This window comes from Cryptomeria japonica, chromosome 6 (genome assembly GCF_030272615.1).
Source record: "Cryptomeria japonica chromosome 6, Sugi_1.0, whole genome shotgun sequence".
NCBI lineage: Eukaryota > Viridiplantae > Streptophyta > Pinopsida > Cupressales > Cupressaceae > Cryptomeria > Cryptomeria japonica.
In genome coordinates, this window is record NC_081410.1 from 117,667,702 (window position 1) to 117,801,396 (window position 133,695).

The window sequence follows — 133,695 nt, forward strand, 5'->3', positions numbered from 1 at the left end:
GGTAATCAATGAAGACAGTAAGTATAAGCAAGGAATTTTAAATAACAAACCCTTTTTCGTGGGTGGAAGGGGTTTGTACGTTAGGGATTGGGAACTTAACTTCAATCTGGTGCTGGCCCCGATTGAAGAGGTACCTGTCTGGCTCAGATTATATAACCTTCCCAGAGAATACTGGAATGAGGAGTTCTTCCAAACCCTAGGTAACAAACTGGGATTCTACATCAGAGCGGATGAGGCTATTGAGTCCAAAGACTTCAGCATGTATGCACAAATATGTATTGGGTGGAAACCCCAATACCCACTTCCAGAACAAGTTGAGATAATAACAAACGCAGGACAGTGGCTTCAAAAAATCGAGGTGGAGGAATCCAATGAAATATGCAAACATTGCAAAAAAGGACACTCGGAGGAAACCTGTTTAATAGGCCCTAAAGGGAAAATGGTTGAGACATCAATAGAAGATGAGGTTACCTACTATGCAAACAAGGAAAGTATAAGGAAGGAGACAAGATCAAATGAGGACATGAATCAACCTCTGCAAAACCCCTTTATTCAGGGGGAGGTTTCGATGGCCCACAACAACACCACCCAAGAGGTGGAAGAAATTGTAACAGATGTTGCTCTTATTAACAAACATAGGGAGGTTGTAGGTTGGGTAGAAGAGGCCATTGCAAGGGTAGAGAAAGCAGTTGATATTCTAGATGAGGTTAAATCCAGGGCCTTTACTCTCAGGGAAACAGGAGTCAGTCTGGAGATAGTACAGCTCTCTGAGAAGGATAAGGACCTGGGTACTGACAAGGATGAAACTAAGGAAAATAGACAATCTCGTGGATTTGATGATGATGATGAATAGGGATAGATGGATGAGGAAGACATTCTGGAAACAAGGACAATAGAGCAAATGGAGCCTGTGTGCAACAAGGTGCAAATGGGGGAAAAGAGATCGAGAGGTAGAAAATTAAACCAGTTCAGGATTGCATTGGCCAAAGTGCCAAAGGCCAAAGTAAATTGATAGTAGGGAAGGGTGCCACCCTACCTGAAGGACAATGAAAATCATAACCTGGAATGTTAGGGGTTGCAATGCCCTGACAAACACTGATTGATCAAACAAGGGTTAGATCAATTAAGGCCATATGTAATTTTCTTACACGAGACAAAAATGAGCAAAGTGGAAGCTAAGGTACTCATGGGAACCTAGAAGCAGTGGATGGGGCTCTTCGTAGATTCGGAGGGAGCATCATGAGGTCTAGGTATCCTTTGGAACACGAACAATTACAAGGTTGAGGAAGTTTTTACTTCCAGTATGTGGCAGGTATGTAAGGTTCATTCCTACCCCCTAAATGTTGATTTCACCTTCATCAATGTTTATGGACCATCAAAACCCAATCTTCAAAGAAATTTTTGGAAGCCCCTGTCTTCCCTCATTAGAGATCTGGAAGGTGGTGTTATTATTATTGTGGGTGACTTCAATGCTATTTTGGAGCTGAGTGATAAATCGAGGGGCAAGGGAGGACCTTCGGCGACCTAAGTAAATTTTCAAAATTTTGTGGCTGACAATAGACTCAGGGAAGTCAAATCCAAGGATGGACAATTCACATGGTCTAACCAAAGGATCGTAGGGCATCATGTAGCAGAGAAGCTTGATTGTTTTTTCTTGGGTGGGCTTTGGGTGGAAACCAATCTCCTTTTCACCTCAAATATCCAACCAATGGTTGCTTCAGATCATCTACCAATGGAGCTCACCATAGCTTTCGATGGCCCCCCATCAGATGTCCTTTCAAATTTGAAAAAATGTGGTTGAGGGATGAAGCTTGAGGGATTTAATCAAGGAATGGTGGCCTAGAGCCCTGAAGATTTGTGGTACTAAGGCCTTCATTTTCGTTAAGAAGTTGCAGTTTATTAAGTCTAAAATCAAAGCGTAGAACTGAATCAAGTTTGGCAATATTTTTGCAAATAAAAGAGATCTGGAGGAAAGGCTGGCGGCCTTGCAAGAAGACATAATTCAAAAGGGGATGACATCCAAGATGTTCTTGCAGGAGAGAGACCTCAAAGGGCAATATAGTGAAGTTCTAGCCCGAGAGGAGATATAATGGAGACAGAAGTCGAGAGAATGCTGGCTAAAGGAAGGAGATAGAAATACAAATTTTTTCCACAACTCGGTAAAGGCGAGAAGATCCTGGAATAAAATCACAACCATCTACAACTGTGAGAATGTCTTACTAGACAATTTGGAGGACATAAACAAAGAGGTGGTTGATTTCTTTCTAGCACTACTATCCAAGGAAAGTTCTACCAATTTGGAGCACCAACAAAATGGGCTAAATGTTATCCTAGAGTTGATAACAGATGCGCAAAATCATGCACTAATGAAACCCATTCAAGTGGAGGAGGTTTGAAATGCGGTCTTTAGTATGGAAGGTGATAAAGCTCTAGGGTTGGATGGTTTCCCAGATTTTTTCTTCCAAACCTTCTAGGAGATTGTAGGAAATGAGGTTTGGGCAGTAGTGGAGGAATCACAGAGCAAGGCGAGTGTTGCAAAGGAGCTAAACTGCACACTACTTGCCCTTATCCCCAAGGTGGAGCACCCTACGTCTTTCAATGAATTCAGACCAATTTCTTTGTGCAACGCCATTTACAAAGTGATAACTAAAGTGATCTCAAATAGATTGAAACCATTACTAAGTCATCTCATCTCAGAAGAACAGAGTGGCTTTGTCCCAGGTAGATCGATTGTCGAGGGAATAATAATTGCCCATGAGGCCATCCACACAGTTCATCAATCAAAAGTGGATCGACTGCTGATCAAATTAGATATTAGAAAAGCATATGACATGGTGGATCAAGAATTTCTTCTCTAGGTTTTACAGAGCTTTGGCTTCTCCAAAGAATGGATTGGCTGGATACGGGCTTATATAGGGGTGTGTGGATTTCTATATTGTTTAATGGTAGCCCGCAAGGCTTCTTTCAAACTACACGTGGACTTAGACAAGGAGACCCATTATCACCTTTCCTGTTCATTATATTGGCGAAATTTTTGGGAAGACTAATTCGATTACAGCAACAACAAGGAAGCTGGAAATGAATTAAAATTGTGGAAGGAATGGAGCCAGTTACACATCAACAATTTGCGGATGATACCCTACTGTGTGGGCAGTATTCACTTCAAGAGGCCCGAGTGATTAGAAGGACAATAGATGTTTTCTGCAGAGCAAGTGATCAGCAGGTTAATTGGGCCAAATCGGAAGCCTTTTTCTTTAATACAGGGGTCGATAGACAACAAGAAATTTTAGATATCCTAGGAGTCAAAAGGGGTCTCCTGCCTGGAAATTTTTTGGGTACCCCCTTATTTGGTGGGATTAACGACCCTAACCTATGGAACAACCTCATTGATGTTTGTACAAATCGCCTTGAAGGGTGGAAGAGTAAATGGCTTACCTTGTCTGAGCAGATTATGCTTCTCAAAGCGGTCCTCTCAGCCCTTCCCATATTCTCCATGATAGCCTTAAAGATCTCAGAGAAAGTGATTAACTGTATAAATAGGGGGATGAGAAAATTTCTTTGGAATGACAAAGAAGCAAATGACAAAATTCCCTTGGTTGTGTGGGATAAAGTTTGTCAAGCCAAACAGGCAGGGGGAGTAGGACTGAGAAACTGGAAACTCCTAAATGAAGCAATGGGGGCAGAAGTGATTTGGCAGATTTACGCCCAACCGAATTAGAAATGGGTACAAATACTAAAACATAAGTACTTAGATCAAATGAGCAGGGAACATACATTCACTATCAACACCTTACAAAAAGGCTCAGCCATATGGAATTTTATTGCTTCTTGCAGACATGTCATTACTGAGCACATCACTTGGGAAATAGGCATTGGGACAGTGGCCAATTTCTGGACAGACTCATGGGAGGGGAGGCCAACTCTCTCAGATAGATCGGATATTGAGAATATCAAATAGGTCACTAAAGTCCAGTGGGGAGAAAAGGTAGGAGATTTTCTCTTGAAAAGTAGGGTCCAAGGGGTAGACCTGTGTGAATGGAAAGACGTAGAAAATCTACCCTTGCCAGCAAATCAAAAAGACCTATTAAAGAGTATCATGCAGGAGTACACCCCTATGTTGTCCACTAAGGAAGACACTATAAGATGGTGTGGTTCAAAATCGGGGCAGTACTCGGTCAAGATTGGTTATAGTATTCTTGATAAACTGGAAGAAAGAAAGGAATGACCAATAAAACTAATGTGGAGCTCCCCAATTCTCCCAAAAGCAAGAGCCTTTGCATGGTTGGTTATGAAAAACGCATCCTGACAGGGGACAGATTGTGTAGACTGGGCTTCTTGGGCCCTTTCAGATGCATAATGTGCAACAAGGCAGAGGAATCTCTGGATCACCTGCTTCTACAACGTGAGGAAGCACAAAAGGTATGAAGCTTCCTTTTAGGGAAGCTAGGATGGATGGTCCCTCTACCTAATACAATCCTTGACCTTTTCTCCAGCTAGAATATACCGAGTCGTAGGTCTGTTTTTTTCCAATTTATGGTTAGTGGCACCATCCCTTGTTATATGGGAGATTTGGAAGGAGAGAAACATAAGGATATTCCAAGAAAAAGAAGAACCAAAGGAGAGTTTGTTGTTAAGGGTTGAAAGAGCGATAGCCAAATCCGTAACAGTGGCAGCCAGAGACCATAATCTGGCAAAATACCCCTACACTAGTGAGGACAAAGATATTCAAGCTAATTGGCCTCTAGTGAATTGTCAACCCATTAATGTGTCCTTGCAGGTTAATCCCCCTTTAGGAAAAGAGGAGGTCACATGGGAACCACCGAGCAAGGAATGGATAAAAATAAACTTCGATGGAGCATCTAGGGGAAACCTGGGAGCCTCAGGAGTGGGAGTAGTTGCAAGAAATGATAAAGGGGTCATCCTTTTCAAAGGAGCACGACGACTGTAGGATGAAACAAATAATGAAGCAGAGGTACAGGCGACACTTATGGCAACCGAATTGGCTATAAATATGAAAATCCCAAGGCTGCACTTGGAAGGAGATTCCCAAGTGGTCATCAACGCAATTGCTAAGGGCAATACCCCATCATGGAAATTATCCCGTTGGGTGGAGATCATTTGAGAGAAACTCAACCTCTTTGAGGATTTTCGGGTCTCCCACGTCAGGTGAGGTGCCAATGCGGTGACATACCTACTCTCCAACATCGGATGTGACATGACAAGCCAAATGGCCAAGTGGTGGAAGGGAGATGACAAAGTGTGGAAGTGGATTTAATGCAGTCCTAAATGCTTGAAACAATCTACATGCATGCAAGGCAACCCGTAATGAGGAGTACGCCCTCTCAAAGACTGCAATTAATGAGGCAGTTGCCAAGTGCAGAGTACCTGTTAGAGATGATGGCGGAGTGCAGCAAATCTGTTGCGAAATATCATTCTTTTTATATCATTGATTATGCATTTATGACCCGTCATAAACGACGGCGGAGGAATAAATTAATTCGGTTTGGGAGTGGAGTATTTCAAACAATTTGATTAATAAATGTTTTTCATGTCATTTGCATTGTAGAGTTTGGAGATAACAGTTTGTGTAGGTTCAATGGAGGCAAATTTTACTCTGAGAACCGAGAAGAAATTGGTTCCTTTTATGGGGATGGTGTCGGATAAAAGAATGCAAGGACTCTTCAAGTACAAAGAAGAGAAATTGTGGAGTGCGACGCGCCTAATGTTGGGGGAGGATTTGTCGCACATTCACTTCCGTTACAGGATGAATATGAAGGTGTACTCCTTGATTATGGCCTGAGCATGCAAATTTGAACCAGAGACAGAGAAAATAAAGCTCATGTTGTCAAAGTTGATTGACGAGGAATATCTGATAAACCTTGACTCCATTTTAGAGTGGGTTGTCCCTCAGATAGGAATCCACATTCGGGAGGGAGATGTTGAGGAGGAGAAATTGCCTTTTGTTTGAGGGCCAGAAAACCGAATTAAGGAGCAATGTCGTGAGCGAGCTCGCATCAGTTGGGAAGCCATGAAGCTCTACGTCAAGCTAATCAGAACAGGTGAAGTTTTGAAGGCCCTCAAGGTGGTGGCGCGTATGGAGGTTGGGAGAGAGTTGCATGACCGTTTTGAGGAAGGCCGGGTGGTCCAACTGCTAGCCAGTCTAGAAGGTGACCCTGACTTTGGGAGTTTGGATTGCATCCCGAAAATGAAGAGCGAAGTAGCAAAGAGAAAGGCACTGGCATATATCGTGGATGAGGAGGAGCAGAAGAACCAGAGTGGGAGCGATTGAGTGGCCACGGGTCTATAAATTTGTTTTGCTATTACTTCTATTTTTGGTTTTAAAAAAAACTAAAATTTTATGGATGATTGTAATATTTTAGTGCAGAGATGCACAATATTGGTTTCTTATTCCTTGCTTTTAACTTTGAATGTTTTCCATAGTAGGTCAGGACTGTTAGTTTTTTGGGCCGATGTTTATATCTTGTTTGGCCTCAGACGATTGTATATCTTTTTCGAATCAATATACTACAAAAATTACCGATAAAAAAAAATTAAAATAAATTACTAACAAGAGCTTAATACAGTTGGAGTCTTGCCTATTTACTAAAAAATGACAACAAATTATTTTTTGTGAAAATAATAAAATGATTGCTCATTGTTTAGATCTCATAAGGAGCTTAGTGATTAATGTTATGTGGTTTTTGGCTTGTCTAGTATGTCAAGCCAACTGTCTTTTTGGTTGCTGCTATTTTTGTTTTTATGTTGAAACAAACATACATATATTTCAGCAGTGAAAGTGAAAGAAGACAATTGATAGAGTAATCTAACATTAGCCTAAAACTATCAATTGCACTTTGGAGTGCAATAGGTATGTCGAAGAGGTGTGAAAGGTCAATTAGGGAATTTTTTGGTCTATTAGTTGCATACTCTTATGTATTAAATGTGGTCAATTGATAGGCCATTTAGCAAGTAATTTTTATTGTGCAACAAATGTCTTAATGAAGAAATGATATCTTTAAAGCAAGTATGCATCCACTTAAAAAGATCCAATTAGGAGTGAAAAAAAACATATGGATTGAGAAGATAATTAAGCTCATGTTATGTTCGTAATAGGGAGATAGAGAGAGATGGAGTTGGGAAGAGTGAGAGAGAGGGGGTAAGGAGATAGAGATGAAAAATGTATAGAGAGAGAGAGAGAGAGAGAGAGAGAGAGAGAGAGAGAGAGAGAGAGAGAGAGAGAGAGAGAGAGAGAGAGAGAGAGAGAGAGAGAGAGAGAGAGAGAGAGAGGGCGAAATAACAAGATTGAGATAAAGGGAGATTCGAGACAAGAAATATGGAGAGATAGCGATAGAGAGAAATATGTAGAGGTGGAGATCTAGGGAGAGATAAAAAGACAAAAATAGATATAGGGAGAGATATAGGGGTGGAGAGAGGGTGAAATAACAAGATTGAGATAAAGGGAGATTCGAGACAAGAAGTATGGAGAGATAGCGATAACGAGACAATGAGATATAGATATATAGGCCTAAGAATAGTGAGAGGGACAAAGAGGGAGAGACATAAATGAGTAGAGGAGCACATGTCTAGAGATAAAGGGAATAGGAGGAAGATAGAGTGAGACAAAAAGGGAGACAAATAGATATAGAGAGGTAGAGCGAGACAAAAAGGGAGACAAATTGATATAGAGAGGTACAAAGATAGAGGGAGATATAAAGAAGAAGAGATAGCAAGATGTAGAGGAAGATGAGACAAAGAGGGATAGACATAAATGAATAGAGGGACACATGTCTAGAGATAGAGGGAGTAGGAGGAAGATAGAGCAAGACAAAAAGGGAGAGAAACATATATAGAGAGATGGGAAGATAGAGAGGGAGATACGAAGCAAAATAGATGACATGATGTAAAGTAAGAAGGAGAAGGAAAGATAGATCTACATGGTGCTATTGAGTGATAGAGACTAATAAGGATCCATTGCCAAAACACACATGTTATGTTTGTGATAGGGAGAGAGGAAGATATATGCATACAAAGAGGACAAGATGAATATATAAGAAATGGTATATAATATAGTATAATATATAATAATTTATAATATTGAAATGTTGTATATTATAGTAAGTATAAATTATATTATATATTTAAAAAATGAAATAAATATAATTGAATAATAATTTTATATAAAAATTAAATATATAAGATATAACTATATAATATTATTATATCAAGTTTTAATTTTTTATTTATTTTTAAATGTAGCATGTTTATATCATATTATTTTATTTTATAATATTATATTAGTTAATAAAATTATATTTTTAATCTAAATTTAAATATCAAAAAGTATAAGAATATAAAATCTTGCTGTTACAGACAATAATAACATTAATTGAAAGATAAATTCAATATAACAAATTCACGATTGAATATAATAATTGAAGATACACTCGCTAAAGAATTAGAACTGGATGATCTCCATCTTAACTAGGGACTGGAAGGAATACTAACTCTCTATGCAAAGGATGAAGATGGTCGTGGGTGGGAGTAAATACTCCTGGTGATGCCTTTGTTTGGTCAACACGATCTGGAACTAGTTCATATGTTGCTAACTAGTTTTTTAATTATAAAATTGAACATCAATATAGTTAAATTCTTAAATAAATTAAATTTGAAAAATTAAAACTGTAATTCAAATAAAAAATTAGAAATAAAATAAAATAAACTATATTAAAATTGATACAATTTATATTTTAACTTTTACATTAAAAATTACAAGTTAAATTATAGTGAAAAAGCTAATTTTTTTCTATCTTTTGACATTTTAACAAAATAATAATTTAACAGTAAAGAATAAATTAATGATATAAAATTTGAAAATATAAATTATATTTATATTATTATATAATATAAAAATATAATAATAATAATGATTTGATATCAATCACAATAAATCTACTTAAATCTCAAGAATAAGAATGAATATAAAATAAATATCAATATCATAATTTACAATTGCATCTTTTGACGGAATTTTCAAAATAGACCCACTTCATTTTATTCGCTCTTATCCAATTTGAAATCTGCCGCTTTATATGGGCGCCCCTTTATCCCATTAGGATTCGAATTCTCAAACGATGCCCACTTCATTTCACTCGCTCTTTCCTCCAATTCATTCATTCCTTGTAACTTCAAGGCAGATTTCTTACACTGTAAGTTCGTTGTTGTAGGTAAGTATATTCATATATCTGTTCCATTTTCCTGGTTTATGAATAATTTTCTCTTCACCATTTGACAGAGGTTGAATTACGAATTGTGAGGCCTGCTCTCTATCTCAATTAGGCCATCGTTTGTTAAAATCTTAACGATTACCATAAATGCTTTGTAAATAACGTGCTCGTTTATTGTAATATTGCTGCCTATTGCTTGTCAAATTCTATTTTGGTTGGAGTTCGATTTTAAAAATTCCTCTCGAGGGTTTTCAAGAGCTGACTGCTAAAAAATCTGCAAATAAATTGAACTGTTTTCAATGTGGATAAGGCCATTTATATAGAGAATTAAGGTTTTAGTCTCAGTTTGAAGTTGTTTGTTATCATTTCCAAATTTGTTTTTCTAAATTTATGAGTTCAATTTTATTAATAGCTCTGGCCACTGAGTAATTAAACTTGGCTAGATTTTTTATAAATTTGTCATACTGTTTTAAGAATAAAAACTTGTTTATCTTATCTTTCATTGTTTACCCTGTTTTACTTCCATTTTCATTTTCTGACTTGTGTGTGAGCAGCTGAGAATTGTATCCATTTATTTATGTGGCTTTTTTTGGGGGTATATCTCATCTCCTGAGTTCTTAATATAATGATTGAGATTCGACCAACTTTTTTAAAAATCTTTTCTGCTGTCGGTAATTGGAACAAATCTTGTGTCATTTCTTTCAATTGTTTTTGTTTTGATAATTCATTGCTTCAACCCACTCATCTTTTTCTTGAGACTGTAGAGCTTTGTAATTGGATCAAATCTTTTGTCATTTCTTTTGATTGTTTTTGTTTTGATAATTTATTGCTTCAACCCACTCATCTTTTTCTTGAGCTTGTGGGGTTCTTTATTTTTCACGATTTGAGTCATCAAGACATAATTTACTTTTGATTGTGACTTTGTTGTTATTTTCTTAAAATTAGAGTTCAATATAAGAGTTGATGGATGATTTTGTTTGTGCCCCTTTGATATTTTCTTATTCCCTTGCTCAAGGATTCAGGTCATTTTCTTCAGTTTCATTGATCACGATTCAATTTTCCTTCGTATATTCTTCTTCGTTAAATCACATCCGCACTTATCAGTAGTTCCTTTCCTATTAAATCATACAACCTATATGTATTATTGTTTGATCTACAATGAAAATGAATTTTATACCTTTATCATCTAACTTAGATCCTTTTTTCTTTTGATACGTGTGCATAAGCAACACATCCAAACAACCTCAAATGATCAACTTTTGGCTTTAATTTAGATCATGACTATTCAATAGTCACTCCTTTAACTAGTTTTGTAAGACACCTATTTAGAAGATATACAATTGTAAATATTGCTTTATTCTTTACGTTCATCATACTCCTTGTCATATAGACAATGGTCCTATTCTTCCTTTTTACAATTTCGTTTTGTTGTGGAATGTAGGAAGCAGCAATCTCTCTTGTTTGCATTGTTTTTAACAAAAATCTAAAGGCTGGTTTGATTTGAACTCACCTCCATTATATGACCTGATTACTTTGATGGAATTACTATTTTTCAACCAACCTCTTAAATTCTACAAACCTCTCATTTTTTTAATTTATTTTGAAGCCAAACAATATATCCAAGTTTTTCTTGCGTAATCCTCAACAAAGGTTAGAAAATACTTATTGTCCAAAGAACGACTTTCCATGGTACCACATAAAGAAGTATGAATTATCTCAAGAGCATGTATAACTCGTCTTGATTTACCAATTGGAAAACTAACTCTATGTTGTTTGTGAACAGTACACGCTACAAACACTAATTCTGTATTTTCCATTAAAGGCAAATTTCCAGCTGTTCTCATTTTCTTGAGTAATAATAAACCATTAAAACTAAAATACCTATGTCTTTGGTGCCAAATTCAAATTTCTTTAACTTCACCAGTTCTTAATACTTTTATTCCTTGAATGAGATAGAGAGGAAACAAGTTGTAATGTGCAAGGTTAATTTTCTCAAATTTTAATAAATGTTTGATTAAATACCAACACTAGAATGTTCTAATTATTAGGTGGTTTTTCAAGTGTTTGATAAAATGCATATAATAATCAAACTGAAACAAAATGATATACATCTTCCTTTCAAAAGAGTACAGCCATAGATTTGCACATGTAATTTATTAACATCATTGATGGGAATGGTTGCATTACATACATAGGTTAATAGGAAGTAATCTGACCTCCAAATTGATGAATCATACAGTGAACTGCTGTTGATTGTGTTTGCCATATAGACAGACTAATCTTCCCCTCCTCTCAGACTTGTACTCTTTCAATATTTCTTCTACAGTCATGTCCAGTAGTTGTGATATAATCACTGTAGGCTGGGATAATGCCAATTCCACTCTAGATGGTTGGAAACTCTAATTAAATGGCTGCTTGAAGCTTACAAAAGGTGGTAATAGGCTTAGCTGTAGGAACAACTGAGGAAATAAAGCAGTGTTCCACGGGCGTCGGGGACGGGGGGACGCGTCTCCGGGACGGGGGGACCAAGGGTCTAAATTTGGGGATGGCGGGGGGACGGCGGCGGGGGGGTGGTGCTCATATACTTATACATATACATATAGTACTTGAAAAACTAGTTTTGAAAAGATGTATAACAGTATAACAGTATAAGAATTAGATTTCAAATGAAACTATAGGAAATACCAAGATTACTTAGATTAGTGATACGTAACTAATTGCTAAAAGACTAAAAGTAAATAAAATTTGACAAATGAAATTGTCAAATTGGAGATTTCTCATTTCTATCATATGAATATCGAAAAAGGAAAACGAAAATACGAATATCTGATGCCATTGCAAAGTCTAATAATAAAGATGATTACATGATTCATCATTACAATGAGTAGCCAAATACAAATACGTGTAGCAATGGCATTACAAAAGAGACTAGAGTCAAATACAAAATGACAAAACTGAAAACTCAAACTGTAGCTAATGGAGGCCTCTAATCATTTGCGAACTCCTCCTCACTGGAACTGCTGGACTCCTGAGGATCAAGGTCCCTCAAGCTCACACCAACTAGCCCTGCATCTGAAGTGGTAGGATCATCCTCATCAATCTGTGAAGGCTCCTCTGGCTCTACATCCCATCGTGCCGCTGGACTCTCCTTGTACATGAGTGTCTTGCGGTCAATGAGACGTAAAGCACTGTGTACAGCCACAAGCTTCTCTGCTCTCTTAGAGGTAAGTTTGTTCCTCTTAAGAGAGTGGATGAAGCTATATGTAGACCAGTTCCTCTCAGCAACTGAAGAACTGGAAATCTGGGATAGCAGACGGATGGCTAGAGTGGTGGTCAAAGATTTCGGGCCATGAAAATTCCACCATAAAAGTGGGTCCTCCTGTGCCATGTTGTCTATATCCATCTTTGCCGCATTTGAATAACCTCTAAGAGTGGCAAATCTTCCCCACTCAGTGCGCACTGTGCCGGCATCTCTGGAATCAAACATCTTCTCTATGCACCTAAAGAAACCCGCCTTCACCTCATCATCCTGAATCGGTGTCAGTCTACTTGGTCTAGCCTTGTACCACTTAGGATTCAAGGCAAAGGCAGCCATATGCAAAGGAGTGTTCAACTTGTCCCATCTACGCTGAATGATAGGTTGGATTTGCTCATTGTAGAATGCTAAAGAGGGGTCCTTCACTCGCACAGCAGCCCTCATCTGGTCAAGCATAGAGTCAATGCACTCATACACCTCTCCAAGGTTAGGTGCATCCCCATCCCCATATCTGATCACCTGGAATACTGGAGTAATGATAGAGACAATGTATTTCGCATCAGTCCAAAACACATCACTCTTCACTATCTCCTTCACCCTTCTCCCTTGCTCTTTCTTGGCCTCAGCCCACCTATTCCACTCATTAGTCATAACCATGAGTTGCAATGCCTCTTGCAACTCAATCATTCTCTCCAAGAGAATGAAATAGGATGCATATCTAGTCTCAACTGGTTTCAAGAACTCCTTCTTCGCGAAGGTCCTGAAGAGTGCATGTGAAGTGTGGTGGTTGCAGATAAACATCTGCACATCTCTTGCATCGGTGACCACTCCTCTAATCCAGTCTATCTTCCCCATGTCCTTGAGTGCATTGTTCATGGCATGCACACAACATGGGGTCCACCAAATGTGTCTATAGGCTGCCTCAACGAGTCTCCCTGCTGCTCTACACACATGGGCTGCATCTGTCACTACTTGGACCACATTTTGTGGCCCAACCTCCTCAATAGCCTCCCTGAGGACCTGAAACTGGAAATCAGCATCTTTACGATGCCCTGTACAATCAACTGCTCTAAGGAAGTATGGGCCCTCTGCACATGTGACCATGACGTTGATGAGTGGACGATGGCTAATGTTCGCCCACCCATCCATAACTATGCTGCACCTCGATGCCACCCAACATGCCTTCATCTTCTCCATCAAAATATTGATCTTGGAATAGCTTTTATCCAAGATCGAGGTCCTCATTTTCGTCTCCCCTGGTGGCACATAAGATGGTCCTCCCTTGGCCACCATAGCCATCATCTCCCTATAATAAGGAGACCGTGTAACATGAAATGGAATGCCATTGGCAAAGAAGAACTTGCCAATGGATTCATCTATCTCATCTCTCAGCTGCACATTAAACATATCAGTAATGGGGTTGCTTTGTGCTGTCTGCAACTTATGTTTCCCAGCCCTGGTGGTAGTAGAAGTGGAAGTGGATGGAGATCCAAACATCATTCCTCCCGTCTGCGAAGCATGAGAAGTATGAAGTGCTGCCCTAGCAGACAAAGTAGTAGGCATTGAAATATTTGTGTCATCTAGAACCCCCCAAATCTTGTTAAACTCAATTCTGTACTGTATATTTTTGGCTTCCTCCAAAAACTTACAATGTTTCATGCCTTTTCCTCTCCAAAACAGAAAGTGTGCATTCACCCTACTAATGCTACTGAACCATTCTGTGTCACAAAAATATTGCACTTCCACTTCCTTGTTCCCCCACTTGAATGTGATGCAGTGCCTTGTACTGATATTCGTGAAGCAAACTGTTTTAGAGGAGACTTAGGATCAAAATGACCCCTAGCATATGGTGCCAACAACTCTGAAGGGCAACCTGTACTAGCTGGTGCACTTGCCATAGAGCTAGATTGGGCTCCAGGATCAGCCCCATGGTCACCCCCCTCATTTTCAGGTTCATATTCTGAATCATTCTCACTATGAGAATGGATTTCCATGTCATCTTCACTCATGCCTTGGGAGCTCATTGTGAAATTGACACTGCATTTCACAAAATAAAAATAAAATCAGCCTAGTTTAACAATATATTTTAAAATTTTTTTCCTATTCATCTCAAAATGAGATTTGATGTTGAATCTTGAGGGCAAAATGATGAATCATTTTGCCCTCAAGATTCAACATCAAATCTCATTTTGAGTCTTGAGATGAATAGGGAAAAAAAATCCAAAAATGACATAGAACAATGAAAATCAGAAAATATTAAAAAAAAAACAAGAAAAAGTTGAAAAACCCTACCTTGTGCTTGAAAAATCTCTCCAAAATGTAGAAGAATCTTCTTTTTCCTCTTCTTCTTGCTTCTTCTAGCTCCTATCACACTTGCAATCAGCTTTTCTCACCCCTTCAATCAGTCTTCTTCAAGTTTTTCCTCCTCTTTAGCTTGCTGGAAAAAAAAATCAGTTTACCAAAATGAGAGTTAAATCTTAAAAAAACATGCTTTTGTGTTGTTTTGGGGGGTTGGGTGGGGCCCACGTCCAATTAGGGTTACCCCTTAATCCCCCCAAAAGGCACATGTTTTTTAAAATGTTGCTTTTTTTGTTTGTTTAGGTGTGGGGACGGGGGAGACGCTCAGACGTCTCTGAGGAGACGTCTCCACGTCCCGGCGGCGATTGGGTGGCGGTGGCGGGACGGCGGGGGACGTCGCGTCCTCGTCCCCCCGTCCCCGAGATGTCCCTGACGGGGGGACGCACCCAAAAAGGGGGGGGACGTGTCCTCGTGGAATGGGGAAATAAAGTCGAGTGCCTGGATTTTGGAAGGTCTTCCCTTCAATAATTGCATCGGCTAGATGCATAGTGTTCTAATGTTGATAATGAAATGTGTTGACGTGTTTTTTATGACAGCGTCGAACACAGAATAAAGTTGCCTAACGGTCACTTCACTCTCTCTTGATCAAAGTGCGATTGCATGCTAAGGTTGCAAGAAGTTCAAACAATCGACTCCAAGGTTCCTTCAATGCGTAGATGTGACTTAGTTGGCTGATGTGATTGCTGGTAATCCAAGGGGCCTTACGTTTGCATCATTCTTTCACTTCTTTGTTGTGGCTGGAACTCCATCATCGGATATGACAATTCTGCGATGCTGCTGCTTCGAAAGAAATAAAATGAATTGAAAGTAAAAGGGAAAGGGTTGAGAAGGATCTAAATATACTCCTAAGGGCAGTGATAACAATGAATAGTGCTCTGGTGGACAAATTCCAAATAACCAAGCTCTGCTTCGCCAAGATCAACTACAACTCCGCAAGAACTGGTGCGATCTTCTGGGGATGTGTTGATGTGTTTTTTATGCACATGCAAACACAGAATAAAATACCGAAGTATCTTATCCTCTTTTGAGTAAAGTCTTCGAATGCTGAAGATGTCGCAAAAAGGATCAATCGGGATGACTTCAAGGTTCTTTTCTGTAGGATCTCTACGTGTGGATAAGCTCTCTGTGGTATGATGTGATTTGCTGGAATCACAAGGGGACTTACACTTGATGACCTAAATGTTTGATTTGTTGGAATCACAAGATTTACTAACTAACTGGACGACAAACAAATGGCAAAAGATGCAAGGTTCAGGAAGTCTACTCTACTACCTAGAATGCGAGAAGATGGATGAATGACTAGGTGGAGTCCTACTGGGCTGGGTCTCACCATCAGGCTGAACAATTCAACACCAACTCAATGCGATCTTCTAAGGGATGCTTCCAATATGTTTAAATCGTACACCATCTGACAATGATCACCATTCAAGAAAATGCATGAAACAATAGACGTGTAATGACTTATGATTAAGCTCATTTCATTCCAGTTGACCACGCAAGGCGCACTTACCATCAGCAAGAGGCTAGTGGTTTGGATTAGACGGATTCCACACAGGTGCATTCAACAATTTCCTTCATTTGATCTAATCATCTACCATCTAGAATTGAAGATTCAACAAGAAACCATGCATTTTGCAAGAAACGACACACTTCACCATTACTTCAATGAAAATGGAGTTTGTTTACAATCAATGGCAACAATTTCTTGCCTTGTCCTCCTATTCTACTCTAATTGCTACTCTATCAACTGACTATTCACCTTCTAACTACTCTCTATTCACTAACTCCTTTCTATTATCTATTCTAACTACGCTCTATTTACTTTTACAAATGAAGAGCTAGGGCTTATATAGTGCCCATAATACAATTCGATGGCTAAGATCAATTTGAGATCAATGGCCAAGATTCAATAATGAAAACCCTAATTAGGGTTTGTTACAACCATTACATAGCATTTAATGCTTGACCAATGATAAAATTACATTTTTAGGACACGTCTTCTCCGGAAAATTCGACCAATAGATAGCTGGGGTAGGTACATAGAAGTTTGTGCCACCTCCCATGAGTTAGGTACATTGAATCTGGACATGCTGAGGTGGACCAATCCGATTGGAGAAGTGATGACTGGGATGCCACCTCGTCTGACACTTGGTTGATGCCAATTTGATGTTGCTGAGAAGCTAGCTTTAATTAACTCTTTTGAAACTATCTGCTTCTTCAATGAACCCTTGCTCTAACTTCTTTTGTCTTTGATGTGCAGGATGATGATGCACCTCGCCTTGGAATGCTGGATTGGAAGAGGTTAGTCATGATGATGCTAGACTGGAGGAGGTCGCCCTTATCCTTGCTTGATCTTCTTTGATGAGAACCTGCCAACTTGTAGATCCTCTGGGCTTTGGAATCGCCATCTTGATACCTACACAACATTTCAAAATTAGTAATATATCTTGAAGTCTAGAAATTAAACCTAAAAGGAAGATTTAAGATTTTAATTAGGAAACTTCATGATAAATCTTGAGTTATCATTTCCTAATTAACCATGCAATACTTAGATTTTTCCAAAACAAATGTCCAAAAATCAAACCTTAAACAAGGGTGTCAAGATGATTTTGCCATACCTCCTCTTGAGTATTAAACTCTAAGAAATGATGTAAAAATAGATGAATTTCGCTAGGCAAAGTGTAGATCAAAGCCTTCTCTTGAACGAATTGTGCCTCCTCTAGCTTGGAAAAGAATAAACTCCACTTCCTTCTAGCCTTCAACACTTGAAAGAAATTCGCTCCAAGCAAGCCAGATTTCGCTCCTCCAATTAGCTCTCCAATTTCGCACTTAAGGAAATGATTGAATGATTTAAAATGTGAAACAAACTCCTCAATATATAGAGCGCTCACCCCTTGCTTCCTCTAGGCCGACTTGGCTAATAAAAGGAGGTAAAAGATAAATAAAATTCCAAAAAGGGGGTTGACTTGGCAAAATGAACGCAAAATAGTGCCTCGAGCGCTTTATTTTTAATTTTAATTCAATAAAAATTAATTTTAAATGCCTCCAAAGCAAAATTTCGATTTTCACAAGGCAAAAAAAAAATATTAAATGCCAAAATGCTTTTAATTTAATGCCAATTTAATTTTAATTTCCCAAACACCTCAACATTAGCAATTTTGGCGATCTCATGCAATTTGGAGAATATCAATTTTTAGAACAAGGCTCAATGAAGTTTTGCAAATAATTTCGCCCTGGACCCTCTCTGAGGGTCAGGAGCGATTTTTCAATTATAGCCTTGAATACTTCACATCTTGACTTCAAAGTTTCCTGGAAGACAAATTGATATCCAATTAAGGAGTTGCACTTCAAATTTTGACACTTTTCATGAGGAAAATAGGTGGAATTGTCAATTTCGCCCTGGACCCTCTCCAAGGGTCGGGAGCGATTTTTCAATTTTAAGCTGGAATCCACCTTAACTTGTTTGTTGAACTCACAATGTCACTTCTAAGATCCATTTCCTTACACTACCAAGTCAATTCATCAACAATTTTGGAGGAAATAATGCCCTTAAAGGCAATTTCGCCTTGGACCCTAAGCAAGGGTCAGGAGCGATTTTCTATTTTTTGCTCAAAATTAGCATTTCTCAACATTCAAAGTCTTTTCAAGACATTTCAAATAGGCTTCCTCACTGACTTCCAGACTTAGCTCTACCCAACTTGGGAGAAAAAGTGTGATTTTGGTGTTTTTCGCCTTGGACCCTCAGAAAGGGTCAGGAGCGATTTTTTAAAATTTTGGCTAGAAATCCTCATTTCCTTGTCTAAAAACTTCTTCACCAAGCTAAATCATGTTTAGGCCTCCAAAATAAGCAAGAAAATCTCTCTTCCAAATTTTTCGCCCTGGACCCTCAGCAAGGGTCAGGAGCGATTTTTCATTTTGTGACCAAAATCATCGAGTTTCAAAGGCAAAACATTATTCATCATGCTTTTGGAGGTCTCTTCACCTTAGCCTAACCTTGCCTTAGCACAATTTTGAAGAAAACATGCAGTTTCTGTGATTTTCGCCCTGGACCCTCAGCAAGGGTTAGGAGCGACTTTTTGGTTTTAAGCATATTTCTTCATCTTTTGGACTCCAAATTGCTTCTAAGTCACAAAACATCACATCCTCTTCCTATCCACACAAGATTTTGTTTCAATTCCACAAACAAAGGAGAGAATCATGAAAATTCGCTCTGGACCCTTGGCAAGGGTCAGGGGCAATTTTTGTAATTGCCTTCTAAATCTCCATTCCCAACGATCCTTTTTCACTTCAAGGCAATTTAAACATCATTTCGAGCTCATGTCTAGGCTTGTCTTTTATCAAACCTGGATGAAAAGATCATATATTAGGTTTTTCGCCCTGGGCCCTCAGCAAGGGTTAGGAGCGATTTTTGCTACCTAGACCAAAATGCATCACTTTTCATCTTGAAGTGTCTTTGCTAAGGAAGATGTCATCTCGTTTCATGTTATGAATAGAATTTCACGCCCAAGAAAGGTTAAAAAATGTGCTTGTAAAGAATTTCGCTCTGGACCCTCAGCAATGGTCAGGAGCGATTTTAATGATTTCAACAAAATCCTTCATTATTTCAAGCTAAAACTCTTTCAGGAGGCAAAAGGAAGTTGCTCTTGTTTCACTCATGTCCAAAACTTGACTTTTTTCCATGCAAGATGAGAGCTATTCAAAATTTCGCCCTGGGCCCTTAGCAAGGGTCAGGAGCGATTTTGCTTTTATTGCCCAAAATTCATCAATTTGCAAGCGTCCAAACCTTTGAATGATGTTCAACCTTCCTTCCAGGAGACCCTGCACATAAAAATTTAGCCAAAATTAGTGACAAATAGGTTCAAATAAAATTTTTGCTCTGGACCCTCAGCAAGGGTCAGGAGCGAATTTCACAATCTAGGCTAAACTGCTCAATCTTCAAGTTTCAAATCACTTCACAAGGCAAGGTAAGATCGTTTTCAAGGCCAGGAAAAAGGTTTCAAGTTCAATCAAGGTGGCAAACGAAGTTTATAATGAATTTCGCTCTGGACCCTCAACAAGGGTTAGGAGCGAGATTCGCTTTGGACCTTCAGAGAGGGTCAAGAGCGAAATTCGCTTTGGACCCTTAGGAAGGGTCAGGAGCGAAATTTGACTTTTTGAACTCTCCGTCAGGATAATTTTATGGAATATAACATTTAAGTATAAGAAGGAAATGTCACTTATACTTTAAGTTGTATTCCATATATACTTTCAGGATGTTTGAGAGTGGTTTCAGACCTCCAGGAGCTATATTGCAAAATCTAGTTTTTGGAGGATTTTTAGTTTTCAGACTTAGTCAAATTTCAGGATCAGGACATTCCAAACTTAGCCAAATTTCAGGATCAGGACATCACTCCAGCAGGACCTGCTATCCAGGTGATCCCCTTGGCGACACTCAATATGCAAAGGCTAACTAACAAAACCCTAAAAGACCTAGAAAACAAACCCTAAAAAGCAATAAAAAGCAGGGGTCCCCATTTGCAATGGGGCGATGTGTGAAATGGTCACAACAGGATGCTAGAGGATTTTCAAATCAAGAAAGTACATTTGAATACCCAAAAACGACGCAATCCAAACAACTATCCACAATCAAACTCAACACAAATTTAGGGGGCTCAGACTAACTTTACACTGCAACTTACAATTAGCAAGATGCAAAAAGTATGAACCATGGAAATTCATCAGACACCATTACATTCTCCATTGAAATCAAAGCACTTTACTATTTCTAATCTAAGCGAGGAAGGTGAAACCATGCAAGCTTTGAAAAAATAATTTAAGTGGACACCATCAGAGAACAATGTTTCACTATTATTTTCCCAAAAACTTATCGCAACAATTTCATACAAAGCTCCCCCCTTTTACAAATGAGGGGGGGTCACCCCTTTATATAGGCCTCAGGCCATGATTACATGCAAACCCTAATTAGGGTTTTCTCTAAAAGATTCTCCACTCAAGATGCAACAAGGTGGGAATCTCCAATTAATAACCCATCATGCCCATATGCAATTAATTCAAAAGTACCCAAAATAGCATCCATTGCGCATTAAATGCACCACCTCCTTCAAATTCGCCCAACACGTGTTGAATATTCATCCATGCAAAAATCACCCCATTATGTCATAAATGATCCATCATTTCCACATGCGGCGGCTGCATGCAAAAGGAATCTGCCATAAATTCAACATGCAATGACCGGGTTGCCATTTGGTCAAATATTCCGATAATGAATGCGCCACTCTACTGCCATGTGTTCAATAGATCCTCGCCATGCAAGTGGACCCCACCGTTGTATATCCGCTCCTGCACATCTGGAATTGTTGGAGAGGGAAAATTCGATTCAAGAAGAATTTTCCTGAAGTCTCTTCAACTTTCCTTGCTCAGAGAAGGTTTTTCATCAATTCTGCACATTTCCTATTTTTTAGGAGAATTTCCAAATTAGGGTTCCACGGTCCAGGATAGAGAAAATTCTCCTACGAATCTAAATCTGTAAAAAGTTTTGAAATTTGGATGTGATTTGATGTCTGGGAATGGATTTTTAAAAACTTTTCCCGGGGGAAATTTCTTGTGTAGTTCATCCCTGATTCCTTCCTTGCCTTGGAAATTATATTTTCAATTCATCCTTGGATGTGATTTCTTGTTGTGGAGGAATTCTCCTTTGGAAAGAAATTTGTTCCTTACCTTGAAGAAGGAAATTCTTTATACCTTAGCCAATTTTCATGATTTCCAAGAACTATGTCCTGAAGGAAGAAATTTCAAACACTTAGTCAATTTTTTACCTTTTCTGGAATTCTGTCCTGAAGGAAGGAATTTCAAACACTTAGTCAATTTTTCACCTTTCCTGGAATTTCTTCTCCTTGGGTGCAATTCTTCCCCGATGAAGGAATTCATCTCTTTGTGCACTGTCCATGAGAAGATCATTTTAGCGCACTCCTGTGTTCCTAGGCGGCATTTTACACTTGGTGGGGAATTCTTTCAACTCCATGGATTCCTTGCATCCCTCTATCTGGCGCTCCTTCTATCACTTGGGTGCTAAAATGCCTTGGTCAAGGACTCTTGCAATTTGCTTGTTTCTCCATGCACTCTTCATTCTGGCGCCCTCCACAAGGTTGGGGCGGAAATTCCTCCTCAGGAAGGAATTCATTGTTTTGTGAATTGTCCATGTCTTCTTTTCAACATCCCTATTTTTTAGGGATCCTCCTAAAATTTAGGAGCCAGGTTCATTGGATGGGGAATTTCATCCCGATTCCGAATCTATAAAATTTTCCACACTTGGTCGAGATTTGGTGTCTAAAAATAGCAAATTCGAAAATTTGCCCAAGGGGAATTTTGCCTTTTATTCCTCCTTGACTCCTTGGATTCCATGCCTTAGGCAAAATTTCAATTTTTTAGCTTGGGAGAAATTTTCACCTTGGTCGAGATTTGGTGTCTAAAAATAGCAAATTCGAAAATTCGCCCAAGGGGAATTTTGCTTTTTATTCCTCCTTGACTCCTTGGATTCCATGCCTTAGGCAAAATTTCAATTTTTTAGCTTGGGCACAATTTTGACCATGCCAAGGATTCATGGATTTTTCTTTTGTCCTTGGCTTCTTCATTTTGGCGCCTGACTGCATACTTGGGCGGATTTTTGCTAATGCCAGGGATTCATGGATTTTTCCCTCTGTCCTTGCCTTATTCATTTTGGCGCTTGACTGCAGACTTCGGCGGAATTTTGCTAATGCCAAGGATTCATGGATTTTTCCCTCTGTCCTTGCCTTCTTCATTTTGGCGCCTGACTGCAGACTTGGGCACAATTTTGCTAATGCCTAAGATTCATGGATTTTTCCCTCTGTCCTTGCCTTCTTCATTTTGGCGCCTGACTGTAGACTTGGGCGGAATTTTGCTCTGGCCAAGGATTCACAGATTTTCCTTCTCTCCATGGGAATCCCATTTTGGTGCTTGACTCCATATTTGGGCGGATTTTTTGCTTTGGCCATGGATTCACAGATTTCCCTTCTGTCCATGGGAATCCCACTTTGGCGCTTGACTCCACATTTGGGCGGAATTTCCTTTATGCCACGGATTCATGGATTTTTCCATCATTTAATCTCCCAAACTTAGAATATTTTGACCTCTTGTGATTTTGAAGTGTTTTCTCGAGCTTTCCGTTTTAGGCATGGATTCCCAGCACTTGACCCATTTCTGGCTTTCTTTGTTTGCTGTTTGACTTTCTGGAATTAGAAATGTTTGCAAACGTCTAATCCTTGTCGCCTTGTCTGACTGACCCTGCCAGTATTGACTTTCCAAAAATAGAAACCTTCCAAGTGTCAGCGTTAGATCCCTAGACAGGGTGCAGGAATGACTTACTATAAATAGAAACTTACTAAAAATAGAAATTACTAAAAATAGTAAGTTTGATTTTTGGCAAAATGACAACATTCCGGGACTCGGAAAAATCCCTAAAAAATAGGGACTTTCTAAAAATAGAAAGTTGTTCTGTTTGGGCTCAAATTTTATTGGGAGGTCCCTTGAAGAGTCTTGATTCTAGTCGTATGTTCAGTTTTCCCAAAATCCTAACAAGAACCCCTAAAATCTAGGACAAAAGACAGAAACCCCAAAAAAGACAAAACAGGCCCTAGACTTCACCAAACTCGCTCAAATGAAAAGTAGATTTAATCAATATGACCCTCGAACACCTGCAAAGCAGAGAGACTGACGAGACTGCTGCAAAAGACCCAAAAAAAACAAAGCCAAAAGACCGGGAGGGCCTAAAAAGGAGGGGGTCCCCATTTGCAATGGGGCGATTTGTGAAAACGTCATAACAGAACAGCTGACTCACTTCCAATAATTCTCCTTTAGTCTCACATCCCTGCTGGACTTGTTGTGGCCTGCAAACTAGGAGGACTACCCAATATGTAACATAATCTGCCTCAAATTTGTCATAGATTCCAGACCTTTTGGGTACCAATATGTACAACTTGTTGGTAATCAGTCACAAGAATCTCTCCAAACAATCAATTAAGATTTGCTTGTAACTAATATTGGAAATAAATTTCAAATTAACTCTTCGAACATGGTCATAAACTAATTAAAATATTATTTCAATACTTCAACATAAATCTACACAAATTCCAAATATGAAGCACACCTATGAATCTTGTGTGAATTCACTACAAATTGGCTAGGAGGGTTTTCATTCTCGAAACCAATCTTTGTTGTAGGGTTTTGTTCCTAGGGTAGAAGTTGAACAAAGCTCAATCTCCATATCTGGGGTTTTAAAAATGAAAATGCGAAGAATGAATTTTCTCACCTCCTTTTTTTCCTTTTAGACACTTTTCAAAAATAATTAAATATTATTTCTTATAATTTTTTTATTTTTCCTCCAGAAGAGACTTTATAATTTAACTTTATATTTTGGGCTCTATAATAAAAGTCACCTAAGTCGTCCAAAAAATGACTTTTTTAGACAACTAAATATTAATTAATTAATAAATTACTCCCATTTTGCATCCCAAATAGTCTGCAGGAATTAAAATAGGCCAGGGTCTCTGCCAATCACTTATGTTTATGAAGGGGACATTGCAGTCCTCCCTCCCCAAAACTGCTTGCCTCAAAGCAATTGTAGATTTGTTCTCCTTCCCAAAGGGCATGGAAATCCTTTCAATGAACCAAATACCATTTAATGCTTCTATTTCTCAATTTTCTCTCCCACTCAACTAGAATAGCTTTGGTACCAAAATTAATCTACCATCCTCATCCAATGGTGGTAGTTTAGGAGGGGGAAAAATGATGCCCAAATGCTTTTTGGAGGCAAAAAACATGAAAGACATTGTGGATCTTGTTGTGCTCTAGCTCCTTTTGACTCATAAGCAACCTCGCCTACCTTTCTCACTATCCTATAGGGTCCATAATATTGTGGCTTCAGCTTCTATGCTTCACTCTTCTTCAAGGAAGACTACCTATAAGACAGTAATTGCAAAAAAACTAAGTCATCAATCTCAAAAGATCTCTTTATCTTGTGCCTATTTGGATAAATCTTTTTCTGGTTTTGAGCTTGTGGGAGATTTTCCTTAAGTGACTTTAGGATGTCTTAGCTCTCCTGGATCCAATCCTTGGCCTTTGGAAGCCTACTTTCAGCAATGATCAAATCCACAGGAGATGTGACATCATACTGATACAATGCTCTAAATGGAGTCATGTCAATGAACATGGGGTATGTGGTATTATAACAATGGTCATCCAAATATAACCACCTGATCCAAGCTTTTTTTTGTATTGATACATAGTTCCTCAAATATCTCTCTACCCACTTATTGGCAATCTTGGTCTGCTCATCTGTTTGTGGGTGGTAACTAGTGCTTGCAGTCAACTCAGTACTTGTCAATCTGAAAAGCCCTTGCCAAAACATACTGAGAAACTTGCTATCTTGATCACTAACAATGTTCTTGGGTAGGTCATGGATTTTTAACACCTCTCTAAAAAACAATTCAGCAACTTGCGGTGCCTTAAACTCGGAAGATATAGTGTAGAAGTGGGCTTACTTAATCTATCCACCATGACAAAGATGTAATCCGTATGTTGTAACTTGTATCTGTCCTTGAACAACCCTAGAAAACACTATAAAGATAATAAATAATTACATATTGTATAGATTAGGTTAGGTTTTTGTTTACAAAGAGCTTCCCCTTCTAATTTGAAGAACAGTTCTACTACATATTTGTTTCATTTTGTGTTGCACTAGAAGGTAAAATTAAAAATGCTAACAATATAGTGCAAGACTACACCCATAGGGTATGACAAAGTGCCAAGTTCAAACATTTCCTTACATGATATAGGTCAAAGATTGCAGTGGATTTTACTTGTATATATCAATTCATATAGTTTGGATGGACTGTTAGTAAGTCTTCATTTCCACTTTTGGATCTTTAGCCCATTCTTACTCATTGCTACCTACTTGATCAAATTTATTGTGAAAGGCTTCAGCAAATTTTCTTGTAATCTGAGTTAGTATTTAACCGTCAACGGCCTTGTTTGACTTTTGTCTGTTGTGTTCATAGGAATTATTGGACTACATCCAATGATTGGCAATTGAAGTTCTTGGTTGTCTTCTCAAGTGCCATAAGGCTTTTTGTGATTTTAAATTGTTTCTAATTTAATTGAGGGAAACAAAGGAATCTGATTGGAGACTAAGAGGTTAAGTTCTATGTGGTTATAATCACTTAGGATTACTAGGGTTTTGTATCAACAATGTCTATTTGGTTACTAAATATGATCTTTAATAGAGATATTTGATCATATGCTTTTTACTTTAATTTTGTCTCTGCAGATATGTTTGAAACTCCAGATTCCAGCTTATACCCTTTGCACTGTTGCAAAACTCTGCACATGGTATGTCTTATGTCATATGCTGGTAATTCAGTCTTACAGGAGACATGTGATAAATGAAGAAACTCTCTAGAATCAATGTAAGACATCTGTTTTTATTAACTGATGCGGATTCACTATTTAAAAAAGGTAAGGCATGCACAAGGCTACCACAATGTGCGTGGAGATAAAGGCCGGACAGTTTTATTGCCCCATGAACTATTTGATGCAAGCCTCACTCCTTTGGGATGGCAACAGGTACGAGCATTTTATGACAGAACTAAGTTAGCTCAAGCATCAAAGTGTGAGTGCAAGTTCGACATGCTTTCCAGTGTTTTGGGAAGCAAGGTAACAGCCTTCATATTTGAGAAAATATGTGTATTAATCAACAACTATTGAATAGTTTTTCATGCATATGGTAGTTATCTTTGTCACTCCTCTTCTCAAAGACAGCTATAAGATACAAGGATATATTTCTTCTTAGATACATATTGCTGCAGTTCCAAGATGAATGGCAGCCACGTCTGAATAAGCACAACCCACTTTTGTGTCTGTCAAGTATAGTGCAAAATAAGTAGTTGAAGACATGGTCTGTCTTCTTACAGACACTAGAGTCTCATCATTTGCATCTCATTAAAATATTGTCTTTATGATTAGCATGGTTCACTTAATTAACATGCCATAGGGAACTTATCTTTTCTATGCTAAGTCTTGTCAGTAGGTTTCATCATCTTTATATCATCTGTATTACATTAAGTCTTCACAGAAGTCTAAAATATACAGTAGGTTAAAAATATCAGGAGAGATTCTGTTTGTTTGCACATTGGCCTTTTATTGGAGTATCAATTTCCTCCGTGCCCATACATGATGCTTTGAGACAAAAAAATCTAAGCTACTGTATCCAACAGGTTGATATTCTTCGCAAGCAAGTGGCAATTATCGGCATTGCTTCTAGGGTTGAGTTGGTTGTGACATCCCCATTGACAAGGTACCTAGATTATTGACACATCAATTTCTCTATTCATCTTATGACTAATTCCTTTGTCAAAGGCCACTTATTGAACCTAAAAGAACCCGTTTTACATAATTTTGAAATGTAGTTTCATAAGGATACAACTATGTTGGCCAAAAAGATAATATTTTGTCAAATTTCTTATACTATGTAAGGCCACAGTTGGTTTCCCTTTACCTGGATCATTGTCTTTCACATTTTGTACTTTGTGTGAGCTTTCATCCCAGGGCTATGCAAACAGCAGTAGGTGTTTTTGGTGGTGGAGATTACAATGACAGTGATTCATCTCCTCCATTAATGGTGGCTGGTGCTGGCAAGAGTGATCGTGCTGCGATTTCAAGTTCAAAATGCCCACCATTTTTAACCATGGAATTGTGTCGAGAACACATGGTAAGTTTAATATGGTCATGTTAAAAGTTTTCTGTATTGTTGGTAGGAAATGATCTCAGACCTGGATTTTCTGCTGTTTTGAATAATGTCTCTTTTTTCAAAAGTTAATATTTTGTTTGACTTAGAAGTTGCCCCATATCTCAATACATATTCTTGGAAAAAAATGTTTACCATTGCTGTCACAATGTTTCATAGTCAAGGGATAGGATAGAAATCTGAGCCCCCAAAGAGGTGCATATACAGGCCAGATGGATATTCTTCTTCACATCCTTCCACAAGAGCCTTTGCCCTAAAAACTTACTCAAATTTCATGCATAAATCAGAAGCTATCTGCTGTTTAGACATCACCTGTCTCAAAAGTAAAACTTTCTGTCTTGCAGGGCTAGTTAAAACAAATACAGAAGCCCCTGTTGCTTGGCACAAACAGATATCATACTTTTCCAGGCCTTCCGGATCATCTGTATATTACTGTTCACACCTGCCTCTAAAACATTCCCTCAAAAGAAATTTCTGTATTCTCCAAGCTCTGTCAGGGTCATCTGATGCCGTTCGAAGAGTAATGCTAATGACCAATTTATCACAGAAGATGTGTGTAGAGAAAATATTAAAACTGCTTGTGTAACTGCAAACCAGTAGTTTTGTGTATGAAGACATGGATATTACTTAACTGCTCTCTCTTTCTATTGAGGCCATTCAAAGCTATGATCAGATGTAGGACTCTTTGCCTGTTGTAGCTTCAGCTTATCAGACTGATTCTGACCTAACTATCTCAAACATTATGACTTTAGGGTCATTCTCCATTTTCTCCCCTTTGTCTACTAGAGTTGTTCAAAATTGATGATTCCTTTTATCAAGGTGATTTGTAAAAGTTAGCTTCTCTTACGGGAGTGACCCAAGTTCAAATCCATAGACTTGCTAAAGGGGCGTGCTCCAATTGTATGTAAGTCAGTAATCCCTATTGCATCCCTATAAAACTTTGAATGTCAAAGTCTCTTTGGAATGTTTCGTTGTGGCCATTTGTCAACTTGATACAAATTAAAACCCAAGTATTGTGATTTATCTGTGATGTTTTACTTGCTTGTTCTGTCCTAAGCAAGACGTGTCATTTCTAAAGTTTTTTGGTCTAGTCAGATCATGTTTAAAAGCAATAAATGATGAATTTGTTGAATTGTTGGAGAATTGGCAATGAAGGAAAGAGGTGCGCCTAGCAGGTTAATATCAAAGTTTAAGTAGTTGACAATGTCTATAAGCACTTTCAAAATGTTTCAATCCCTTTCAGTAGCAAAAAACCTCCAAAAGCACTCATATTTAAATTTACTGTAAGTGGCAAAGTGTTCCTTGGAGCACTTCTGGCTACTGTCTGCCAATTTCATTGGCAAAGGTGAGAAAGTTTTGTGGCTGCTTTTTGCTCACTTAAGTGGCAGAGGTGAAAAAAAGAACTCTTGGTTGTTTGCCAAGTGGCAAAGGTGATAGAAAAGCACTCTTGGGGTGGTTATATCCTTGGACATTCATATCAAACTTAACACTTCTCTTAATGAATTGATAATATGTGGCGATGACTGCACATTATGTTGGTGTTAAGCCACACCCAGACCGACGATGGACTGGTCCAAGAGGGGCCAGTAGCTCAGTGGTAGAGCACTCCAGCAGCGTATGGAAGGTCCTAGGTTCGAGTCCTAGGTGGTCCATGTCTCAACATGATATCAGATCCAGCATAGGAAAAAGATCAGATCAGATTTATATAGGCAAGTCTATCCTCTATACATCCTTAAATTCTACAACTCCCTTCTATACATCAAAATGGTGAACGGTGTTAGATTTGAGGATCGACTTGAAGGAGCTTCCAACTTTGTATCTTGGAAGTTTAGGATCATGCTTGCCTTAAGAGAAAATGAATTAGATGAATTCATAAAGAAAGCTATACCAGAATCAAAAGAAGAATATAAAAAGTTTCAATGGATGAGAAAGAACAATAAAGCCATGAAGATGTTAGTTGACTTAGTGAAAGATCATATCGTGCCAATTATCTCCAAGATGGAGACTGCCTATGACATGTTCAAATCATTAGAGAACATGTATGAGATAAACAACACCAAGCTGAACTCTAATTCAAGCAATGCTTAAAACAGATGGAAATTGCATAAACATATAGGATACATTTAGATTTTGTGTTGTGAATTGAAGTATCTCAACCTTTGCAAGTGCCCAATTTAATATTTATTCAGCGTTTTTCATTATTATTTTACATATTGTATATTGTAATTTAATTAATATTTGTGCTCCACCTCAAATGGGGCGTTGGAATTTGTGTAAGGCATTTGATGCCATGTGTTAGCACTTTGTTGCATGAGTTGTAAGTCATCATAAGATGGCTATATTTAGAAGATTTGGAGTGCCCCTCTTGTGTACGATTCTATGACAAGTTAGACAATATCTTATGACGAATAAGAACCAAAAATAAGGGGAGTTATTTTGGAATCTTGACTAGCCATGTGTCAATACTTTGTTGCATGAGTTGTACGTCGTCATAAGTGTTGAAGTTAGGTAGCAACGGTCGAATGACCCTAACCATTCAAATGTCTAACTGGCCTTACGGCCTTAGGCATTTGCATGATTAATCTTTCTCTTCTATCCTTGCATTCTGATCATAGATCAATATATTGTATGATCGATTTAATCATCTATATAACTATCGAATCATACATGCTATCGATCCTATGTATAATTAGTAATAGCTTTATATTACTAATTATACTTAGCACCGATTGCATGTATATATATCAATCCGTATGTGCTATGATTAATATTGTTATCATTACATGTTATCGGTTAACTAATTATACCGATTGCAAATTGTGGTTAAATGTCACTTATTATTGATTGCTATTGATTGACATGGCTCCACATAGGAGTCACGACTCTATGTGGAACTATGTTGGTTCCACATAGAGCTGTGACTCTATGCGGTCCGCAAAAAGCATAGATATATTGGCACTATTGCATTTGGTGGTAGATAGATACAACAGTCGATACGATAAGGTGCAGTTGATATACGAAGGTGAAGATAAATATAATTGCTGTCAATATCATTGATTGATATTATTACAAGTGCAATTAATATTCTGCAGATATATATAGTGTGATTTTTTATTCTTATGCGTCATAAAATACCACCATAACTTGTCATAGAATCCTACACAAAAGGGGCACTTACAATCAGCAAGAGGCTAGTGGTATAGACTAAATGGATTCCACACAAATGCACTCAACAAATTCCTCCATTCAATCTAATCAAAATGAAAGCAAATGAGAAATAGAAACCATGGAACTTGTTGAAATAACACATTTCACCATAACTTCAATGAAAGAGTATCTCATTTACAAGTCTTGACAACAATTCCTCCTTCTCCTAATCTAACTTCTATTCTATCTTCTAATCTATCTATCCATGGACTACACAATATTCTATTATTCTATTCTATTAACCTTTACAAATGAATAGCTTGATATAAGAACCTTGCTGGTTCTAACTCTCTTGAATTGCTATTGCTGATGTGTTTTTGAATTTTCAAGGTTTTTGAACAATTTTAAAGCAAAAAATAACACGTGCCAAGCAAGAATTGCACATAGAACCAAATAGAAATGAAATTGAGAGCAATTGCAACTATATTATGAATAAGATAACTACTACCATAAATTCTACTGCTGATTGCATACCCGTAGGTCCTTAGCTTATTTTAGATGAAGAATTTTGGTGTTTGCCAACCAAAACTGGGAAACTGACCAAAATTGGTATCAGAGCCAGGTCCAGGCTAGGAGCCCCAAGCACACGAGAGTTGTGGCTTAAGGGGGGGTGTTGGTGTTAAGCCACACCTAGACCGACGATGGACTGGTCCAAGGGGGGCCAGTAGCTCAGTGGTAGAGCACTCCAACAGCGCATGGAAGGTCCTAGGTTCGAGTCATAGCTGGTCCATGTCTCAACAAATTATCTTGTTCATCTTGTAACTTGTGTATCATTTGTTGTTAGTTGCTTATTGACATTTCTTCTTCATAATTGTCTCATTTTTCTTCTAGGCTTTTCTTGCACAATCACTTTTTATCAACCAACTCTTGTTTTCTTAGCTTTATTTAGCAAACCCAACCTTACCCTTCTTGTCATGAGTTTGAATCTGGTCTTTGTATGATCACATCATCAAGAGCTCTGTGTTCCTTTCCATGCACGCAACTGTGCACTTGCATCTTGACCTAAGATGTTGCCATATTAAAAGTTTGACTAAATATAGTTCCAATATAATCAACTCATGCAAAATTTTTCAATTTTGGTGGTGCCAATAAAAGAAAACTAGTGTTCCATGGGGATGTGTCTCTCCCCCAGGCCTACGTCCCCTCGTCCCCAAAACCCATCCCCGAAACTTAGGCCCTTTGTCCCCTTGTCCCCAAAGCCTGTCCTTGCATCCCCCCATCTCCACGTCCCCAACAACCATGGAAAATTGAAGAAAACCCAATCTACTTAAAGGTAATTCGTTAGAGAAAAAAAAAGTTAACTATTTGTATATGGTTTGTTTTCAAATTTCAATTGTAGAAGCCCTTTCTTTAGCTATGTAGTTGTATATTTTTAACTGGTCAAATTTGTGATTTTTCAATAAGAGGTCGTGCACATGTACTTTTGTTCCTTAGTTAAGAGATGGAGGTTCTAACAACTTTTACAGATAAATGTTTAAATGCTTGTAGTTTTAAATGGGGATTTAGGGTTAGGTTCACATTCTTCTTTTAGTAAGTTGAGTGAGGAGTTGGGCCCACTCCCATTTTAATATATGTTAAACACCAAAAATGATTACATTCAAAAGCCACACCCTAATAATAGGGGTGGATAATAAGACATCTCATCCATGAAAACTAAGATGGAAATTTTTCAAGGTTGTATTACAAGACCTACATAAAAATTGAGTATATGGATACCATTGTATGTTTGACTAAAACATGCCAGCCTTTCTTAAAATGAGAACAAAGAGACATCTTGCAAGTGACTTGAGTGTCATTTGCAGAGGATGTCTTCTTTTCTTTTGTTAGCGTGGATCATCTTTCTGAAGAGTCTAAAGGATTGTTCTCGCTAGGATAAATCAGCCTTGAAGCATCAATGTGAGAGATCACAATCAACCTGGCTAAAGGAGAAGCCTCCTTAGCCACAAAGGATCTAAGAGAAGATAGAACTGGAGGCTGGAATACATGCATTGCATCAATAACCAATGCAAAATATTTGTCATTGGACTTTAGGGATGCCTCTAGTGATTTAGTATCCCCAACAACTTTCAAATTTTCGTCAAGAGAAAAAGGAGGGTATGCCTCAAAAGGTTTGGAGAAGGCAGAGGTCTTTTGAAGCTCTTGACATATGTGATGGTGATGGTGTGGTGTCCCCAATGCTTGGGGAAGGTTTATGGTCGAATAGACTCAATGATCGAGAAAATAAAATTCATCATAAATGCAAAAGAGCAAGACCCTAAAGAAACCTTCTTCAAAGAGATGTACTCAATTTATGTTGAGCAACGGAACAAAATGACCACCCCCTCCATCTTCTTGCTTCCTTATTGACTCCCAAACATTATAGTGAAGAGATCCTTGGTATGCCAACAAGGGTGCCACCATATTGTGATACAAAAGTCGGTGAGGGGTTTAGGGAAGCTCTTACTAAACTCTACCCTGATATTGAAATGGAAGATACAATTACAAGTGAATTTGCTGATTCTGCAGCCTCCATTGGTCACAGCCTTGCTGCTCATCATGACAAGTAATAGAAGGATGCTCACTCTCTGTGGTACCTCAACGGAGACAAATTGCCACATCTCCAAGTTCTTGCAATCAAAGTTTTATCACGAGTAAGTTTATGAGTTTTTACCCCCTCCCTAAATTTGGTTGTTATTTAAAAATTAATATTTTCAAAGTTGAATTTGATTTACAAAATTGTTAATTTAAAGACTCTAATGAGAGATCCCTTTGCTTCAATAGGTTGCTAGTTCTTCTTCAGCTGAATGGAACTGGAGTACATATCCATCTCCTCAATGAAGCCCAATCGATTGGCATTAAGCAAAGAAGAGGATCTAGCCTATGTGTATTCCAACTTGCACCTTCTTACTCACAAAAATGATGAGTACAAGGAAGGGGCAACAAAGTTGTGGGATGTAGAATTGGAGCATACTGACTTGGATTTTTCTATTGTTGTACAATCTTTAGTTATTGAGGAATCGAGTAGTCAACACACTTTTATTGCAAGTGGCAGTGGGGTTCTGTTGACGTGTATTTTGTACACAATCAAACACAGAATAAAATACCCAAGGGTACCTTATCCTCTCTTGAATAAAGCCTCTGATTGCTGAAGATGTCGCGAAAAAGGATCAATCAGGATGACTCCAAGGTTCTTTCGATGTAGGATCTCTACGTGTGGATAAGCACCAGTGGTCATTGTGAATGCTGTTTCTTCAAGGGGCCTTACGTTTCCGAACTACAGGAACAAAATTTTCCTAAAAACTAACAAGTTCTCAAAAAGATCAAAAGATAGGGTTTGCAAGAGATGAATTCTAATCTAATCCTAAGAATGACTCAATGTAGGCTAGACTTGGTAAGATTCTACCAATTTCAGTATTGCCAAGCAATTACAACTCTACTGGAATTGATGCGATCTTCTAAGGTGATTAGTGATTTTCAAATCATCAAGAATTATAGACACTACCATGAAGGTACATATCAATAGTTCAATAATGATTGAAGGTTTAAGCAATCCAAATATCTCCAGTTGACCACACAAGGCGTCCTTACAATCAGTAAGAAGCTAGTGGTTTGGAACGTGAATCTCACTAAAGATCAAGCCCAACACTTAGTCCTTCAAACTAAAATGCTACTTCGATCGAGAATGATTCAAGAAAGTAAACAACCATGAAGATAGCCACAAGAATTGCAATAAAACACCATAACTTCAATATTTTATTGATCTCAAAGCCAAAATAGACAACAATTGCTTGAAATTCTTTCTTCAATGCTCAATCTTGCTACAAAATAACTTTCTTCTCTCTAATATCTAATTGCTAATATCTGACTATATCTAATGACAAAATGAAAATGAGTGAGGGTATATATAGCATCCTCAATTACAATGAACGGGCCAGATCAAAAGAAGATCAACGACTGAGATTCTGACATCTAAACCCTAATTAGGGTTTGTTACAAAAAGTTCCCTTTTTAGTTGAACAATATTAAATGCATAGCCAAATATTTAATTGGCACAAAAATCTAGGAAACATAGACCAATGATAATTAAGGTGCCACATCATCTACAACAACCTCTCTTCTAGAACCTTATTTCCTTTCCAATGCTCTTTCTTAGCATATGCAATGAATCTGGACACAATTCCTTCAATCTCAGCAATAGGAATCTCGGGAAGATTCCTCATTCGTTCCTCCAAGTGGATAACCTGATCAAAGGCCTTGAGAAGAGCCGTATCCCATCCAGGTTCGAGTTCTTTGATCTTCTCAATCAGGAGCATAGTAGCGAACATTAGATCCCGTTGCTCATCTGTGATGACATTCTCATCTTTGCAAAAGATGACCTTGATTCTTTCTTCCAACTCTTGAAGGTCCACATCTGTCTCAACTTCGATCCTCCTGCCGAGAATGGTACATAACACCTCAAACACCTTATCCTGAATTGGATGGATGACGCCCTCCACTTGATTGCATTTGGTGCTGATGTCCTAAAAAAGAACCTCTTTCATCTGGAGTAGAGTTGACCACTGAAGTAAATTATGAGCTCCTCCATCCATTATCTTTTCTTGTGCTAGGATCTTCCTTGGGGTTTGCCTGATCACTTGCAGAACAGGAATGATAACATCTCTAGTGTGAGCGAAAGCGGCTACTGTTATCATTAGGTTGTGGATGATCTCAAGGACTTGGATATCTCGGTGGATTGTCTGCATCATTCTTGTTGCAAATTCAACGACAACTGTGTGGGATTTGTCAATCCAAGAGCTCATAAGCTAAACCAAGCTCTTGACTCTCTCTGCCTCGCCAACTGATTCAAGGGGAAGTGCTTGCACATGAGACACTGCTGGATCCTGACGTCCCAAGGGCTGATTGAGATGGCTAAAGGAGCCTCTCCAAGCACCAACCTCTCTCTCAAGCTTTCTATTCTTTTCCATTTTCTTCTTTAAGCTTGTCTTTAAGTACTTCAAATGAATCGGTTGCCTCATCCAGTGCCTGCTCAGCAGTGAGTGGACCAAGCTCAAATGTTTCTACATCATACTCTTCTGCAAGAATTTCACCTTCATACTTGTCCACTGCTGGTGTAGCTATCTGCAATTTCCTGGACCCTGTCTCATCTCTAATCATCTTGGACATCTTGGTGGCCTTCTTCTTCTCCGTTACTTCCTGAGAATTTCCTACAAGGCTCTCTAAGTCAATTACATTATCTTCATCCTCAATCACAATCACCCTTGTCAGTCTCTCCTTCAACCAATCGGGAATGGCGGATCTTGTCTCTCTAACTTGTATCTCTTTAGGCAATGGTTCGTCTTCTCGGAGAGGAGATGTCACTTCATCATCATTCTTGTCTTCATGTAGTTCATTGACTTGGGGAGATCAACTTGACGAATGCTGAGGTGCCTTCCCCTTTTCAGGTTTATCATTCTATACCATTGACTCCATGGATTCATCCACCTTAGGCATCGTCATCTCTTGTCCTTCAACTTGACTTGTCCTTTTCTCATGTCGAGATGATGTACCTGATGAGCGATCTCGATTAGCCTCTTGCTTCTTCTTGGAGGGTTCCCTTTTCTCGGGTCTTTCTTTCCTCTTTGCGCCTCTAGGATGAGAATTGTCTTCACTTGCGCTTGCTCCTCCTTCCTCTGGTCTTTCCTCCAAAGTATAAGTCATTGGTACGTTCTATTCTCTTAACTTTTGATGTTGTACATCCACCCATCTGGGAGTACATGACAAAATTGGAGCCATCAAAACCCTCAAGTCTGTAATCTCAGGCTCGTTCCTATCTATCTTCACTGCCTTGTCTTCTCTGTCATAGGATGACTGGAGATGCCTGCCACTGTCTTGAGCTTAATCGGCCACTCTGTAAACTTTGCATTTCCTGATGAAATCTAAAGGTAATCTGGAATGCATCTTTCTTTTCACTTCTAAATCACTTGAGAAATTCATCCAAAAGTCTTCTACCTGAAATTCGTGCTTGTACTTCCTACCATATGTCTCTTCTATATACCCATAAGGATCAAAATTCTCCCTTAAGGCAAAGAACGTGAATGAATATGAGGCCAACTCCCTCTCTGCATCATCCAAGGCTAGAGCATTAGGACATACCTCAACTGAATTCCCCAATATGATGGGCATGAGAACTCCATTTCTATGCCTGTGTCTGAATGCCTTTGCATAGTCTGCCAACTGCCTAGTCACCTCAAGTAGCACTATCTTGTCTGTCGGATACCTCGGCAACATGTAGGGAGGTGAGGGACACCCATGAACTTTGATATAAGTAAACTTTTGAAACTGGATGAACCAAGCACCATACCTCTTTACAAGCTCTTGTGCATCCAGAGATAGTCGGTTGTGAATCCCGCCTTGCAATATCCTAGTGATGTTCATCGTGAAGGTATCATTGACTAACTTGTAGTCACTTCTTGGTGGATGATGCAAATGAACATAAGAGTCAAAAACTCTCACCTCTCCGGGTCCTCTTCCGATCACTCCTCTATGAGGTAGTCCTGCATATTCGAAACTCCTGACCAAGGCATATATGATGTATGAGCTCATGTGAAATGACTTGGTAGGCTTTAGTCTTCTTAACTGCACATCCAAGCAATGGCTAATAATTCTAGCCCAATGAATCGTTCCTTTTCCTTGAACTATCACTTGGATGAAGTAGAACATCCACTTCTCAAAATAGAAGGCCTGAGGAGCCCCTGTAACTCAATCCTATGTGGTGTATTGGGAATCTTGCTCAGGCGAGGACGACTTTTGAGTAACCAATTCTTATTGATGATGCTCAAGCAAGAGTTTGGATCATCTTCATACATCGACCTGGCTCCTTCTAGGCTTTTGTAAATCATATCTTTATGCTCTGGAAGATCGAGAGCTTCACTTATAGCCTCCTCTGAAAGGTAAGCCAAAGTGTTCCCTTCCTTGGATACGATTGATCTTGATTGTGGGTCATAATGGCGGGCTCACTTGATCATCAGCTCATGGCACTGGACTGCTGGAGGGAAACCGGCCGCCTTGATGATGCCACTTTCAATTATTCTCTTTGCGACAGGTGATGGCTTGCCAATGTAAGGGACCTCTCGAAACTTCTTGACACTGAAGTTCCCCAAGTTGGTATCTCCAATGTTGCTCCACTTGGACACGATCTTGGTCTCCAATTCTTCATTCCTCTGATCTTCCTTCATGAGGGCTGGACGACTAGTGGATGCTCCTGCCTTTGGAGTCGCCATCTTGACACCTACACAACATTTCATAATGAGTAATATATTTTGCAACGTAGAAATATAGAGTAGAAAGGAAGATTTAAGATTTTAATTAGGAAACTTCATGATAAATCTTGAGTTATCATTTCGTAATTAACTACGCAATTTTCAAAAACTAAAGTTCAAAATTCAAAACTTCAACATTGGAACTAGGATGATCTCGCCATACCTCCACTTTGAGAATTAATTCTAAAAAATGATGCAAAAATAAGGAGAATTCGCTAGGCAAAATGTAGATCGAAGTCCTTCCTTTAGCAAAATGTGCCTCCTTTAGTCTTTATAAGCATCAACTCCACCACCTTAAGCCTTCAACAGTTAGGATAATTCGCTCCAAATAGACTAGCTTTCGCACCTTCTTCTTGGTCTCCAAATCGCACTTGAAATAATGAATGAACGATGGATTAAATCTGATCAAAACACCTCTATTATATAGGACGCTTACCACTTCACCTCCCCATAGGCCGACTTGATAAAAATAGGCCAAAAAATAAATAAATTTGCAAAAACAAGAGGCCGACTTAATAAAATAAATAAAAATAATACCTCAAGCGCCCTATTTTCAATTTTAATTTCACAAAAATTAATTTTAAATGCCTTAATAATAAAAAAAATCGATTTTTTGAGGCTAAAAATTAATTTATTAAATGCCCATGCGCCCTTTATTAAATGCCAATTTAATTAATTTTTTTCAAATATTTCGAAGTTGGTGATTTTGGCATTTCATGTGATTTGGAGGATGTTAACGTTGGGATATGGCAAAAAATAATGAATGCCAATGACTTCGCTCTGGTCCCTTGGAGAGGGACAGGAGCACTTTTTCAATCTAGGCCTTGCATTCCTTATTTTTACGTTCAAAACTTCATCTAGGCATTTTAAAATGGCAATTCTGATTGGAGTCTTAAGTTTAATTCACTTGATTTTTAGAAAGGACGTGCCTTATGACATTTTCGCCCTGGACCCTGGGTGAGGGACAGGAGCACTTTTTCACTTTTGTCCTCAATCCTTCATCTTTCATTTGTCGATTCTCGTTGTAGAGTGAGCAATGATCTCTTTCACTTGTTCCATGCATGCTTAACTCGTTTTAGCAAGGCAAAATAAGCTCTCCCAAGATTTTCGCCCTGGTCCTCCAATGAAGGACAAGAGCGCTTTTTCATTTTTAGGCTAGGATTCTCAATTTTTGAAGTCAAACCTTTATTCATCATGCTTTAGAAGATCCTTCCCATCTCGCACAACCTTGCCTTAGCATAATCTCGGAGGGAAATTGTTGATTTCATAAAAATCGCCCTGGTCCTTCAGTGAGGGACAGGAGCACTTTTGAGTCCATTGCACAAATTCTTGATCACATCAACTTCAAATTACCCTCAAGGCGTAGAACATCATTCCCCACTCCTTCTTGAGCCCTGCAAACAAAAATAGCATTTCAAAATGTAAGGCAAATGGGCATATTTGGAAATTTCGCCCTGGTCCCTTGGTGAGGGACAAGAGCACTTTTGCCAATTGTCATCAAAATTTGCAACTCTTGCATCTCAATTCCACCTTGAAGCATTTTAAACGTCCTTTCAAACTTGCGCCTTGGCCTAGATTTGTCCAAAATTGGAGAGGAGAGCTAGATAACATGTTTTTCGCCCTGGTCCCTTGGAGAGGGACAGGAGCACTTTTTGCAAATTCAAGTTTGTCTGTCCTTTGCTAAACTTCCAAATTATCTTCAATGGGCTAATCATGTCTTCTTCCATTCATTTCAATCACAATCTTGCCTTGGCTTTGCAAGAAATTTGCACTTTTTGGAAAATCGCTCTGGACCCTTGGAGAGGGACAGGAGCACTTTTTAGAAAGTCGCTCTGGTCCCTTGGAGAGGGACAGGAGCACTTTTTTGCCTTCATGGTATATTTCCTTGTCTTTTAAACCTTCAATCGCATCTAAGGCATAAAACATCATTCGTCCTTCCCATCCAAGTCAAGTTTTGCCATAAAATCTCAAACAAAGAGGAGAAACTTGAAAAAACGCCATGGTCCTTCAGTGAGGGACCGGAGCACTTTTTTACATCTGGGTTGATTTACTCCTTTGTAGACCGCTTAAATTATATTCAATGGACAAAACATGCTTCCCTTGACCTCTTCAAATCGTAAAATCACTTTAATCTTGCAAAGATAGTGCAAATTTGAAATTCAAGCTCCGGTCCTTTAGTGAGGGACAAGAGCACTTTTTGTCACCATGATCAAATTGCTTCATCTTTCACCTCGAAATTCCTTTGCTAGGGAAGATTTCATCTTACTTCACGCTATGAATAAAAGTTAATGCCCAAAAAAAGTCTAAAATTGTGCATATAGAGAAAATCGCTCTGGTCCTTCAGTGAAGGACAGGAGCACTTTTGACCTTCTAGGCAAAAACTCCATCATTTCTTTGTTTTTAATAAAGTCAGGATGCTTTGTCATGTTCATTTTGTCCTCCGTCATGTCTTTGATGTTTCAATTTGACCAAACAAGGCCAGGAATGACTCAAATAAGTCTTTTCGCCCTTGTCCCTGGGAGAGGGACAGGAGCACTTTTCTCTTAATCCTTCAAAATCCATCATTTTCGTGCCTTCAAAATCTTCAAAAGTACCAAGTCACATTCGATTCTCACCCTGGGAGACCCTGCACAAAACAAAATAGAAAAGTCAGTGACAAATATGCATAAAATAACATTTTCGCCCTGGTCCCTTGAAGAGGGACAGGAGCGCTTTTGTCCTTTCTGGCTAATATATTCAAAATTTAGGTCTCCAATCATTTCACAAGGCAGAGTTAGGTCATCATCAAGGTCAGGAATTAGTTAGCAAGCCATCGCAAAATAAGAAATTGCACTTAGAATGAAATTCGCCCTGGTCCCTTAGAGAGGGACAGGAGCGCTTTTGCTGCTTCAGGCATCATCTTGCCTCCGAAATTTGATCAAAATTCACCTAGGCAAGAATACACAATTTCATCTTCAAAATGCTAACACTTAGACAAAATTTGAATTTTCCCTCAAAAACCCTGACTAGACCTAACCTGAGACCTATCTTATTGACTTTCCTGACAGACTCACCTTACTTCAATAATCAATCCTTGGAAGGATGCTTAATAACTTTCAAAATTTGACTGGACTCAGCTTGAAAATATACGGAAGAAACCCCTAAGGTTTAGCCCTAGCCCAGACAGACAACTCACTCACTCAAAACCCTAAAAGCAGAGAGAAGAATAGGCAAAACAAAAGCGAAAAGAGGGGGTCCCCATTTTAATGGGGCGATGTGTGAAATGGTCACAACAGGTTCCATCATCTAATGTTAATGTTATTGAAAACCTTGATATTGATGATGACTAATATGGTGTTGATTAGTGAACTCATAACTGATTAGTGATTCCAGTTTTATCTTTTTGATATTGAAAACTGAATTTATATTAGTACGTTATGTTTCAAAATTTGAAATTTGTAATGGTTTTGTTTAGCATATGTATTGGTATATGACATTCTGATCTTAATTCTGTTTTTTAGCTATATATATGTATATATAATTTTATTTGTGTATGAATGTATCCAACCTCCCCCAAAAAATTCTGCCGTACCTGCATTTCGTACCTGTGTACCCGTACCCATACCCAATTTGGCAACCTAGGGCAAAACTTGAGTATTCATAGAGTAGCCTAGAATCATATTAAGGAGGGGTGTATTGGCAAACAATGATAACAACAATAGGCCCATGATTCATTCTATGGTTATATCCTTTTGACCTAGTTTCATAGAAAGGGAAGGACCACTTGTGCTGGAAGACTAAAATCTAGTGGCTGGTGATATTGCAATTTGTTGCATTTAATATAGCTCTATTGCACCAAATATTTAGGCAGAAATATCCCCTGCAAATCTCTATAGATGAGAAATCGACCAAGAAATGAAGGCCTATGAGAGATTAGCATAATAGGGATTTACAACATACATTGGAAAGCCACCTCTTCCTACTTTTGATGGATCAAAGAAGTGTCTAGCTTGTTCTTGGATCCAAAAGCTAGAAACATACTTGTCACGTAAACTCATGTTTGAATAAGCCATTAACTTTACCACCCTTCATTTGGAAGACATAGCTAATGAGAGGTGGTACCATGGGCTGCTCACCTAGGATCATAGATTCATCAACACCTATGATGAGTTCAACATAAGATTGATAAACCAAAAAGAATTTGAGGACTGTTTTAGGGAGTTGTCCTAGCTTAAATATTACAATTTTGTGGATAATTGTGGCGAAATTTCAAAAATTGTCGATGATGGTTATTGATGTCTCTGAAAGGATTCTTACTGTGCTTTTGATGGTGGGTCTATCTGAACTTGTCAAGGATTTGATGAAGGCTTCCAAACCATCTTCTTTACAAGAGACAATTAAGAGGGCTTCAACATTAAATACTTTAGTTCCTAAGTCTAGATTCCTGCCAAAAACTCCTCCAAGAAACCTTTTAAGAAAGGGATCACACAAGTGTCTAGCTTGTTCTTGGATCCAAAAGCTAGAAACGTACTTGTCACCTAAACCCATGTTTGAATAAGACATTAAGTTTTCCACCCTTCATTTGGAAGACATAGTTCATGGGTGGTGGTAACATGGGCTGCTCACCTAGGATCATAGCCTCATCAACATCTATGACGAGTTCAACAGAAGATTGATAAACCAAAAAGAAATTGAGGGCCGTTTTAGAGAGTTGGACCAGCTCAAATAGTAGAACTTTGTGGATAATTGTGGTGAAATTTCAAAAAATTGTCAATGATGGTTCTTGATGTCTAAAAGGAGTCTTACTGTGCTTTTGATGGAGGTCTATTTGAACATCTCAAGGATTTGGTGAAGGCTTTCAAACCACCTTCTTCACAAGAGGCAATTAAGAGGGCCCTGAAATTAAATAATTTAGTTCCTAAGTGTAGATTCCTGCCAAAACCTCCTCCAAAGAAACCTTTTAAGAAAGGGATCACACAATCAAAGAATTTGTCATCTAGAAAGGACAAAAAAACAAAGAATGAATTGAGACGAAAGAAGCCATGCTTCAGCTATAGAGAGCCATTGGAACAAGGAAATACATGTCTTGGTTATGGGCAAGTGCATTACATTGGAGTGGTTTCAGATGAAGAACGTGAAATTGAGGAGCTTGAATCTATAGAGGAGCCATATCCTAAAAGACTAAAAGAAGTAATTTTGGAGGCACTTTAGCCACTCTCTTCAATATTCTAGTACAACCCTTTTAGACTTTTAGTGTTGCATGGGCAAAGGGTCATGGTACTATTTGATAGTGGGACAATGCACAACTTTTTTTGTGAAGGATTGGTGGTCAAGAGAGGTCCATGGACAAAAGACTTTAGTGGATGGATGCACCATTCCTTACATGAAGAAGATTCCACAATTGAGAATAACCTTAGGACTGATCACTTCTATGTTGTTGGCATGGGAGATACTAATATGGTATTGAGAAATCAATTTTACATTCAGTTGAGGTGTTCACACAAATCTATTAGACCATGTAGCTGAAGTTCCATTTATATGGAAAAAAAGTAGTGCTCTATGCGACGGAAAATCAAACTCCCAAGGTTATTTACACAAAAAAAATGAAGAGAACTTTTTACTCAGGTCAGGATACACAAAAAATATCATGAAAATATGAATCCCAAAAGGTGCTGTTTATTTCTCGTTCTCAACTTGCTGTACTAGTCACAGAATCGATTCCACTGACATTGTGGCAAACATGTGATTGCCAGGGAGTTTGATAAAATTTTGCAGTAATTGTGAAATCAGTGTGATGAATTCTGTGGTTGCTGCAGTGAATGCATATTCACTGTCTGAGAAATAAAGAATTTGCACAAAGAGCAAAAACAATTAACTCTTTTGCATAAATCCATTTTTTGCCAAACCCCTGCTATTTCCTGATTACATTTTTCCTGATCTATGGATCAGTGTCAGGCCTTTATACACCCTAAGAAAGGGAAGGGAAACAAATTTTTATTCAGTTAATAAAGAAAGTCTACTGCTTTGTATATTTCATATCAAGCACTATAGACATTCAGACAGCAAAGGGTCAAGGCAAACTCAAGTTCTCAATTTTCAGCAAGTCCTGGTGACTCATATGACTTTAGTGTGTGGAGTATTTTAGTTAGTGTTTTATTGTGGTTTGGCAAAGTTAATAATTGATGATGTTATGATTGTGAATCCTAATCTTGAAGAGAGATCCAGGCTAGTCATTGTAAACTGCAAGAGGATATAAATACAAGTTCATAACCTCATTTTGGTGTTCATACACTGACTCAATTTCTTAGCTGCGTACTCTTTTTATAATGTGCTGGTTACATTGCTACAAGGGACAGTTGGGCCTCTCCATTATAAAATAGGATTCAAAAGGAAAAGTTGTGATTTTCATATAGCTACTGTTGTTTAATAACAAAAAATTCTTTTCAGGGGCCACATTCTTGTGAGCAGAGAAAAAGCATCAGTGAGTGCCAGACCCTTTTCCCTGCCATTGATTTTTCACTGGTAAGATATTAAGGTGAACATTTATAAAGGATTCTCAAATTTGATCTGTTTTATTCAAACCTCAAAAATGATTTCTTGTTTATGTATGATTTCTCTTTATTTTGCATTGACCATGGGTTGTGCTTGTTGTTGGCTCGATGATGTAGCATTCTTATTTGTTGCATGTTATTGTTAGTCATAACCATGAGATTTGAAATTGGGCTCTTCCTATATATAGGTAGAAACAGATGAGGATGTTTTGTGGAAGCCAAATACTAGAGAAAAAGAATATGATATTGCAGCTTGTGGAGTAGCATTTCTTAACTGGTCTGTATTGTTGAAATTTCCTGTCAAGATTTTCCCATGAATGTAATTGTATGACTTGGCATTATAGAAATTTAGGAGTAGCACACATGATAATATGCAGAGTATTTAGTTTTCCTTTGGCCTTGAGAGTCCTGACAACATTATGATTTGAGTATTGTATAATTGAGCCAAATTAGTTCAGATGGTATTCAAATTAGTTTTGAAAAGTTATTCACGTAGATGTATGTTAGAGTTTAAACAGATCTTTGAAGATAACCTTGCTTCCTTACAGGATATTGCACTACTACTCATAACATTTTACCATCTTTTGTATATTTATGACAAAATAAAATGTAGCCAAAATAGAAGTTTTCTGTCAAAACTGCCTTTAGAGTTTAGATGCACTGTCAGGTTACAGTTGTACCACTTAACACCTGACAATATCTTTCAACTTGCAAATTCCAAGGCATAAGTCTCAACTTTCACTCATTGAGATGCTAATAAACATAATTGTGTTTAATTATTTATAAGAACTTTGTTCAGGTATTGATCAATATACTAATGCAACAATGCATGACTTAATAGAATTGGTATCTAATTAATGTGTCACTCGAGGAAGCATCATCCATGGTTGGGATTCAGGGCCTGAACCTAGGGATAACATTTGTTTGGAAACCAAATATTGAGCTGCAACATTTTACAACTGTCTATACCAGCAAGCATCACACTTTTAGATTCATCTTGAAGCTCGAAGAGTATGAGATTTCTTTTCACTCTCTAGGTGTCTTTCATCCATTTTCTACATCATGTTGTACCCAATCTGAAACTTGATATGTTATAAGAAGCTTCTTTGCCATTACCAAGTGAGTTTGTTTGTCAAATGTCTAAGTCATAAAGTCATTGTTTTTACTATATTACAAATTGTGTTGTAGTCCAAGTCCAAAATTTGTATTTTGATAAAAACAAAATGTTATGTCAAAACTCAAAAAAATAAAAAATCAGCTACCTAATATTTGTAATTTGTTTGTCAATTTTAAACTTTGATTATTACTTTAAAAAATGATAATTTATTATCGAGTATTAATTAATAAATTTAGTTAAATGTATTATTATTAAATATTAATTTTTAATTTTTAGTTAATATAATTATTGTTGGTTTGTTTTAATTTAAAATTATCAACTATTAATTAATTTAAAAGTTACTAATTTATCACCTCATTAAGGGGTTTGTTTGGGTTGATCCGAGTAATCAAGGTTCCCGTGAAGTTGATTGGATGCCACCAGAACCAAGTTGGATCAAGGTTAACTTTGATGGTGCATCTAGAGGTAATCTGGGACCTTTGAGTGTAGGATGTGTGGCTAAGAATAGTCAAGGACATCGAGTGGCGACGGGGAGGCAACGTCTACCATCCGGGACTAACAATGAAGCTGAAGTGAAGGTAGGTTTGCTTGCCATTCAGCTGGTGATAAGCATTGGAGTTGAGAAGCTACATTTGGAAGGTGATTCCCAACTGATCATCAATGCCATTATTCGTGGAGGCTCTCAATGCTGGAAGGTGAATCGAGATATAGAAGACATCAAGTCGAAGATTTTCTCCTTCGAAGATTTTAAGATTTCTCATGTCTATCGAAGTGGCAACATGGAAGTGGACAAGTGCGTGAATGAAGCTTTGGTTTTACAAATTGGAGAAATAAGGATTGTCGCGCATTAATGCCCTTTTTGATTCAAATCGATGCAACTGTTGCATATGTCCATTGGGGAAGACGATAGGTGTGAGTTAATGGAGATGGTTGGCTTAGTTTTGGCGGTAGTATGGGGTAGCAGGGAGGATATCTTCCCATATCCTTTGTTTTCACAACACGACTCCTTGGGCAGGGTGACGGGAATGTCGGTTCATCTTGGAGGTTGCCGATTGGGAACACACTGGCATTTATGATGCCATGACACTCTATGCATTCTAACACCCTGGCTTGTATTATGTCATTAATACGAGGTTGGCTGCCTTGGCTTCCTCGTTAAGAATCCAATTGGTCTCGTTATCAAACAAAGTTTCATTTTGCTTTCTCAGAAAGGTGGTGTTTTGGTTGAGAAGGTGTGGGAGGGCTCAATGCGGCCATGTAACCAAAATTTTCGTTGCGAGCGTTGAGGCCAATGGTGGCCTTTTGGGGTGCCATCTCGGATGAACGTCTATCGAATGTTTTCCGATTTGAAGACTAGGACTTCCTTACTCGAGTGAAGATTGTGTTGGGAGAAGAATACATGCAAGCAGAGTATAAGTATTGTACGAATGTGGAGATTGCTTCTATGTTCATTGCGTGGTGTTTCGAACTTGTGGGGGTGGATAAAGTTCAATGGGTAGTCACAAACAGTGTGCGGGAGGATTGGAGGCGAGGGTTAGAGAGTTTTATCAGAATGGCTAGGGATGGCGAAGGGTTTGTGTGCCCGAATGGAGTATGGCTCCACTCTAATGAATATCGCCCACCATTGCGTCCATTCCTATTGTGGAGTGCCGATTGCGGCAAGGAAGTTCAGAGGGTCTCGACTCAGATTGGTATGCATGGTGTGCAAGAATTCATCCGCTCGTGGGAGAGGAGGGAGATATGCGGCGAATTGCAGAAATGGGACCCATTAAATGCAAAATTGACCAAGGAAGACTTTGGTTTGGGTTACTCCACGAGTAAGGAAGCGAGGGCATCCTGGAGGATCAAAAAAGCAACTGCGAAACCGGTCACAGTGGATTGGCTTTCCATCGGAAGTCTAGGATGATCAAGCTGACAATGCAGACCACTAGGAGGGCTCCAAAGGCGGGGGAGGAAAAGGCAAGGAGTTGATCATTGCTAGTGGGTCTTAGTTTGGTTTTTTGTAGATTTTTGTTTATCTATGTTAATTAGTCTCGGGGGGTTATATGGAAACTTTTTGTATGCATAGGAGGTTTTTTGTATATGGGGATCTTCTGTGGATATATGGACTATTCGGATTGCAGTAACTCTTTTGATATATGTAATCTTTTGAACTTCAATACAAATCATCAATTACCGATTAAAAAAAAGTTATTAAATTATTGCCAAATAAACTAAAATAAATAAATTTTCATGTTTAATTAAAAAATATTAATTTTAATTATTTAAAAATTAGTATTATTTAAAAAAAATCAAATTAAAATGAATTATTTTTAAATTATTAATTATTATTTCTCAAAAATTAAATTTGAAAAAAAACAACTTTTCTTTTGGTACCAAATATTATTAGTGCTTTTGCCTTTTCTTTTAAAAAGGCATCGACCTACTTTCATTAAGTGTGCCAATATTTCCTTTGGACACCCTTATGCATCGATTGTTTATTGCAAAGTTGCATGGACACGGATACCGTATCGGGTACGGATACGGCTATTTTTTAAGACCCCCAATATGGATACGGCTGGATACGTTTGGAAACGTCATTCATAAAAAACACATACACGTATTTAACACAATTTTCTAAGTTATTCGAGGAGATTTTCATTACTTCAAAAGCAATATAGACTCATAATTGCTATAAGTTGATTTGACATTTTACAATATGCAAATATAGTAGAGTTGCATTGGAAGATAACCCAAAAAATGGGTCACTGAAATAGATTCATTTCTCTTTCTCATTTGGTGTAGGTTTTGTTAATATCATTTTTTTTTCAAAAAATGCATGAATGAAGTTTAAAAAAATTAAATTTAGGAAGATTTATGTCAATTTTTTTAAAAAAATCACATCACATTAGTATCTAGCATGGTTGGAAATCAAGGTTTTTTGGGTATGCGTGGGTACAATATTCGACGTGTATCTGGGCTGTATCGGATACCTATCCATTTCAGAAATGGGCACGGATACGGGGATACGCGTTCCCAGGGAGGGACAAAGGAATTTCCGACAACTCTGGTTTATTGTCTTGAAAACAACGAGCCTATCAAAGTGTCTATTGTTTTTTATTTATAAAATATTAATTATTGATTAATTTTTAATTACGAATCAATAATTATTATTCTTATATAAATAAAAATTGATATGCAAAACTTAATAAAACAAAAGTAAAAAGTCTATAGAAAAGTCAATACTTATTTTCAAATAAATTAATTTTTGTTGTTAATGAGTAAATATATAGTGTGTCATTTGTTATTTTTAAAGGTCTCCAAGATTGATTCCAAGCATTGTGACAAAGATTTTTTAGTTGTTGTAATCAGGACTGAAGATTTTTAAAGTTTGCTATTCTCTATTTTTTATTATTTAGTGTGTATTCTTTTTTTTTTTGGTAGGTAAATAGCAGCTAAGGGGTTGCATCTGGTTGTATTAATATAAATGGAGTTTACATCATGGCTGAAAGTCATTAGAGCCCATAAAGAGGCATCGACTAAAACCAACTAACAAAATACCGCTCCTTGACCCACAAAACAAAAAAACCCCTTGCATGTCTCTCACTAGCATCATCTATGCATCATCCAACATTAGGGACCCCATAAACAAGGTTTGGTCTTGATTTACAAACACTACTAAGATTTTGCTTTGTTTTTAGCATGAGAGCGAAGAAGCATATTGAATGGGGTCTCATTTTCTTCCTTTTCAATTACACCATTGTCCAGTTTTCCTCAACACCCTTCAATGCTTTTGTAGGATCCACAACCTTGGGGGACATATCAAAAGAACACTTAGAGTACACTCCAACCTCCAAACTTGGGAAAGTAGCATCTATTGCCTTGAGGCTGTCCATTCAAATTGATGGGTACCCCACTTTGGCCCTTGGAGTGGCAACTTTCAGAGGAGTTAGCTGATCAACCCGCTCTTTTAAGGTTCCAGGGGGTCAACCTTGCACTTTGAAGGATCCTCTAAAGAACCAGCCTTCTTGTCCTTGCTAGTAGAAATAGTGTTCCTCTCTTGACATGAGCCTTTCTTCTCTACGAAATAGTGGCGGGAAGAGACATCCCTCCACCAAGTAGCCAGATTGTCCTTCTTTGTCTATAACATTGGGCAGCCATATGTCTAGTATTATAACATCTGCAACAACAAAAGGGAATGCCTTTATAGTTTACCATTTGGTTCCAACTTCAATACCATAGTCATAGGTACTATTTTCAGTCATATCAATATTATTGGTTTAAAGATTAGAGAAAAAATAAAAGCAGGAAATAACTTGGCAAGAAAGTTGGTTATTAGTGGATTGATCCAAGCAACTTACTGTCTAGTTACTTTTCAATTGTTGTAGCTGGTAATATCATGTGCTCAACACTATGAGTCTAGTACTAAGCACATCATGTCTTCAAAGAATTGGGTGATATGCAGTTTTGATGCAGATTGTCTTGAGTTGATGTTTGATGTGCAATCCGTTGATGTGTTTTTTAGGACACCTCGAACACAGAATAAAATACCAAAGTATTCTATTTCGTCTTGAACAAAGAAATCTTATATGCTAAATGATGTGATCAAATAAGGAAACCCCAAGGTTTACAATGCGAACAATCAATTTAATGCTTGGGATAGACTCAGCGTGTTTGATGTGATCTTGTCGGTAATCACAAAGGGACTTACACTTATGAACACAACTAGAATGTGGAATCTTACTTAACTTAGAAATAAAAGATAAAAGGTACGAAGGGTTAAGAAATATAATCTAATCCCTATAATGTAAGAAATGATTGTTGACTTGGTGCAATCAAACCAAACTTCTTTGCCATGAGGAAACAACTACACAAAGATGGTGCCATCTCCTAAGGATGAGCGAATGATTTTCAAATCACCTATGCACACCAATGTTATCAACAATAAGCATAGAGTAATTGAAGTTAAGATTTTAATCAAGTCTAGCCTAACCGAAGACTGCAATTTGCAATCAACAAACTCCAAGTGGTATGAACATTAGGCTTCACCATTCATCAACAATAAAATCTTCCATTCTTCTAACACATCTATACTATGAGAAGTAGAGATCATGCAACAAGTTGAAATAGCACACAAGATCCACCATATCTTCAATGAAAGTAGTATGTTTATTACAACAAGCCTTGAGAACAATCTCCTTTCCTCCTACTCTATTGCTACTAATTGTCTTCTATTCTCTAATTATTAACTATTAACCTTTACAAATGAGAGATTTGAGCCTTACATAGGGGCCTCATTACAATTCAAGTGCTCAGATTGATCTAAAATCAATGGCCAAGATTAATATAAGTAAACCCTAATTAGGGTTAGTTACAACCAATTGAATGACTAGACTTTGTTAAAAACTAGCCAATGGAAAATGAATACCTTCCTTGGCACAAAATGTGAGGAAAGAAAACAAATGGCAAAATTCCATGCCACATAATCCTTCAACAAACTTTCTTCTAGAATGATGTGTCCCTTATCCCTTTGTCTAATTACAAATTCAATGAACCTGGACACAACAAGATCAAGCTCCGCCATTGGTACACTTGGAATGATATCCAACTTATATTCAAAGATGTCCAAGTCATCAGCACACGTGGAAAATGTTCTTTCCCATACCATTTCTTGTTGTCAAAAGCTATCCACAAAGAACATGAACGAAGAAGCACCGTTCAAGTGATCTTTCACAATGGGACTTGTAACTTTGAAAAAGTTATTCTGCACTTTGTCTTTCAAACCTTCTACATTCATATCATCTTCTCTAATCATCTCTTGTCCAAGCATCTCTACAATTGCAACAAATATCTTATTTTGAATTCCTTTGATCACTTCTTCCAGTTGAACACAATCATCACCTATCTTCTTAAAGATTTCCTTATTTGCCATTAATGTACAATACCAATGGTTAAAATCATATATGTCCTTTTCTTCTATCACACTTCCATCTATCAAAGTTTGCTTGGGAGTTTCTTTCAACACGTTTGTTGACGTGTCTAAAGTCGTGCTCCGACTCTCTCCGATCAACACAAAATAGAATGTTGAGTATCCTATCCTCTCTTGAATAAGGAAATCCCTAATGCTGTTTTTGATGATCAAAGGGGACAACCTCAAGGTTCCAAATGTTAGGTCTTGACTGCAGGATAACTTAACGGTGACGAGTTTTGCTAGTAACACAAGGGGGCTTACGTTTACAACAAGTTGGCATGTGACTGACGATGTTGCAATTCTCAAGCTGGGAGATAAAGCAAAAGAGAAGGGTTTAGGGATCCTAAGTACAATGGTAGTGATGGCCGGTGCTGTGGGTAGACAAATTTCTATAAACCAATTCTTGGTTTGCCAAAGACACCCTCACAACTCAACAAGAACATTGCAAGCTCCAAGGGGATGAAGGATTTTCAGATTGGAGGTGCTCATTTAGGCACCCAATTCTAGCGCAGCCTAAGATGAATACCTCCAGTTGAACTAAGCACACTAGTAAGGTTCAAAGTAACCATACACGATGACCTACAATCAACAGGCCCTCGATGGCATGAACCTGAAATGCATCAAATACCCTCACACTTCGCCATTAACATCATTGAATTCTACTTAACTAGCTAAAAGGAAATCATGAAAGCAGGATAAAACAAAAATAACAAACACCATACTTCAATGTTCATATATTGATTCCAACTGCCATTACAACAATTTCTTACAGCAGTCTTGTTCTACTCTACTTCTAACTTGCTCGTTATCTAACTCTAAAAATCTGACTAATTTTAACAAATTCTAACTACCTAGAAACTCTAGAATCTAACCCTTTAAAAAAGAGAGGCCTTCTAAATAATTTTACAATTTGAATCAAGGGCCAAGATTGAAACCATCTGATGACCGCAGTCTGCCTTCTAGAAGCTTGGCAACATTAACCCATGCCTAGTAACTTTCAGTTGTCCTCCCAACCACCTTCTCAACCACTTCCTTAGCTACATACAATTGTTCCACATCAATTTGGTCAATCAAGTGGTTGAGGAATAAATGACTAGTGTCCCCTTGATTTAAATGCATTAAACGGGGCCCACAGGTAGTACTTTTACAATAAAGAAAAATTCAGTTTTTATAAATAAACTGATATTTTGGAATCCTTTGTTGTGTGATTTCTGAGTGTGTATACTTCTGCAACATTCTGAGTGTAGTCACTGGCCTTTAATCTCGAAACAACATTGCTTTGATAATTCTACGTTGTGGTTGTATCCTTCATTTGGTTGAATTGATGATCACCATGCTTGTGCTTCGGCTTCACTTTCCAGCTTGATCGCAATCACATCTTCAATATGCGCTTGAGGTTTCCTCCTGATTCCTTGCAACGACATCAATCTACAAAAGCAAATTCAAATAGAATCAATCACCTTGAAAAATTAACGTAATTTTGACAAATATTAAATGTTTTCAAGGCAACGCTGGGCTTTGAAAATGAAAAATGTTTGCTTTTAAAACAATTTGAATCCACTTTACTTCATTTAACCTTTATTGCTCCACAAACCCTTGATAAAATCCTTCACTTTACGCACAAATTGCACTTCTGAATGAAGCCCACACTTCGGCAATAATCTCAGTTGGTATCTCACAGCCTCAAAATTGCTCAAACACTGAAGAGTTTTCGTTCTGTAATGGTTGAAGATGCTTGATAATCTGCAAAAACCCTTGGTCTCTCACAAATCCCAAAGCACTTGATAAAAGACAAAGTCGAATAGTCATAACATAATGAGTTCGATTTGCCTTGAAGCCCTTTTAATACTTCTCTTCTCTGAATGGCTCTAGCCCAAAAGCAATTAAATAATATTTAAATGTTATTCTAATACTTCATGAACTTAGGAAAATAATATTAATCTTGGACGTACTTTTCCAATGAGTATTAATTACTCATGACCCTCAAAATGGCCCCACTTTATTATAAAGTCAATTTATAACTTTATAATATAACTTAAAAATTAGCATCATTAAAGGCCATTAAAATATTAATATCTCATTAAATGCTCATTATTTTGACGAGCCGTCTGAACCAGGGAGTCAACCACTGCATCCACTACGCATCTCACTGCCTTACTAAAAATAATAAGGGTCCCTCTCAATCATCCATTGAATTACTATAAATAGTAAGTGTGAGAAATCGAGTCAAATGAAGGCCAGTCTTGAACCAAACTGAATTTTGGAGAAGAGAACACTCTACCAACTGCCCACCGGGACCCTCTAACCCTTTGCTTTAGCCTATGAGGGCCAAAATAATAGGCTAAACCATCAAGATAGGAACGAGCTAAAAAGGGGACATTACAAACATCTTGCATAAACCACACATCCTTATGAAACTCCAGAAGTATATCTTCAAAGATTAGGGTCTCCTTAAGTGATTGATCTTCAAAACTTTCTTCTAGTGGTTGCTTAAATGTTGAAATTGATGGAAACAACACCTCAAATTGTCTTTCGCTCTCAAACTCCATTTGTTCACCTTTTAAGATGCTTGAAAGTTCTTCCTTTATTTATACTTCTTGTAGCAAGGATGAATATTCACCAAGGATGTCATTATCTTGAATAACATAGCACTCAATTCCTTGTTCTTTGAGTAGTGAGGCATCAAGTAGTTGTGTATCACGATGATTCTCTAAGTCACATATGCTTTCTGCTACATTCTCGCTCTCAATCTCTTGGTGATCCTCACAAGCATCCATGGTTTGTAAAATTTCATACCTTGATTTTCCCAAGCATTGATCTTCATTTGCTAGCATCTTGCTGGCTAGAACGTCTTCCATTGTTATCTCAGATTCCTTGGACGCAATGTTATTCTCAACTATGATGTCTTGACTACTTGTCTCATTCGTACTATCTTGCAAATTATCCAATAATGCTTTGGGAGGTTGAAGTTGATGATGAATCATTCCTCTTGCAAGAACTTGCTTATCTTGGAACAATGTTGACAATGACTCCCCTTGTACTTCCCCCATGAGATCTTTCAGTGCCCCCTTGAATAGCATGATGATGATGATGTCTTTGAGCGCCTCCTCAAATTGTTCTTTGAAGGCAGATCGGAAGTTTTGGAGGGCAGAGGTAATGTTGTACCTCACTTCATCTTAAAGAGAGAGGCTTGACTTGATCAGCTCCTGAACAACTACACATCTTACAAATTTGAAGCTAATAGCAAAGACTCAACAATTACCAACGGCTAATCTAAGACAACTAACCTAGAAAGCGAAAAAGTGGGGGTCCCCATTTGTAATGGGGCGATGTGTGAAAATGTCACAACTTGCTCCATCTTGGGGTGTGTTGATGTGTTTTTTGTACACATGTGAACATAGAATAAAATACCTAAAGGTACCTTATCCTCTCTTGAACAAAGTTCCCGACTGCTGAAGATCTCGCCGAAGGATCAATCGAGGCAACTCCAAGGTTCTTGTATGTAGGTTCTCTATGTGTGGATAAGCTCTTCGTGGTATGATGTGATTTTGCTGGAATCACAAGGGGACTTACATTTGACTGCCTGAGCGTTTGATTTGCTTTGGATATTGCTGGAACGTGAGATTTTTACTGGTCCTAGATTTTGAAAAAAAGGAAAAAGGAGAAGGATTGAAACGGGATCTATTTCTAATACTAAGAATGTAAGAGCAATGAATGACCTTTAATGAAATTCTAACTAAGTCTTGCTTTGACATCCCAGGACCATCTCCACAAGGTTAGTGCGATCTTCTGAGGAAAGCTTTATGATGTTCAGACCACCGCTACAAGCATGGACACCATCAGGCTGATGCATATCAATGAAGAAGCGACAATTGAAGTTAAGCTTAAGCTGAATGATTCCAGTTGACTACACAAGGCAAGTCTGCAATCAACAAACTGCTAGTAGTATGGATATACAAATTTCACCATCGATCATACACATTTCTTCCACTCATCTAATAACATGAAATCAAATTTGAGAAGTATAGAGACCATGCAAATTGTTGAATCGACCCATAGAATTCACCACTTCTTCAATGAAGTTTACAAGTCCTTTACAACAACATCTTGGCAACAATCTTTGCCTTCTCTTTCTATTCTACTCTAATTGCTATTCTATCAGCTGACTATTCACTATTTATAACTATTCCTCGATTATTAACTATTAACTATTCTCTATTAACCAACTATTAACCTTTTCCAAATGAGGAGCCAGGGCTTTATATAGAGAACCCTTTACAAACAAACGACTCTGATTGTCTTAGAATCAGTGGCTGGGATTACAAGATAGAAACCCTAATTAGGGTTTGTTACAATAAACTTCCTTAGCCAATTAGAAAATTGCATTCCAAGGGTGAGGACCAACAGGAAGAAGGGGTAGGTGCCTCGAAGTTTGTGTTGTCCCTGATGAGTCAGGTACATTGAATCTGGACATGCTGAGGTGGACCAATCTGACTGGAGGAGTGATGACTGGGATGCCTCCTTGTCTGACACTTGTAACTTGGTTGATGTTGAATTTGATGATGCTGAGAAGCTAACTTTAATTAACTCTTCTGAAACTATCTGCTTCTTCAACGGACCTAGGTACCGACCTTGGTTGATTCTCCTCTGTCTTTGATGTGTTTGATGAATGGAGTACCTCTCCTTGACTCCCATGTGTCTGATGAAGTTTCCTGATTGTCAAGTCATCCTTCTCTGGAAGTACACCTCCGCTTGGGAGCGCTGGCAAAGCCTTTCTTGGTCATCTTGTGATTCCTTAGTGTGGCGAAGTGAAGGGATTTGGAGATAGCTGGCAATTCCTTGAACACCTTGAGTCTTCCAATGCCTCAAAGCACCTTGAGTCTTCCCTTTTGCTTGTGGAACGTCCTTGACGATGATGGATTGGACGTGGTCGTCCTTGATGATGCTGGACTGGTTTTCTCCATCTACCAAATAAGCCAAAAGGTGATTAAGTACATATGACATATTCATTTCAACAAAGCATTTTCACCTTAAATCGTCAACAAGAAGACTTTAAAATAAAGTTCGTTCAAAATCCTTCCCAGGGACAGGCCTTATAAGAATTTTGCCTTGGACCCTTTGGAAGGGTCAGGAATGAATTTTGCTATTTTGCCCAATTTAGACCTCTTTTCAACATTATCTCACAACTAGCTCTTCGCTTGGCCCAAACAAGGTGAAAAATAGGAGTTTCAAAAGATTTCACCTTGGACCCTCTGGAAGGTTCAGGAGTGAATTTTGTATTCCAGGATAATTCTATCACTTGTTTACTCCAAAATTCCTCCCAAGGCAAACATATGATAGCTTTCCTTCCTCTAGAGCCTAGGGATCCATGCTTTGACCTTTATCATGAGCAAGTTAGGTGAAATTGAGGATTTAGGAGCAAATTTCTTGATCATGGCCAAAACACTCACTTCTTTCACTCACAACCCCCTCTAAGGCATGCTTGAGGCAATCTTTTAAGCCTAGTCACCCTCACCAATGATTTGACCTAACACAATTTTGAAGGAAAAAGGAGATTTTGTGAATTTCGCCCTGGACCCTTTGAAAGGGTTAGGAGTGAAATTCTTGTTTTTAGCATATTCCTTCATTCTTTCAACTCCAATTCACCTCCAAGACCAAGGAACAAGGTTTTAAGCCCAAACAAGGTAAAAAATAAGGTTAATAAAGAATTTCGCTATGGACCCTTTGGAAGGGTCAGGAGCGAAATTTCATTCTTGGACAAAAACCCTCACATTTCAATGCTTTCAATCACTTCCTTAGGCAAGAACATGTCCAAACTTTCACAATATGTCTTAGAAACTAAGATCTTGGTCTAAACAAGGAAGAAATGGGTGCCATCTAGGAATTTCGCTCTAGACCCTTTGGAAGGATTAGGAGCGAGATTTCCAATTTAGGTTGATTTCACATTCCATTGTCTCAATTCTCCTTCAAACTTGATTTATTCCAGACTTTATCACTCACCAATTTGACCTAACTTAGACCTTCAAAGATGATATTCACTCACCAAGCTTTATTGACCTCCTGAAACTCAAACAAGACACAATTAGCAACAAGAGCAAAACTTTGTCCTAAGGAAGACTTTCAAAGATGACCCTAACCTGGAGCACCTGCTGACTCCCCCTGGCTCAAACAGAGCCTGCCATCCTAGTGATCCCTCTGGCAACACTCAGAATGCAAAGGCTAACAGACAAAACCCTAAAAAACCAAGAAAAACAAACCCAGAAAGCAAAAAAAATAGGGGTCCCCACTTGCAATGGGGCGATGTGTGAATACGTCACAATAGGGTGGTATACTTAATGGCGGGTATGTCGGGTCTTCACCTCTCATGAACTAAAAAGGCTGATCGGCTTTCTCGTTTTGCAACCCCTTTCTCTAAATTTCAAATATATTATTAAATGAATCCTTTATCATATATATTAAATGGAATTATGTAGATTACTTGCAAAGATAATTAAGTGCTGCCAACATTAATATAGCATGGACATTGACTATGCCTATAATTCTTTCATATTCATAGATTTATCTTTGATCTGATTGCTACTATAATATAATTATTTTCTGCTCTTAATTCATTTCTTACTTATCTTCTTGATCATTCCATGTTGATCCTTCCTGGATGCCTTCAAATGATGTTTCCTTCACTTTATACCCTCATGGTAAAAGGGTTATACCCTTTGGTTATGACAAGATACACTTGTTTTGGCAATTGCTGTCCTTTCACTTTCCAATTGCTACCCTTTCATGATTGCAGCTATTAAGGAAAGATAAAAGATATTTAATATTAGTCAAGGGGAATAGCTGACCAGCAATTATTTGTATATTTTACTATTCATATTCCTTGGGTCTGCCTCTCCTAGGATTCGCCATCTTGTAATTATTTATTTGACTTAGTTGGTCGTTTCTGAATTTGCTACTTAGGAATTATTTAACATTTACCCTAGTCAGCCTCCTATATTATTGTTGCCTCAGTTTGATGTTAATAGAAGCTGCGATTTGATCTCAGACAAGGATATGACAATCCTCTATTCTCCATCCTTCTTGGCTGCTAGTATTGCAGGTACTAAACATGGACTCAAAATTTCTTTGATATGCCCCTTAACAATTTGTAAACTTGTCTATTCAGCTTGCCATTTTTTGTAAGAGTCATTCTATGAGTTGCCTTGTTAGGAAAAGTAACTCTTGGTTTCAAGTCCATTTTATGACTTATGCTTCTCATTGGCGGCGAACCTTCAAGTACCTTGTTTGAAACGATATCTTGAAATTCATCCAACAGATTAGAAATATCTACATATACATATTTTCAAGGTAAAGCCCATATGTTTGTGCTTCATTCCATCCAAAAGATTTCTACCATTTACTAAACAAATTGTAGCATTGCTACATACCTTTTCTTCTTCTTCTTCTCTTACAAATTTTAAGTTATGTCTCACTCCCTCTTTTGTCAAAGAGTGGGTGTTAGCATGGTGATCATGGATTTCACACCTATCGTACTATCACAACCTTCCCAATAGCAAGTGACATACATCCATTGGCATAATGTCACTTAACACTTCGTCATGATGATCTTTAATCTTTAACTTTATCAAACACTATTCATTAAGCTAAGGCTTATGGTCTTTTTATAACTAAGCAATCCTATATTGACGTGGATGCTGTATTCTTATCAAATTCAACTTTGTAACCATTCTTCAGAAAATAGATTATTTGTACTTCTATCAATGATTACACTAAAACATTTACCTCATGACTTATACTTTGTTCAGAACAATCTCTTTCTTTGGGCTGGTTCTCTTTGTCATTCTTTCTTCAACATGGCTACAAGAGTTTCTCCTCTTTCAACTTCTTTTGAAAGTTTGGATCTAGTCTCTTCATCTACATCAGCAACTCTAGCATTACCCCATGATCTTTTTTGTTTATTCCTTCTTGATTTTCTTCGTAGTCATATGCTCTATGCCCTCCTTTATCACATCTAAAGAAGTCCCTCTAAATCCTACTCTTGCAAATATCCGTTTTGCTTTGGTACATTGTAATTATCTCCTCCTTGGTGCCATTTTATGTTTATTATTTTACTAGTATCATGTTTTAAGAGTTAAGTAGAACATACATCAAAAATTCTAAATTGAGGAGTTAAATGTCCTTTCAAGGAGACCTTAACATTTTCTCATGAGATGTCCAACTCAAATTGGCTTAAGACCTTGAATGGTTGAGTAGAAGATCATTAGGTTTTTACCACCTAAATTGGAGTGTTTCACAATTCAAACTAGTGTTCCATGGAGTCTCAGAATAAGTGAGAGGTAGAAACAAATAGATGGATTTTTAGGTAGACAAAATTTGTCGATGGGAAGGGATGGCCTATTTAACATAATATATAATGTTTGAAAAATTAATTATTAAAAATTGTAAAATACATTGTAATTTTTTATTTATGTAAAATTAATTGACACTCAATAGAAGAAAATACCAAATTATTTCAAAATGGTTTATTGTAGTAGTATTACTCAAAATTTGTATTGATTTGACAAATCAAAGGTGTAAAGAGAATTCAACTATTCCAAGTTTAATTAGAATAAAGTCTAGGAAAAAATATTGGTTTTCCATCTATCAAAGCCCAAAATAACTATGGATTATATCATTATTCTATAGGTGAACAAGTAAAACATAAAGAACACACCACCTAGATTATTCATCTGATAAGATCTACTATGTTTTAAATTAATTCCTTGATTGTTTTTTGTTAAATTAATTAATTTCTTGATTTTATTGCCTATATGTTTATAAATAAGTAATTCATTCTTTTCGACTTTCATTATCATGAAAAAGATCAATATTGCAAGATTAATTATGTGCCAACTAAGAGGAGTGCTTGTTTGTACAGGTTATTGACACGAATGGAAAAGGAAATAGTTGTCGTTTCACATAAGGGCTTTTTAAAACACACAATGGCCCTCTTTGGAAAGGATTGTCATCCATTGGTTAGAAATGAGATCCGCAAAGAGTATGTTACTCCATGAATAACATGAATGTGGAGACAATAAAATTGCTTCAATACTTTTGCATCTTCAATTGCAGTTATTGGACTGATCTAGTTATATAAGAAAATCTCATTGTGCATTTCTTTTTGGAATGGAAACAAATGGAAACAAATTAATTACTTAATGCATATACCATAGGCATGTGGGGATTCTTTTGTTCAAAGACGAACTAGCTTAGTTCTCTCTTCTTGTTTCTTATTAAAAAAGTAAAGAAATATTATATTGTTTCATGGTCAAACACCATTGTTGTATATTGCAGGTGGAGATCTTGAGTTTCTACATCAGTCAAAGGAGCTTTTTCTTAGTATGTTGGAGGTGGTCGAGGATGGTTTGTCTATGATAGATCAATCTGATTGCAAGAAAATGGGCAATGAAGCCGTCAATGACTATCAAAGCCAATGTTCATGAGACATCCTAACAAAGAGGTAAGACTTGTGACATATTGCCTCAATGAAATTATGAGAATCTCAACTCCTAAAGCACCCTAGAATAATGAGATTATGAGGGAGGTACTATGGATGATGGTTGAGAGCTTTCATGGGTTAGATGACATCAAAAGTCCTTCCTTTGGTAAGAGAGTTAAGATTGGAAGTTGTGGAAAAGGTCAGATCTTGTTTTCTCTTGATTGATTTAGACTGTAATGATCCTACTCTTCAAATGTTTCATTGTTTCATATTTTCAATCATTGAGGGGCATGAAGAAATTATATCTTCTTGTAGGCAAACCATTATGGCCTTAATCATTGATTAAAGTGATGCTATCTTCTAGCCGATTTTATCTATGCTATTGGTTGTTTTGAAGGATAAACAAGTTACTTCTTCAACTATATATGAGTTGGTCAACAATGTGATCAAACAATGTGAGGAAAAGCTGAAACATTATTGGGTCAATGAGGAGCATGTAGATGAAAAGGAATTCATAGAAGAGCAGCTGGATGGAGGGATTGCCTCAAATCATGAGGAGTGTTTGATTGAGCCCTAGGATGACCCACTTGACATGCATGTAGTTACTGTTGATAAGACTGTGCATGAGGGAAAAAACTGAACAACTTTGGTTTCAAATTCACATTTATCCGGTGATGTTTCTAAGATTATTGAATTCCTTGATGATTCTAGTGGGTTAGGTGTAAGCAATTAGTTTAGAAATGTATTTTCAAATGTTTAGCATGTTAAAGGTGGGGTTATTGAAGCTTCCAAGCCAGATCATATTGACAATCTCTTATCACATTCGAATGATGATTGTGTTGTGATGTTTTCACACATTGCCCCACTGCAAATGGGGACCACCCACTTTTTTCTTTGTAGCATAGGTGTTTTAGCTTGGAAATAGTCATAGCTTTTAACCTTTGCTTTTGAGAAGGGTTTAGTCTTGTCGGTCTGGGTTAAGTGTGTTATTGTTGAGCATCCCTTAGTATGTCTCAGGAAATGTGATGTCTTGTCCTTAGTGTGATCAAGTTGGGAACTCAATTTTCGAGTCTGGGATTCATGAATATGCGTCAATTGAGGTCAAATCTTGTCAAAAGTTGTCAATATTGTCAAATTCTATAAAATCTTGTCAATGTTGTTTGTTGTCAATTTGGTCGTGTTGATGTGTTTTTTATGCATCTCAAATACAAAATAAAATACCAAGGTATTCTATCCTCTCTTTAACAAAGAAACCTCATATGCTATACAACGTGATCAAATGAGATGACTCCAAGGTTTACAATGCGAACTATGCAACTTAAATATCGTGGATATACTCAGTGTTTATGATGTGATTTTGCTAGAATCATGAGGGGACTTACATTTTGCTTGAACTCTGCTAGAACGTGGAAACTATACTAACTCACTTGGGAAAACAAAGATAAAAGAGATAAAAGGGTCAGAAATCTATTCGCCCAGACTCGCCCAGACTCGGCGAGTTCGAGTATGAGTCATGCTCGGCGAGTCCTAGGGGCTCGGACTCGAACTCGTCTGAGTCTGGTGAGTAAAATCGCCAGACTCGCCGAGTTGGCGAGTTTGGCTCAAACTCGCCAAACTCGGTGAGTCCTGAGCCCCAAACTCGGCTACTGCCTAGCTTGAGTAAAATGACAAAAAAAAACATTTTAAAAAGTTTTTTTAAAATGAATGGTCTTGTCTTTGTTCGCTACAACCTCCGCCTGAGACTGAGAAAAATTAGGGTTACAACATGTCAGCCAATAGAAAAATAACACCCGACGCCTTTATTAAATAATAAGTTTTTTTGGCCTCGCGGGGCGTTGCCCCTCGACCATACGCTAGGACTTGAACCTAGGACCTTCCATACATTGCTGGAGTGCTCTACCATTGAGCTACTGGCCCCTCTTGGACCAGTCCATCGTCGGTCTGGGTGTGGCTTATTTCCAACACCAACACCCCCCCTTAAGCCACGCCTCTCGTGTGCTTGGGGCTCCTAGCCTAGACCTGAATAGCATACCTTTCACACCATGTCTCTAACATAGTTATACTTGATCTCCACATGCTTTGACCTTTCATGAAATACAAGGTTGGAGTTTGCATCACTCTTGGTGTATTCCAAGCTCACCAAGTATTCATCTATCCAGGAATATCATGACCTAGAAGTCAGCATAAAGGCCTTCCAACCTACATAAATGGGACTCCATCTCACGAATCATAGTCCTTTGATTGATCACTAGAGAAACCATCTTGACATGGTCCACTCCCTCTGAACCAATATAGCCAAGATCCTCAGATATCAATAGAAGCACATCTTCTTAGCTGCTCCCTCTGTCACATAAGCATCCCCTGCTCACACGGTCCTAATCATGGAAGATATCTTGCTTTAGGAGACTCTCATCATCTGGTATGATCCTCATACGGTTGGAAGTGCTAGATCTAGAACCACCATGGATATACTGTCATAAGATTAGGCAAGAATATGATCATCCTAAGATTTAGAACAAAATCCCCTTTCAGTATGCTCCCTCTCATTGAGAGAGCCCTCTTGGCTTGGTAACCCTAGATGCTATCATTACTAGCTCAAGTGCCTGTATGGATTTCACAAGTGAACTGTTGCACCTCTGCAGACAAATATTTGTTTTATAAAAAATGGAAATGCAAAATCTGAGAATCTCTACTAAAGTCCTCTGCATATTCCTTTTGAATTTCAATCTCTTCATCACAAATAGAACTTCAAAACTCTATAGCTTGTAAAGCAATAGACTGTGATTCTAAAGATGTCCTAAACGTAAGGGACAAATTTCTCATAGTAAATTGAAGAAATTTAAAACACAAGATATCCAAATGCAGCTTGTCGTAAGGGAACATCTACTGACAAAGTTTTTTCACAAATAACACGCATAATGTAATTGCATGAATTAAAAAAAAACTACATACTAAATTCATGAACATTATTCGACCAAAAAAACAATTTTCTTTTATCTCTTTCAAATCAGAATATGAATCCATCTGAATCCTTTTGTGGAATAGTGTCACCAACATCCGCAATGGAAGCTTGAGGCATAATCTTGGTTGGAAATTTCATTGCATAGTGACCATATTTGTCACATCTAAAGCATTGGATTTCTGAAATGTCCTTCCGTCTTTTGTGCATAGGAGTACCATTTGATTCCTTATCTTTCTTTCTTTGAGGAGTGCGCGGCAAGAACATGAATATCTTCAATGGAGGAGCTTTGGCCAATACCTCTTGTAGCCAATCTTGACTCTTCTTGAATGCAATATGTCTTCAATTGATCAAACTTAGGGAGTTTTGATCTTGCGCTTATCCCTTGAATAAATTACTCCCATGTTGAAGGGAGACCATTAAGAGTCAGCATGGTTAATTCTTTGCCATTGATAGTGTGTCCAATGGTAGAGAGTTGATATCTCAATTCAGTAATCCTCATGAAGTAAGACATGATGGATTCTCCTTTTGTCATCTTGATGTGGTTAAGTTGTTGTTTTAGTGTGAGAGATCGACTTGTTTTGTTGATCTCATACATCTCCTCTAATGTCTTGAACATGTCACATGCCTTCGTCAACTTGGAGATGATTGGCACAATGTGATCTTTCACAGAATCAACCAACATTTTCATTGCTTTGTTGTTCTTTCTCTTCCATTGAAGCTTCTCATCCTCTTCTTTTGGTTCCGGTATGGCATCCTTCACGAATTCGTCTAATTCATTTTCCCCCAAGGCAAGCATAACTCTAAACTTTCAAGATACGAAGTTTAATGCTCCTTCAAGTCTGTCCTCAACTCTAATTCCATTCACCATCTTGACGTTGATAGAAATAGATGAACTTGAAGACAATAACAGAGGATAATCTAGATTATATCAATCTGATCTTGATCTTTGTTCAATCCTGCTCTGATACCATGTTAAGTTTTGGATCAGATTTATATAAGCAAGTATTTTATCTTCTTATTTAATTTTGGATAACAGTTTTGTTGTTAATCCAAATTTATCTATCCACTGTTGTTATCTCCACTGACTGCAGAAGGTAGATGACCGACTGTTGTTTGTCAACTTTCTCACAGATTTCACTAACTAATGAATATCGACTTTCACGACTATCAACAGATGTATATCGACTGTGTGTATGTTTTCAACTTCATCACCATCTGCAAAGACTATAATATTATCGCTGTCTTTATTACCTTTACCAAGGACAACGTATTGACAAATATATCATTTCTAAAGTCTCCAATAGAGTTGTGACTTTTCCACAAGGAGCCATGAAGATAATACACTGTTTAGTTAATGCAAATCGATTTATATAATCAAACGAACTTGGCATAATCAATTATGAATAATCGATAACAATAATTCACTAACAATTAACTAACCCGATAATAGAATCGGTGATAGGCATAATTGATAATCAACATATGATCGGTATTTAACAAATCATGTTATGAATTAATCTAACTGTAATCAGACAACAGTCGATAAGGTTGGAATATGATAAGTTAAATAAGATTAATTTATAGATCAAATGTGAAAGGCCGATAGGCTACTTTCACATTTGATCTAGGGTTCTGACCGAAGCTATCCCTACAACATAAAGAACTCCAAGGCTGCAGTTACTATGTTTTATCTTTTAAGGCTTTAAAGCTTCCTCTTTAAGCAATCAACTTTTTCATGAGGAGTTCTTTAGTGTACGACACCATCCCTAGTGAGATTTAGAGAGGAAGGGGTACGGCTGGGCAATGTCTCAACAACTTCTTAAATTATTAAAAATTCAATTCATGTCCTCCACAAAACACACATAACAGTAACTTTTAATTGATGATTCATTGGCACACAACACTTATTAATTTCTGTTGTTTCACTACTTGTACACACCACAATAACAAATTTATTATTTCTCTGCAAATCTCAATAAATTTGTATTTGAAAATCCAAAGCCGGCCACTGAAGACAAATTCCTTATTCATCCATTTAAGCACAAATGTGAATCCTGAGTTAATCTACCATAGATTTGACTATGAAGAAATATTCATCTCCTCTACCATTTTTGTCCTAGGGTTTGTAGATGAATTTGTAGTCTAAACTTGAAATGAGATAAATAAAATGTCCAAGATGTGCAAATGAGCATTTCATTCCTCTTTGATATCTTCCCTAGGAACTTCGAGAAGTTTTTAATTTTAAATTCACCTTTAATATTATATAATCATTTTGGCCCATAAAGTGACTTAATTTTAATTATGTCTTTTAACTTAGTCAATTTATAAAATTAATTAAATAAAGTCAGCGGCAATAACTTAAAGATAACTTTATTTAATAACTTAAAAATATTCCCTTAATTAATTATTTGAATGAGCCTACAGGAATAAAATAAGCTAATGACACCTCCCTGAACGAATCTTTTGTTGAGATCTTCTTTCTCTCCTTAGTTCTTCCCTCATTCTTGAATCAAAAGAGTCCAAAAAAGACAAATCATTATGGATATTGCGACTCTCCATACTTTTCCCATAGTGCTCACAAGTTATTTCTTACTTGATAGCAATGGGATTCCTTTTCCGTTTGCAAGAATTTGGCTTGGAAGATATCGAATGGAGAATTGATTGAAATCCAATTATGACTCATGTTACCTAAAATTCACTTCTAGCTCAATTAGGTTGAGCCGGGACAGCGCTTGCGCTAAAAGACTAAACATGCACATCGGATCATGTTCAAGTTCTCATACAAGAGAGTTGCTACCAAATGAATACCATGCAAGTGTTTACAAGAAGCAATAGTTTACAACAGTACATGAAATTTGCTTTCTTTATTCAGAAATTCAATTACAAGTGTATAATTTCTCACACAAGCCGTAGGATTAACTTATTCTATGCTATATAAAAATATACTATACATTTGATGAACAAGAAAGGAAAAAGCATAAGAAGTGGATAGGGATTCGTCATTGCTTGGAATGATGAACCCCGAAGGTTGCTTGTTGAATCTGGTCGAATTCTCTTGTGTGTTGCTCCGCTGTCCCTGGATACCTACAAGTGAATAGAAGAGAGATGTTAGAGCTTGGGATCGCTATACACATCTTATACATCAACAAATGTATAATCCATCTTGATAGAGCATTGAACAATTTATATAGAAATCAGAGAACAGAAAAGGATACAAATAGAGAAATCTAAGAACATAGAGTATAGCAGCCCAAAATAGTAAAAGTTGTTTATGTTTTTCAAAGGCAAGATGCATGCACCAAAGGGCAGTCATAAAGAGCTTTGATAAAGATCAACAGAATGCCAAGAATTCATGAGAACATTCATAGCCAAATACAGAGCAGCAAATAACAATAAAGAACAATCCTTTCACATTTAATAGTCATATAGCAGCTATAAGAGGAATCGACAAAGCCCATGTTATGAGCAATAATGGTAAAGTCGTCAGCAATATCTCTTATAGGCAGTATCATGGCAATGCATGAGAGTGAGGAGGACAGTCCCTACAATGATAGTTATAAAGCAAAATTCATAAAAAGGCAGCCTTTGAACCCAAAATACAGTTACATGAACATTGGAATCGAAAACCACAGTAATCAGTAGTCGGCAACCATGAATATCTCAGTGCATTCATGCATGAAGAGAGAGCATTCTATAAGGACAACTATCACCCATCCTCTCAATGATCAAAGACAACTTATGAAGCTTATTGCAGGTCCAGTTGCAGGGATATGCTACTGTCAAAAGCACAAATTCATCACCAAAGAGGAGCATTCAAGAATAACAGAAACTAAATACAGTGCATGAGTGAGTCCATTGTGCAACAGTAGTGAAAAGGCATATAGTCACAGGTTCAAGAAAGCACAATCATGTGACTAGATCATAGTTTCAATAGAGCCACCACTAGGGCAGCGATTACCCTAGATCACAGTCACAAACAGTTTCAAGATTATTTTGACAATGATTGCCAAAGCCAAAGCATTATTTTACAATGACAGTCATGGCACGAATTAAAGAAGCAAAGAGCAGCAGTTACCCATGTTTTTATCAAGAAATTTTGAGGCTGAATACACAAATTGTAGGGTTTGATAGATGCCATGAAGAGAAGATGAAACACCTTTTGTCAAAACTCAGAATGAACAATTTACAAGAGTAGCAATATTTCACGTTTTTTAGTCAATAGAATGCTATGGAAATCGACTTATTTTTATGAAGAAAGTGTGCACTTGAGGCGGCTAGTGATGGAGTCTTGGTTTCCTGAAAGCCCATTTGTGAAATACCCTTGGTAAAACCTTCAAAATTTTCCAAAAAGAGCAACATGGCAGCCAAAGAGAGCACATAATCAGAGAAAATGAAACGCACAGAAAAGATGCATAAAAACGGTTAAAGCCGTGGAAGACGAGGCTTGAAATTGCCTTCAAATCAAGAAAAATGGGAGTCGAAATCTGAGTTTAGAGAATAAATGCAGCTTACCATGCCTTTTACACATCAAGTCTATATGGAGGCTTCACAGAATCAACAAAATTTTCAGCTCAAACCCTACAAGAAAGTCCCATGGTGGTGCTACAACAATAAAGCAAATGAAAAATATCGAATGAAGAAGAAATGATCATTCTAGGGTTTCTTTTCTCTAAAATATGTATATCGAATTGCCTAAGACATTATTTGCCTTTATTTTTTATTTTTTCTTCGTCCTTGCTAATATCCCGTGAAAGTTCCAAGGGGTGGTCAAAATATTGTTTGCATCTCCTTTTTCCTATCTTATGTAATTCTTTATTAAATGATTTTTAATTTATCACTTGATAAATATTTTCCTAATAATTAATGCTTATTTAAGTGATAAATTGAAAATCACTTAATAAGTATTATTTATTAGGAAAATATAACATAAGATTTTAAATAAATTAAAAATAAGTAAAATTATTTATTAAAGCGATTTAATTTATTTATCACTTTAATAAATAACTTTCCTATTTTTTTTAATTAAAATCATGACTTAATATGTACAAATGAGATAGGAAAAGAATTTATTAAAGTGATATTTTATAAGTCACTTTATTAGAGATTTTTTCTTATTTGCATTTATTAGGAGGTCAGGGATATTTGTTGCATTTATGGAGGGTTGTAGGCCTGTTTAGAGATATTTAGGGGCCATTTATTGTGCAATTAAGAGCTTTTTATGGCAAGGGATAGGGTGGCTTGACTTTTTTATCAAACTCTTTCCTTTTTAGACTTGTTAGAAGCCCTAAAAAGTGGGCTTTTTAGGTCTTCTCGACCAAGAGGAGGCGGGATATTATTTTCATTGGCTGCTTTTGTAAAGCATATATATCTCCAAGTCTTCATTATTGGAGCAATTCTTACTTGTTCACTTTTGGCAGCATGTAATTTTTAAAGTTCTTTCTGCAGAAAGTGAAAGCTTTGTAACTAAGTTTTTTCAGATTTTGATAGATTATAACACCTTTTTCTAGTAATAAGCAGTTCATACCTTCCCATATTCTTTTGTTATCGTGGGTTCTTAGTGTTAGTATAGGTTCTTGTGGTATTCTTTGTCCTTGGAGTTGTATTTCATGTTGGTATCTTTATGCAGGAATATAATTATTTGCAGGTTATAAGCTGTGTTCATTAATTATCAGTCTTAGGTAGTGAAAAAAGATTTTTCCTCTTAGGATTGTGATTATCCAGCCTTATGAATTTTTGATGCAAAGATTATGAGCTATTGGGTTGTGTAGGAGAGCCTTTTATTATTGGTTTTACTATGTGTTATTTGTTTGTGTAATTTCAAAATTATCATTTTGGTGCATCACCTTAGACTATAGGTTCATTTTTATATATTCTTTCTTACTCTTTCTTCTACAAGAAGTGTTAGTTTAGGTGAAGTACTTAGAAAGAACCAGCTTACTCTGGAGGTCCACTTCGTTTTTAGGTCACCCACAACCTTGAAGTGTTCCAATGTATCAATAGGCTGCTGAAGTTCATAGCTTTGGTTAGGCTGCAAGCTTTATTGATAACAGTTTTTGGAACGTACTGTGGGACTATTGAACTATTTTAGTTAATAGAAGGCTGCCTATGTTGTTGTTTAGTGTGTGTAGCAGTATTTTCAGTCTTCTAGAGATATTTTTCTTAGCATACATGATGACTTTGAGCTTTGGTTTAGTAAAACTAGTGTTTTTTTGCTTATGAGAAGAATACAAACTAGAAGTAGTTCTTCATCCTTTGAGTATTTGCAATTATCCCCACCTAGGAGAAGAGGGATAATCGCATAAAAGCTCAAGAAAAATAAATTCCAGGAGAGTCAAGTCTACTCCCTCTGCTGTTAGAACTCATACTGCCCCAAGAATCCCAGTTACAATGATTCCTGGAGCTAGAAATCAGCCATTTGTGGCATTCAATCAAGGCAGCCCATTGGATTTAACGCAACACGATGCCATTCTTGTAGCTGCTTTGAAAATTTTACCATATTTTAATGGTCAAGATTAGACTACTCCAGCTAAGTATATAAAGGAGGTTGCAAACCTGTGTGTTGTCCATCATGTGACAAAAGAGAATGTTGCAATCAAATTGTTAGCAACTTCTCTCAAAGGGAAGGCTATGCAGTGGTTAAGAAGCCTAGCAATTAATTCCATAAACTCGTGGGATCGTTTAGGAGAGTTGTGCAATTTCTTCGAGGACAAATTAGACCATTTCTCACTAATGGAGCAATTGTCTACAATAAAGAGGGCCCCTCACAAGGTTATGTTAGACTTCAGCCATAGTTTTTAGAAGACTTGGGATAGAATCCCACAAATAGTAAGCCCTGTTGCTGATCATGCTTTCTTATACGTTTTTAGAGCTTTGAATAGTAACATTTCTGTTATGGTGCAATCTATGGGAGGAACTTCTTTATCTCAAGCTTATGCTATAGCTGTTAAAACTGAGAACAACCTTATACAGGTTGGTAAAATTGCCCCAAGACCCGCTCTACCAATTTTCCTTGCTATTCAGCCACCAATACCAATGCAAGTGCCCTCTCTAGCTATTATTCCAGCTGCACCAGTATTGCTAGCACCAAACATTTAGCCTGCTAGACAAGAGAATACCCTTCCAGCATAGTCTAGTGATTTGCAAGAAATTAAAGGATTGCTGCAAACGTTTGGCAGAGAGATAGTGAACTTGAAAAGGCAACAAAATCAGAGTTTCAGGCCTTATCAGTCCCCCATTTCAGTCTAATTACCAGCAAAACCAGTCAAATAGGTCGCCTTATCAGCCAAATAATCAAGGACCAAGGCAAACTTTTAATCCTAAGCCTTATCAATCTTACAATCCCAATGCTGCCAACTCTTCAAAGGAGCTCGTACCCATTCAAAACAATATGGCTCAGGACTTCGACTAGTGTTTTCCTTGTAATCAACCCCACAACCAAAGTACTTGTACAAATGGGGTGATTAACTAGGCCGTGATAGTCCAAAATAGTTCAAGTGTGCAGTTTGATGTGGCTCCTGAAGCTTCTATGTAGTAGCAAGAAGGTCAACAACTTGAGACAACTCTTCTTAATTGGCAAGGAGGGGAATTTTGTGGTATCAACCAAACTGATTCATTAGCTTTAGTCTATACAAGGTCTAAGAAGAGGGTTGTTGATATACAACAACAAACTGATAAAGATGTCCATATTCTGCCAAGACAACAACCTTTACCAAGTACTGGGCAGCCTACAAAGCAACCTCAAGTGCAATAGACTCAAGGAGCATATGTTGTTCCCGTAGGCCGGCCTATGGTAACCCCACACTCATTCAATATTCTTGAGCATATGAAAAAGTTAAATGTCTCTATGTCTATGTGGGATTCCTTGAGTATTTTGGGGCAGAAGGATCTTCTTCAATCAACCTTGTCAAATTCAAGTTTGTCTCAGGAGCCTAATATAGAAAAGGTCAAAGTTGTATTGACTAATACTATCGTAAATGACAAGGAACATCGAGCTTCTAAGGTCAAACCCCCAACTTTTTATGTGTCTTTGATTATAGGCGACCAACTAGTCCCATAACCGCATGATTGACTTGGGTGCTAGCAGTTCGGTCATGCTTCAATAGATTGTAGATAAGTTAGGAAATGAATATGAGCCATTAGAGAAAAGAGTTGTTCAATTGGATGGGATTGTCGTTAATACGGTAGGAGTTATTAAGAATTTGAGTTTAACCCTTCAAGAGATTTTACTACAAAAATAGGAGGTTGCTTGTCCTCAGATTGGTCTCATATGCTGTTTAGGATTAGGTATGGCAGAAAAGTCACTGTAAAATCAGAATCCATAGCCAAAGAGCATATCGAGCCTTACAATCCATCCCTTGTTAATGTCAATTTGGTTGCAAGTGAACAAGAGGAACAACCTTCTGTTCAACAAGGTAATACACCAACCGAAGGTATACCGGATGTCATCCTTGATGAGTGGACAACTTAGACTCATGTGGCTGGTCCATGTGAGCAACAAGAAGAGCTTAGTTTGGGGGTGTACTTAATGCATGAATCTAATTCATTTCTGCCTAACCTTGAAAAGAGTGCAAAACAACAGTGCAGACAACAAGATAGTGAGGTGTTGGAGTTGTATTTTGATGGCTCAAATAGTAGAGCTGGTGTTGGCAGCGGATGCATGCTTATTTCCCCAAAAGGTGAAAAGTACTATTCAGCTTTTAGGTTCTGTTTCAGCTATACTAACAATGTTGTTGAATATGAGGCTCTTATCCATGGCTTGGAATGGGCAAGACAGAGAGGTATTAGTTGTCTGAAGGTATACAGGGACAGTGAGTTAGTTGCTAATCAGGTGAGAAGCATTTGTGTTACAAAAACTGATTTGCCTTAAGTCTTACAAGCGTAGGGTATGGGACCTCTTGGAGGGATTTGATGCTTTTAATCTGATATCCATACCCAAAATCAGAATAAACATGCTGATAGGTTGGCTGCTAGAGGAGCGGAGTTTGATATTCCCAAGGAAATTGGTAGTGATAATAGTCATCAGCATGTTAAGGTTATTGTTAGGCCTGCTGTACCAGATAATAACATACATTGGCAGGCGTTTGAAAGTGATCGGCAGATTGTGAACTTCTTGAGAGAAGAAGCTGAATTCTCTCATGCTAACCAAGAGAAGCTACGACAACCAATACAGTGACCAAATCATTCACCTCAAGAATAACAAGATGCCAAAGGGTTTAATCACCTTAGAGTTTATTTTTAATACTCATGATGAAGCTAGAAAACCCAAAGCCAACATACAAGTTCAGCAAGATCATTATGAAGAGATCGAGGTCTTCAAGGGTAAGATGCTTAAATTGGGCAAGGTATGTACAACAAAAGAAAAACAAGCATTTATTCAGCTTTTTCAGGAGTCTAGTGATGTTTATGCATGGGAATATAGCGACTTAAAAGGACTTGATCCTCAACTTGCCGAACATACTATTGAACTTTAGCCTAATGCTAAACCTGTTAGGCAGAAACAGAGGCCATCGAATCCAAAGTTGGAGCCTCTTATGAAAAAGGAGTTGAACAAATTGATTGAAAGTAGCATAATTTTTCATATTGAGCATACTTCATGGGTTTCTAACCTTGTGCTAGTTAGGAAGAAAAATGGAGGGAGGAGGGATTAGGCTGTGTAGATTTTCGTGACCTAAATAGAGCTTCTTTGAAAGACCGTCATCCTTTGCCCTCCATGGAACAAATACTTCAAGTAGTCTCAGGATCAAAGAGGTTTTCCTTACTAGATGGTTATTCTGATTACAACCAGATATTAATTAAAGAGGAGGATCAGTTTAAAACAACTTTCACTATAAAATGGGGGGCTATGCCTTACAAGAAGATGCCCTTCAGTTTGTCTAATGTTGGGGCAACCTTTCAAAAAGCCATGGATATGGACTTTTAGGATTTAATGTACAAGATTGTCTTAGTCTACCTTGATGACATCACTGTTTTTTCTAAGTAGGCTAAGGATCACCTAAGCCACTTTAGGCATATTCTTGAGAGATGCAGAGAGTTTGGGATATCACTTAATCCCAAAAAGTGTGTATTTGTGTGATGTCCCCGATATAATTAAATAATAAATCTAATTACCTTGTTGTAAGGCCCCAAATTTAATAACAAATCTTTCGGGCCCCTTTTATTTAATTAGATTAGGCAAGTTTTGGTTGGTCGTGTCGGCCCGTTTGTAACCCTTCGGGAAGTTTCCCGGAGCCCATATATATGGCCGTGTTAGTCATTATTGTAGGTATGCGAATTTGGTATTTTTCCTTTATTTGTGCGAATTCCAGTTTGGAGTTCAGCTTGTCTGTCATTTCGGAGGTGAGAGATCCTCCCTACTTGGCATCCGCAGTTTCGGTGGGAGTCCTCCTCACCCTAGTCTGCTTCTGTTCCGAATCTATGTAATCTGCAGTGCGATCATTATCAATATAATTTCTCGTGCATGTGTGGATATTCATCATCAACTCTTAAGTCTCTTGTGCCTGTGATAATAATAAATTCCACTACGCTTTACAAATTGACTAAGTATCTAAAGGTCTTGAAGGCGGAGCATACACACCGTACGGACCACTTCCGTACGCCATTCCTCCACCGTACGCCTTACCTCCCACAGTACGCCCATCGTACGCCTTACCTTTCACCATACGTCGTTCCTCCACCGTACACCCACCGTACGCCTTACCTCCCATCGTACGCCATTCCTCCACCGTACACCCACCGTACGCCTTACCTCTCATCGTACGCCCACCGTACGCCTTAACTCCCACCGTACGCCATACCTCCCACCGTACGCCATTCCTTCACCCTACGCCTTCTGTACGCCCCATCGTACGCCTTACCTTCCACCGTAACCGTACGCCCCACCGTACGTCATTCCTCCATTGTACACCCTCACCTTCACCATACTGTCACACCCACACGCTCTCAATTTTGCCATACATTGGCAAGGGAACATTACAATTTGTTGTCCATGAGGGTAGATTGCTTGACTATGTTGTCTCTAAACACAATATTACTATTGACCCTGAGAAAATAAGTGCCATTTTGGCTCTTCCTTTACTAGCACATAAGAAAGGTTTGCAGAGTTTTATCGAAAGGATCAATTTTGTCAGGAGATTTATCCCTGATATTGCTGATTTGTTAAATCCACTAACTGCTATGTTGAGGAAGAATGTGCCTTTCAGCTGGACTAAGGAGGGGAAAAGGAGCTTTAAGCTTATCAAAGAGGAATTGGCAGTTGCACCTACACTTCTAAATCCTGACTTTTCTAAAGATTTCACTTTGTATGCTTATGGTAATATTGATTCTGTTTTTGCTATGTCAGTACAATAGAATAATGAAGTTTCGGAATAGCCTTTAGCTTTTTCCAATCAAGCATTGAAGGATTATGAGCTAAGGTATACTTTTGTAGAGAAACATGTACTGGTTATCAGGAGTTTAAAAAATTTAAGCACGTGTGTAATAATAAGATTAACCTAATGGTTGTTCATCAAAGCGTGAAAGAATTTTGGTTAAGTGAAGATCTCAGTGATAAGAACCTTGAAGTGTTCCCATGTATCAATAGGATGCTAAAGTTCATAGCTTTAGTTAGGGTGAAAGCTTCATTGATAACAACTCGAAAAGATTCTTTCGTCCTGTTGTGCCTTACCTGATTTAGACCTATTAACATAATGTTTTCCTAAGTTATTTATTATTGCTCAATCATGTAATATATTGTATTCGATCTTTCTCTAAGTTTCTTGTTAGAAACTTTCTATTTTGTATTTCCTTGTACATTATTTATTGAGTGTTCTTGCTCATTGTAAATAAAATCAGTTTTTTACCAATTACCTTCTCGTAATATACTATCAGAGCGGGAACAATAATAAATTTGTTTTTCTAAAGTTTCGAATGAAATTTTTGAAGTTCTTTTTGAAACACAATTTTTTGGCACAAATTTTGGATTGAGGGTTTTGTTTGGAGCGGAATTTTTCGCAGAGTCATGGATCTGTGTTTGCGTCCTTATTTTGTGCATTTTGTGCAATCGACAACCTTTTTTTTTCTTGCACCCTTGTACGAGAAAAGGTTTTCTTCAGATTTCATAGGGTTTTTTTGCGCCTTCTCTTCTCGCGTGACACGTTTTTTGTGCCCCTCTACCTCTTGTGTGCGTGTTTGCGCGACGTGACTTAACCCGCACAACTTCTATCATGACTTGTATTTTGCAATTTATTTCGCGCCCAACCTCAGTCTTTTTGCAACTTGCGTGATTTCTGTTTATCGTGCTCTACATTTTGTGATTTTTCGTGCTCAAATTCACACGCGATCTGTGTCCTTTCCGTGCTTGACCTGCACATTTCGCCATTGTCTTCTGCTCGTGTTTTTTTTTCCAATGGGATTATTTCTTGGCGGTGACGGGTCTATATTTTCAACGGCGATAGGTCTTTTTTCTCTGTTGGAAGCATTTCGTCTACAGCTTGCGATCTTTGTTCAGAGCGTACTTGTTTTTGGGTATTTTTCTGTGGCGGCTAGGATTTTTGATCCCTATTTTCTGCATTTTAAACTAAAAAATATATTTTTCTACCAACTCTGACTAGGGTTTCTTCAAAATCCTCTGATTTTGTGGTCGGATCTAGATTTAAGCTACATATTCTTTGTGGGTTTTTCGGGAAGTTGTGTCATCGTCGAAATTTTTTGGGTCTTTCAGAAATTTTACTTCGAGATTTGTGCCAGCTGGACTTTATCTTTTTTGAAGTTTGTACCCAACTCTGCCTCTATTTTAGTTTTACGCCTTTTCAGATTTCTCATTTTCTGTGCATTGAGAAGCGTGCAACATGGCTTCATTGACCAACTTAATGTTGGAACTGGAAGGCAGTTAGTGATTTAATGACAAGAATTATAACACCTGGAAGCAACACATGCTGACAATCTTTGAATACCGTCGCCTTGATGATCTAGTTTTGTGAAAAGAATCTCGTCTTTCCACAGTCGGATCAAATCAGGACAATTTTGACGACTGTAATCGAGAAGCCATTATGTTTCTTAAGCTCTCCGTCATAGATAACCAATTACCTCAGATTCTTTCCAACAAATCAGCATAAAAAATCTGGAAGCATCTGAAGGAATTGCATGAGACATCCGACAAAAGCTGAGGGTTCTTCCTGAAGAACTAGTTGTTCTCCATCATGATGGATAAATGAATGTCCTTACAAGACCATCTTACGAAGATTAAGGACATTCAAAATCAGCTCGAAGCTATTGGTCGGAAATTGGAGGAGGAGGATATGGTAGTCATCACCTTGAAAAGTCTACCTAAATCTTATGAGCACTTTATAGAGACTCTAACATTAAGTCTACAAATGTTAATCTGAAATTTCCAGATTTGTACACCAAACTTTTGCAGCAGGATCGTTGAAAGCAACAGTTTGGTAGTAGTGCCCCTTCATCCTCCTTAGAACAAGATTTTGTTGCCAAATGGATAAAGGCAAATCTCAGTCATCTCAACAGAAGGGCTCTAGCCAATCTCAGGAAGGTTCGAAGAAGAAAAAGGTTCGGTGCAATTATTGTCACAAATATGGCCATATGATCAAGGATTGTCGCAATCGGATAGCTTTTGAACAATGGAAGCAAGGGGGGTCTTAGCCTAAAGCCAATGTCACTGAGCACACAGAGCAGAAAGAGTCTTCCTTTTATGCCTTCACGGCCAAAAGACCTACAGATCATGTGAAATCTTTTGCCTGGTATATAGATTCTGGTGCTTCTCGACATTTCACTCACAAGCGTGATTGGTTTACAAAATTCTCTCTATACTGATTCAGTCATATTTGGAGGAGGTGTAGAGTATACTGTTGTCAACAAGGGCAATGTTCAGATATAGTCCGGTGGGAGGAATCTCATATTCCTCAATGTATACTATGTTCTGTTGGTTGAAAATTTTGTACACTTGGGGAAATATACAAAATTGTGGTTTCAACCACAGCACATGAGTAAAACTCTCCTAATTAAGGGAAGGCTCCCCCTATCTAACTACAACTTTGAGAATAAAATAGGATGGGACAACAATCTTTCTTCTTCTTTCAAGAAAGACAATATCCTTTTCTCTTCACAGAAAATGATAGCAATTGAATATAAATAGCAATAACCACTTTCAAATGAAATGAGAGAAAGGAAATGAAGTTTCTTGAAAGCGCAAAGATTTCCGTCACTTCCTTCGGGATAGGACGACAATATCAAGCTCAAAGACTTGATTATGTGAAGTCCTATCTACCATTTTCTACACTAATTCTATAAAGAATAAGTTATGACAGCTCAAAGACTGAAAAACACTATTATTTTCTTCTTTAAAACAATGAGAAGTAGTGTAAGCTCAAAGACTCTCAGCTATTTCCCACAAAATCTACTCCTAAATTCTCTTAAGAACAAGTTGAAGCACAAAGACTTGCAGCTTCTCTCAACAAAATATTTATTTTAATCTATATTAAACTCAACTACTTGCAGCACAAAGACTGCAAATCAGATGTGATTAAGCTTTTTAGGAACACTTGCAAGAAAGATAATATAGAACACTAACTCAAGAATGTAGCACAAAGACTCAAAGCTTGAGCAATTTCCTTCTATTCCTTTCAATTCTTGAATTTACACATGAAAGCTCAAAGACTTCTTTGTTGTAAATTTGGCGGAGTTTTTGCTTGCTTTCCAAAAGATAAAGATTACAATAGACCCCTCAAGTATTTATAGAAGAGGAGCCTTGAGAAAAAAGTGGGAGGATCCCAACTAACTTGAGAGATTCTCTCAACCACCAAGACCTATTCAATAACTAACTAAGACTTATTCCAACTACAGTCCTAATTGGACACAACTTGTAGTTGCCTTACATGCAATTACAAAAGTGCAAGTAATGTGTAACTTGCATTTTACAAAAAATACTTTTACATGTAACTTGTCAAAACAAATTTACAACTAAAGATTACAAAAGTGGTAAAATACAACTAAGTGTTGAAAAACACTTAAGTTGCATTACATGAAGACACGAATCTTTTAAACTTTTGAATGCTCATTTGTAGTTCCTCGGGATTCGGTTCATGGGTGTTCTTGGCAACAAACATGGTCTTCACAATAGTGTCATGACACTGGAAGGAGCGTGTTGACGTGTCTGAAATCGCATTGCTGCAAACTCCATACGGCCAACGCAGAATAGAATAACCAACTGATTATCCTACTCTCTCTTGAGATAAGGAAGTCTCTAATGCTGTTTTCTAAGTTTGATCAAAGGAGACAACCTCAAGGTTTCTTTTGTCAGGTCTTGACTGCGGGATTACTCAGTGGTCGATGTGTTTTGCTAAAAACACAAGGGGATTTACGATTTGCAACAAGCTAGTCTGCTGTGATTATCAAATTACGCAATAAAGAGCAAAAGGAAAGGGTTAGGAGATCTAAAACTAATCAACACGGGTATGCGGGTAGACGGATTCAACATAACCAATTCCTGCTTGGCCAGAATAGCTCACAACCTTGCAGGAACGGTGCAATCTTCAAAGGGACTTGGAAGATTTTCAGATTGGAGACGCACGGCTAAGCACCCAATTTTGGCGCAGCTCAGACGGACACCTGCAATTGAACTAAGCACAATTAAAGGCTCAGGTTAACCACACAAAAGGATACACAATCAGTATATCCTCAGTGGTATGAGCCTGAATCTATCAAATACCTGGACACCCAAAATAGAAAGATCTATCTAAAATGCTGAGAGAAACCATGCAAACAGGATGAAAACAAGACAATAAACACAAATTCAATGTCTATATATTGATTTCAGCTGCCTATTACAACAATTTCTGCAACATCTCTATGCTACTGCTAAGATCTAACCTATTCTAACTCTTAAATCTAACTATCTAACAAGCTCTGATTATCTCACTATCTAGCTATCTAACTATCTAACCATCTAACCCTTTACAAAAGAAAGGCCTTTGCCTTTTATAGATATTACAATTTTGAATCGAAGGCTAGGATGGACTGCATCCAAGGGTCCTGATTTGCCTTCCAGAAGCTGGCAGCTTTAACCCATGCCGAATTAATTCTCAGTTATCCAACCAGCAACTATCTCAACTACCTGCCACTATTTGGCTTTAATTTAGGTCTATCCAATCTTCTTGGTGGTTGGGAATAGTTATCTACAAAAATATCTTGTGCGGGACCCATAGGCAGTTTACAATAAAGCAATTTCAATTTTAAAACTGAATTTCTGGACTTAAATCTAGCTGTGTGCTTTCTTGCGAATGCATAGACTTTGTGTTCTTTTGCTTTTTGCCTTCAATTTCACCAGTGGACTTCATCTTTGTTCAGCGACACGGTTCCCAATGCTCGGTTGTTCTCACGCTCTTGCATCTTTTCTTTTCCAGTCTTCAGCACCTGGCCTTAATTGCGATCCTTCTTCGATTTGCGTTTCAGGTTTTTCTCCTGGTTCTCCAATGACGTCCTGCGATCAATCAACCAATTTCATTTCATTAAATCAATTTGAAAAATTAAATAATTTAATTTTACAAACATTAAATTTAATTACGACGTTTGGCTTGAGAAGCTCTTTGTGAGATGTATCTTGAAAATGCTTCTCCTTTCTCTTCGAATGTGAAATCTGATCCTTGGTCGATTTACTTTTGCGTGATTTTACCTTTGGAGTCATGGGCGTTTTGAATGGGTTTATGGCGTTTTGAAAACTTCTTATAGCGCGATTCTGGAGGTTTGAAGAGCTCCTGCAAATTTTAAAATCCTAACACTCATGCATTTTCTGGCGAACTTCAGAGAATGGGGGGGGTTTTGCAGACTTTAAACTTCATGTCTCCATCTTCTAAATTACGAACTCTGCGTTTTTCACGCTTTGTTGTCTATTACACTTTCTGTGTTGCGTTCTTCGGAGGAATGGGGATCTCGGAGCATTCGGGGTTTTCGCCAGAATTGCCTTTGCTTCTTCGCGGCTTTCTCCAGCTCGCGACTTTGGTGGAATGGAGGATTTATCAATTTCACATTCCTTACATTTGGGCCTGTGCATCGCGATTCTGGGCACTATGGCAAATTTCGGACCTTGGGGAGTTTTGCAAATTCTGTGTCTATCTTCCAACTCGCGACCTTGGGGATGTTTTGCAACTTAAAAAACTTCGGACCCTTTGCCCCTCTTTGCAAACTCTAAGAATTTCGGACCTTTCAAGTGTTTTTTGGCAAACTGGGAGTATTTTCGGAGCTAAATGCGTTTTGGCAAATTTGAAGTTCTTGAACCTTTTTGCAATTTCGCCAAAATTTCAAATTTCGGAGCTAGGGTCCGAAATTGAGGTTTTAAGTGAATTGCGAACTTAAAAACTTTGGACCTAAAGCCACTCCTTGCAAGTTTTTAAAAAAAAACTTCGGACCTCTTAACGCCCTTTGCAAATTTGTCATATCTTGAAATTTCGGAGCTAGGGTCCGAAAGTGGGGACTTAAGTGAATTTCGGACCTCAAGGCACTTTTTGCAACATTTTAAACTTTTCAACTTTTTGCCCCAGGGTCCGAAATTGGGGGTTTTAAGTGAAATTCGGACCTAAAGGCACTTTTTGCAACATTTTAAACTTTTCAACTTTTTGCCCCAGGGTCCGAAATTGGGGGTTTTAAGTGAAATTCGGACCTAAAGGCACTTTTTGCAACATTTTAAACTTTTCAACTTTTAGCCCCAGGGTCCGAAATTGGAGGACTTAAATGATTTTCGGACCTTTGGGGGCTTTTTGCAACTTTTTCACTTTTTCACATTTTAGCCCCAGGGTCCGAATTTGGGCATTTTAGCGATTTTAAACGTTTCCCTCAAGAAGTGCGAGCTTGGGCACTTGGGCGAATTTGTCAAGTTCTTGCCGAAGGATCATTTTATGGAATATAACATTTAAGTTATATTCCATATATACTTTAAGTCATATTCCATATATACTTTCAGGATGTTTGAGAGTGGTTTCGGACCTCCAGGAGTTATATTGCAAATTCTAGTTTTTGGAGGATTCCTCAGTTTTCAGAGTTAGTCAAATTTCAGGATCAGGACATTCCAGACTTAGCCAAATTTCAGGGCAGGACATTCCAGACTTCATCACTCACCAACTTGACCCTTCATATCCCCTTCCTCTTCCGCAAAGACAAAAAGGCACAAACCGGGGGGTTCCTGTCCAAGACGGGGATGGGTGTGTGATTCGCACAACAGAGCGCAAAGTTGTTTTTATCTAGGATAGATTGGATTTCATGCAAAAAAGCTTGGTGTTTCATCAATATCTGAATTGAAGCGGCCGAGAATTGTTCGCTCCTCCATTCATTATGAATCCTCATATGTAAATCAGCAAGAACTTCTTCTTCTGGAATCAGCTCTCCATCCTGACTTACTATGTTGCAAGAGGCCTTTTCACAATGTGAGACAATATCTCGGAAAACTTCACCCCGGAATCTCTTTGCATCACCGATCTCTTCAATGAGGGATTTAAGAACAAGGGCCTTGTTTTCTAGGAGTTCTTCAAATTCCAAGTACATGATCTTGGAAGAGATGATGGCATGCTCCTGCAAAACACTATGCTGTTGTTGGGGCATGGTACGCCAGATTGTCAAACTTTCTTCAACACTTTCCAGATTCTTTTTGAAAGTATTAGAAGTCTAATCCAGTTTCTCCTCAATGGTCTCTAACTTAGACATCATCTGAAAAATGTCTTTCATTACCTGTGCACATAGATCATGAAGCTGATCAACCCAGGAATCCAGTGCTTGTACCTTCTGAGCAACCCTTTCCACTCCACGAATTGATTCTTGAGAAATAGAAGAACCTATGGATTTACTCCCTTCAGCAGCAGGTTTTGTGATTTTATGAACGACTGTCATAAGTTGTCGGTTATCCTCTTCTAGCTTGTCTTTCTTTGCTAGAAATTCATCACACCTTTGCACCAACGAAGCAACAAAAAACTGAGCATCATGTTTAATGACCTCATGCGTCTATTTGCCCAACTCTATCCTTGTAACCTTATAATCGACAGCTGACATTTCCTCAAGTGGCTTATCTGCAATAGGTTCCACAATTTCAGCTACCTTCATCTTGTTGTTGTCAACAGTTACTCTGGAGATAGTCTTGGCCTTCTTAGCAACTTTGGATCTAGACTGTTTCAGTTGCTGATAGTCAAAGGCATCAAGTGAGATTTCTTGCTTCTTCCTTTTTCGGAGTAAAAGAACTAAGCCATGGAGGCAAAGTCATCAACTCTTCTTCAGTAGCAACTGTAGGCAAAGGAGAAGAAGTTTCTGTTTGAATCACCGTGGTCATTCTAGGAGGAATATTTGTTTGGACAGTGACCACGTTTTGCTCAGTTACCATCGGGCATGAAGATTGCCTCATAAACTCTTCAAAATCAGAAGTGGAAGTATCAATTTCTGATAACTGGATGCAAGTAGGAATATCCTTAGGAATTTCCAACATAGTCTCTTGTTGATGATTAGGAGATGGCTCATATGCTGAAATGGGAATAGCATTCTGAAGAGATTCATCCACAAGCAAATTAGGAGGAGAAAGAGGCGTCTCAATGGAAACTGGAGGAATGATCTCATGAGGTGAGTCTGAAACTGGAGACTTAGGAGTATCATTAGATTGCTGCCCTTCTTCTGGATTATCCAGATTGATCACTTGAACATGAAATCGTGATTTTTCCTTCACACGAACTGCCATCTCCTCAAGAGGAAGCACTATTGCCCGACTTACTCGCAACTTGATCCTTGTGCTCGAAGATGATGCACCTTCTTTGTTGTCAACCTGAATCTTAGACTTACGTCTAAGAGGCCTTGTAGAATCATCTTCTTTTCCAACCTTGATTTTTATAAGTCTAACAACATTATTTTTCAACCATGCGTTAGTGTTAGCCAAGATAAGTTGAAATCTCTCAAGGATGGATATGCACTCTTTGTGTGACTATTGGATCAAAGGAAGTGGAGCTTCCTCAAGCCTCTAAGAAATGTATTCAAGATCAAGTATGTGCCCATCATCAATCATCCCTTGTGGGATATCCACCAAGTTCAAATCAACAATTTGCTCAACAGTGGGCCTGCAGTAATCCATCTTCAGAACTTCGGCTTCTGTCCGGAGATCTACCTAGATGTCCTCAATGCGATGCACATGCACAAAGGATTTTTTGATCTTCTCCTTCATACCCCTGTAATCAAAATCAACTCTAGGCTTAAACCTTTTGAGCTTGATTTCCTGCAGTTCAGTCTCCATGGCTTTAGCTTTCACAGATGTGACAAGGGAATACCGGCCAATTTTCAATGGATTTGTGGTAGAGATCCCCATTCCAACCTTGTGTCTAGCAGACTGAGAAGTGTGGACAGCCATGATCTGTCTTCCCAACTCCATAAGAATGATCTTGTCAGTCTGGTATCTAGGAAGCATATATGGCTGACCACCATAGCATCCAATTCTCATATAGGTGAAGGTGGGAAACTGTAGAAACAAACATCCATATTCACACACCCTTTCCCATGCCTCATCTGATACTCTTTTGTTCTTCAGAGTTCTGTCAAACTGACACATGAAATATCCGAAGAATGCATCTTGAACTCTTATGAAATGCAATCTGCTGGGTCTCAACGGCAACTGGTCATAATATTCCCAAATTGGTATAAGTGAGCGATCACCCTTGGTAGAAAGACCTGGAAAGTGTCTAAGTGATGCTGCCAAGTATACCAAATATGAATTCATGAAGAAAGTCATGGTGGTAGGGACTGCTGCAAGTTGTTCACACAAGGCATCTCTGATGACTTCTCCCCATGAAATGTGATGAGATTGCCTTATGAACATGATGAACTAATACATCCATGGCTCAAAGACATTAGAATACTCGAGGCCCATCATCCTGCTAAGGAGGGTTATGGTGTCTCCTATTTCCCATTTGAAATCGCAGCGGTACAACTTCGCCCACCTTGAGAAGGAGGCTCATGGCTCTTGGATCCACCTGTTGATATGTCGCTTGCAATCTTTTTCCCTCTTCACGTAATACTCTGCTGCACTTTCTTTGGAGATTTCCATGTAAACAGGTGCAGGAGGTATTCTGAAGACCTTCTCGATCATACCTGCATCAAGACGGATTATAGCTTCGCCATCATCATTTTTGATGACTCTTGTCTCTTTGTCAAAATGATGGGCACAGGCGAGAACAAACTCAGGTTCTAGGGCAGCCACCAGGAAAGAAGATGCATGATGGATATGGCTGTCCAACAGCCGTTGCAAGTTATTATCTTGTGGATCTTCTACCCTCTTGACAAATTCCGACATATCCACGTGCCCTATTTCCGTATCTCTAATACAATCCAAAGGGGAAGAAACTTGGGAAGGTGTTACCTTGTTCTGATATTTGTCATATTTGTACTTCATCTTTTTTGAAACTGGAGATGCCGGCAAATTTGACATTGATTGTGAACCTGGAATACTGTGATGAAGACTTAAAAGAGTTAAGGCAACATCATAGTCAGCTGCAAATATCATTCTTCCTTCTTCAAATGGGAAAAACTTCGATTCTTGAACTTCACAATTTTGTGAGAGGAAGAGGGGAAATATATAGAAATGGGAAAATCTTGACTTTGACCAATTTCGGATCTTGGGGAAATTTTTGCAAATATACAAGTTGGAAAGAACATACATGCAATCAGGGTTTTAAAACCCGAATGCAAGTACACTTGTAAATTTGCAAATGGAGAAATGGATGGAAAATGAGAATTTGACTTGCGGAAAATGACGGAAATGAAAAGTACGGATATGGGAAACATGAATGGATAGAAATGGGAAAATTCGGGAATGTCATTTTCATGAAAATGGGAAGAACTTTTCAACATGTAATCCGGTTTTTAAAACCCGAATTTGAAAGTGGGGGGGGTATTTCACACTTTTCAACTTGGAATTTTAACAAAAAATGGTTAAATTCCTTAACCGTAAGGGAAGAATAAGAATTTCCAGCGAACTTGTAATCGGGATTAAAAATCCCAAATACAAGTAAAGAGGGAATATGGGAAGAACGATGCAATTCAAAAATTGCATACCAAGGGGAAGATCTCTTTCACAAAAACCGATTTTTGGGGGAAGAACAACATATTTACAAAAATGCAACTAAGAAGGAAAACTAAGAAAACAAGAAAATAATAAAATGAAACAAGAAAGAAAGGAAAACATACCTTGCTTCAAACTGAAAATGCTTCTCCAAAAGATGCAACCAATCTTTGGAAAGAAGAAGACAAACCAATAAATAGAAGCAATCCACAATGCTAAACCCTTGTCACGTTTTTGCAAAAATGCCACAAATTGAAAAACATGGCAGCAATCCCAAATTTGGAGGGCCAAAATGCCAATGAGAGAGCACACCCAAGAGAGTTAAAGCAAAACGCCTAAGGAGGAGATGGAGAAATGGCGTCAAATTCTTTAAAAATGCAGCCAAAGGAGGGTCACATAGAAAAAACGTGGCGACAAATGCATCTTGAATGACCCATTAATATGACTGAAAACTTGTCACAAACTCCACGCCTAGGTAAGAGAGGTAAAAACGAACTAGGAGATTGCAGCTTCGTGGAGTCTTGATCCCCCAAAATTTGGCTTCAAAGAAACATGTGGTTGTTGGTTTAGACCAAAAAATCTGTAAATGCAAACCCCAAATGGCGTGATAAGTGTTTACAAATGCATAAGAATAGGGTGAAATCCAAAACGCCTCTCTTTCGTAGAAGATGTCCACAAAAATCGCTTGAAAACTTCAACAAATTTGCTTCTAAATTAAAATCGGGTTTTTGGGAGACAAAGACAAGTTCGAATTTGCACAAGTATGTGAAAATCGGGTTTTTTAGAAGATATAACAAGTTCTAATTTTCACTTTTTCCTCAACAAAGCCAAATTCGGGTTTTTGGGAATGAATTGCAAGTTTAAAACTGTCAAAAATGCACTTTATGAGCAAAATCGGGTTTTTTTTAGACCAAAGTGCAAGTTTTAAATTGTCACTTTTTCACTTAGAAGGCAAAATCGAGATTTTTGGAGAGAGATGCAAGTTTTATGCACTTGTAAAGGGGAAATAAAACCCCTACAACAAGTTATAACTTACTTGCACATATGTAATAGGGGATTAAAATCCCTATTACATGTAAAAAACCATTAAAGTAGGGGTTTTTGGAGAGAACTACAAGTTTACTTGTAACTTAACCAAAAAATCCCCATTTTAACTAAAAAAAACTACAAAACAATAAAAATAATAAAAACATCAAAGGGGAAATTTAAAACAAATTACAAGTACTCATCTTTTATTAAAAAATGCACATGTAATAAGCTAAAAATTTCCCCACTGCTTTCTCCCTTTCTATGATACACATGGCATAAAACGTCAATTAACCATACCATACACTCCTGAACAAAACGACTTTGTAGAATGTCGCAATTGCACCATTATAGAAATGGCTAGGTACAAAAAAATGTTCCTAAGAAATATTGGGTAGAAGCAATGTTTACTGTAGTCTATCTCCTTAATCGATTTCCCACTCATGCTGTTAAGGGGAAGACTCCCAAGGAAGCCTAGACTGGTCGCAAGCCTAGGATTAGTCATTTGAAAGTTTTTGGCTCTTTAGCATATGTATGGATTCCAGATGCCAAGCGCTCCAAGTTGGATTCCAAGAGTCAGAAGCTTATGTTTACAGGGTATAGTGACAACCACAAGACTTACCAGCTGATTGATGTAGATACTGATCATCTCATTTTCAGTCGTGATGTTGTCTTTGATGAAGAACAAGTATCTTTTCATCTTTCCTCGTTTGAGCAGCATTCTGAGGACTAGCCTTTGAAGGCTTCTGATTTGGGTGTTCGTCTTCCATTTGGTTTACCTGATGGGAGGAATGATGCAAATTCTAAATTTATTGATGCACGACTTGAATTTCCTCTAGATGATGCTAATATTCCACCTATTCCAAATCCAGTTCCATCGCCAGTTCAGGTTATTCCTAATGCATCTGATGTTGGCACTTCTACTGTTCGGCCTAAATGGTGGGATAAGACCATCAGTGATCTTTGTCTTAACGAGCTCATTGAAGGTAGACCTTCCAGAAATAAGGGCAAGCAGCAAAATACAATTAAATTTGCTCTCATGGCCAACATTCATAGTATTTATGAACCTCAGACATATGCAAAGGCAAATGGGATTCTAGAGTGGGAACATGCAATGGACGCAGGATACTAGAGCCTTCTGAAAACAACACCTGGATTCTCTTTGATCTTCCTCCAGGGAAGAAGCCCATTAGTTGCAAATGGGTGTATAAGGTCAAGTATCATGCAGATGGTACTTTAGATAAATACAAGGTTAGATTGGTTGCTTGAAGATTCACACAGCGGGAGAGCATTGATTATGAGGATACTTTCGCTCCTACTGCCAAGATGAGTACAATTCGTCTTCTTCTCACTATTGCAGCTTAGTTTGGATGGAAATTCCATCAGATGGATGTTAAGAGTGCCTTCCATAATGGTGAGTTGCAGGAAGAAGTCTACATGATGTATACCCTTGGTTTCAAGGTTGCTGGCAAAGAACATCAAGTATGTAGACTCATGAAAGCACTCTATGGACTCAAACGGGCTCCTTGAGTGTGGTACATTAAGATTGATCAGTACTTGGTTGCTCATGGTTTTCAACGTAGCCCTTTTGATAGTAATCTGTATATCAAACACTCTGGTGATGATGTTCTTTTTCTTGTTGTCTATGTGGATGACTTGATCATTACTAGTAGTTCAGCATATTTGATTACATAAATCAAACAAAACCTGTGCAAGGCTTTTGATATGATAGATTTGGGGCTTCTCCATTATTGTTTAGGTGTTGAGGTTTGCCAAACTGATGGTAGCATTTTTATTTCTCAATCTAAGTATGCCAGGAACTTGCTTGACAGGTTTCAAATGCAGGATTGTAAACCAGCTTCCACGCTTATGGAGATTGGACTGAAGTTGTCATCCAAGTCTTATTCTCCTCTTGTAGATGGAACACAATTCAGGCAGCTAGTGGTTAGTCTCATCTATCTCACTTCCACTAGACTTGATCTCAGTTTTGTAGTGAGCTACGTTTCATGCCTCATGACAGCCCCAAAGGCGGATCACTAGGTAGCAGCGAAGCGTGTGCTGCATTATGTGAAGGGCACTTCTGATTATGGACTTCTTTACACTCGAAGTCACAATCCTAGACTAAGTGGTTTCACTGATTGAGATTGGGTAGGTTCGGTTGATGATAGGAAATCAACATCTAGATATGTGTTCAGTTTGGGATCTGGTGCAGTCACATGGACTAGTAAAAAGTAGTAGGCGGTGGCTCTTTCCTCAACAGAAGAAGAGTATCGAGGAGCAATTAAGGTAGCATTTGAGGTAGTTTGGCTTCGTTAGATGCTTGCAGATATACAAATATCTCAAGTAGGTCTGATTCCATCTTTCTATGATAATCAAGGAGTGCTCAAACTTGCCAAGAATCCTGTCTTCCATGAAAGAACCAATCATGTGGAAACTCGTTGTCACTTCATCAGAAAGTTTGTTGAAGACGGTTTAGTTCAGTTGCAATATGTTCCAACTGTGGATCAGACCGTAGACATTCTCACCAAGTCTCTCAGCCTAGATAAATTTGCTAAATTCAGGGGGCAGCTTGGTGTTGTTGATAGATTGAGCATTAAGGGAGGGTATTAACATAATATTTTTCAAAGTTATTTATTAATGCTCAATGATGTAATATATTTTATTTGATCTTTCTCTAAGTTTCTTGTTAGAAACTTTCTATTTTGTATTTCCTTGTACATTATTTATTGAGTGTTCTTGCTCATTGTAAATATAATCAATTTTTTACCAATTACCTTCTCGGTAGAAGACCATGTATTGCTTGTGCTATCATAGCCATGGATCTCTGAATTTTCTTAGTTGTTTTCCTCTCACTTTGGACAATGACATCATGCGAGGAGATCATATCATCATTAAATGTTCTATTCTCTCAATCCCCCATGATCTCTTTTGTCTAAATCAAGTGCCTAAAACTTTCTTCTTTCTTGCTATTAATATCCACTCTTTTTCACTCACTAGCGTGTGATGCAAAAAATGTATATCTGCAGTAAATTGCTAGTTTTATACCCTACAGACTGAAAAAATCTAGGTCAGGATACCACCATAATGTCACCAATTGGAAGCCTTAAAAAACAATGCTAATTTTTTTATTTCTACGTATAGTGAATAAAAATAACATGCAATAAATAAAACCTCTGCTAGTAAAAATCAGTAAATTAATTTTCAGATTTTAATCAGTCGACTACCACTATCAATTGACAATTAATTTCAGACAATGACATATTCCACTTCTGCCCTAAAGGGGCAGCATTCAGTCTAAATCAGATATATAAAATTTAAATAATACTTCACCTTAAGTGGTCAATTAGGAAGAACAGAAATGTGCAGTTTAGACTCAAATGATAGTCAAATTCAGACTAAACAGCCCTAATCAGCAGCATCAATTGACTGAAAGGAAATCAACATTAACAGTCTTGTTTGAACCCATTATCACTACCAAACTCAAACTCAGCCATTATCACTACCATATCAACACCAAAGTCAAACTCAGCCATTATCACTACCACATCAACACCAAACTCAAACTCAGCCATGATCACTACCACATCAACATCAAACACAGAAATGTTAAGAATTGTTTTAGTTGCCAGCAGTCACTGTTGAATTTGTTTCTGCTCAAACATGTCATCAATTAATCAATCCAATGGTACTATTTTATTATTCTGCACACCTTGCTGCTAAAGTTGAAACACAGACAAAGTGAAGTACTTGAAGCTGATGAAGATGTTGTTGAAGGCAAGCGTTAACCAAGTGAAGTTTATGAAGCTGCCGAAGTTGCATAGGTAGATGCTGACAAAATCACCCATAGGCATGAGCTGACAAAGTGTATAGCCGGCTGATGAAGCAAAACCACGCTACTGCAGAAAATGCTAGATGTTATAGAAGTTGTTTCATATTGTTGCAGAAGATGCAACTATAATCTGTTTTACTATCAAAGTCAGGTGTAACATTATTTCTCCTCGAAATTCCTTTGAGCATGCCCAGTACCTACACTCAAAGCCAAAAATCTCTCAGCCACCCTTATTATATTTTTGGTTGATACAAGATTGCTCATGGACCAAGATGCTCCTGCTTCACAAAATATCATCCATTCTTTGTTGATGAGTAGTGTTCTCACTATTTTGTCCTTGTTAATGAACTGTTTGTGCCTCTTAGCAACTCTTCAGTCAAACGTTGGCATTGCGTATGGTATTGGCTTGTAGATAATGTTCCAGTCTATTATGATCATCCCTTTGATTAATAGTTGTGCAATTCTTCCAAGTGTGGTGTACAAATAGAGATTTCCCATTCCAACTATGTTCCCAAGCTTCTGTTTCTTCCCCTCCCAAGCTGCCTCGTGGTGCCTTACTGCAGTTTGCAGCAATGATGCTCTTGATTTGTTGTTCTTTGCTATGGATGAAAGGTTAGAATTCTAGTTGGTAAGAAAGGTTTCACCGTTGGTACTGTGGAAATATTTGTAGTAAATAAATGTCACCTGAGGTGAGTAGTCATATTGCTGGACTCCCCACGCTAGTCTTGTAGACAGAGCCTGGTTAAACTTCTGAAGATTTTTAATTAAGGTCTGCCTTTTTTGTGATTACTGATTGTATGCTAAGCGACAAACAGCTTCTTGAATGCCTCTTCTATTTCTTTCCATACAAATCTTCTTTGAATTGTCTCTAGTTGTTCAACTTCTTGAGTGTGAAAGGATATACAGAAATTGCAAACTTTTAAAACTTGGTAACAATTGCAAGAGGGGAAAACCTTGACAAACTAATTTACAAATAGTAGTGCAAGACAAAAAGTATACCTGGATGTGTTTCATTGACTATAATTCGTAATCTATCTTTATTGTTGTAAATGTTGTGAAATACTGGATATAGAAGAAACTTTTGCAATTCAAGGTTATGTTGAAGAGACTATATGTTAAATGTGTATTCTTCTAATAGGTTTTTATATACACAAAAATATCCCCAAGGTACATTATATTCTGTTATCATGGTTGCCTGAAGTGGTATTGTTGATAGATAACACCAGGGAAGTTGAAACCTTGTTCTAGGAGATCTTATGTTTTGAATGCTAGTACGAGTGGGAAAAACAAGCTCATAAAGCACATAAATAAGAATCTGGCCACTGTGATCTTCACCTCTGAAGAGAGGGCGAGGCGAAATCTAGCAGGGTTAGCTATTTCAGCACATAAAATGCTCCAGAGAATTCCTAGACACATTTTCTCAAATTGTTCGAGGACTTAAGTAATGACTAATATTATTAACAAAAAATAAATCTTATTTTAGTATTAAATACAGCGGAAAGAATTGACTTTGTTGGTTCAGTTATTTAGTGTTAGTTTGCTATTTTGGAAACTGCAGATGTTTGTATCTCCTTTCTGTAACATGTTCGAGCACCCAAATCTTTTTCCAGTAACAAGGAAATAGCATCTTTTGATGTTATTTCTTATATTCTCATTATTGGTAGCTTTAGTCCATGTGCAACAAACTTGATATCTTCCATAGGCAGAAGTTTATGCTTAGCTATTCTATCAGCCACACGGCTACAACTAATGCTAATAGTAACATTATTATTTATAAATCTTGCTCCTTGAGATTAATTTTAAATTAGTTATTATAACACTTGTCAGTGAATTCTTTCTGGGCAATATGTTGTTTTATCGATTCTTTTAATTTATAATTTCTGAATCTACTTCCAATTCATGCAGATTTAAAAATTGTGAACTTCGATCATTTGTTGTCTCCCACAGAAGGTGACAAGAACGTTTCCATTTCTTGTCTCAAGATTTTATTAAGTCATTAATTTAGGCACTTTGTGGTTCCTGCTGTTAAGTTGTCATGTTGTATGGCATTACAGTGTTCAAACTTCTAACATTCAACTCATATGTGATTTACAGTGCAATTGGTACTAGTGTGCTAGTAACAAATTTTTCAAGGTACATTCCTCCTGTTCCTGATGTCCCTAATCACGATGATGGTGAAAAGAATATGGAGAATGAACAGACCTATCTTCAAAATAATCAGAATCCTCCAAAAAAAAATGTAAGCACTCAAAACTCCATCAAAAAGAAATTCCTGCTGCAGAAAACAAAGTTCGTTCACATCTATCAAGAAGCGTTTTTTACACTAGATGCTTTATAGTTTGCAATAACAGATCGGTACCAACATATGCCACTTGTTGAACAGAAAAACAAAACCAAGAGAAGGAATACTTTGGCTGGAAGAAGACTTACTAGTGATGAGAGCCAAAGACCTCTTGAGATATTTCAATTGTGTAATGCAGATGCGCAGCCATAGTCGACATAAAGGAGGAGGCAAGCAAAAATTAAAAATCTGTTTTTTACAAAGATAAAATCATAGCCATATTTGTGATGAGTGACCTTTAACTCGTGGACGCATGATTTTTAATTTTTTATGATTGAATAAGCACCTTGTAAGTTCTTCGTCATTATTATTATTAGCAATAATAATAATACTATTGCTCCATTATATATATGTGGAAAGACATCTATGTTTGATGTTAACCTTCAATTTCAGAGGCAGTTTTAAAATTTAGTATTTTCTTTTCATAGGTAAAACTTCTAGTACGATAAGTTTTGATGAAGAACTCAATTTAATAATCATCATTCTAAAGGTGCTTGTTTTAATGAAAAAGTTCATATTGTAGACATCTAGATGTTGAGTTCATATCTTCTATAATACAAAAAATATCTTTATAATCATTTCTTAAGATTGCATATTATTGCATCTTTGATTTAAATGTTTTTCTCTTTTGACCTAGAATCTATATAAGATGGTATGAGACACAATGATATATCAAAGGAAAATAGGTTTTCTTAGGCTTATTCCAAGGTAATCAAATTAAATAGATACATGTTAATAAACAAATAAAAGCTGGAAGAGTGATAGATTAAAATTAAATGTAATTAGAAAATTAAATATGAAGATTAGTGGCATTTGTTCTAGTAATTTTGATGGAGATTGTGGAATTTGGTTATCTCAAAATTAGAACTGTATCTTTTTCACATACACTTCATCTTAGAATCTATGTAAGATATATGTCTCTATATATGTTGAGTTTGTAGATATTCCTCTAACATGCAAATTGAGTCCTACTAATTGTGCCTATGCTCTCTAATTTGTTGTATTCATTGATGGTTTGCCTTGCTCTAAAGATTAGCATCATTTATGAACACCTTTTTATATTGTTCTCAAAATCACTAGAGAACACATTCTCCTAGGCCAATCCCTTAAAGCAACCAACTATACAATCACACAAATGATAGGTAGACAACAAGCAATGCCCCAGAATGAGCATGTAGATTTTAATTCATTTTAGTTGTCAAATTTAAGTGTTCTAATAATTGCTCCTTAAATGCTTGAGAATGAGAGATGATGTTTAAAAATGAGAGCATGTGAAATGAATATAATTGAATATTGTTAAATGCAATGATAACAATAAATCACACAAATGCGTTTGGTCAACTTACAATGGCAACTGAATAGAGAAGACTCAAACAATTTTGAATTTTATTTTTTTAGAATTTGGGTTAGATCTATGTACAAGGGATCAATCTACACCCATGAGAATGACCTCATATGATAGAACAATAAAATTTTGTGCATAATTAAATGTTTGGATCATGAATGGTGCAATAAAATTTGGATTGCATGGGGATGTTTAGAGATATAGATAAGATTTAGATAAGCGTATGGAATGTGTATAATCATAAAGGTGAAAGCTAGGGGAATGGGCCCAATTTCTCACAAGATTGTGCCATTTGTTGATATGTAAATGTATTAAGTCATTCTATCAAAATGGAAAAAAAAAACAATTTGAATTGGCATAGGTATGTAAATTTCACCATTAAATTTCACGTCAACTATGAGGTGCATGTCACTCTTAAAATGATAATGTAGATAGTAGTTAAAAACATGCATGTTAAGAATTCAAACATAAAAAAGAATACTTCTTAGAAAGTAGTGGACCTTGTAGAATGACATCATATAAGTCCATCTTTCAACATGTACGCTCCATGGAAATTGTAAAATAGAGGGAAAATGTGCAATGAGTAGCTTCTATCTCACAAGTGAGAACTATGGGAAAATGGGAGATATATATAAAAAAAATGGAAAAGTGAGAGTTAAGTAAGATCAAAAAAAATTGTTTTCTCAAAAAATGATAGGACTTAGATAATGTCATGTTATGTGACAATATTTTATTTGGTCATGGTGATGAATCTTTATGTAGCATATTACTTTTGAAAATCTCAATCATAAGAATATTAGTGACAATATGTGCCCCCTGGAAAGGATGCAAGGAATCAAAGGTGAAAAAAGTAGTACATGAAATGTAAATTTAATCTAAAGATAAACATGTAAGCTTGTAAATCATATAAAATAATAATTTAATAAATATCTCATAAATAAGCATGTAAAAACATCTAGAATGATAAGGTGTGAAAATCATATGGGTTGGAGATAAAACTCAAAATTTGAGTGTCCCCCCAACATATGCCATGGAAATGGTGGTATGACCCTCAATGGCCAAAAATACCAATGTAGGTGTTGAAGAGCATGAATGTGCATAAAGATAGAGATAATGCATTAAGTTCTTGGTAAAGTGGTTCTTAGAATGTGAGTTGAGAATAACAATGAGGAAAGGTATGATGCCTCCCATTGTAAAGAGATAGGTAATAATGTCATTGAAAGAGAGTGGGAGGGTAAGATGTGCCCACTCAACTAGGGGTGGATCTTAAAGAAAAGTAAGACAATGTAAGCACAAATGGGATGTGGTAAGCTATTATGCCTCGATGTAAGAAGGATGACACTATGAACACTGCATAGCTAAGTAGGTGCATATTGTATGGTGCAAGTCATGACACTCCCAATGTTATGAACACTACATAGCTAAGTAGGTGCATATGGTATGGTGCAAGTCACGACACTCCCAATGTTAAGATAGTGGACTAGAAACATGAGATACAAAAGGGGGAAGGCATGATGCCCCAAATGTAAAGAAATGTTCCTTGAAAAATAAGACTATCAATTCCAAAAAACCTAGTGTGAAGGCCATAGCAAAAGATCAAGCTATGTGAATGAAGGTGGTTCTTTGAAAGGCTCAAATCATTAAACTGTATGATAGTCTTCACTAAACACATGACAATATATGACAGTGTTAGGTGATAGAAGACATTTGTCATGACAAAGTTGAGACAAAGTATGTTAGTCAAACATGGTAAATTAAGGATAGGAGAATGCCTTATTTTTCATAATAGGAAAATGTAATAGTGAGTAGAGTATCGTAGAGTCTACAGAGTCATACCAAACATTAAAAACAAAGAGTGATAGATATAATAGTACATATTTAGTCACAATTATGTTGAGACAAAAATAATGCACATTCAAAATATGACAGGGAATTAAAGAGCTGACATCTAATCTTGCAAAAGGTGTGAAACATAGATGAAAGTGGATATTATGAGGTTGATATTTGTCATTTCTCAAAAATTAATCTTAACCTACAACCACTAAGGAATCCCAATCCTTTCGAACTATCAAATCACGTGTGCTAAAAGCATGCTTATAAGGTTGTAGGATTTAGATGGGTTAAATGAGTAGTTGTGGTTTCTTTCAAGGCACACAGAGACAACTTGCAAGCATCTAGGGATCATTTTGGAGAGTTATGGCAAATGAGTAGATGAAGCAACTAGCAAGGTGGAGAATGGAAGAAAAGGTCAATCTGCTTCATTGTCCATACTACCTATGACTCTTTTTAACATTCAAAAGAAGGATAAAACTTCACCAATGCAAAAAGAGGTGGACTAAGTCATATATATTAGACACATCTTGAGCTTTGATTTTCATGATGTTGATTTGTAGAAGTTGACCCTAGGCTAAAGCCAATGCCCAAGCTTCATTTCTAAGGTAGTTCTTACTTTTTTTTTTTTGCTATGTTGTAACTTTGTAAGCTTTTTATAGCAAAAAGATGGCATTGAATGTTAGAAAATGGGTTCTTTTATCCCTTTTTATACTATTTATTGTAACTAAAATGTGGTTCTTTTCGGTAGAACAACAACATTGTAACACATTTTTAAAAAGTGAAGCATTATAAGATCTATTCTTGTTGTAGATACCTCTTTCATCACTATAGCATAAGCATTTTGCTTCCAAAGGACCGTTTTTTGTGTACAAAATGAATGGTTGATGTAACTTATGTTGTGTCTCATTTCTTAGTACCTTCAAGCAGAAAGTACATGTACTATGTAGGTTGTAGGTTGTGTTGGTCCAAAAGGGTGTAGTTGTGAAAATATGTCATTCCCTTCTAAATTCATGAATGTACCAAATCTACCTATGAAATAATGATCCATGAATACATCAAAATCTTGAGTTGTGACTGAAATCAGCTTAATTGTTGAGTAAAATATGTGAGAAACAACAATATAGGTTTTAGTAACAATCATTTGATACATCACCATAGTAGTCATAGATTTATCAAAGCACACAATTTGAGAGGTTTTTCCATGTTTTAACAGGTAGTTGAGTTGGTAACTCAACAAGGGTGCATACTTAGATGATAATAGTACAATGTAACATAATAAATAAAGTGGCGACATATGGATCATAAAATCATCGTAAATAGAAGGCAAAGAATCATAAGGATGCATGGAGTAAAATAGGAAGATAAGGAAACAAACAAGTAACATGGAAGAGCAAGACCAAAGATAAACAAAAGCATAGGAATAAAGATGCAAGCAAGCATAGGAGATAGAATAAAAATTGGAGAAGTGGAAACCCCCACCAAGTGGGGCAATAAGCATGAGACCAAATATAGAAGGTGAAATAAACATGTCAAGCATAACAAAAAAGACATGATCTAAAAGTAAAAAATGTGCAAGAAATAAGAAAATGGAAGGCAAAAATAAATTCAAACTATAATTATATGGGTATATATATTATAATGGTGCTCATGTATCATTAAACAAAATTGGGAGAGTCAATTGCGGCCTCCAATTGATCAAGATTTGCATCATCCTCCAATAGATCATTGTAAGCCCAATAGATGCCTTCGTAAATTTATTCATGTTCTTGTGATTCTTTGTCTTCTTTTCTTGCCTTCTCTATTACATATTTTTATCTTTATAATCACTTGTGCCAAGTACAAATACAATGTCAACAAATGTAACACTTGGTAGTTCTTTTATTATCCATATTTATCATTTCTTGGGTTGTTGAGCCATGGAGGAATGATGTACCACAACTTCTTGTATTAATTTCCAAGTAGTATTTGAAATTGAAACTTTGGTATTTGTGAGACCTTGTTTTTGTTTCTTTCTTGTGTTATTTCCTTGTATCATCATTTGGTTTTGTTTTGGCACATGATATTCAATTTATAGGTTCTTAGGTTTTTGTGGAATATCTTCAACACTCCATCTTTTTTCTCTCTATTTATTGTTTCTAGAATTCAATTTGATATGTGACATGAAGATCCTTTTCACTACATTGAAAGCTTCATTAGTGTTGATAAATATATGGGTTTTATTTCCAAAGGTTGGGAAAATTCAATCTCTATCCGAATAACCAATCTATGACTTTAATGGATGTGATAGAAGGATTGGACTAATACAATATGAAAATCTGAAACTTTTATGAAAATATGAAAATAAAGTTGATTTAATATGGAATTACCATGATAAGATCCATCTTCTTGACGATGCTACAAATCAACCTACATATCATGGTTAACAACATCACGTTATGTGAACTTATATTAAAAATAAATAAAGCATGTCATCACTATAAGATAGCATCGATGAAGCACAAGTCAACAACATAAGAGCATCACATAAGAGAAGATTTACATGGAGAAACCCATGCAAGAAAAAAATCCACCAAGAAGGGAAACCAAGCATGCATTATCTTAAAAAAAAAAAGATTACAATACATTCACTTCCATTCTCATCTTTTCCTCCAACATGGTAGCACTTGTGTACATGTGAACAATCTCTTTATGTATCCAAGTTTCCTTGTTCCTACAGAGTAACTCTACATTCAAATGTTCCTTTTAATTTTTACATCCAAGGAGCTAACTTTATAGACATGTCAAGAGTTCTAAAGCACCAAACAAGGCCTCCAAATAAGACTCTTCATTCCAAACATCCCAACCTTTTGGATTGCCTCCTTAGAATGTGAAAGGACACTAGTTTTGGCTCCAATACTTTTCCTCCAACTTGTGTGGCCAAAATTAGAACATAAACATTATATTGAATGCAATAAATTATTAAAAACCAAGAGACATTTGTTGCCTATTTCCAAAATTCCACTTCGAAACCCGAGTCGCCCATTTGTCCTCTTTGCTTGTCATTAACCAACCCAATCTAGGTGTACACATTTAGAGAAAACCATATTAAATATCATGTCCACAAGTCACCTTTACCAATTGTAGTGGAACCCATTACCTCTTATGGATGTATTACAAACAATAGTGAGAATAAATATTATAAATTTTATTTTCCAAATACGTCCTAAGTGTCTATGGACACTTTCCAAAGATGTTGGAACCATGCAATATGGCATAGGATTTACAAGTTAGATGGCACCTTAATCCTAACACTTTAGAGTAGGCATATATATGTCTGGAAAGGGGCTTAAATTCATAAAGGATTGATATGCATATTCGTTAACCTTGGTATCTCTACCAACGTGAATGAACTTTACAAATTGATGTGTCATAGAAGGAACTACTTATAAGTGCTCTAACCTTGGCCAACCGAGTGAAATAGAGAACTTGTTAGAAGTAATGATTGTAGACGTATAAAAATGACCATATTCCTAAATGAATATTTTATGTTCATTTCTCTATTTAATTAAATCCAATTTAATTAAGTCACCCACATTCCTCTATTTAAATTAAGTAAATTACTCAATTTATTTAAATTAAATTCACTAGGCCTCTTTTGACATTTAATAGGATAAATCATTTTATTCAATTAAATCCCTTCTATCCACTTTTAATTAGATTCAAATTTAATTAAATAGTTTACCCTAAATTGAATAAATCTAATTTATTTGATTTCCCCAAATTACAACCAAAATTGAATTAAATTCATTTTATTCAATTAAAGCCTATTATCTCTTCAGCCACTTGCAAAATCCTACATCTCCCACTTGCATCCTAACCCTCTTCCTAATTTCTTCTAGAATCCATCTAATCGTAATCAATTTACCCAAACCCATTCATTATCCCCTTTCCCTAAGCAAGGGGAGGTCACTTGAAAACCCTCAAAGTCTTTGAAAACCCTTAAAGGCTTCAACCACTTAACTTTGAAAGTCTTGCTAACCATTAATGGTTAACTCAACCCTCTAGCATGATTAAAGAATTTCTTCTAACTCAACCTCCATGTAACCCAAGGGTCTCATCAAACATTTATTGCTTTGACCATGGTTATCCGTAATATTTTTGCACAAGAGTTTATCCTTTGGGTAAAACCTTTATCCAATGGGTAATCCTAACTTAACCATAACCCTTACCTCTAAGATAACCATGAGGTCTTCTCAAGCATTTAATGCTTCCTACCTCTCTTCTCAACCTAGTCTTATGTTGACATTTGTCACCATTTCATTGGTGCCAATTGCAAACATGGATTCCCAACTTTCAAACTTAGCCCTTGATTAACTCCTTCAATCCTGACCATCCATTGCCCTATTTTTGCTATAAATAGAGCTCTCATTCTTCCATTTTCAGAGATCCAAGTCTTTAGCATCACACTTATACTAAAATCCATCCAAGCTTTAATATGTCATTTGTGCTCATCATTTAGCCTCTCTTTTCAATAGGAATTAATCTAAATATGCATGTTTAGACTATTTTCCTTATCATTTAGCTTAATCATAGACTAATATAGCATGCTAGGATAGTCTTGTTACTAATCTTGTCATCTTATAACTAGTTAATTGCATTTATAGGATCATGTATAACTTAGGATGCATTTCATCTTAAAATCAACAAAAGCATCCCTCGTTCTTGCATCTGTCATCCCTAAACCATTTTGCTCAGTGATCTGAGAGCAAAGACATTGGTTTGAGGGACCTTGTGAGATAGAGAACCATGGAACCAACCTTGGGGAAGTTGAGCCATACTTCATGACTCCATAGCTTGCACCAAGAAGTCTTGTGGGTGTGTGAGCAAAGCTCCTTAGACTCCGTTTTCCACATATTGAGTTCTATCAACCCGCTTTTCCCTCTATCAACCTGCTTTTCCCGCATACATTTCTGGCATCCACCGTGGGGCCCGACCCCATATATTAAATCGGTTTTTAAATTTAACCTCTTTTGCAGGTACGTGGGAAACATGAATCAGTGCGTGGGAAACATTCTATAGTGCTTCCGGTTAACAGTATAGCGCATCAAGCTTACTGTTTAGCGCGTGAAGCCTTTAAATTAGCGCATCATCCCACTAATATTTTCCTGTAGGTCTTGGCGCGGGAGAAAAATAGCACAACGCATCCGTAAACCAGTTTAGCACTTTTGGAAAATAACTTAGCGCATTGGGTCTGTTTGATAGTGCATCTTGCCCATTCTATAGTGCGTACAGTTTGTCCTGTAGCGCATCACTGACAACAAAAAAAAAAAATGTAAATGAACTTAAAAGTTAGACTTGTAGAAGTCCACCAGATCCAGAATCTTTCTAACAATTTTGAGTTGATGTTTTGCAGGATTTCTAACATCTTATTGCAGGGATGAGCTTAGTTATTTTTAGAGTTATACATAGTTTAGATTTTTACTAACTTAGTTAAGTTAGTTAAAATTTAAAAAATTTTAACTCTTGTTAAATAAAATCGAACTCACCTTATTTGGGCTGTAAAACGAACCACAACAACAATTTTTCTTGCTTTTCTAGGAGAGAAAATTCTCAATTTGGATTATAAAAAGATCAAAACAATATTTCTTTTTGCAAAGATAGCTTTAAAAAGAACTTCACCATCCTTTGGTGCATAAAAGGATTCACTTCATTTTTGCAAAGTAAAAGAATCACACTTGTCCTATTTTGTTCAAAGATAAAGAGGGAAGTTCTTCCCCTTTTCCAATTTTCTTTTGTTGACCACATCGAAGTTTTTCTTTGTTGACCGGGTTCTTTTGCTAGATTAGATAATCATTGCTTTGAGGAAATAAAAGGAACACCATGCTTGTTGGAGCAACATCTCCAAGTAGAAGTTAGCAAATCATTGACTTGAAAGGTAAAAAGAACTTTGTTTGCCTTGTCTCGAAAGTGGAAGGTATATGCTCTCCCCTGAACTGGGTGACCAAAAAGCCAAACCACTCTTACGCTTTCAATATTTCAAGCAATAAATCCTTTAGCAGGACTGCCCTCCCAAGGAGTTGAAATCAACTCTTAAAACCATTTATGGCTGGTGTGAAGGGAACGACCTAAGTGGGAAACGACTTTGACAGCAAGTGTTCCAACCCACTATAATCAAAAGTGGAAAGTGACGAAAGTCCTTTTCAATGGTTGCGCGCAGCGATTAGCCTTCCCCCAGTATCCTTGAGATACGTAAAGCCTTTGTTCTAAAGGTTGGGAAGCCTTCTGAGCGAGTTTATCATTGACGGTCGAATAAGAAGCCTGATTACGAACCATAAAAATAGAAACCTTGAGCCGAGTCAGTAACCAGACATTTGTAATATCATAGTGCAAGGGTGGGGAAGAATCCGCCCCCAAGATCGCTCACCATATATCTCCCAAGATCACTACTCAATTGTGAAGCAATTCACTTTGAGTTAATTTCTGGCAAAAGGCAAAAAAACGTGCGCCCCCTAGGGGGTGACACGACTGTTTGAGCTGACGGAGTATCAAGACTAGTGGGCTATGATATTACTTATGACCTTTGAATAAAGAAGTCTTCTTGAAGTGTATTATTTGTATCCAAACCTGTTAAAACATCAGGGATTTGAACACATCCTCGCAGAACATACACTTTTTGTTAGATTAAGCAAAATGGTTGTCTCTTTGGTGCTATGTTTGCATTTATTACTTCACAAAATCATCCATCAAAACTAAAAAAAAACTCATAACAAAAATCCAAACATTGCAAAAAACCAACCAAAGGAAAATATCAGGACAGTCTAGCGCGTAAGAGCAACCTCTTAGCGCGCGTGGTACATTTTTTAGCATATCAGAACATCAAGTTAGCGTGTCTAGTTTAAACAGTAGCGTTCTACCAAAATTTCAAAACAACATTAAACAATTAGCGCGTCTGAAAAACAACCTAGCGCGTTGAAACATCAGCTTAGTGCGTAGGAGTCAAAAAATAATGCATAAGGTTTAACAGTTAGCGTGTAGCAGGCCCATATTAGCGCATAAATTTTTGAGCAAAACAGAAAACCAGATAAATAGTCTAAAACAGTTAGCGCGTAGCTGAGGGCAGCTTAGCGCGTAAAGAAATTTCTGTAGCGCATTCGGTCTCTGTTTTAGCGCGTGATCAAACCCAGGAAAACAGTGGGTAAAACAGTGGAAAATTTTGAAAATTTAGAAAACATTTTTGAGAGCATCCTTTCATCAGCTTCATCTTCATCAAACTAGAGTATAAAAAACAAAGCGTTTAAAACTATTCCTTAAGCAAATTTTGTGTCAAAACAAAAGTTGTCCAGAATCCAAAACTGATCGCACGATAAAACATATCTATCCTATTAAAATTGGGAAACATCATCGCAAGTGATGAATAGGTCCTTTATTATCTCACAGATTATATATCAAAAACACTTGTTCAAAATCTCAGGTTGTCAAATCAAGTTTCCATATCGGGAGACTTTATCCATATCATTTGACACGCTTTGTCGTGAAGGGGCATCTAAACCTTCACTTTGATAAAGTAAAACTTGAGTTTTCAAAACAAGATCAACTAAATCCAAAACAAATCAAAGGAAACCATTGAATCTCTTATGCATGACTAATCCCCATATTCTGAGAAGAAAGAATATTTATTGTAACATCACGTTGAAGAAACAACAACCAAGTTTTTCCAAATTTGTCAAAAGAAACAAATTTTTATACATCAATCGTCAACTCTTCAAATCTCATCGAACATTCCTTCATCACGTCAAACTTTATATGCAGAACAAATCCAACGAATTTGACAAAGAGCCTTTGAAGACTAGGGCATATTGTCAAAAATCCGCATTCAGTCAAATCATAAACCATGGAGGAAAGATCAATTCGTCATTCTTTCCCGACAAAAGCATCACTTACAACACACCCCGATTTGAACCACCAACCCGGAACAACATATCGAAGAGGATTTTGTCCCCTTTGTCACAGAAAGCTTATACTAAAATGCCCGTTACTCGCTCTCAACAAAACAAACAAAGCGAGGCACAAGCAGAATCCAGTATGAATCGAAGGTTATCAAATCCTTTTGAAGGTCCACATCTAGAGGATACTGAAATTTCTGAAGAACTTCTTCAGGAATGCCAAGAAAGTGCTTCATTCCAAAAACTTGTGGAAAGACTCATGGAAAATGACAAGGAAAAATACTTGCTCATGCTCACAAGCAAAGGGGTTAAACTCCCTGAAGACTTTGACACAGATATGTTTAGAACGAGATCTCAACATTGCGAATATCAAGAACGACAACAAGAAGGGGAAGCACGCGACCCTGAACAAGATATTCCTGAACAAAACATACCGGAACAACATACACCAGGACAAAACATCCCTGAGCAACACATCCCCGAGCAAAACATACCATTCCATACACTATTTCAACCCAGGATTAATGCAAGGGAAGAACTCTTCCCTCGGCGAAACAATGCGCCTTTGGTTGCCATTACTCAACAAAAGCAAATGTTACAAAGACCAAGGCATGCAACAAGGGATGACAGTACGATACTCATTAAATGAAATTTGTCCTTATCCCTTTGATAGAAGATTGCACATGATCCCTTTTCCTCCAAACTCAGACGTGCCTAAATTTGACAAGTACGATGGGAAAAGCGATCCCCATGATTACGTCAGAGAATTTTGTACCATGAGTCTTGAATTTGCTCATGATGACACTTATTTGATGAGGTTATTCCCAAGAAGTTTGGGAGGACAAACAATGGAATGGTTATCCAGAATCACACCTCCTGTCAGATCATTTGATGAATTGGTCAACAAATTCATAACACAACATTCCTATAACATTCAACATGCTATAACCATGCTAGACGTCTGCAACACCAAACAGAAAAACAATGAAACATTCATGGTATTCCTTCAATGTTGGCGACGTATCGTTTCACAATATCCTCGAGATATTCTTGAAAAGGAGAAAATGGAAATTTTTATCGACAACTTGAATGGTGAGATGAGTTACAGGCTCAAACTCCAATGCATACCGTCTTTTGCTAAATTGATTGAAAACGACATTCAAGTAGAAGAAGCATGAGTCAAAAAGGGAACGCTCAAATTCTTCAAAGAAGGAAAAAGTTCATCAAACTACAATAACCAAAACAACAACAACTTAGACAAATCTAGATTCTGGACTCGAAACAAAAATGAAGGCGATAATGAATCATCTGATCCAAAATCTAAACAGCCAGTGCTCGCATTATCAGGAAATCCTCAAGCTACAAAAAATCCTAAAGGTGCTAACCCAGACGCTAACACATACGCACCGAATACCAATCACGGTCAACCCAACACAAACAACACCAACGATACTCAAAACGAAACCACCAATCAAGGACCTAATAACAATTCACAAGACGACACAAACAATTTCCAAAAACATGTCTTCACACCACTGGGACAATCACTGGAGTCAGCATTCAGAGAACTCCTGGCAAACAAGATTATCTCTTTAGCCGCAATCAGCAACTATGAACCCCAAATCAAACCACCTTGGTGGAATGACTCACACTTTTGTGATTTTCATTGCAATAAAGGTCATCGAACGAACGATTGCATGAGATTGAAAAACATTGTTCAGGACATGATTGATCGAGGTGATTTAACGGTGGATGGTCTCAAAACAAATGGTGACCACAAAGCCTTTTAAAATCCTCTTCCAAACTACAACAAAGATGGAGCTTCAACCTCGCACGATACACGTGGGGCTTGTATCAATCACATCTACAATAACACCATCAATCACATATCAGTTGAAGACAATCATGTAAATGTCATCACAATCCGAGACCAGCATAATCAAGAATCTGTTAATGTAACCACTAGAGCTCAGAAATATGTCTTGAAGGGCCACACAACAACGACAACCACTACACCAAAAATCCAATATGATTTAGTCAGCCAACTACGCAAAACTCATGCACAAATATTTATACTAGAATTGTTGAAACTGTCACCAAAACACAAAGATATATTAGAAAAAGAGATGTTGGAAACCAATGTACCTCAAGATCTGGATGCTGACAAATTCCAAGCCATGGTCGCTCATATGAAAGGGCCTCATAATATTACCTTCTCAGAGCATGATAATACTTCCTTAAGTCATCCACACAACACTCCCCTCCATATTGAAGTCATCATTTATAAACACCGAGTAAAAAGAGTATTGATAGATGGAGGAGGTGGACTTAATATATGTACCTTAAAACTTATCTGTGCATTATGCTTCTCTGAGGAGTCTATTGATCCACGTAAAAAGATTACCATAAAGGCATATGATGATGAGGAAAGATCATATAAAGGAACCGTGATGTTACCCATTCAAGTTGGACCGGTACAAAGGGATACTATGTGTCAGGTCTTAGACATAGACCTCACATACAATATTTTATTAGGTCGACCTTGGATACATGAAATGCAAGCAGTGCCTTCTACATATCACCAGTGTGTCAAATTTCCCTATAATGGACAAGAGGTCTCTATATCAGCTGATCACAATCCATTTCAACATTGTAATGCAATGGGGGTAGCCCAGGATAGTTTGGTTCCCCATAATAGGGAAAAACATAATTCCTCAACATCAGATCTACAGAAGGCAAAGTTTGAATCATTGCTTGGAGATTTCAAGCAGAAAATGCAAATCAGAGAACAAGGCATGGGAGAATACTCTTTGGAACCCATGTGTTTGGCCAACTTACCAACATCACCCAGATCTCATGGATTACCTACAACATCAACACATCAGGTAACTCAACCCATCACCAAATTTGATGGTACCTTCATCCAACTCGGCACTCTAGCACATGAATCAGAGGAAAAGGACATCCTTAGCTGGTTATTCAAAGATGAGGAAGAAGATAACAAAGTAGTTGCTCTGGACATCGTTCTACCAACACACCTATATGGAAAGGGCTACTTTTCATGCAACAAATAGGATATGATGGTAAAGGACCTATTGGAAAACACAAAGAAGGAGTCACTGAACCAATAGACCTTCCTTCGTAGCTCAGTAAAGACAAAATAGGATTGGGCTGTAAACTCACTTTCCTACTAAGAAAGATACCCCGCATAACTCCAAAACCTCAATGGAAAGCAAAGAAGAAGTACAAAGAAGAATCCTGGCAGGAAGCACTATTTGAGTCAACAGCAACAATCCGCAAGGACCGTGAATGTAAAGAACAAAAGCAACATCAGGAGAAACTTCTCAATCACAAGAAGGCCATATCTATAGCAGTAGCTCATATTCAAACGCCAATATCTAAAAAACCAGAACCACCTCCTGATATCATTATTCCTCTCCAAGGAGGAACAATATATGAACAAATACAAAAGGTAGAAGCAGGATCCGACACAGAATCAGCAAAGACTATCAAACCGGTATCAATCATCAAAGATCTATTTTCACCATACAACATACCTGTTTACAGCACTGAAAAGATTTGGGATAATACCTCTGAGACTGATTCCAATGAATATGAATGGGGTAGCTGCTCAAATGCTACTGGAGATACCGCTGACAATACTAGCTCCATATCCCTTTCTTAAGAAGAGCATAACGCAGAAGATGGACTACCTGAATTTGGACCACAGAATATCTATGATGCCAAGGAAAGCGAACAGAAACATTATGAACAAGTCGATACGGAGGATGATACCATCGAAGACCTCGACGGAATCCTGAACTTCTTTAGCACCCGAACCAATCACGATGAAACCTCTGTCTTGGCACTTATAGTAGCAGAACTTGATCCACCAAATGATTCCTTACCACTTATCTTTCCTAACCTCATTGACTAGGATGAACCCGAAATGCATGATATACCAATTTTTCCAAACGATGAATCTATTATCCACTACCTATGTACCGTTAACCTGGAAATAGGCTCTACCAGTAAACACGATAACGATGTCTGCAAACTAGGGAGTGCCAAGTCTCTTAGTCACAAAAATGAACCAAATAAAAGATCTGATGCTGAAAACCAGTCAATGGCAGCTCTAGATCACAAAAAAAGTAAAAATAAAGGACACATCTAAGGGTGAAAACATTTTTTAGGCACATAAGGATGGGAGACTTGACACTCTTCCTGAACATTTTCATGAACAATCACCCATATTGATTGAGCCCACTCAATCAATCAACATTGGTACTACAGAAGCAGCCAAAAACATACACCTGGCAGAATCTCTGATAGAGGAGGAAAGATCAACATTTATCATCTTTTTTAAAGAAAAGCAAATTAACTTTGCTTGGTCATATGCAGATATGCCCAGAATTGATCCACACTTAATCATGCATCACTTGTCCATCTCTCCAGGAGTTAAGCCAGTCAAGCAAAAACTACGAAAGATGAATCCATAGGTGGCACTCATGGTCAAGGCCGAACTGAAGAAACTATTAGATGTCAGATTCATTCGACCCATCGACTATGCAGAATGGATTTCCAACATAGTACCAGTATCAAAACTAGACGGTAGTATCAGAATCTGCACCGATTTCAGAGATGTCAACAAAGCCTGTCCAAAGGACGACTTTCCTCTGCCCAGTATTGACATAATTGTAGACCTCACAATGGGCCATGCAATGCTCTCACTAATGGACGGTTTTTTAGGCTATTATCAAATAAAAATAGCCCTCGAGGATCAAGATAAAACAATGTTTACTTGTCCTTGGGGAACGCACTGTTGGAATGTTATGTCTTTTGGCTTAAAAAATGCAAGAGCTACTTATCAACGAGCAATGACGACAATCTTTCATGACATGATGCATACCTTCATGGAAGACTATGTGGATGATTTGCTAGCTAAATCCTTCACTAGAGTAGAACACCTCAGCATCTTAACAAAGATTTTTGATCGATTGGAAAATTTCCAAGTCAGGCTCAACCCTAAGAAGTGTGTCTTCGGGATTACATCAAGTTACTAGGCTACATAGTCTCAGCTAAAGGTATTGAAGTGGATCCAACAAAGGTACAAGCCATTATGGAGATGCCACCACCAAAGAATATCAGTCAGCTCAGATCTCTACAAGGATGACTCCAATCAATCAGGCGATTCATCGCTCAACTAGCTGATAAAAGTCTACCATTCAATCATTTGCTACATAAGAATGTACCTTTCAGATGGGAAGCCAAGTGTGCAAAATATTTTTATCAAATCAAACAATATCTGATGAACCCACCAGTTTTAGTACCACCAATAGCAGGAAAGCCACTCATTTTATACATTTCGACAACATATATATCACTGGGGGCACTATTGGCACAAGAAGATCAAAAAGGAAAGGAACGAGCCATATACTACATCAGCAGGACATTGAATGGCTATGAACTCAACTATACATTCATTGAGAAGGCTTATCTAACGGTATTCTTCGCTTCTCAAAAGTTCCGACATTATATGCTAGCACACACAATTAAGCTAGTGGCAAAAATTGATCCTCTCAAATACCTACTCAGCAAGGTAGCTCTTACAGGCCGATTGGCTAAATGGGTCATGATTCTCATTGAATTTGACATCCACTACACAGAACGAAGAGCTATCAAAGGACAAGCAATTGCAGATCAACTAGCTGAAGCACCGCTACCAGGAAAACAAACTATGGAGATTGAATTTCCAAATAGAGACGTTCTTGCTATTTCTACCAAGCAATGGACCCTATACTTTGACGGATCCTACACCCAACATGGTTCAGGTGCTAGCATTCTCTTCATCACTCCTGAAGGACACACTATACCAAGATCATATCGGCTTATGTTCCCATGCACAAATAATGTGGTTGAATATGAGGCATTGGTTATAGGCACCAAAATGGCCGTAGAATGGAAAATCGCGAAGTTAAAGGTCTACGGAGACTCACAACTAGTCGTCAATCAAATCAACAACAACTATCAGACAAAAGATGACAAGCTACTACCCTACAAATGCATGGTGGATGACTTCAAACAGTATTTTATACACATCACCTTTGTGCAAATACCAAGGTTGAACAACAAAGCAGTCGATGCAATGGCTACTATCGCTTCATTACTACAGATTCTAGAGCAACAGAGTCATTACGAGTTTTTGGTAGAGCAATTGTTCTCCCCAGCCTATGACCACTCTGAATCCCATGTTGTCTATACATTGATTGGTTCGGATTCCCTTTTGTATGGACCGATATATGATTATCTAAAGAACAACATCCTACCCATTGACTTATCCCGAAACCAAAAGCGTAACTTTATCCGACAAGTCGCCCGTTATACCCTTACTGCTGATACTTTGTACCGTTGAGGTCTAGATGGTACTATTCTTCGTTGCCTTGATCATAATGAATCTGATTCCGCTTTACACGAGCTTCACGAAGGTATTTGTGGCACACATTCAAGTGGGACTACTCTTGTTAAAAAGCTTCTAAGGATGGGATACTACTGGCCTACAATGGAAAAAGATTCTTACCACTTTGCCAAAAAGTGTCCTAAATGTCAGATCCATGTCAATTTGATACATGCACCAGCACAGGAACTGCAGCCATTTACGACATCTTGGCCCTTTTGTCAGTGGGGACTAGACTTGGTCGGCAAAATTCATCCTTCATCTTCAAATGAACACAAGTTCATTATAACCGCAACAGAATACTTTACCAAGTGGATAGAAGCAGTCCCCTTGATCACAGTGATTGGAAAACAAATTGCCTCTTTTATCCTAAACTATCTGATTTGCAGATATGGTATTCCAAGCTCCATCATCACTGATAATGGATGACCATTCAAAAACCAAGATGTCCGAGAACTATGTGAACAATTCAAAATACAACATCGGTTCTCTACACCATACTACCCCTAGGGGAATGGTCAGGCAAAAGCATCCAACAAGACAATACTGAAAATCCTAAAGAAAACAGTAAATGATACAGGCAAAGATTGGCATGTACAACTCAATCCAGCACTTTGGGCATACAGAACTAGCATTTGTACACCTATAGGAGCAACACCTTTCTCATTGGTGTATGGATCAGAAGCTATTTTACCACTGGAGGTAGAAATTCCATCTCTCCGAGTCTCTCTAAAAGGCTTAATCCCAGATGAAGAGTATCGAGTCAACCGACTACAAGAACTGGAACTTCTAGATGAAAGACGTCAACATGCTTACACTCATCTCAAAGCATATCAGCAACACATGTGTAGAAGCTACAATCACAAGGTCATTCCTCAAAATTTCAAAGTTGGTGATCTAGTCCTCAAAGAAAATCCAAGAAATCAGCAAGATCGAGAAAAGAAAGGGAAATTTGAACCTAACTGGTTAGGTCCCTATGTCATCATATCAGTCTATGGATCAGGTGCTTATCAGCTAACAACTTTAGAAGGAGATGTGCTTGACAAACTAACTAACAACATTCATCTGAAGAAATACTACACTTGAGTAGTCTAATGCACGGAAAAAGTCAAAAACAAAAAAATCGAAAAATCAAGAAAAAAGCAAATAAAAAGATACAATAAAAGCAACTGGTGAAAACCTGGTAACAGGCACTATTGTGAAAGGACAACTCCTTTATCTATATCCACATCCTTATCTCTGCAGTACAACATTCAGGACATACTTAACGTAGTCACTATCCTGGTTTATCCATATATCCTTTCACCACATCTCACCATGGCTTGGTAATCGGTGTACATATCTACATCGTTACACTTAGCTAGGGGCAATATTTGTCAACACTTGCAGCACGTTCGAGCCGTCAAAACTATTTGCAAAACTCAGAGCATCACATCCAACAAGGCAAAAACTTAAACAAACCCAAATTAAAACATTGATTGATAACAGATTCACACGAGAAATACGATGGATGATTTTCTGAAGTATCAAATGTTGCATTTTGCATAAAGTCTTGACTATTTTTGCATATAAGCTTTTTGAATTATTGGATTCTTTAAATTTTCTCAACAATGCTTCCAAGCTAGAGATCATCGAGAAACTCCAATATTTTTCTTAGTCTTCTGTCTGTGAGGCGATCACTTGTACTATGTAAATACTTGTCTCAAGACGTGATTCGCAACATATCACTGAAGACATAATTCCACTTTACGCATACACATGGTTTAATCTTGTCTGTTTATACACAAACCGCACTCTGGTCGTCCTGGTTCAATTATACCTTGACGCTTGTGCTATCTTGCAAAATCAAACATCATCTAAATTTTTCTCAGGTTATCATGGTTTAATTATACCATTATGCTTGTATAAATTTTCAACATATCCGAAGATCAATCCATGCTCAATGATGATACCTATATCAAAAGCAAATAACATATGGTTATATCGGGACGACAAATACAGAATGAGGATGCTCCAAAAACAAGTAGTTGCATATCATTTTACAAGTAGTTACAAGTAGCTGCATATCATTTTACAATTAGTTACATATCAAATCATACATCTCATTTTCAAGATACATCTCACATCTCATAAACATCATACATTTACATCATTACATTTCACTTCACATACATCTATCTAAGCGTTGCATCATCATAAAATAAACACAAGCATATAGAAAGCATCATCCATAACACATCGCATAATCAAAGACAATGGTGTCATATATATATATCAAAAATGATCAAAATGTACAAATATCTATCATGTCTGTGCCCCGTACAATAAAAACAATGATCCAAAATACAATAAAGACATTGTCTCTCAAGTATGACTATCTCCTGAGGGGGATGGTCTTGCTGCTGATGTCCCAGCCCATGGATCTCTAGGAGGATCCTATCTCGAAGGCCCCGTCACGCCTCTGCTCTCTAACCGCGACCCAGTCTCTCGAGATTGGCTCGATCTCGATTGTGTAAAGCTCTGCACTCTGCGCTCCCTGGGCACCGCATCCTCATAGTGGCGTCGATAGTACTCCGCCTCCTTGACTCTTAAGGACAACTCTCTCATGATATCTCTCAAAGGGCCACCTGCTGCCGCTCTCTACAAGTTCCCTGCCAGCTCCTTCGCTTGACCCCGCCGCTCTATCTTAGTATCGCGTTCTAGGGTCAGCTGGGTAATCTGACTAGTTGTGCCTGCAGCTGTTGTACTATCAACTGTAGGGTCCTAATCTGGGCGTCCTCCACATGCATTGAGATCCAGACCGTAGGGGCACCTGTGAAGGGGTACCCCCTGTCCCCCTACCTGTCCTCGGTGCTGGTGAAGGTAACTCATCAGTCCTCCTCCTTTGCGTTGGCCGTCTCCACTCATTAGTCCCTCCCACCACTGCTATCACCTCTCCCACTCTCCCCTCCTCCCCTTCTCCAATCGCCAAACCTCCTCTCCCTCTATCCATCACAACTTGTCGAACTTCTCTCTCCACCCGCACTCCCCTATCACCCCTATCCCTACCTCTGTCTCCTCTCCTCCCTTGATATCCTCTCCCCCGTCGTCCTCCTCCACCTCCTCCATCATCTCCCTCATCCCCATCTCCCCCTACCTCATCCTCGTCATCATCGAAAGAAGGCCGCATCTCCTCAAGATCTGATATCCTAGCCACGACACGAGCTGCGAACAAACCAACAAACTCATGTGTCATCCCAGGAGCGTAGTCCCATATCTGGCCCACTAAGTTGGCAAACTCCTCTACAGCCACTCCACTATCAATAGTCGGACCCCAATCTGGTATATCATGCCTCCGACGCACATACAAACAGGTCCCCTGTGGTATCCCCTGCTGCCGACCATACTCCCGCAAAACTCTGGCAACCTAAAATCTCTCGATCACAAAGGGCGTCTGCCCTATCAAAAATGAAGTCATAAAAACATATGGCATCTCTAGCCCATCCTCGACCCATACCTCACAATCTATATACGGTCGCCAGACGACCGTATCGATGTCATCCAATACCCTCCTCCAGTGCTCAAGTTTTCCCAGCTTCTGCTGGACAACTAACCCCTTGTATCCATATGCATATGCCCGCCCAACAGGCCTGTCTCTATCCACCAGTGGCCTAGCTACTAGAATGTGCTCCCAACACCATACCTATAGAAGTGTCATGTCAGCTAACAAATTGTTGTAACCCAGGTATACCACCTCATGTAAGTCCTTGTACAAATGGGCTAGCATGGTCGATCCCCATGTGAACCTGTGGCCCTGTGTCACCATCTCCTCTAACACCAATCCCCATCCTACAGAAAATCCCTTCGACCTATGGCCGGGACATAAGAATCCACCTATAAAACTTGCCAGTACTGATGGAAGAGGCGCATAGTCCAAATCCAAGAACTCCTGCCAAGGGATCTCATATCCACAAACTGTCTCATCATGAAATATGTGACGCAGTGCCTCTGTCCCGCCCTCCTCTATCTGCTCATAAGGCAATAATGCACCTGCTACGGGAATCCGCAATATCCTATAACAGTCCTCAGGAGTCACTGTCATCTCACTTGTGACAAAGTGGAAGGTGTTCATATCACTATGCCATCTCTCTGTGAGCGTTGTAAGTAAACCCTGGTTCACAATAAACCGAGGCATATCTAATAAAGACGTTAGGCCACATCTCTCAATAATATCTAAATCAGCCTGTGCCAACCGTGGTATCAATGCCCATGGTCTGGGGAACCACTCGTGTGACTGAACCACTCCCAATCGCTCCTATCAAAAAGCAAAACAAGTCCAATATCAGTTTCCTCATCAAAACAAAGATATCAAAATCAAAATCACATCAAAAAATTGAAACATTTTGCAAATCTAATCAAGTTCCACATCATATCATTCCATATCAACTTGTAACACAACTCAAGTTTTCAAAAACCATATCAAACTTGTAACACAACTCAAGTCTCCACATCACATAAACTTGTAAAACAATTCAAGTTTTCCACCCATATCAACTTGTAAAACAACTCAAGTTTCCAACCCATATCAACTTGTAACACAACTCAAGTTCCACAATCATATCAGCTTGTAACACAATTCAAGCTCCACATGTATTTACTTGAAACAATGCAAATCAAATCAAGTTTAGATCACAAACACATTAATATCTACATAAATAACTTGAAAATTCACAAATCAAACCAAGTTATATCAGTACTCATATTGGACAAATTATCAAAAACATGATAGCCGACACAACAAATGGAAAAAATCCACCTCTCCAGGTAAAATTGACCTTATCCTATGTAATTTTCTACATTCACAAATCATTCTATTTTGTAAAACCTACTGCATGCGCTAATTAAATTTGGCTACATGCTAAACCATATCTACGCGCTACCCTGGTTTCTCCACGCGCTATCCTATCTACCCTATGCACTAGACTGAATCTACACGCTACCCTTTTTTCTCCATGCGCCAACTAATCTACCCTAAGCGCTAAACCCAATCCATGCGCTAACCTATCCCGCGTCTGCGCTACTTATTTAACCTTATGCACTAGGTCTAACCTACGTGCTACTTACCCCTGCCCATGCGACCCCCTGTGCACCCTATGCGCTAGGTTTACCTGATGTGCTACCCTTTTAACCCTAAGCGCTACCCTGTGTCCCTCATGCGCTACTCTAAGGCCATGTGCTAACGTAGAAACTCCATGCGCTACCCTAAACGTTTTCGAATTCTACCCCAAATTACAACCCTATGCGCTACGAAATTTTTCCTATGCTCTAACCTAAGACCCCTATGCGCCAAAACGTGAAAACCACATTTCAAAATTCAAAAACTTACCAAAAACAACCAAATTAAAAATCAAAAAGGGATCAAAAAGGTTGACTTACTGGTGGTCCATATGCGGCAGGCCTCCGATACCTCCGAACGCGCTCGAATTGATGCGTAGAATATGGAATAGGTATTTTGTCTTCTCTCCAAAAGTCTCTTTCTCCAAGGTGAACAAGCACAAATGAGACAAAACAATGCACTTTTCCCCTTTTATAGGGTAAAATGAAATTAGGGTTAGGGAAATGAGCATGTAATTTGCTCGTGGTCTCCCTCATACCCTCACACACGTCAATTATCGGGAGATGATTCAATTTAAACATTCCACCTAGCCAAAATTTTGCACAACAAACACAATTATCAAATCAAATCAAATTTTCCAAAATTTTGATTCATCTTCGAGGGGGCATTATCAACATCGTTTATCAAATCTGGGGCGTCACACATCAAATCTGGGGCACGACATGAAAATCCATAAAAACAACATTGATCATAAAATCGCAACGATGCATCATTTTCTTTGAAATAACATGTGCACACACATCACTTCAAAGAGGGGCAAAATGTAGACGTATAAAAATGACCATATTCCTAAATGAATAATTTATGTTCATTCCTCTATTTAATTAAATCCAATTTAATTAAGTCACCCACATTCCTCTATTTAAATTAAGTAAATTACTCAATTTATTTAAATTAAATTCACTAGGCCTCTTTTGACATTTAATAGGATAAATCATTTTATTCAATTAAATCCCTTCTATCCACTTTTAATTAGATTCAAATTTAATTAAATAGTTTACCCTAAATTGAATAAATCTAATTTATTTGATTTCCCCAAATTACAACCAAAATTGAATTAAATTCATTTTATTCAATTAAAGCCTACTATCCCTTCATCCACTTGCAAAATCCTACATCTCCCACTTGCATCCTAACCCTCTTCCTAGTTTCTTCTAGAATCCATCTAATCCTAATCAATTAACCCAAACCCATTCATTATCCCCTTTCCCTAAGCAAGGGGAGGTCACTTCTCAAACCCTCAAAGTCTTTGGAAACCCTTAAAGGCTTCAACCACTTAACTTTGAAAGTCTTCCTAACCATTGATGGTTAACTTAGCCCTCTAGCATGATTAAAGAATTTCTTCTAACTCAACCTCCATGTAACCCAAGGGTCTCATCAAACATTTATTGCTTTGACCATGGTTATCCTTAATCTTTTTGCACAAGAGTTTATCCTTTGGGTAAAACCTTTATCCAATGGGTAATCCTAACTTAACCATAACGCTTACCCCTAAGATAACCATGAGGTCTTCTCAAGAATTTAATGCTTCCTACCTCTCTTCTCAACCTAGTCTTATGTTGACATTTGTCACCATTTCATTGGTGCCAATTGTAAACATGGATTCCCAACTTTCAAACTTAGCCCTTGATTAACTCCTTCAATCCTGACCATCCATTGCCCTATTTTTGCTATAAATAGAGCTCTCATTCTTCCATTTTCAGAGATCCAAGTCTTTAGCATCACACTTATACTAAAATCCATCCAAGCTTTAATATGTCATTTGTGGTCATCATTTAGCCTCTCTTTTCAATAGGAATTAATCTAAATATGCATGTTTAGACAATTTTCCTTATCATTTAGCTTAATCATAGACTAATATAGCATGCTAGGATAGTCTTGTTACTAATCTTGTCAACTTATAACTAGTTTATTGCATTAATAGGATCATGTATAACTTAGGATGCATTTCATCTTAAAATCAACAAAAGCATCCCTCGTTCTTGCATTTGTCATCCCTAAACCATTTTGCTCAGTGATCTGAGAGAAAAGACATTGGTTTGAGGGACCTTGTGAGATAGAGAACCATGGAACCAACCTTGGGAAGTTGAGCCATACTTCATGACTCCATAGCTTGCACCAAGAAGTCCTGTGGGTGTGTGAGCAAGGCTCCTTAGACTCCGTTTTCCACATATTGAGTTCTATCGACCCGTTTTTCCCACATACAATGATAATATGGCATGACAAAGGTAGTTATTTGGGTTTGATTGTGATTGGCAATATGTTGTAGCCTAAAGTGTAAACCATAAAATATAAGTCATTTTCAATAATATGCTTAACAATGTGTACAATTGTGACTTCATATGATTTTCTACCAATAAGTTTTTCATGCATACATTGTATTGATTTTAAGGGTTTGAATGAGTTTGTCTTCAATAAGTATATCATGTATTTTCTTAATAGCATATAATGGGCCATAATAGTTTTTTTGTTTGATCTCATCATTGAAAAATGTAATGAGTGGATAAGAAAAAGGAGAGCATGAATATGTAGTAATAGCTTCAATAGTGCCCACAAAAACATGATTATGATAGATCCTTATTTTTTATTTATGTAATCATCCCTTGTGTCTTGATATAATTTGTGGAATATGGAAAGGGATTTGTATATTTAATTTAATATTGGTTCGAGATTAGAGGAAAACTTTTCTTGTAGGGTAATCTCGCAATAGTGGGTTACAATGTAGTGTCCAATGATAATCATCAGCTACTCCAAAAAAATTTGTGAATGTCTTCAAACAAAGGGGACCCTTTGCTCGAACACCCTTTGGTCCTTGAATCAAGCCACCCCCTTCAAGTAATGGCCCTATCCACGTAGGTTTTTCTCAAAGGGTCGACGAACAATATTTTTTATTAATAAAATAATGGGTTCTTGTGAAGAACCCCTTCAAACGAACCCATTATTTTATTAATAAAAAAAGTTTATAATTGTCAAATGATAGTTTCATTTGTCATTTGAACAAGTTCAAGAGAGGGATGTTTTCCTGCGAACCAGCTGAATTCCTATGAAGAAAAGGAAGCTACCTCAACATCAACCCGCCACACCACATCATCCAAGTTCCATTTTTATTGCTTGTTCTTCTAATAAATAGTTTAGTTTTTGCAAAATTTCTTTCTTTTTGCATTTTGTTTGTTTTCATTTATCTTGAGAAGCTTTCCAATTATAGATTGTATTTATTTGATCGATTTAAATAATTATTTACTTCCTTGTATTGTATGTTTTATTTCTTTCCCTATATGTAACACTAAAAATATTTTTTAACACCAATTTTAATTAGGGATTGATGTTATCATCACTAGGGTTGAGATCATTCGGCCATGCATGAATACACAAGTACTTTTCATACTTTTGTGTAAAAAATGAGTATTCACAATTCATAGAAAAAACTTATTTTGAAGTACAAATCAAACTTGAGAACATATACTCAATTGGATATGGAGTTCCTACATATCTCTTCAATTTGCACAAATTTGAAGCAAAGGCTGAAGTAAAGATCAATATGGGAGATTTAAGCTATTAAACCGAAACATATTCTAAGCCTTCCAAGTATAATTCCAACTAGGAAAGGATTCTAAATGATATGCATAAAAGAATTAGTAGCCATAGAATGATCCAAATAAGTAGTCTAAGAATGGAAAGTGGTATAGAGTTCATGATTCTAGTCTCATTCCATAGAAGAATGTTGCACTCAAAAGACTTTGTTTGTACAGCTTGAAGTAATGGGTACTAATTCTATGTAACTAGAAAAAACTATCATGAAAACTAAACGTATTTCTATAATTTATAATCATCTCTACTCTCCTTGTAGACAAAGAAAAAGAAGAAATATTGTTCCATTGTTGATGTGGATCAATAATTAAAACCAATGCATTTCATTACATTGATGATGAAAGTTAAATGAGCCTAATTTCTATTGATTTTTTTTAATATTAAAATTTTAACCAACTCCTACTTAAAACCATACTAGATATTGTAGGATTCAACACATGATCTAAGAAATGCATCCCTTAGAAATGTCGATTAACATACAACATTGAGCCTTTTCAAGATACAATCCTTATGATATTTCTTTATTTGAGGTATTCCATGTTTCACTTTGGAAACTATGTATTTACCATCAACATATATCCTATGAAGAAAATCCAAAAAATAATATATTAGATATTGGCATGATAAGAAATATTTATAATAGAGTTGGTTCCAAATCTATTACTTGAACTAGTGGCAAACAATTTAAGAAGCTAGTAAGTTCTAGTAAGAAGTTTGTTCTCTTGATGGTAAGACTTTAATATAATAGAATTCTTGAAATATCAAAGCATATTTTATTTCCTCTTACAACAACAAAATATATATCACAAATAAAATACAAGTTGGAAGAGTACAAAGGTATCATTTAGCCACTAAAGGAAGTGCCTACACATTCTACAATAAGACATGATATTGATTTAAATATTGGGGTACCTCTACCTAATTCATCTTTGTCAATTAGATCATTTCTATAGAATAAATATATAAAGAAAATATCAAGCTTAGCTCATTTCCTTGTGGTGACCTAAATGTTCAAGTACATAGAAGAAGGATGAAACATAGAAGTTGTTCATTGATTAGATATCTCTCAACAAACTCTTACTAAAGAGCCACTAACTTCTTCTAGGATTAAAGGCATGTTGGACTATCTCCACAATGAAAATTTCTCCACCAAAATTAATTTTAAATCTAAGTATCATCAAATTCTTATTAATACTACATTCATCTAGACTTGATAACCTTCAAGAAAAGAGTGTTTCAAATATAGGTTTGTTGTCATTGATGTCAAACTTATTGGTCTGGATATGGTCTGGTACAATGTGGTTCTAAAGATTGGTGAAAGGTGAATTGTAACTATGTTCTCATTAGTTGTCATGCAAGTGCGTTAAGACTTGTTGAAGGATTCTCTAGAATACATAATATGATGTCTGGTGAAGATTCGGGAACTATGGTGATAAGTCTTGTGGTCAAGTTATGTCATCTTATTGGATCAGGTGTATAACTTGCATACTTTGATACAGTCTAATATAGTGCAGCACTGTTGGTTGGATTTGAAGGTGTACAGATATATGAAACCCACTTAAAGACTTTCTAAATAGCATGACATACTATTTTGTGAAGCTTCTGGGGCACTATTGGTGATCTTTATGGTCTAGAATTGTCTTTTAGAGAGGTGTGATTGTTTTGGTGAACAATCCATTCTGTCTATGATGGATGTGTATCATATGATAATGCGGTTGAAGTATGTTCTTTGTGAGTACATATTCTTTAGAATTTAGATGTTCAAGTGTTGTATAGTTGAAGGTGTGTTGGTTTGTGTTCTAGATAATGCAATGAAAATAAGATGATATATAAGGCTTTCTGATTCGGTTTGTGGCAAAGTTGTGACAAATGATTATATAATTGTAGTATCATGTTGGTGGATATAATATCTTATCACATTTCAGCTTCCAGGTGCTCAAGTGGCAGTTGAAGTTACTGTTATTTGGAATCTGTTTGGTGTTGAGATAGTGCAATAATATGGAGAAATGCATTACATTCCTTAATTCTCAATTGGATGGATGATTGTGGATTGCAGTTCTGGTGTCCCAAATGTTTCTTTTTACATCTTTGATCATCTTCAAGCATTGTTTGTGGTCCAAATTAGAGATTGATTTAGTTGTGTTGGTAGGAGAGCTAGTTTGGGAGTATCTAGAAGTTGTGTTGAGATGGTGTCATACTTCACATGTTTCATTTTCCTTCCACATTTTCTTTGCAGACTATTTTGTGTTGATGGTTATGTATGAACATGTTACGTCATATTATGCTGACCAAGTGGGTGTTATTGAGGTTTGCGGTTGAAATATAAAGTACATAATTATTGTATTGATGCTTGAATGAAGTGTGTAGTGTGTGTGAATCCACTGTGATAAAGTTCAAAGGTTTCAATATGTAGTAGATCAGAGACGAAGACAGTTTCTGATGTCTATTGAATTGTGAACTGTTGTCAGTGTTCCAGTAGGTGTTTTTTCTATAGTTCAATCTTATTGATATTATTGTATTAGAAGTATTGTATCTTTCCCTAAAGAAGTGATCTTCAATGCGCAAGTGATTATTGTATCTTTTCCTAAAGAAGTTATCTTTAATGCGCAAGTGATTATTGTATCTTTCCCTAAGGTTGTGTGGCTTAGGTTGCAAGTCATCTTTCAGAGTAGTGAGCTCCCTAGCCTTTGGCCTAAAATCTGTAATTAATTTTATATATATTGTGAGTTTGATTCTCACCGTGGTTTTTCCCAGTTTGGGTCTTCCATATAAAAATCTTGGTGTTCATGTGTGTGGTTTTGGTTATTTTCTTTCACACGTATTGTTGATGAAATGAATGATACAATAAAAAGCTAAATCTAATCAAGTTTTTAATATATGTTGATTCATCCCCCCTCTCATCAATCTGGTAGTGTTCAACAAAGATAAGGTTTATTTGAGTAGTTATTCATGAATTTGGGATTAAATAATTATTTGACTATATTTTAAATGTCACTTCATAATGAATTATATTAGTGGCCCATTCACCACTTCATTTGTTGTGGTCTACCTTTACGATATATAAATCTTGAGTAAAACATGGAATAAGAATGTGCACCTGCTTTGGGATTAAATAATTATTTGACTATATTTTAAATGTCACTTCATAATGAATTATATTAGTGGCCCATTCACCACTTCATTTGTTGTAGTCTACCTTTACGATATATAAATCTTGAGTAAAACATGGAATAAGAATGTGCACCATATCTAGAGCATGTGCTTGACACTCTACATAAATATAAGTTGCATGCGTTAAACATGGAGAAATTTTCATTTTCCATATGAGGCATATAATACATAGGATACATAATAGATGCATGGGGAGTGGATGTGGACTTGACCAACATTCAAGTCATTCAATATTAGCCACAACTAAAGATTCTATTGTGAAATTAGTAAATTTTTACAATATTATGTGTCATCAAATCTTTATCAACCATTTGAGATCAAGAATAATGCATCAAAATACGTACTTGGATTAGTCATCACTTAACCTGATCATACCTTTTTCCTACCATGGTGAAATGTTAACCACACTAATAAAGAATTAGAGCTAGAAATAAGCTACAAATGTTCCTTATTGAAGTGTGCCACCTTATTCCTAGAGCTACAAATATGCTTATTGTTGAAGTGGCTTAAACTAATGCTACAAAAAATACAACCATGTTTTATTTTTCTATCAAAGTCAACTATCTGATCATTTTATATCCTTAGAATCATTCGAGTATTCCCCAAAAAACTACATGAAAATTCGAATATTTTTTACTTGCCTTTATCTTATTTTTTATTATCTATAAGATTATTCATGAACCTAGATGTTGCTACACCATTTTTGTAACTTTGTCAATGTAGCTAAACAAAAATATTCAAATACAATGTAACCCCAACTTGATATGGCCAAATTGAGAAAAGTTTAGAAAATTTCTTGATTGATTAAAGTATAATTGAGAGTTTGTTAGATTATTAGAACTACTTTCATTTTTATGAGCATTATGTGTTTCATAAATAGAATATAAATAATTTGTTATTCTAGTTGCATTAGAGAAAAAATGATTGTGAAATTTACTCATAAATTTTTTCTGTTTGGTAACATGAAAATATTTTTCATTAGAAATAAAGATATTATGATTTTTTTTATTGATCATCACTATTAAATAGATATTTTTAAAACAAAAGTCTTTTTTTGTAAAATTAATAACTTTAAGGTTCATCTAAAAAAATAAAATTATTGACCTATTTAATAATGGATTCATGAAAATTTCTTTAGGGACTTGTTGATTATCCAAGTATATAGATACAAATAAATATTATAGTGACACATAAAACTACTCTAGATATAAGCACAAAATAATATTTCTTCATGCCTTCTACCATAATTCTTCCTTATGGAATTCTACATCATCATTAATCCTTATCCCTTTAATATTAGTAATTAAAACCATTTGCATGGATTGAAATCTTGATTTTTCTCCTCTTATCGTCTATCATCAATCTTCCCATTGTTCCACATGTGTGAGCATACTATAACTCATCCCACTCTTTGATCGCACATGTATGTGAATGCCAACTTTGAGGCATGCTTATCCTCCATCTCACCACTTGACCATTGACTAAAATCTGGTGGTACATCAAGAAAAACAATTTGAGCTAAAGAATTTAAAGAGTTAATTTTTAGAGTTCTTAATTATGAAATTATAGGAACAAACTAGACATCTCTAATGTGTCACAAATCTATGATCTCGAGTTGAAGTTTGTGACTTTTAGGCTCTTAGGTTTTCTAAGAGATCTCATCAAACTAATCTAACCGATCTTGTTTTGGGAGACCAAGTGACATGGTAGAATTAGGCATGTAATATAACCTATATCCATGAAATTAGACATGTTGTTGGCACTACTATTTTAATGTCATGGGGCTCCTTTTAAAATTTTCTATTTCCACAGTAAAGCTCACAAAATGAAGCCACTTTTATATATGTTTTGATTTGGCACTAGGACATGAAAAACCCTTTTGAGTCAAGTATGAGATTTAGAGGATTTCTTAGAGGATATTTTTGTGGACAAATATATTAATAAATAAGGCATCTCTAAGTGCCACATTTTTTTAATTCCATCTTGTTGTCTAGTTTGTTACTTTTAGGCTCTAAGGTCTTTTAAGATGTATCTCATTCGATCATTGTACCTTGAAAGGTTTTGGGGCACCTTAGTAGAAAACTGAGCCTCATGGCCCCTTATCTTGAATTAATATAAGATAGAAAATTGTGTTGAATTACTAGTTAATATTGAGATCACATATTCAATCTAATACATATGAATTTCCTTCAAATCTCTTGAATTAGTATAAGCTTTGATATCTATGGTAAGTGTTTCATATTTATAATTACACCAAAATAGCGAGTCCTTGAATCTCCATTTGATTGTGTAGTTATATGCATCAAACTAATCTATTTTTAAGTAGGTTGGTCATTTCTTCAAACCTTTCCATGTTTGTTGGTCTCACATGCAATAAATTCATTCATTAGAACAAATTTACAATAAATGAAGCATGTCCTCAATAAAAATGTTAGAATAACATTAAGAAAGTGGATTAAGATTTCTTTAAGTGCACTATCTTCCAAGTGTTGGATAAATAGTTTAATTAAATGGCACATTGTGCAAATCGTGGTTAATATCATATCCAATTATTAAATTTATAAGGTGACTTAGGATCTTCTCAACTATGAATAAATTATTCCCTTAACATTAGGATTTTTCTATCCAATCTCTTTAAGAATTTAATTAGGATATTTAGGCAAATTAAATAATTCTATTTATCTATGTCTAAATCAAATATAATGGGACACACACACACACACATTTTGTTGAAAGTTTGTATTAGTCAAATCTAAATGTTGCTTTAAATCTATTATACAACAAGTAGCCGTAATTGAAAATATTGGTTTGCATTATAATTGAAAATATTGGTTTGTGTTATAATTTTACTCATGTATGAAGTTCCCTTATTACTCTAAATGCATGACACACTAAATTTTTAGATCCATTGTTATATACATGTGTTTCTATATCTAATGTTGAATGAATTTAATTTATTTATTGCACATGCACTTTACATGTTATCACTTAGTTGTTATTTAAATAAAATGACAGGATTCTAGATTAAAGAAAGAACTACATCGCTCATTCAAGTACCTACAACAGATGTACCAATGCCATATAAGGGGTTTTTTACACATCCTGATATCAAGATTAATAGATTGAGAGCTACTCTAGTTGATAGTAGCACCACATGGGTTTATAAGGAGGCTTGCATATCCATCTTATCCATCCTAGAGTGTATTAGAGAGAAACTCCATGATACACATGCTTATTCACGTGATGTACTAGATGTTATTCTTGCTCAAATGTGGCAAGATGTCTTTGGTGCCTTAGTTCAACTTAGTTGGCCAAAGAAACCATCAAATCACAATGTTTTCTGTTGTGAGGGTAAACCTAAGGTGAGGGCATATCAAGTTACTAGATGTGTGGACTATCTTTGTCCCCTTTTGTCTACCCTTTTTTCTTACTACACATGGTCTTTATCCAAATAACGACCAAATTCCCTCATATTTTACACAAAAGTGTGTGTTGAATTCATATGGGCCTCAACATCAACTACTATGATCTACCATCATATTTTGGTCAAGGGCATGGTAGGGTTGCTAATAAAGAGCCTTATTATTGAGAAGATCAAGTGGCTCCAACTTATAGGCTCTTGGTTGATGAGAAATCACTTGCTATCTCCACAGCCCTGGGCCTCATAGTAGACCAAGTTGTCATTGCTTCCCAAAGGGAAGCAATTGTTAATATTGTTGATGTTGCAATTGTGGCCACTAGGATATCTTTTGATTGTGTAGGTTGATATTTGATGAGACATCCATGATTGAGATCACATACAGGTGGATGATTCTTATGCTATTGTGGGTGTCTCTTCACTTGCAGACATACATGATCTTACAAGAGACAATATACTACAGACTACAACAGATTGTTTGTTTGAGGATCTATCATAAGAATATTATTTCATTAAATAGAGTTTCAAATACTTTTCCACATCGCTAAAGATTGTGTAGGTAGAGCTTGTCATCCACATTCAAGACCCCAACATTCTCATCACCCTAGGAGCACTAGTGCACATCATGATCCACCTACAAATAATTTGGTTGACGTAGATGTGGATACAAAGGTTATTTATCCTTCAATTAGTGCTAAGCATAATACATCTGAGGGCCTAGATTCATTAACTTAGAGATGCTGCAAATGGTGGGATCTTCAGTTTCAATGGATATGTTGTTACATTCAAATGACAACTCAATTGCATAGTCTCCTGCACTCATCATTACTATGATATGTCATGGAGATAGATGTGACTGATTTGGTGGACATGATCATTGTGACAAATCCTATGCTACATGATGTACACAAGTATGTATGTATATGCATGTGTGTGATTTTAAAAATATAAATTATTTAAATGTTACTAAATGATATCTAGTTGCATATATATATATATATATATATATATATATATATATATTTGTGTCTGTGTCTATGTATGTATGTATATATACATATACATACATGTATGCACACACACACATACACACACACACACATACATACATACATACATACATATATACATACATACATCACACGCATAGCTCATGTTACTCCTATCATGGGGATATAACGTGTACAAATGTATGATTTAGTTGATGCTACTAATGTTAGTGGACATGTGAGTTTTAAAATTTTATATCACACACATATTTATTTAGTTTGTACATATGTGTGTGTGTATTCTTTAATATAACATTTAATGTACACTTTTATGTGTGTGTTGTACTATCTACGAGGCTCAATGCATCCATCAGAGTGCAATTCTCATTTAGAGGGTTGCTTGACTAGGAGTCGACATGATGACCTTGCCACCTAGAGACATCAGTGGAAATTTTGAGATATTTGTAGGCATTTGCACGTATTTAATGATATGTACATTTGTGGACATTTGTGTTTGATGATATGTATTTTTGGACAAATAGGGGGAGATAGAGAGAGGGAGGGGGAGAAAATGAGAGAGATAGGTAGAGGAGAGAGGGTTCAATATATAGTGAGGGAGACAGAGAGACATAGATAGAGGGAAATATAGAGTGATAGGAAGGGATAGGGAAAGAGATGGAGATATAGGGAGACAAATAGATAGATAAGGAGATAGAGGTATGGAAAAATACAGATATAAAGAGTTAGAGGAGAGACACATCAATAGATAGAGAGAGGGAGGGTAGTGATGTGGATAGAGGGAAATATAGATATATGGAGAGGAATAATTAGATAGATAGAAAGAGATATGTATAGAGAGCGATGTAGAGAGAAAGAGCCATATGGAGATAGAGAGAAATAAAGAGATAGATAAATTGTACAAGAGAGATGGAGTGAATAAGAGAGAGGCATAGATAATGATACATAGATAGAGAGGGTGAAGTGTATATATATATATATATATATATATATATATATATATATATGTTGGAATGTGAAGTCCAAATTGGACTCTTAGCTAGCAGTGATTGAGTCATCATGGCTATCTTAGCTAGCAGTGGTTGTGTCATCATGGAGTACCGACTAGTGTACTTACTATATTTGTTATACATGTAGTTGTGTGAGTCATACTTACTATATTTAGTAAGTTGTATTCAAGTATGACTTTGCAACTCGGTTGTTTTAGGCTGCTCAAGGCCATGTTTTGATGTACAGTTTTGAGATTATTGTAGCTTTGTAATTCTTGAGAATCAATACAAAAGACAAAATTTGCCCATGGTTTTTAACTGGTATAGTTTTACCAAGTTTTTCCACGCAAATCTATGTGTTATGTGCTATTGTTCTTCTTTGCAAATTTTCTACACTTGTTATTTTTCTCACAATCAGTATCAGAGCATAGGTTATTTGTGTAGAAGTTTTTTGTTTTTTAGAAGCAATGGCTGGAAATAGTGTTACCAGATTTGAGGTACATAAGTTTGATGCTTCGATTTTTTCTCTATGGAGGCTTAAGATTCAAGCTTTGTTGGTGAAGGATGGATGTGATAGGGCTCTTAAAGGAGTATCATCAAAACATGCAAATATGAGCACAAGAGATTGGAATACCATGGATAGTGTGGTTAGAGAAACAATCTAGTTATCTCTAGCGGATTTAGTTCTGTTCAATGTTGTAGATGACAAATCTGCTCATGACTTGTGGAATAAGCTTGCAAAGCTGTATGGGACGAAGTCATTAGCAAACCAAATTCTTCTAAGGAGAGAGTTGTATAATTTGAGGATGCATGACAATTCATCTATCACAGATCATCTGAACAATTTCAACACACTGACAAGCAAATTGGCTTCAGTGGGTGTGAAAATTGATGAAGAAGATAAGGCAACAATATTAGTTTCCTCCTTGCAAGATAGTTGGGATCAGTTGGTTATGGCTCTTAGTAATTCTGCACTGAGTGGGAAGCTGGTGTTTGCAAATGTGGTGGCTACTTTAATCTCTGAAGATTCAAGGTGGAAGACATCTCAAGGATCTTCTTCTAATGAAGCCCTTGTTGCAAGAGGCAAAACTCAAGAAAGAGCAAATACTAAGTGTGGACAAACCGAGTCCAAATCAAAGGGGCGAAAAAGGGTGAAATGCTGGAACTGTGGCAAGAATGGACATGTCAAGAAGGATTGCAGGCTGCCAAAAGAAACCAAGGATAATCCTAACACACTAGCATCTGAGGCAAACACTGCCGAAGTTCAGACACCATTGGAAGATGGAGAGGTATTAATTGCTAATTTGAGTTCTTTACTTCATGTTTGGATTCTTGATTCTGTTGCTTCCTTTCATATGACTCCACATAGAGACTAGTTTTTAGCTTATCGGTCTTGTGATGGTGGTATGGTCTACATGGGAAATGACAACCCATGTGAAGTTGTTGGTGAAGGAGAGGTAAGAATCCAGATGTTTGATGGAGTATTTAGAACTATTCAACATGTTAGGCATGTACCTGGTTTAAAGAAAAAATTACTTTCACTTGGAGTATTTGATGAACAAGGTTATCGATTCAGTAGTGAAAATAATTGTCTCAAGGTAACAAAGAGAGTTTTGGTTGTGCTAAAGGGAGAGAAGGTTGGCAATCTCTATAAGTTGGTTGGACAAACTAACATTGGAGAGGCTACTGTGGTATTTGATGCAGAGATGGAATCATTATCAACCTGGGATCAAAGGCTAGGCCATATGAGTGAACGAGGTCTCAAGGTATTGCTAGATAGAAATCTTCTCCCAGGTGCAAAATCTAAAGATTTAAGTTTTTTTGAACATTGTTTGTTTGGAAAACAGAATAGACCGAGTTTTTCTAGAAATAATACCAGAAGCAAAGATGTATTAGATCTAATTCATTCAGATACTTGGGAAGCTCCTGTAACATCTATTGGAGGTTCGTCATATTTTGTTTCATTTATAGATGATTATTCCCGTAAGGTGTGGATTTATCTTCTCAAGAAGAAATCTGAAGTGTTTTCTTGTTTTAAGAGGTTTAGAGCTTTGGTAGAGAATCATATGGTAGAGAATCATAAAGGTAAGACAATAAAATGTCTTAGAACTGATAACAGAGGTGAGTTTTGTTCAACAGAATTTAATCAATTTTGTAGTGAGCATGGAATTGCAAGGCAGTTGACGGTTGCTAGGACACCACAACAAAATGGTGTTGCTGAATGCATGAACTGTACAATCATGGAGCGAGTCAAATGTATGTTGAGTACTATTGGTTTGGAGTAGAAATTTTGGGGTAAGGCTGTAAATACAACTTGTTTCTTAATCAATAGATCTCCCTCTACTGCTCTTGATAATAGAATTCCAAAGGAAATATGGAAAGGTAAACCACTTGATTACTCATTCCTCCGTATTTTTTGTTGTAATGCTTATGTACATATTCCTAAAGAGAATAGAATTAAGCTGGACAAGAAGTCGACAAAATATATTTTTCTTGGCTACATAGAAGGTACAAAAGGGTACAGATTGTGGGATACTACTACCCACAAAATTATTGTTATTCAAGATGTGTATTTTAATGAAAAATCAATGCAAAGAGGTAAAGAACAACAAGGTATGGAAGTTATTCCAGTAGAGGTGGAAAAACATGATGATTATCTAGATGTTCTTGATGAAGAACAACCAGATGCAAAGCAACTAGATGAAGATCAACTAGAAGAACAACAACCAGTTGAGCCACAGAGAGAATAATCACCTGTTTTAAGAAGATCCAATAGAGTAATCAAGACACCTGTAAGGTATTCTCTTACTTGTAATTTTGCTTATGCATTACTTATTGATGTTGGTGAACCTAGTTCATATTGGGAGGCTTGTGAAGCTGGATGTGCAAGCAAGTGGAGAGTTTCTATGGAAGAGGAGATGGAAGCTCTACATAAGAACAAAACGTGGGAGCTTGTGCCATTGCCTAAGGGGAGAAAAGCTATTGGGAACAAGTGTGTCTTCAAGTTGAAGAGGGATTTAAATGATAATTTGGAGAGATATAAAGCTCAGTTGGTGGCCAAGGGGTATGCACATAAATCTGGTATTGATTTTGATGAAATTTTTTCACCTGTTGTATGGTTAAGTACTGTTAGAGTTGTTTTAGCTCTTGTTGCTAGTTTTGATTTGGAGTTAGAATAGTTAGATGTACAAACAACCTTCCTGCATGGTGATCTCTCTGAGGAGATTTATATGTAGCAGCCAGAAGGTTTTGAGGAAAGAGGTAAAGAGAATCTTGTTTGTAGGATGAGAAAATTGCTGTATGTTTTGAAACAAGCGCCAAGGTGTTGGTACAAGCGGTTTGATTCCTTCATGTTGAGTTTGGGTTTTAATAGATGTGAGGCTAATCATTGTGCCTATTTTTAAAGGTATGATGATGCTAGTTTTATTATTCTACTACTTTATGTTCATGATATGTTGGTAGCAGGTCCCAACATGTATAAAATCATCCATTTGAAAACTTAGCTTGCTAGGGAGTTTGAGATGAAGGACTTAGGTAGTGCAAATCAGATTCTTGGAATGAGGATACATAGAGACATAAACAACATGAAATTACGGGTGTCACATAAAACTTATGTGGAGAAGGTTCTGCAACGCTTCAATATGCAAAAAGCACAACCAGTTAGTACTCCATTTCCCGTTCATATTAAATTATCTTCTGAACAGTGCCCTAGCACAAAAGAAGAGAAGACACAAATGTCTCATGTAGCGTACTCCTCAGCAGTAGGAAGTATTATGTTCGTCATGGTGTGCACCAAACCAGACATTGCACAAGCAATGGGAGTTGTCAGTAGGTACACGGTGAATCCTGGCACTGATCATTGGATAATTGTGAAGTGGATTCTCAGATACTTGAGAGGCACTTCAGATGCTGCTATTTGTTACAGTGGGAGTAGTCTTCAAGTTAATGGGTATGTGGATGCAGATTTTGGTGGAGACAGAGATAAGAGAAAGTCTATAATAGGTTATGTTTTCTCTTTAGCTAGAGGTGTTGTTAGTTGGGTGTCAAAGTTGCAGGCAATGGTGGCATTGTCTACTACTGAGGCAGAATATATGGCATCAACACAAGCTAGTAAGGAGGTAATTTGGCTTCATAGACTTTTGGGTGAATTGCAAGTGAAACAAGATAACATGGTACTGCATTGTGATAGTCAAAGTGCTTTACACTTAGCACGAAACTCAACTTACCATTCCAGAACAAAGCATATTGATATTCAATATCACTTTGTTCGTGAAGTGGTGGAAGGAGGACAAATCTCTTTAGCCAAGATTCACACTGATGTAAACCCTGCAGATATTATGATGAAACCTATTAGTAGAGAGAAGTTCATTTGGTGTAGAACTTCTCTTGGTCTGTAGATTATGTGATGATATGAAGCATTGGCAATGGTCTTTCAGTAGAGGAATTATTCAGAGTTTGAAATTTGACTTCAAGTGGGAGAATGTTGGAATGTGAAGTCCAAATTGGACTCTTAGCTAGTAGTGGCTGAGTCATCATGGCTCTCTTAGCTAGCAGTTGTGCGAGTCATACCTATTATATTTAATAAGTTGTATTCAAGTAGGACTCCACGACTCGATTGTTTTAGGCTGCTCGAAGTCATGTTTTGATGTACAGTTTCCAGGTATATATATACAGAGAGAGAGAGAGAGAGAGAGAGAGAGAGAGAGAGAGAGAGAGAGAGAGAGAGAGAGAGAGAGAGAGAGAGAGAGATGCCACTATATGCATAACTCCCCAAGGACACATGACACCCTTAAATTATTGGCATGAAATGAGTAATCAAAAGTTAGTTTCTCGCTCTCTCACTTTAAACTTTTAATTTAGGTTTCAAGTTAAAATTTATTTTATCATATAAATAGAAATAAATTTTCAAATATGATTATTCTACAATAAATAAAATATTAATAGGAGAACATTATAAATTAAATTAATTTTAATCGCTTTTAATTATTATTTGTAATTCTATAAGAAGACATAAATAATTAAAATAAAATTTTCACTTAATGAAAAATTTTCTTTTTTGAAGAATTAGAATAAATTAAGAAAAGATAAGATAAATATCTTAATAAAAGAAGATAACATTAATATATATTCTTATCAAAAGAAGATAACAATCTAAGATAGATTTTTAATTCAAAATATAACTATTCTACAATAATTAGAATTTTAATAAGACGAATAATTACAAATTAAATTATTCTTTAGTGCAACGGGTGAGGTAGGTGGTCTTGAGAGTGGCAAATATAAATCTCGTAACTCCATTTTGCAATTATGCAAGGGGATTATAGAACATGCTAGATAGTAGTCGATATGACTATATTAGAAGTATCGCGTGTTTTACACCG

At 37.2% G+C, this 133,695-nt stretch overlaps 1 protein-coding gene and 1 long non-coding RNA gene across 8 annotated transcripts; one reads left to right on the forward strand and one right to left on the reverse strand.

Annotated features, from left to right (window-relative positions):
- Positions 1-9,071: 9,071 nt before the first annotated feature.
- Positions 9,072-93,812, forward strand: LOC131074816 (phosphoglycerate mutase-like protein 1). Of its 7 annotated transcripts, none has more exons than XR_009113124.2 (11): positions 9,072-9,224; positions 26,180-26,241; positions 26,368-26,565; positions 27,126-27,205; positions 27,457-27,619; positions 44,566-44,640; positions 44,858-44,946; positions 60,651-60,770; positions 61,067-61,232; positions 92,997-93,041; positions 93,186-93,276. XR_009113124.2 is itself a non-coding variant. In XM_058011507.2 (11 exons), the coding sequence occupies exons 2-11, from the start codon at positions 26,182-26,184 to the stop codon at positions 93,583-93,585; spliced, it is 1,086 nt and encodes a 361-aa protein (XP_057867490.2). In that variant the 5' UTR covers positions 9,072-9,224; positions 26,180-26,181; the 3' UTR covers positions 93,586-93,812. The 7 variants fall into 7 exon arrangements, 6 of the variants coding, with proteins under 6 accessions (XP_057867490.2, XP_057867493.2, XP_057867494.2 ...); XM_058011507.2 differs by lacking the exon at positions 61,067-61,232 and adding an exon at positions 93,475-93,812 and having other exon boundaries at positions 93,186-93,330; XM_058011510.2 differs by lacking the exon at positions 61,067-61,232 and adding an exon at positions 93,475-93,812 and having other exon boundaries at positions 26,368-26,475; positions 93,186-93,330.
- LOC131074817 (uncharacterized) lies at positions 67,006-93,655 on the reverse strand. The gene is made up of 2 exons (XR_009113125.2): positions 93,522-93,655; positions 67,006-67,257 (listed from the first exon to the last, which is right to left on the reverse strand). It is a non-coding gene; the product is annotated as an uncharacterized LOC131074817 (long non-coding RNA).
- Positions 93,813-133,695: the final 39,883 nt, after the last annotated feature.

Bases quoted from the DNA above. Each gene is read 5' to 3' on its own strand.
- LOC131074816 (XM_058011507.2), top strand. From the start codon at position 26,182: ATGTTTGAAACTCCAGATTCCAGCTTATACCCTTTGCACTGTTGCAAA. The intron at 26,242-26,367 runs GTATGTCTTATG...TATTTAAAAAAG, and splicing joins GTTGCAAAACTCTGCACATG to GTAAGGCATGCACAAGGCTA. The intron at 60,771-92,996 runs GTATGTTACTCC...CAATTCATGCAG, and splicing joins AGAAATGAGATCCGCAAAGA to ATTTAAAAATTGTGAACTTC.